Source organism: Lipophrys pholis, assembly GCF_963383615.2.
Source record: "Lipophrys pholis genome assembly, chromosome: 10".
Lineage (NCBI taxonomy): Eukaryota > Metazoa > Chordata > Actinopteri > Blenniiformes > Blenniidae > Lipophrys > Lipophrys pholis.
In genome coordinates, this window is record NC_137640.1 from 14,533,757 (window position 1) to 14,647,012 (window position 113,256).

General features: G+C 39.7%; 4 protein-coding genes across 9 annotated transcripts in view; all 4 read right to left on the reverse strand.

Annotated features, from left to right (window-relative positions):
* The window catches only part of faf1 (Fas (TNFRSF6) associated factor 1), a 72,622-nt gene extending 45,703 nt beyond the window's left edge, over positions 1-26,919 (reverse strand). The window contains exons 1-8 of the mRNA XM_080473401.1: positions 26,612-26,919; positions 22,394-22,462; positions 18,877-18,923; positions 12,255-12,287; positions 11,196-11,437; positions 9,815-9,906; positions 9,204-9,295; positions 2,026-2,131 (exon numbers count right to left, since the gene is read on the reverse strand). Of these exons, the coding sequence (XP_080329527.1) occupies positions 2,026-2,131; positions 9,204-9,295; positions 9,815-9,906; positions 11,196-11,437; positions 12,255-12,287; positions 18,877-18,923; positions 22,394-22,462; positions 26,612-26,671 (741 nt within the window). The 5' untranslated portion in view covers positions 26,672-26,919. The remainder of the gene's footprint in view (positions 1-2,025; positions 2,132-9,203; positions 9,296-9,814; positions 9,907-11,195; positions 11,438-12,254; positions 12,288-18,876; positions 18,924-22,393; positions 22,463-26,611) is intronic.
* Positions 26,920-37,134: 10,215 nt separating this feature from the next.
* rnf11b (ring finger protein 11b) lies at positions 37,135-53,294 on the reverse strand. The gene is made up of 3 exons (XM_080474126.1): positions 52,728-53,294; positions 39,925-40,094; positions 37,135-39,084 (listed from the first exon to the last, which is right to left on the reverse strand). The coding sequence occupies exons 1-3, from the start codon at positions 52,848-52,850 to the stop codon at positions 38,913-38,915; spliced, it is 465 nt and encodes a 154-aa protein (XP_080330252.1). The 5' UTR covers positions 52,851-53,294; the 3' UTR covers positions 37,135-38,912.
* Positions 53,295-54,021: 727 nt separating this feature from the next.
* ttc39a (tetratricopeptide repeat domain 39A) lies at positions 54,022-79,328 on the reverse strand. Of its 2 annotated transcripts, XM_080474124.1 has the most exons (21): positions 79,068-79,328; positions 77,471-77,521; positions 77,247-77,297; positions 76,825-76,878; positions 70,554-70,658; positions 64,923-65,054; positions 63,622-63,662; positions 63,331-63,398; positions 63,185-63,249; positions 62,978-63,077; positions 61,455-61,520; positions 60,217-60,325; positions 60,062-60,129; positions 59,910-59,969; positions 59,376-59,537; positions 59,031-59,122; positions 58,340-58,460; positions 57,622-57,733; positions 57,301-57,415; positions 56,544-56,660; positions 54,022-56,236 (listed from the first exon to the last, which is right to left on the reverse strand). In XM_080474124.1, the coding sequence occupies exons 1-21, from the start codon at positions 79,115-79,117 to the stop codon at positions 56,122-56,124; spliced, it is 1,854 nt and encodes a 617-aa protein (XP_080330250.1). In that variant the 5' UTR covers positions 79,118-79,328; the 3' UTR covers positions 54,022-56,121. The 2 variants fall into 2 exon arrangements, with proteins under 2 accessions (XP_080330250.1, XP_080330251.1); XM_080474125.1 differs by lacking the exons at positions 76,825-76,878; positions 77,247-77,297; positions 77,471-77,521; positions 79,068-79,328 and adding an exon at positions 73,712-73,874.
* Positions 79,329-80,783: 1,455 nt separating this feature from the next.
* eps15 (epidermal growth factor receptor pathway substrate 15) lies at positions 80,784-111,035 on the reverse strand. 5 transcript variants are annotated; one of them, XM_080473919.1, is made up of 25 exons: positions 110,851-111,035; positions 103,582-103,623; positions 102,217-102,306; positions 102,095-102,142; positions 101,901-101,996; positions 101,639-101,701; positions 100,852-100,977; positions 100,014-100,073; positions 99,055-99,309; positions 98,637-98,782; positions 97,424-97,580; positions 96,495-96,577; positions 93,221-93,293; positions 91,800-91,961; positions 91,478-91,675; positions 90,422-90,853; positions 89,860-89,940; positions 89,356-89,518; positions 89,137-89,181; positions 88,634-89,031; positions 88,111-88,150; positions 87,845-87,915; positions 85,915-86,050; positions 85,564-85,772; positions 80,784-83,001 (listed from the first exon to the last, which is right to left on the reverse strand). In XM_080473919.1, exons 1-25 carry the CDS (start codon positions 110,875-110,877, stop codon positions 82,861-82,863), a joined length of 3,342 nt encoding a protein of 1,113 aa, XP_080330045.1. In that variant the 5' UTR covers positions 110,878-111,035; the 3' UTR covers positions 80,784-82,860. The 5 variants fall into 5 exon arrangements, with proteins under 5 accessions (XP_080330045.1, XP_080330044.1, XP_080330046.1 ...); XM_080473918.1 differs by having other exon boundaries at positions 88,081-88,150; XM_080473920.1 differs by having other exon boundaries at positions 88,081-88,150; positions 91,508-91,675; positions 110,851-111,006.
* Positions 111,036-113,256: the final 2,221 nt, after the last annotated feature.

Here is a 113,256-nt window from a genome sequence, read left to right on the forward strand (position 1 = left end):
ACACTGGGAGAGAGAGATTGAGAAAGAAGGAATAGAAAGGGAGGGGTAAGGGCAGTTCCCTTAGAGCCACAAGGCAAAGCCAGAGTCTTTGGCAAAGACAAACAAGAAGAGAAGACTCCATCCCTATTGATATGCACAAGCAGGGACCATCGGTTAGTCTTGAGCTAAGACAAAAGAGAGAAAAGAGAGAAAAAGGTGCTCTGTAGTGGAGTCCATATGTGTGAGTGGACACAGTTTGCGTAGAAAAGGGAGTAGGCTGAATATGGTGTTACTTCTTTGTTGCATTCTTAAGTCTTTCTATGTTGACAAAAATGAGTTCTTGTAGTTATGGGAGCCGTTTCTATCGTATTTACGTCAAAATGCTTTAATCCAATTCCTCATCCCATCTTTACAAAGCAATTTCACCGAGATTATACACCACCACTACTCAGTCTGATGACTGCACTTGCACCTGTAGCTGGCAATTGAACTTTTCTAAGACAACCCTGGCATGGGGTTATACACAAGACATATGTAGGTTAAAGTTGTGGGTCTCATTTTCACTGCAGGGGATCCTTGAGATGCCTAAAGACAAGCATATGTAAGGAAAAGACCACGACATGCGGGCCTGTTTAAGCCCACATTGTCCTTTCTCCATCCCCTATCGCCTCTTACAGCACCCCCACCAAGCCAACAGTCCTTTGCCTCCTTTCTGTGTCCATGGTTCCCCCCTCCCACACCACAGGGACCCCTCCCTAGTGTTTGTAATCCCAGCAGAAACACTTAAGGTTCACAGTGGGTGCTCATCAAAACCATCTGCCTGAGAAGAGAGTGAGGGAGAAAAAGAGGGATGATGGAGGGGGGTGAAAAAAATGTAAAAAGAATGAGACAGAAGTCCAGGGAGGCAAGTTGCCTCCAGTTCAAATGCTGGTTTTACTAATCTGTTCAATTAGCACCATTACAAGCTCTGCTAGTAGCCCGATTATTATTAGCGTAATCGTCACCAGCACATAAAAAACACATTTAAACCACAGTAGCTGCAGCTATCAAGAAAGGATAAAAACCTCTTAATATAAAATACAAAAAAAACAATATAACAGTAAAAAAAAGTGTATATATATATATATATATATATATATATATATACACACACACAAACTATAAAAGAACTGTGGGTTTGACAACAATCAAAAACTCAAATATCTACAAATCCAACATGTCTAGTGCAAATGGTGATTATTTAATTTACAAATAGGAAATGATTGACCATCACACCTGATCAGTTTGGGGAGTGTGTTTTCTCTACCTGTGACAGCAGGCTACACGCTGAATAATAAATGGTGGATGCTCAGGTCTCGCTCTGCAGTGGTAGCTCTGCAGGGTAGTAATGCTTTGGTGTGTGTGGGAGAGTGCTGATTTGAACTCATATGGGCCCAAACATTGACACAGATGCACATGCTTACTCATCTACATAGGCAAGCAAGCACACACTTATATTTTCATGCTCCTTAACCTTTAATCCATTTGCAGCTGTGATAGTAATAACAAATAGATAGAGGTGTACTGCCTTCATACTGGGTCCAGAATGAGTATCTATAAATATTTCAAAGGCTGCCAAATCTACTGTTTAGTTTTAGATGAAGAAAATGAATAGACTCTTTCGATTTCCATTGCTCCTGCATGCTTAGATCAAACAATGTTCAGTCATTTAAACTGCCTTCTAGACTGCTGAGAGGGGGAGAAAGACGAAGCACGGGGAGAGTGGGGAGAAATAGAGGGAGGCTGTACCAAACTGCAGCTGTGAGAGTAATTATGTGCTCTGAAATGTGATCATTTGTGATGAATAATGAATCGATGGCTGAGATAGACTAGCAATGTTTGGAAAATGGAATGAAAGCTCTGTTCTGGGAGACTGGAATCAGGTACAATAATATTTATACGAAAGCCTGTGGGTGCATTACTGGGAACCTTTGGTGTGACTATGCACAAAAATGCTTTTATGGTGTCCTGTAAGGTCTGTGTCTACACGCTTTGTTGGGGTCATACCTCCTGTATGGTTCTGAAGCCGGGGAAGTTGAGGTTGTAGTCCCTCTGAGCCTCACGGTGGGTAATGACCAGCAGGAAATTCTGGTTTAACGACTCTTGGAGAGCACTAAATAATGGTGGAAAAATGAAAACACTGTAAGAATTACTCGGAACCACTGTAGAAGAAATTAAAAAACAGGAATTAATGCAAAGAGACATTATAAACATAATATCATACAATATGAGGACGCAAGAGAAATAAAAGACAGAGGAAAAAAAAAAACATGAGTAAGAGTAAAGGGCAAGCTTAAACTTGTCAACTGGTGGTAGCCTGCTGGCGTACGGGGAGGTGGGTGCCTCCTCAGGGGGGCTGTCACCCACTTTACTGGTTGTGTTTTAACAAGCCTGGTCAGGGCTATGTTCAGCTCAGCAGGATTCTACGTCTATGACCACCTGCACAGTAACAGCATGGAGTCCACAAACCTGCATTTATACCAACAAAGCTGGAGACTATTAAGAAATAAACTGGGGGGTGGGGGGGGTCGTTATTTCGTTCATAAAGTATCATCAACGTACTCAGTGATCAGGGTGTTAGAAAGAAAAAAAAGACAGTGATAAATACAGCACTAGTACTAGAGGGTCAAAAATATTAAAAACCAAAATGCTGTACATTTTTTTCTGGTCTACACCTGAAATAATAATGTAAAAATACAGTGTACTGATAAAGAAATTCCCATCATAACTAGCAAAAATGCTAGCAATTCACGTTTTCCTTTTCATCTCAATGCATAATCACTGAGCATTAATAGAGGAACGAACGAGCAAAGGTGCATCCAGGTGACAGCATCGATTCTGGACAGACATCAGTCGCTTATACTCTAACCTACAGCAGTGTCAAATACGCAGTTAGAGAAGAGGAGGTGGGGGAATCAACTTTTGGAAGCTTCATTTACAATAAGCTGTGAGGTTAAGTAGCGTTTTGAGCAAACGCTGGGTCTGTGATGCTGAATAGCAATGGGAGGCTTAAAGGCCGAAACAGGCACTTAATCAGGGCTCAGAATCGAAGGAGAGGAGAAGAGTTGAGAGAAAGAGAGGGATGAGGGAATTAATATGTAGCGCACACATTAATTATGCAATCACACCCTTAATCTGCGCAGATCTGGACGAGCTTATGTTAACAGAAGCTCAAATTTACTGTAATGACAGCATATTTACATTGACTAAAACTACGAAATCAATATGTAAATGTAATGTTTGTTGTAGCTAACTGGAGAAGATTGGAAATGTGTGGAGTGGGAAGGATGGATGCATATGTAATAGGGCTGAGCAGAAGGATGAGAGAGATGTGTGTGCATGTGTGCAAGCGGGAGAGAGAGTCAGGCAAAGAGAGAGAGAGGGAGAGAGAGAGAGGGAGAGAAGAAATGGAAGGGGTAGGGACACATAAATAAGGATCTAGCTAATATCACGATTATGTTTGGACACAGTCCCGAGCTGCTGCTGGCAGGCAGCGAGACTCCTAAATAGGCAGAGATAGAGGGTAAACTGAGAAGAAGTGTTACTCTGTCCTTCCAAGCAAAGAAAGAACATCTTATCAGTCATTTATGGCAGGCCGACGAGCCATTTGGTATGTGCGTGGGTGGAGTTCTGTTCAAGATTTACTTTGAAAAATCAGATTGGTGATTGTGCTCTATAGTACAGAGATACTTAAATAAACGCATTCAGGGTGGGGAAATCTGCTATTCTGAGCCAGTCATTCCCGTGCTGCTCCCATCTGCCTCAGAAGGCTTGCTGGTTCATATACAAACAGCAAAACCATGTTTCAAGTCTAATACATCTTTGAACTGCTTTCACCACTGATGTTTTCAGAACTGCTGTCTTTTGATAGAGGCAGGGCCCTCCAGCAGTTTGGGGTTGAAATGTGGATGTCTCACTGTTTGCTTCTGCTTTCAGAGGTCTCTTTCTCACTCAACACACACACACACACACCGGTGACATCCAGGTCGGCCTGCAACATCTCTGGAGGCACTTGACATGGCATAAGGGTGTCGAGAGGAAAATGTCATTTAACTTTATGGACAGCAAAAATGGAGCAATTTGCAGGGGGAGAAGAGCAGGCTAAACAGATTGGTTTCATTCTGAGGTAAGCCCATTGCCTAAGCTGCGAGTCCCCGCGGCACAGAGCAGACTCTAGACCTTATTAAACTAGCACTGCCAGGCACATTGATGCACACACGCACGCACAATGTGACATGTGCCGGCAAAACACAAATACCCATACTGAGACACACCAGCGTCTCACACACATTCTCCTGAACCTGCCACTGACATAAACTGACAACCGTAATGTCTGTTTTCACTGTTGGAGTACATGAAGACACGCAGACACGTCTTGGCTCTAATAAGTAGAGAAGAAGGTACTGAGCCACACACAGGGTCTTACCTCCTCCACATTTTGCATCCACAACACAGCAGAAAAACTCGAAACCGTTCAGACTTTGCTCTGTTTTGATCTGCCATCTTGCCTTAAAGTTAACTAGCGTGATAAGCTGTTGGATGCCGCCCATTAGAGTGACTTTAGTTAACTGGCTCGGTTTTCCTCAAGCCCCCCTCCCTGTGTCTGTTACAGAATAGGTGACACACAGAACCCGCCTCAATAAAAGCTCACAGAACCTAATGGATAATTCTTTTCAATTTCAAACTTATTTGAGAGTTAAAATTAAGATACGCTTTGACTGACAAACACACTAACTGGGAGCAGGAGGAGAGTAAACAAGGAAGGAAACAGGCTCTACTGAAATATTCATCAATCCTTCATCATTTATGCAAAAGATTAGCTCCTCCTCAACACCCTCTTGTATTCACAGGCAGTCATCAACATGGCCACAGAAAAAAAAAAAAAAAACCTTCTTCATACCAGGCTTTAACACTGCAGTACTAACTGCACATCACATCACTAACTAAATAACTACCTGAGATGAATTGGTGCTCAAAGGAAAATCTCCCAAAGCCTGAAGATTTATTTCTAATCAAACAAGACAACCAAGAGGAGTTTGCTCAGCAGGATCATAATGACAGTGCAGCACTATTTAATCAGTCAGTTTGGTTTCGGTCTGTGTGCAGCATGAGCCAAGCTCTACAAAGTAATTGCCAGGGATATTACCATTTATGGGACATTTGCATTTTTACTCAGCAACAATTTGAAGCATATAAGCACTATGAAATTAAATTGGGGGGGGGGGGGGTATTGTCTAAAACTAAGACAAACTCCAATATAGTTTCATTAACCGCACTCACAATACACAATATATAATTAAACATAGTCATTCGATCTGAGAAAAATTGTGAAACTATTAAATCATGGCATTAGTAAAAAGACATTACAGAGGCAAAAAAAACATTCTGTGCTCTGTGGTATTTATGTTTGTGTCATAGTGTACAGTGAATTCCTACTGTAAAATGATGCAACTTCGTGGGTCTATAAAAAGTTTCAACCATGTCATCCAGTGCTTTGTCTTTATTTCATTTTTTATTTATATTACAAACACGGCAGGCTCCATTTCCCGTTTAAAAGAAAAACACATATAAAAGAAAGTCAATTGGTTTTCATTCAGGCATGCAGTATTTTGATATGTTGTACACAATTTGACAAAACACTAGAACCACAGTTGAGGGAACTTGTGAGGCAGCTACTGTAAATATTTGGTTATTCCTAGGAAAATACAAAGCCTACTTTTATTCACTTAGTGGCCCCTTAAGTATAATAACCCACACAGTATAATGCAATAATCTAATTTTGATCCAATGTTCAGGTTAAACACGGAGGAGTTTAATTTAAGGTTTTAGGTCACCAGGAGCTCTACTCTATTATGATGGATTGCATTATTTTCAAAGGTTTTCGACACATTCTGCCTCCCTCTCACAAGAGATTAGCACCACCTGTCAAAATAACATCATGCAGCCCAGCACCACCGTTAATTATGGCCTCCATAATAAACATAAACATATAATTACACAGTGCCGGCGCAAAATATGATAAACTTCATAAAAGGAAGAATTTATGGCAGAGCTGTTGTATTGAATTGTGTGAGATTATACTAGTGCACCCAATAAAGAGGCAACTGACTGTGTGGATATCTGAAGCAAACATTGTTGCCGGATGCATGTTTGAACACGGCTTTAGAGTGTGCAACATCCATCCAAGTTAAGACAAACAAACAGACAACTTAGAGCAGAATGAGATACATAGTTTTATGAAATGTTACTAATTAGATTTTCTTCTATTTTCAGATTAATCGCGGTTCATCTGATGATGCTAATCACATGCTGGAAATGGAACAAAAGATCTGGATTTTTTATGGCTTATAACAGGCGACTTGTAGGATGGCACGTCAAGACAACAGGAAAACTGTTGTATTGCAATTGGGTTTTTTTTTCAATGGATACAACACTATTTGTGACTGGTGTAACATCTGAAAGCGATCGCCACACTGTCCTTTAATGACATGTCAAGTACAGCATACGACATAATATTAACGCTATGTTCGGTTCTCTATTTTAAGCAACAGCAAATACAGTAAACAAAAAAACCCATTGTAAATGGGTAAATGTGACAAGACGGACTGTAATTTACATCATCTACAATAGATTCTCAACACATTTTCACATTTTTGGGGGGAAAAATGAAAGATAGTTGCTGAATTGCAACTAGCAGCAAACATGCTGACACGAATGAATGTCCCACTAACAGATGAAATATCATCAAAGTCATAAGTGTCTGTCAGGCTGCTCTTTTTTTACAGAGCGAGTAGTTGCAAATTTCACTATTAAGCTACGCAACTGTAATAAAGTCATGGGGAGTTTCACCAAGAGAGCACAACAGTAGCACGGTTTACACAGAGATCAAAACATAAGACCATTAAGAGGACGCATCATTACACCTATTTTTACTTTCCAACACTCGAATAAACAAGGCCAGTATAATGCTACAAATGTGATTGCCATGCCAGCGACCCCTTTTACACAAACAAATCCCTCATTGTGTGTCTGTGCATTCACACGTCAGACTCTCCAAAAAGGGCTTATGATTAATAAATGTCACTTCAACATAAAGATAAATATTCTTCATTCCCTTAATAACATATTTTAAAGTTGAATGTTGTTATATTATTTCACATCATCAACTTTATGGCCTTCACACACAGTAAGCTGTGTCTACTGCAACATATTTGCAGGCACTTGCATGAATATGTGGTGTGACTCAAGTTTATTTTTACTTCAAGCTAACAGCTTGTTTGGTCTCACTACAGGGGACTGCTCCTCTCATATTCTGAGATGTGTCACCTATTCTCTCCCAGTATGGCAGCAGGGTCAACACACACACACATGCACGCACACATGCACACCCACTCCTTTCAGCACAGACTGTCCACCATTAAAATAGTTGACACAGAATAATGAGTGCCTGACACCCAAAATGATATCGATAACACTTAGGGAAATGGCAACGGTGCTGCTAAAAAGACACAGCAGTTAGTGGGGGAGTGAGAAGATGAGAACAGGCAGAGAAGAGAGAGCAAGGGGATACTGGGGAGATGAGGGCCATTAGCTGCCAACACAATATAACTACCACTTAGCCTAACTAGCAGCCAAAGCGGCAAAATGCCAAATGAGTTCTTTCATAAGTGTTGTGCTGACTGGGCTATTGTAGGTGATTGTAGGAGAGCTATTTTTATTTTGAAGCCACTGTCAGCAAACAAGGATCAACAAAACACATACACACACACACACACACACACACACACACACACACACACACACACACACACACACACACACACACACACACAAACAAAATAAGAAAAACGAATATCTAATAGATGATAATTCTTTAAGACGAGTGCAAGAAATTAAGTACCCTGAAATGCTTTGATTATTTATTTTTTTGGAAGTAACAAATAATTACTACGACATTGACAGTATATTCAACAACACTAATAATAATGTCAGACAATTTAAAAAATATATATTTATATGATACGGTATAGAATCTTATATTATATATCTACATTTTTTGTTTCTTTATTTTTCTCTTAAAACCAGTATATGTCACTACCATTCTGGATTAGTACTCAATTAAAAATAGATATTTACCTCGATTAGATTGTTCTGGTTAACCAAAGGTTCACATAAATCCCTTAGACTAGTTTCTACAATAATAGTTACAGGCCTAAAAATAGTAAATAGATATAAAAACAAAATAGGCTTCTTGTTTTTAACCGAGCAGCACCGTACACTGTATATAAGTGAAACCATTTACATCCTAATCAGCTTCACGTTCCCAAGAGAATTCTGCAAATATCAGACAAAGTGATGGATGCCATTGTCTTTGTGCTGTGATTCAAACTCTAAGCAACAAAGCCACACAAATCCTGAGAAAAAAAATACATAAAATATTATTATTGACAATAAACTTGAATCTATTCCTACAACCCTGATGCCTCACAATAAAAATACAAAAGGATCTTGGTTATTTGACAATACAGAGGCACATGAGAGTAGGAATAATATTTCTTTGGAAGACGTTTACCTGCTGTGACTGTGTTACTGCTGTGACTTTGCATTGAGCTGACTGACATTTCAGAGCGAAAGCCTGCTAATACTACCATGTATTGAACCTCTGGATAGAGACGCTGCTTTTATAAAGTGTTCTCAGCAAATCTGTACTGTCTCTATGACATTGTGACTGTTGTGATTTAGAAGAGAAAGGGAATAAATAATAGATATGAAGCTGGGATATAATATCAACAGGTTTTGAAGATCAATATGTTAAAAAAAAAAAAAAAAAAAAACATAACCACAGCAAGCAACAATATCAGGCTGGAAAATACAAATAAAGGAGCAGAAATTGTTATTTACACAACACACAGAGATTGTGGCAGCAGACGCTCCCCTCGAAATGTCAAAATGGATATGGGAAAATGAATGTGCCCCAGCAGGTCAAATGTCTCTTATTAACTCAAAGAAAATGGCTTTTGATGGCTGGATACTGAATACATCTTCTACATAAATGGACAAAGACCGCCACCTACTGTTCCCTATTGGGAACTGCATGCATGTGACTACATACTTGAAAATGTGGAAGAGGAAGAAGATTCACAACAGTTTGACAGATGTATTTAAAAGAGTGGTAGTCTGATTACCTGTTATTGCTGGTGCTGGCTGTAGCAGCAGTTTCTGGTGTCAGGACGTACAGGGAGTTGTTCTTAGGCAGATGTAAACTTTTCAGCAATGTCTGATTAGACAAAAAGATAAGACAGCTTTAAAAGGGACAAATAAAGGACGACGAGTTACAGCTGGAGAGACAATGATTGCTAAGCAAAAGGAACTTGTGCTCAGATCATTTGGATGCACACACGTTCATTTCTAAAACCACAATCTCTTCCTATTAGTATTTTAAGGGAAGCCTTTCATTTTGCTCCTTCTGGCTAGAAATGGAAAACTCTTTTAAGAACAAATTTCTAGCCATTGTGGGACAAAAAACAGACTTAGGCTCAAGTGCAAAATGTTAATAATGTCAGGGTAGTTGGTTACCAGTACTGTCGTGTGCTTTGGAAATATGTTGTGGACATGATGATCTGATGTTACAAAGAGTGTCAGAAAAATAGACAATTAAAATGTCATTAAATACTTACATGGGAGCAACAAAATAAACTAGTATCCCTTGTGCATTTCTACTTTCTTGATACCCTATTGTAAGTGTATAAAAAATTGAAAGAAAGAAATGAAAACAAAATAGAGAAAATGAACTCACGCTATCAGACACATCGCCGTTCTTCCACCCTTTCAGTTGCATTTTAGACACTGGAACACCAAGTTGTGTCTCAAGGATTTCTTTGATGTTACCTGTGAGTTGAAATAACACAAAGACAAGAAGTCTTACTGTTTTTTTCCCCAACAGACAAGTAGTGTGTCCTGTGTGGAAGAGGAGACGTATACAAGTGTGTGGCTTTTTCTTTAATACGGGTCAACCTGACTTCCTCCACCGTACGGGGACTTAAGTCATCAATTGGGAAAGACATTGTGACTCCTTTTAAGGAAAATTCTTACATTTTCAGATCAGGTTAAAGCTGTGACACTTAAAAGTGGGGGGTGCACAAATACAATGGGGCGAAGACAGAGAGACAAGAATGGTTTTAATTGATCTTTTTTTAAATCACAAAAAATTTTAAAAGCAAAAGGTGTTTCAGAAAGAGGGAAGACAAAGCCTAGCCGCTTTAATAATTCCAAATCAGAGAAAAGAAAATGTCAAGACGCTTATCTTGGAGTTGGGTTTCAGTAAATGAACAAAATAAGGTTTTAGAATCAATCTTATACACACGGACTGCACACAGCATGAAGCCCAACAAATTAAAAAGAAGCCTGGAACGTGGACTTCTTTCACAGAAAACTCTAAATATTGTCAGCAGGAAAATTGTTGCAACAGCATCAGTGAACAACAAAGACATGCATGTTCACTACAGTGAATACAGTTACACAGTGATGTGAGCCGTCACGTTTGCCTTTGATGCTTAAAAAACTTTTTCTGTGCCCTGCAAGTTACACAATTCTTCAAACCTGGACCAAAAAAGTATTGCTGGCATAATGACAGTACTTACTTATGAGCCACAGACGTTTTAATAGAACAGACTCGGCCATACCCAAGTCTGGTCGAATGACGAAATGAAATGGCTCAGTTGGTAGAGTGGTCGTATGACAAACAGAAGGTCGCAGGTTCAATATCCATTATGACCATATGCCAAAATGTCCCAGGTACTGAAACCAAAATTGTGTGTGTGAAGTGCTTTGGGCACTGTTCTAATCAGTGAAAAGTGCTATATCAATGGCATCTAATGCTAGATGTTTTGTGTGTGTGTATATATATATATGTTATATATATTTATAACGTGTTCAATAAAAGGACCTGATCACTCCGTTACAGCTTTGTTGGGGTGGACAGCCCTAATTTTCTCTTCTCCAACGGGGACGTCAACTAAAACAGTTTGAGAGCCACTGGGTTAAAGAACGGGATACCCAAAGTAGCAGTAACCACGAGTGAAGAGTAAGTAAGACGGAAATGATTATATGTCAATGTCCTCCACATGAATGGAAACATAATGTTTAAGTAAGTTCCATATTGTTTGAGTGTTTCTTACCAACTGTACTGTGAGCCTCTTCAAGCACCAGTGACACAGAGCGTTGACGGTACTGCACAGTGAAGTTGATCATCCGCGGCTGACGCTCAACAATGTGTCGGGAGGATGGGCTGATTGGGCAGAAAGCTGAGGCAGAGGAGGATGATGGCGGAGAAGAGGACGAAGGCGAGGACGAGGTGGGAGGGGCGATACCTCCTGCTGCTGCATCAGCTGCTTCTGATGGGCTGGCCTGGCTGGACTCCCTGTCAGGGATGACAAACTTATGAGTTTTTAAAACGTTTGACTCTGGACTATTCTTAAGATGATTTTTTATTTTAATTTTTTTTAAATGTGTCATATAAATGTTATATAAGGCAGAATGCAGTAAACAGCTGAGAATTTTGTTTCTTCTAAAATCTAAGAAGGACAAGTCTTAGTCTTTCAGCTGCTCATTTCAGGGGTCACCACAATGGATCATGTCTCCATCTCATTCCATCTCTTGTCTTGTGTGTAATACCAACTATCTCCATGTCCTCCTCGACATTGACAAATCTTCTAATGCTGGATGGCTCCATCTCCCCTTTCCTTGTCCAATACATCTAAAAATGGATTCTCAGTCCATGTCCAACCCTTCTTAACATGTCCTTTCTATGTAAATCTCTCTACGTTTCTATGAAGTGTTTTTATTCCCACCCAGTCTGGCCACTATGAAAATCTCTGCACACTCAGTCACAACCAGTTCAGCTTCTTGTCTTCTTGCCGACAGTGCCCGTCTCTATACCATCATAGCCAGTCTGACTACTTCCACTCTTACTGCTATCTTTCTGTCACACATCAAACCCGATGCTCTTGTACATTCACTTCATCCTGTCCGCACTTTCTTCTTAAGCTCTTTCAGGCACCGTCTATTGCTCCATATACTATCGAGCACAACAGCCACTCCAAAATAAGTTACTGTCTTTTCTTGGATCCATTTACAATTGATCTGCTCTCTGGCAGATGGGTTATTCTACACAGCCTATGTATGAGAACCAAGTTTCACACAACACTGTAAATGTTTTAAATGTGAACAAAGTATACCCTGTGTGACTTGAAGAGACCTCAGGAACTGTTCTGCAAGAAAAAGAACAAAAGAGGGTCAGACTCAGTCTTTTGAACAATCAGGCCCAGTAACACTGTTGAGGTATAGATCCATTCTAAGAGAACATCAACATATATGGAACAGGCTGGACCAGTAAGAAGAGAAAAATTGCTATATACCAGCCATACCTGCTTCCTGCATTAACTCACGTTTGCACCAATATTTACTTAAAGATTTGGAAATAATTGTTCCTCACGTTGGTTGTGTTTAATAGAAGAATAAAAAAAATAACTGCACATGGCTTATTAGAATCAGTGCACTGTACATATCTGTAATAATATAAAAATCTGCATACCAACACTCTTGAACAAAATCTTAAAATTGCAGTGGGGAAAGTCAAAAAGCTAAGAACCTTCAGCAAGAGACAAGACAGACAAGAAAAAACAAAAACCACAAAGTTGTTGATGGTGTTTTCTTAATAAACAAGAAAATAAAGAAAGAAATAAAAGTGGCAACAAAGGACTTTGCAGAGTATTGATCACTTCAAAAAATCCTTCAGGCATGCTTGATGAGTGTGCTTTTAGGAAGTTGATGGAAAAGATCACAATGGCTTCACAAGAGGACTTCCACAGCCTAGAAATGTCTGTTCTTGTAAACTCTCCTTGTCATCCATCCTTGTGTTTTCCATTGGATTTGGATCAGGGGAATATGTAGGATGGTCCAAAAGATTGACGTTATTGTACTAGAAGTCCGTTAGGGGATTCTTGTTGAATGCAGCGCTGTCCTTTTGAAAGACCCAGTCATCCCTGCATAGACAAGAGCCCCAGCCGAGAACGAAGCCTGCTGCAACATCACCACAAAGCCAGGCACGCGCTAAATGCCCTGAACCAGGAGCTCCATCGCTCATTGAAGAAAAACCCATCCCTGATTTCGATCACTGTGTTGTGTCTCCATTCCATAAGGACCCTCTGCGTTTCTTTTGTTTCCCTCGAAGAATAAAGCTCATTCCTAACTTTTAATGTCCCATGCTTGGTGCTCCTTGCAAAGGGCAAATATCAATTTTGTAGAAACAAGACGGGACCTTTCAAGACATTATTTTGGCTCTTCTGTTGCAGGTCCAGTCTTATTTGTTTACTGGGCAGCAGCTGGCATCAGACAATGCCTTGTTTGGGTTGAGGGTCGGCTTCTCTCCTTATTGACAGCCCTGAGCATGCACAGTGCAAGTGGAGTATTTTTAGGGAGACCAATTGTTGACTTTAATTTCCCCCCCCTAAAATCAAATTGAAAGTCTTTCTGCATCCACCATTTGATGTGGTAGTACATTGCAAGAAAGCTTTTTTATGCACCGCAACATTTCTATGTTTGAAGACAGAAATCCTTTTTGTTTGTTTTTTCCATCAGGGGCAAAGACAGTGTGATGGCTGAAGAAACATTTTCAGAGAAGCCAGATATTTGCTATGGTTTTAACATTTTGATCCATTGATGAACAGCCTATTAAATGTTAAATGCTGTTTTCAATAACTTACTTGTCTATTTTTAGAAGATCTACATACAATCCCGATTGTGATCCACCACTTCAACAAGCCACTACTTTTCAAATTTCCCCTGGTCCTCAGATATTATCCATGAGACCATTACGTATTTTATTGACAACAGTGTGATTCATACTTGTAGTGAGATCTAGATATGCACCACCTATGGGCTATATGCTGCCTTTTGGTTGCTGCTGGCTAGCCCAAATGTATGATTCAAGTATTAGGGTACCTTTACAGATTACAACATGAATCATCACCATTATTAGACTTCACAGAGAATGACTAAAAGTTAGCACGAGTGTTCGCTTATTAAAAGCATAACAATGTTTTGTAATAGGAGGTATAGTCATTAATAATAATATATTTTATTTGTAATGTAATTCTCATTAAAAAAATTTTTCGAGGTGCTACAAGCAGACAGCAAAAAAGAAAACGCATCAAGCAGAAGTGAGCTGAACTTAAATTGAAAATAGAGCTCTATCCTGGGTCATCATTTGAAGATTATCTTAGAAATAACAGCTAATTATATATTGGCTAAAATCACAAAAAACTGATCCCATTTGCACTTTAACCTAAAAGTGGCAGAACAACAATTAAAGCCTGAAAAATCTGCTGTTGCTGTTTTGGTGAAATTTCTCACTTTCCTTCTTCTGGTTGGCACTCTTTTCTAATGCACGCCAAGGGAAACACAGAAGCAGCCAAAACCAGCTATGGCCATCGGGAAACGGTCCCAATCTGGCTCTGACTATAGACGAAGCATTTCAAAATCAAAATCTGCAATAAAACCATCTTTCATAGTACACAAGCTTCTAATAATTCTCTAATTAGTGAAGAAGAGACTGGAGAAATAGGGACTGCCTTTTAGACAGGCTTACTTACTAGTTGGCCCAGGCTCAGGTCACATCATCAGAATCTGTTTACTGGGCAACGTCGGCCTGCTCCTACCAATGCCAACCACTTAGTAAATGTGCTTGCTGTTGGTTATACAGCCAGCCTCCATTCATAGCAATGTGTCCACTTACGAAAGAGCAGCAATGTTCTCATGGCTCAAAAGACTGCCGCATGGGGAAACATGTACACACGTATAAAATAAAAATTTTCACAGAGCATTTTCAGTTCTAGAGGATTTCGATTGCATTCATAAGTGTCCGCTAACCATGACAGTAAACTGAAGAGTTTAAAGCCTCTTAAAGGAACCATTTCCATTCAGGAAGCGTGTACAACTACATTGTGTTTCCGCTATTTGTATGATTCCCCTTTAAAACAGCTGTGGAGGAAACCATAGCAGGATCAAAACCTTCCAACTCTGTAGCTCATGACTTAATGTAACATCCTAGATAAGTAAACGTATAGGTCTGCAGAGCTGCACTGCCTTCATTAACTAACATGGAAACGCATAATGAAAATGCTTACTCGTCAACTGTGAACAGATTAATGCTGCACAAACTATAGTTATTATATTTAGGTTAAACTTTCATTTTCTAAAGTCGTCCATAAAGGTGAGGGATTCTGTTTTCTGCTAAGACAAAACCTCAGCTTGACCCTTGGTATTTCTAACAGCTGTTGTGCACACATATCCATCATACAACAATGGCACATACTCTCATCAGCCACTTTATTAGGAACACTTCAGTAGTACCCAGATTAGCCCTTTTTGGCAATTCGAGCTGCTGTACTTCTTCGTGGCCTAGGTTCTTCAAGGTCCTGGAAATATTCCTCAAAAGATTTTGGTTCATATTGTTGTTGTAGAATCAGTCTGTAGCAGTTGTAGGTTTCCTGTGGAAATATTTGGTTCCACCATATGTCAAAATGCTCTCTTGGATAGGGATCGTTTCAGTATGAAGGTGACTGGAGTACAGATGATTTGAGCTTTGTAAGTGGTGCATTATCCTGCTGTAAGAAGCCATCAGCTCATCAACATGTGTACACAGACATTTTTCATGCAGAGAGCATGAAATATACATAACTACGGTATTAAAGGAGCTCAGTCTAATACTGGCTACTGAGGGGATTTTGAACCATGTTAGAAGTGGCTGACTCACTGTTTAATCCCTCAAAAATGGCTACATACCGGTTCTTCTTGCAGCAATCAATCATTTATTGTGTCCATAGTTAGAATACATGAGCTGGCCTGTCCAGTGAGTCCACAAAACATTCAGACACAACAGCAAAGACCGCGCTCAAAACCTATTTGTGGTTCGAGGTCAACATCATCCTCACCATGATAGGAAATCTCCTCTTATATAACCACAGCGCCACCCAGTGATCATATTAACAAACTCACTTTCCAATAATTGGCTTCTACACAATGGCCCCCAATTGTTAACGTCATACAGACGTAACAATTCAAGACACAACAAACACAGGAGCCCAAAAAAAAAAGAGAGAAATTTATCGATTCAAATGTTTACATTTCTTGAACCAGACAGAGTTTAGTCACAGGCCTTTCAATAATACTGCCTTTAGTCTGTAACCTCACACACAAGACCTTGTTTTTCTGGGAAAATAGTGTAGAATTCCCATGATCCGGCTTTCTCCAGGCCTTTTCCTATCAGGTCCACGACCACCAATGGATAAGTGTCTGTTTTCAGGTAGTGGTCTCCTGAACTGCGGACCTCCAGGTCCTCTCCTATCAAGCTCAAGACCATCCATGAATGCTGGCCTTATGCTCTGCAGTGTCTGCAGTCTCTTCTTAATCCTCTCTGTTTCCTGCCTTTTCTTTTCTCCCTTTGTATCCACAATGGCCTCATCAGAAACATTATTCAGCATGTTTTTTGTTTTGTTAAGTTTTTTTTTTTTTACATTTTCCAGAACCCTCTTTCTCTGAAAGGACAATATTGCCCGTCCTGAAGTACTGTTGAAGTTTCCACAATTTCCATAAGCCTTATGTCTTCTCTGGACATTTCATTCTCCTTCACAGCTGTTTCATTGAAATCATGAATATATTGATTGGTCAGCATTTCTTCCAGTCTGAATGGAGATCCTATGAACCAGAGCAATAGGAAAGTCTGTTTCTCCCACAACACTGCTCCCGTTCACTCTGTGTTCTATTAACAACCCAACCCAGCACTGTCCTAATAACATAAGACCCATTCCCATGGCTATTAATGACCTCCTAAGGTTCCAATATCTTGGGTGCATTTGTTCCAATTAACAGGTCAAAACCTCCCTTAATGCGTGGGATTTCAACCCTGGATAAGTCTGGCCATTTAGCCAGTTCCTCTGAGGTCACCATGCTATCAGCAGTGACCGGCATTTTCTTCTGGGTCAGAAACTCTGGAAGACAATATAAATTATTGCTGTCCAAATCATCTACTTCCAAACCAGGTAGTGAGTAGGATGGAATGACTGCCTCTTGTCCCATGGTGCTTAACAGAAAGTTGGTTCTTCTTATATTCAGCGCCTTCATTAAATGATCAGAGGAGAATATGTCTGAGCTTCCCGGGTCTAAGAAGGCATATGTTTGTACAATACGACTTCCCCTTGCTGCTTTCAAACTCACAGGAACAATGGATAACACGCACTGGTCCTTACCGGCCCCTGTATGTCCACATGTTTGGAATGAATACAGTTGGCTTATGGATGGTCCCTTCACTAGCTGTTCTATAGTTAGTGGTTGTCTTTTAATGTGATTCTTTCCTTTGAGCTGTTTGCAGTCCTCCAATGTGTGGCTATGACTACATCACAGGCATCCAGGTTTCTTAACCTTTACTGGATCCTGCAGAGGTGAAATCACCTCACAAGGTCCTTCAGACGAGTCCGCTGATGTTACTGTGGTGGCGACAATATTTTCCTTCCTTAGGTGTGAATTGAACTTATTGAAAGTCCTTGTGCCAACCACACCAGAGGCTGAATTCTGTATAACACCAGAGGGTCAGAAAGGATACCAACATGTCACTCCATCAACGCAACAAGATCCTGGAAGTGAGCTTGTTCATTGGTCCATTCCATTATGTCATGAGCAGTGGTCCTCCACTGCTCCCTCATTTTGTAAGGCAATTTTGACATAATGGTTCTCATGTTTACAGGCATGTCCAATTCCTGCATGTACTGAAGCTCCTCCATTACATTACAGCATCCAGGCAGAAATTAAGGAGTATGATTGTAGTGCCTTGACATCCTTAGATTTTATTGTTTGCCATGCCAAAACCTTCTGTATATATTAATTTGCAACCTTGTAGTGGTTTCCAAAATGTTCCAACAGAAGACCTTTGGCAATATATCCAGGGTCAGGATCCATATGCTGACCGCTACGCACCAATTCTCGTGGCTGCCCCCTGGTACACTGTTACAAGTTGTACTGTACAAAGGGTCTGCTTGAGTTGCCTTTTGTTTCACTCTTTGTTGAAAAGCTTTAATGATTGCCCTGTATTGGAGAGGATCACCATCAAATATTGGGATGTCTCGTGGTGGTGGAGATCAGGAATGTTGTTGCTGCACCAGAGCAGCAGTTATTTCGTTTTGACTCTGTATGATTGAAAGTACATTTTCTGACAGATTTGGGTTGGTTTGAGCAGAATCGATTTGATGATGATTTATTGATTGCCTTTCATCATTTAACCATACATTTGTTGATTGACCTTGCAACTGCAGAAATGTTTTCCATTTGTTTTCCATTTGCTCCTTGTGGTTGTGCAGTTTTACTCCATTGGATAGGTTTCTTTGATCTCAAATCCACTTGTCTGTTCGGTGGTAATGATCGTTCTGAGTACTCCATGTCCAAGGCTGCTATTCCTTTGCTGCTGGGTTTAGGGTTTTGACAGATGCCATTGTCCATTTTTCCTTTTCCAAATAAGAGTTCATGCCATTTGAAGATGCTTGGGATCTGGTCATATTAACAAACCCACTTTCCCATATTTGGCTCATACAATACCAAATAAAGTACCGACAGTATTAGTATTCTACAGTATCGGGTTCACGCCAACCTTTTCACATCTTCTTAGCTTATTTTAGAAAAGTCTTTCATTCTCAAGCAACAAAAAACAAGTAAGCAGTCAAAATTATTACATATGTATGACCTGTAGTGGTATTAGTAATTGTCACAAGATCAGCTGATCCACTGTCTGTTTTACAGTAAATATCTTACCGTTGTATCATCCCGTTTTCTTGTGGAATGATTCCATTCATAGAGGCCTGTAATGAGAGCAGATGGAAATGTTACAGCAGTATAATGACAACGTTGTGGTTTTGTGTTGTTTGAACCTCAACACGAGTGCAACCAAAAACACACACCTGCTCTGTGATGCATAAGATCAATCGTTAAACTCTTTACCAGGAGCCAGAATTATTAATCTCACCTACAAATGGAACCAAAATGATGATGACAGGTATAAAACTAGTAGATACATTTGCTGACACAAAGTGAAAGAGCAGAAGTAAATTTTTAAAGAATATATTCCAACTTTGTTCACAGAAAGCTTTTGATGCTTCACACAACTTTGGTAAATTGTAGGAAAGGTACACGATAATGCGCACGCATGCATGCAAACACACTTGAAATGTGCGTGGAATTGGCTATCAAATAAAAAGACAAAAAGTTTTTGAACACCTAAAAAAAAACTACAAGAAGACATCGTCTTATAACAAGAGAGCCACAGACCCAAAACAGGACACCACAAACCGAACGTAATACGATTCCCTCATACATTCGTAGCCTGCTATAACTATAAGCAGAGAGGTTATTCTACCACTCTAAACAGCTGATTAAGCAACTAAGCCTCATTGAGAATGAACTAACATAGTGGAGTAAACATAGTACATGAACGGTTACAATCTTGGCGCAATTGTCACTCGTAAAGAATACACCTTCTACTCCACAGTACACCAGTCTTATTCAAGGCAAGATTACTTTTTGCTGAGTACTGTAATATTATAAAGGACACCTCAGGCAGACAGAGATTTACTCGATCACAATCAGTGACCATGTAAATGTCACTTTGACATACAATAGTCATTCTGCCTAGAATCCAGATTTCATCACATTCTATTAAAAAAACTAAAACAAACATGGACATTATAATTATATATAAAATTATAATGGAATTAAATGATTTAAAAATTATAAATTCAAAGAGGTTATGTTTTGGAGAAATTCACAGAGTAATAGGTCTAGCAAATCCCTAGCCAATCCACCAAAAGAAAAGGAGAAATCCACAATCTCCTCAGTTAAAACTCCAAATCGGAATATCACTCAAGACCTACAGGGAATAAACAACGGGTTCAGAAAATTGTATTCGGAAAAAAATTGTAGCTGACTGTGCTGTAAGTTTATCATTATCATCACTATTGTTTACTAGTGGCAGACACTGATATATTATATAACATACAAAATGTGTGCAAGGATTGCTGGCTGATGTTTTTTAAAAAAAATTTTTTTAAGTAAAGCATCACAAAACATTCAGTTGGACTATTCAAGGAGAATGACCAAGCAAACAAAGAGAACTGAAAGAACAAACGTAACTAGAGTCAGCTTTGTAGGGAGCTTTTGTTTGAGAACATAAATGATTTCTCTGGAACTCTAGCGATACTACAAGGCCACAATAAGCCAACTAAAGTTAGGCCGTGCATTCTGGTACACGATGCCTTTTTTTGTGCTGGATGAATACAAACAATGGTCATGGCCAAAATGAAATATGAGAGTCTTGTTTAAAAACAAACAAATCAAATATTCACACTCAAATTTATCTATGAACAATTCACAAAGCGTGAAGATTTTTTTTCCATGCTTGTTAAGGAGGTTGCAAGAACCCTTTCAAAGCTGCCTCACATGTTATGGCTCATTTCTAATGCAGCGTGTACTCTTTATCTTACATCTGCAGTTTACCAAACACCACACATTTCCTTGTTTGTGAAGCCTCGCAAACTGCCGTGACACTTATCAGGACTGAACACAGCTCAAAGCACCTCTGAACAGTAAACTGTGTCTGTTTTTTTAAATACACATTTGGATCAAGTTGGGCCTGTTATGTTTCGTTCATTTTGTTTGCACTTATGAAATTAGTTAACAATGCATTTGCGTTGTTAATTAGTCAATACATATATAACTTTTGAATACAACATAATTTAAAACTATATTTAGATTATTTGTATCAGAAATGTTCATTCAATTAACATCAACAAAGGAAAATTCAATTTTCCTTGATACTAACTTTCAATGTTCATATAATAGTGGCGAATGGGATGTTTATTTAAACTTCAGCAATTTGTCTCAGCATTTCACAGGCATTTGTACACAATTGGTACAAGAAGAGTTTGTACACAATAGCAAAAAAGGCTCAATGCATTTTAACATGTGTTGCTGTCATCCAATCCCAAATAAACTACTTTTCATGAAAAGGTCAAATGTTCAATGTGAATAAAATAGTGTTACTTATATATATATATATATACACACATCATACATTCAGCGTATTGTGTGTGTGTGTCGGGGGGGGGGTGTTATAGTTTAGTTTCCCATCCCTCCTTAAATGGATCATAAACTGAAGTGCAGGCAGAAGCAGATTTTACTGTTCACTACTCTGTTCTCGAGACAGTTCTAGGGGAAACTCTATTTAAGTATCCCTGCATAAATATTTTTGACATCCCACCTAGCAAACACATACACCCAACAGCAGCTTTGTTTTTACAAAAACAGGCACTACAGAGGAACTGCAAGTCATCAGGTTTGCAGCTGCAGTGAGTCCAGTGCTGTCTGTCCTGGTGCCTGCTTTGAACTCTTGCCAGCATCAACCTAAATATAGACTGATCCTTTGCAACGAGGGGTAAAAACCTGGCAAGATGCATCTTTTTCACAAAGTCTCTGAAGACAACATTTACATTGCCATACCTTTATTTCAATTTTCCCCATGACCTCAAATGCTGTCATGCAGTCTGCTTCTTAAAAAGCACAGAATATAATGAAAGGGGAATTTGGACATTTCAAAATTACATAGTGCGTGTTATCAGGCTGCTCCTGCTATCTTGAACTTGTACTTTACCCGGCCCAAACTTACAAATCATAAAGTTGAAAAGCAGCAGACTGAGGGGCCGTCCACACGAGCAAGCCAGTTAACCTAAATGAGCTGTTTTTGACCTATCATCCAGACGAGGCGGTGTTTTAGAAGCGTGAAAAGGGTTTTTTTTGAAGACGGGTCCCAGAGTGGGTAAATTCTAAAACCCCGGCTCGTGGGGTTTCCCACGGCTTCCACAAAGACGATCATCTGTGGAAACAAGATGACATAATCGCCCCCCCCCCCCCCCCCCCCCACCGCAGTCCGCAATGTCACCTAATAACCACAACAATCACGGACGACAAGCTCCGGTGGAGCTACTGAAGCTAGAAGCAGGGAGAATGGGGCCATAGACCTAGAAAACTGGAGTTATATAGTGGTTTATGTGCAGGAGTCTACTTCAAAATTTCTATGTGGTCTGTCTTCTGCGTTTTTGTTGTGTTTGGTGAGTCACAGCGCCCCTAAAGGCCTGGCATGTGTACTACATGTCCTGAAGCCTGTTGAGCCTGTTTATAGTGAGGTGTGGACTGGATTTTTTATTTTTAATTTTTTTTGAGAACCTGACTGAGAAAATTAGATCATTTTGCCGGGTGTGGATGTGGCCTGAGAACTTACCACAAGATCCCAATTATTAGACTCCAAAACAGTGATTGCCTCCGCTATGTTATCAATCCCAGTGCACGCCTGTAAAACAAACAACACATTAAGAATTACAAGAGAATAACATTAGTACCTACTGACAATTGACAATGAAACATTTGATGATGTTTAACAACAGAGTATAAAAAAAACAGCTGTATTTTTTAACTCCTGTGTTTAAACTCAGAGCCGCCATATATCGGTGGTAACAGTCATCACACGGATGGCACACAGAAACGTCTCGTTCTCTGAAGTTGAGTACAACACTTCATGAAAAACACTGGTAGAACATTGTGTATTTCTGCAAAAAGAAACCCCATTGTGCAAACACAGATATCTTGGATAGGTGAAAGTTGCAAAGTAGACTAAAAGCATTTTCTTTATAAAAGAACTATAAACATCTAAAATAAGGTCATGATATACCAGTTATTCTTTACTGATATATTAATTTCATCGCTGTGTAATCTCCCTGAAGTGTAAAATAAATCCAAAGACATCAGAAAGACTTCTGAGCTGATACTTCTGCAAGAGTAAGAACCAGAATCAAACCATAATAAGCTAAACTAATGTCAAATTTAAAGTACCATACAGCCGGTAGGTTGACAAAGTGGACTTTTGACCTGAGAGACATGAGACATTACATAATAAAAAAAAAAAAAAAAAAAGGTTCTCTCACATGCAAAGTAAACAAAATCTTCCAAGGCAAATAACCCTTTAAAATCAGCTTGAAACTAGTGGAGTGTATTTGATTTGTATGATGCTCAACTAATGTTTTAAACCAAAAATTGCTGAGATTTTTATACAAGTTTTATGTCATTATAATAGGAATATACATATAATTTAAATAGAGCACTCAGTGAGTTAACTGGTGAGACTAGTAAGTATATTTTCTTATAAAAGTAAATCTAATTGGTCAAATTCGCCCAAGAGATATACCTGTATTTTGTCAATAGTTTGTTGTAACTGTGTAGAAAAGTATGTAACATCTCTGCTTTAGAGCATTTATTAATAACATGAAGTTTTAAATAACTTACAAAACTTTTGTTAATAACACTCTGAAGACCTCATGAACCCTGCGAAAAACACAAGGTGCTTTTTTTACTTCAGTTCTTTTGAAGAAAATACTGGAGAAGCCATAAGTGAAACTGTAAGTAAACTTGAGAGATGAGACTGCAGATCTGTGTTTCAGTGCAGCCGACAATCGCATACACTTTGGGGGGAAACTTTTCAATTGTTACAAACTCCAAAACTGGAATCCAGACCTAGGTATGTCTATTTAAGTGAAGTCCAATGGCCGTTATAACACTTTTCTTAAGACAACATTACCTTTAGTCTATTGATCTATCATAAATGTTTTATCCGGCTTGCAGCTGTTTGTTAGTTAGTTAGTTAGTTAGTAGATAGTTCATCACAGAACTTAGACAAAATCAGCCACACCATCAAAACCACGAGCAATCACTACTTGTCATAAGCTAAGAAGTGTGTCTTTGGCACACGAAAATAACTGAGATCATGAGAAAACCTGAAAGGGGGATTTGCTCACAGGCATAGTGAGAACTCGTAAACTACTGGCAAGACACCAGGCCTACGTGTTCTGTGACGTGACAGATCAAGTCACCTCATCAGTAGTGGAAAGCAAGATTTCATACGTCCTGGAAATGTTTCTTGTCTTGATGAGCAAAAGGATGTGAAAAAAAAAAAATCTAATTTCAATTTTGTTCGAAGGCGTTCACATTTGCACCAAATGATGAGTATAAGCTCTAGAGAAGTTTGACAGTGTTGCAATTGACTTTATAGATAGAATTTGATGCGGATATGATTTTTTTTTCTCTAAATCATGAAGAACAATCTTGAGGCGAAATATGCATTGTGGGAAGCAAATATGGTGTCCACTTAAAAAATGTGTCAGGGGACATTATTGTTCACTGCAGGTTGTGTTATTGAGAGAGAAATACCTGTTTAATCACTAATAAGAACTTCATAAACTAATCAGTTTATTCTACAAACTGTTCCCCCTCTGGCACGAAATATTAGATGGTAATTTTAGGAACCTGATCATTACTGAAGTTATACCACCAATATTGAACTAACTAGCAACGCAATGTGGGTATGCTCGAGTATTGTGATAGTGATAAAGGTGTAAAGTGTGTAAAATCTCAAAAATACTCTGACCATCTTTGATAAGAGTTTGGATGGTCAGTATCACTTGTTTAATTTTTGGCTGAAGCCCCTCCAGCTTAATAGCAGCAGGATCAAAATGGATGGCAGTTGTTGTACCAGTCTGTTAAAACTGCACAGCCCTAAAACAATTGTTTGTTTTGAGTTCTTAATGAGCAATCAGATGGCTCATTAAAAGGTGTTCCTGAAAAACAAAGCAATTTAGCAGCCAGCAAACATGATTATCATATTTTTGGGGGGAACAAATAATAATCACCTTCACAAAAAGTTATTTTTATGTTTTTTCTGAAGTAAACAGCTGTTGTTGTATGCAAGTATCAGTTATACACTCCTAAACAAAATCTTAATACCAGGGAAAACACCTTACATACTAACAGATCATCAAAAAAAATTCTTAGTAGAAATAGAGCAAATGATGTATTGAAATGTGCATTTAAACTCAAACAGGCTATTCAATCAGCTGATGGGTGTTTGTAAGTGTTTTTAATATGTTTCTAAGACTATAGCTTTAAATTCCAAAATCCTGTGCAAAGATTTTGCTTACAAGGCATGATGAAGCCAAAAAGTGAAAGAAGTGGACTTAGGGTTGGAGGTTCAAATGCAACAGCAGACAGGTCACAAGCGACTCTGCTGCTTCTCGATGCTTGTATAGTTATGGTTAACTATGAATGGGATGGCTTATACGGAGAGAAAGAATTTCCCCAAGGGGGAGAATAAAGCAAAGGCAACTAACAAACTTTCTTTCTTTGCCCCATTGTTGCAGTGAGCGCTTGTATATTTTAAATTACATAAAAATCCTGAAGCTTATGGGACAAAAAAAGCTTAGTCAGTGAATGGTACACGCACGTAATTGTGGAAATGTAGAGAAAATGTGACCAGCATGAGTGTATTTATGTACCCGTCACTATAAATTAGAACATGTTCTGTGACACTGTATTGAGTATGCATTCAAACTAATATACATTGCATACAGATTATTATTCATGTAACTCTATCGCACAATATAAGATATTTCCTCATTTCCTGAAGAAGTAAACATAAAAACAGTTGACTAGTAATTATCTAGACGGCTGTTAACTAATGAATGGCTTATTACATATAACTTACGTTATAGGTAACAGGTAAGAATTTATGTAAACCTCAAAACAACAAAATAGAATAGAAAATACTTTATTATGCCCGGAGGCATAACAAAGACGGGCTTGTAAATCAACCACAAGTAGTAAAAATAAATGTTGATTGCGTCACAAATTAGATGTAAACAACAATGTCTGTCCTATTGAAGACCAAAGGATCACAGATTAATTTTTGGACTATGTGGAGCCTCTTCTTAGAGGAGCTGGCCCCAGCAAATTGTTTTGATGTTTAATAACCGTGTAAATAAGTGTTGTACCGGCAGCACATAAAAGAGGTTAAAGGTGAGCCGCAAACTGAGATCAAATAGAGTCTCTGTGTATTTTGATGATGACAATAACAACGCCATTAAACTGCGTCTCTTTTCTAAACCGTCACTGAAAACATGCTAACGTCCCAAGGCAAATAGAGTTTCCGGTGGGAAAATATCCTCGTTCTATATTACATCTCGCAAAACACCGAAACGGGGATATTTCACCCGAATAGGAAGGCGAAATTAAAAACAACAACACACAATTCAAGGAACAGTATGTGTTCAAGTGGCCGAGAGCGCTGTGCCTCTGCTGGCAGCTAACCGTCCAGACCATCGATAATTGCTGTTCAAACAAGCTGCTACCGCTGAGGAAAAAACCACACAACAGCCCCTGTTTGTGTCTGCAGCTGTATGGAGGTATTATCTAATTAGCTGGAAGCTTGTAAGTATGTCCTTAATGAGTTAGCAGCCAGTCAGTCGGTTAGCTCGGTGTGCTAACTTCAGAAAGCTCAGCTCAACTCTGTTGTTTGGGACCCCGTGTTGCTGACAATAACCGGGGACATTTCGACGATGACAGGCGGATTACTTCCTACTGAAAGTAACGCTGGGAACATCGGGGAGAGACAAACCTGAAAGTCAGCCAGAATCATCTCACGGTTCATGTTGCTCTCGTCGCTTTCGGAGGCCATGGCAATGACTGGCTAAAAGCGATTCTTCTTCCACCACTCGTCGCTTCTCTCGCCGACACAAAAAAGGACACGGAGTTTTACCAGCACCTTGGCCTCGGACGCGGCGACGGGTGACAGCTCGGCAGAATGGGCACTATCTGATTTTGTCGGGACTTTGCGGCGTCAGGTGGACAATCGTGAGTAAAGTAACGTCACAGCGCGCGGCTCTCTCACACCATCATTGTGAGCCAGTTCACTGCTGCACGGGTGACGTTAAGTGACAGCGAGTGTCGTAAAGCAGAGGAGCTGCTGGAGCTACTCTTCTTCCTCCTTTTATTTTAGCGACTGGCCGCAAAACAACGTCGGTGCTCATTATTGCCATCTACTGTATGGGCATGTGAAACGCCCCTCCTTAAAAAAACAAAACATTTTCTCAATAAATTATTTTCGGCTCAGGGGAAACACAGATCTGAATTAACTAATAACTCAGAATAGTGTAATTGTAACAAACTAGTGTCAATACGTCATATTGTTTCCTGGGATGATCCACTTTGCACGTCCTGTCCGTGTGGAGGGGCTTCTAAATGCATGTCTTTGTATTGTGTATATATGCATTTCCTATTACTTCCTCTAGGACAACTTAAGCTTTTTGCACATGTCGCACTCCTTGGGAGTGTGTGGCTGTAAGTGAGGAAGCTATGTGAGCTCACACACAAGAGGCAGAAAAGGGCGTCGGAGTAGCATTGCGTCGAACGCAAACAACCCAAACCCAAGCGCTCCTTTTCAGAGGAACTGAAGAAATAATTCCAGATTGACTATCGCGGTCTTTACAGACATACGGCGGAGTGCTTGGTACACAAAACGTCTATATCTGATGAGGCTACCGGCTGTAAATGCTGCATAACGTGAAATGTCATAATGTGAAACATCACAACATATACGTGTCTATGGATTGCACTAAAACCTCACACTGTTGTCATTTATTTCCAATGATGATTTGGTTGGTTTTTTTTATTAGTTGTTGAAGAGACTATTTAAAGTGCATAAAGCATGTTGAGGTGAAAATAATTATTCAAAAACCTTTCAACAATATCTGATTAAGTCGAATTTTATCCAGACAAATAAGTGAAATGTGAGTATTGTGTCATTTCAGCTACGCCTCCTCGTAAAAAATACAATGAAAATGTCCAGAGATGCTCCAACATTCACGGCTCGTATCTTCCCCGTGAATTTTTTTGCATCCAAGCAATGACACGACTGATTTTGTTTGCTTGATTTGTGTTTCTATGTCATGCTGAAATGTGTGAAGCCTGCCTGCCACAGTGTTTCTGTTCATCCTGCAGGCTGCACCATCTCTGCAGCTTTCAGCGTGTCTTTGGCTTTGATACTAATTCTTCTTTACAAAGAGATTTGTGGCTTATCACTGCAGCATCCCTGACGCTGACCTCCAACTACTGAGGACAGGGGAGACCAAGATGTCCCTGTCCTGTCGGAGACACTAAAGCCTGCCTTGACGCTTTAAACTCGATGGGCGGCCACCAGAGGGAGACCAATGGCTCCCGCAAAGGAGGAGATCCCACGTCTCTGTCAACAAAGGACTGCTGAGTGGTGGGTCCACATCGCTCTGAGGCCGTGAGACATTTAATTGTGAAACGTTGTCCTGACTGTCCGCTGCGGGAATTCACGACGGCTGTTTATCCCTCCGCCAGCGACGCTCTGGTGGCGGGGGACTTCAACCGAGTGGATCTGCAGGACATGCTCCTTGTGTTATGTCCCACCATACGGTGACGTCTCCGTTCGGCACGTAAACCCTGTGGACAAAGTGTTCGTCAACAGACGCCACCCCCACCGCGGTGCCTCTGCCCTCTGCTCTCCCCCGGCCGGCTCAACACACTGCCTAGTAGTATAGTCATGCCTCAGTCATAACACTCTCCTGCTTTCCCAGCTGAGTAAAACCATAGCTTCCATCGTCTGCGATACACTGTACAAAAGCCTTATGTGTGAGGGCAAAGCTAAACTTATGAGGAAGGCAGGACCTCGTCATGTTTCTGTTAAAGTCATATGATCAAGTCCAGCTGACCTAATTCAATTGTTTGAGAGACTTCGTCCTTGGAGGAATGAGAATATGCATATACTTGGTCAGTAGTGTAATTTAATAAGTATTTTCTAAAATGGCATTAAACAGCATCCTCCCTCATTCTGTATCTCAGCTCCAAACATGAATGTCAATGGCCAGCCCTCATCTGAACACACCTCAGTCTCTGATGTGACAATGCCAGCATGTCTGGAACCTTTATCTAGAACATCTGTACAGCAGTTTCATATGTGGAAGAATTAGTTATGTCAGTCAGCATTAAATAAGACTTAAATATGGTAATACATTTTAACTGATGAAAATACACGTTCATCCAAAAGAAGAAATGTTTATATTTTTCCATGAATCAATTAAAAACAAACAACAGACCAAAAAACAGCAGTATCAGTACTTAGGTATTAATCTCCACATCATCATTCCCCAAAGTCCGGAAGTAGAAACACGGTAATAAACACCATCGTTGTGTGGCTTGATGGTGCTGTGTCCATGCCCCGGGGCAGTTTTGAAATTACAAACTGGTAGGTATTCAGGGAGGCTGCTGTAAAACGGAGCCCCTTGTCCTGGATGACACCAGGAAGTGCATGGATAATGTGATCAACTCTAGGACTGTCATCACCCAGCCAAACAGGCGCTCAAGAGTAGCCAGTAGTAAGAAAATTCCACATTTTGACTGAAGATTGAGGGCCATTTCAACTCATATGACCCACAAAATCTGTGGAAAGCATCAGGTTCATCACAGACCACAAGAGAAGTAATGATCTGTGCATCAGGATGCAGCACTTCTCAACACTTTGAATGCCTTCTACACTCACTTTGAGGAGTGAAAAGTGATTCTTAACTCCACACAGTCATCAGTCTAAGAGAAGAAGTGAGAACGTTGCAGACTCCCTCAAGCCCTGCTGGGATCCGGGGCAGGGATCTGAAGGACTGCGGATACAAGCTGCCTGAGGATATGAGGGTCATATTTACATCTCACCGTCCTATGACAGAGTCCCATCATGACCCCTAGAGCTCCACAATCGTCTCTGTGCCCATGACCTCTGTAACATAGTGACTTCACTGATTACCAAATCATTGGACTCATTCCAGTTCTGAAGGGGACCGTCAGTGTGACTGTGGACTCGCACCAATATGCATACAAGCAGAAATGGTCCACAGCTGACAACAGTCTTGCTGTGACCCAGCTAGCCTGATGCAGCTTGGCGCACAAGCCTAATGTCCTTTTGCTTTAGATTTGCAATGCTGAACATCTTTTATCATCATCATCATCCTTTATCAATTTAAGTGGTGTATACTGTTGTGTTGTATTTAATCCTGAAGATGTGACGTGTGCTGCTGACCCCATGACCAAGTCCCAGATATGTTGTCCTAGTTAAATAAAGATTAAATGCCACTTTTTCAGCTGTTGCAAGACACTGTATATTCTTATGAATTGTCAAGATTTAATAAATTCTCTTTTTACTGTATCTTAGTTATTCCAATTTACAGAAATACTATATTTTTCAGATACAGTATATTAATCTGCCTAATTGTGTTTCTTTCTACTCATGTCTCTGCATTGTGTTCATTACTTTTACCAAACATATCAGCAATTATAATAAACTGAAAGCAGAAGTTAGTTTTATTACAAAAAGAAAAAAACAACAAAGTGAATATTGTGTTTCTTTTTGTCACTCTGCAGGGTCAACACATGGGCTAAGGTGGGAGTCTTGGCCCAAAGTCCAAATGTTTGACACTATAACAGCACTATATGACACAGGTCTCCTACAGTCATTTACGGCAACATTCCCTTTCCCTATTAATGCCTAACGTCTGTCAATATTTGTCATTTCGCAATGTATTTCCTCTATATAAAAGGAGAAACCTCACCATTTTTACTGAAACCATAAATTCATAAATGCTCTATAGAGTCTTTTCCACGATAAACTATGTTCTAGTTCGCTCTAATCTTAAGATAATAAAAATTACACATTATTTCTTATTTTTCTTCTGTCCCTTTTCACTTTAACATGCATTTCACTCCAAATGCAACACTGCGGGATCGATACAGTACTTCCGTAAACACTTCACGTCGCGTGTGACGTCATGACGTACGTCAGGTCCTCTCAAATAGCGCTCACACTGCACTCTGTTGGTCGTTTCATGTAATAAGAATGTGAACGACCTCCGGAAAATCATCGTATCTTCGAAAAAAATAAATCAGAATTTAACACCTGCGTTGTGACCGTAGTATATTTTCAGTTTTTTCTTTTCTTTTAGAGAATGGTAGTAAGGTATCTGTTTTCAATTATGTCACCCCTAGGATAGATGAGACCTTTAAGCAGTTATGAAATGAGATAGTTGCTTTTGCAAAGACTGCGTCAAAAGGGCATTACGTATGGGGATTGAAGAAGTGGCCTTCTTTGTGGAGATGATGTCATTTTGGCTGAAGTGTGCATTGCATTTATTTGCTGCTTAATATGAAGCAGTTGGAGCTCATACCTCTAAGTCTGTGTCTATGGTTCTCTTATGAGAAATGATGATATATCCACTCCAGGTAGTGAGAGAGAAGCCTTATTATGGATTATTATGGATGGATGGAGAAATCCATCAATGATGCTGTCTAGTTGTGAATGGGAATGCTACAAGATGAAGAATTTAATCCACAGGTATTTGCTGGCAACTGCTGGTAAAGTTCATCTGGAAAGTATTTCAGCACTTCACTTTTTCCATATTTTGTTATGTTACTGCATTATTCTGAAAAAAAATATTTTTCTCTCAAAATTCAACACACAATATGCTATAATGACAAAGTGAAAAATGTTTATTTTAAATGTTTGCAAATTTGTTAAAAATGAAGTATTCACAGCCTTTGCTCAATACTTTGTTTCTCTACCATACAGGCATTAATTGCTGCAGAGATGGTTGTCCTTCTGGATGGTTCTCCTCTCTCCACAGAGGAACTCTGACAGAGTGAACATCAGTTCTTGGTCATCCCCCTGACTAAGGCCCTTCTCCCCCAATCGCTCAGTTTAGTGGACAGCCAGCTCTGGGAAGAGTTCTGCCACTACCACAGATTAGTGGCTTGAGACAATCCTGCCTCGGAGGTCTACGGAAGATGTATTTCGCTCCATACCTGGTTTGTGCTCTGACATGAGCTGTCAGCTGTGGTACCTTATATAGACAGGTGTGTGTCTGTCCAAATCATGTCCAATCAACTCAACTTACCACAGGTGGACTCCAGATAAGCTGTAGAAACGTCGCAAGGATGATCAGTGGAAACAGGAAGCACCTGAGTAAGCTATGAGCAAAACTATTTGACACAGTGGAGCCTGTAGTTGGTAGATTGGAATTGTGTAGTTTTGAGTTATAGTTTTAAATTTTACTTTGACTTACTCAAACAGACCAACATGGCATATGTGCAATAATATTTGAGTGCCTTTTGATATCTGTCGAAAGTGCAGTGGATCTGGATGGATTGGATTTGTGAATACAGACAATCAAGATAGAATACAGTTATATACACAAATACTTTATTGGGATCTGTTTGGTTCCATCTGTGTTAATCTCATACGGTCATGATCCAAATCAGATTTTTATCCAGTAAATACATTCCTGTAAGTAGGGTGCATGACACCTGAACACAGGAAACTTGCAGTTTTCCCAGGAACTGTTTGCACATTGAAGACTTCGGCCAGGCAACAAGTTCATCCAGTTTATGCCCGTTTTATTCTTCTTCTTTTTTTGGGCCAAATATTTATTAAACATTTTGTGTGAACAATTACAGAGTACAAACAAAACAACAACAAATAAATAAATAATACAGACACCTGTTCACAGAGTATACTTTCAATATGTCTACTCAACGCAAGCTGAAATAAACCAATAGCAAGCAAAAATAGCCAACTCCTCTCACATAGCTCCTCAACATGTATTATGAAGTGTTGCATGACAATGGGAAGGTGTAACACTTGCAAAAAGAAAAGAAAATAGAACGCACACATAACTGAGAGACAGACAGACACTGCTTGAGCAATCTCCAAAACACTTTACAATGTTTAATCGCATTCACACAGTGGAAAGACAAGGAATTGAGCCTGCAACCGACCAATCCTGAGAGAGCTCGCTCTTCCAATTGAGCCACAGCCGAGATTTTAAGTCTGCTGCGGCATCAATTAAATGCAGAAGTTCCCTCATATTGTTAGAAGTTTTAATAAGTCTTGTCTGATTGCACCAGTGTTTATATCCGTTTTCACTACTTTTTGTCGTTTTCCGGTCGCACTATTCTAATTTGCCACTGCATATAAGTGAAATGGTCAAAGACATTAATGTCAGGGCAGGGCCATTAAAAGTGAAACGATTTGAGTGTTTCTGACATGACGAGACATGGGTGTGTTACAAAAGTCTGTCACTAGAGGGAGCTGTGGGATAAAAACGCACTGAAGGGCGAGTTGACGTCATGGAATTTAAATAGCTCGTCTCGCCCTGGTTCAACATTTACGTAGCAATCTACAATCGGAAGTGTCGATTTCACATTTATTAATAATATGGTGGTGAGGTCTCTGTGAAGTGCAGCCACGTGTTGCTTCGTCGCATCAGCGTCGTTGGCCTCACGTGAACTCAGCTCACCGACTGGACCTCTGAATGCAGACGTAACGGGTGGCGGAGGTTGGGTGGACACAGAAACACACCTGTCACGATTCTTTTTTTAATTACTTTGAAAATTAGCATTAAATGTAACGTCACGTGATCGTGGGCGTGGATCTGTCGTATATTTTCGTTATTTTTATATTGTTTTCGAGTCCCGTGGCACCTCCCGACCAGCACAGAAGGAAGACTTGTATTGTGGTTTTAATCTAATTTACACCGTTTCTCCTTTTTTGATTTAGATTGGAGAGCTTCAGTTTTGCTTCATCGGAAAATTATAATTATTAGAGCTACCAGTATCTTGCACTCAATTTACAGAAAATGGAAATTGTGAAATATTGATGAAATGTGAAGACATCAATATGCATTAAAATCTTGGTTTTTCCAGTGAAGTTCACACAAAAACCCTTTTTATACACGATTTCTTTGATTAAAATTAACTTGTGCCCTCGATGTCCAAAAAAATGTGTGAAGCGGTGTTTTGAGGGATAGAGCTCAGCAAGGTTACAAGGCCACAGAGTCTGAATACTATTGTATCACAAAGGGTAAAAATATATATACAGTATTTGAGTGATAGACCTGCATGCTGACATATAATGTGACATTATCTGTGTCTCACCTTGAATCTGGCTTGTTCAGATCATGTTCAGGCATTAACCGACCTTAGAATGACATAAGAAGTGCTTTAAAAATAATAATAATAATAATAATAATCACTCACCCTAATGGAGATGAGATGAGTATAGCCAAAACTAATGTAAAACTTTGTTGTTGTGTTTACGTGTGATGATCTGGGCTGATATATATATATATATATATATATATATATGATAGTCTGCGTATGACTAAAATGAAAATCAATATGTTATGATTAAGTGTTTAATTAGTGATTATATGAAAATACCATCGATTGTGTCATACACTACAACATTTTTGATAAAACTTTTATTTTCTGCAGAGCAAAAAGAAGTTGCCATAAAAAACCTATGTGACTAAAAACTGAAATATGGAATAGAGAGCATTTCAACAGAATCCACAATTGTGATCTAATGTGTGAGTGAATTTCATAACGTACATAAAAAAAGAAAAGCCTCCTTTCTACTACTCATGTCACTGATAAATCAAAACTCATTGGGACTCCCGCTCCGTTGCAATATCTATTTATTATTCGACTTTAGTACATAGCATATGCATATTTTTGCTTACAAACAGGGTTTTACAAGCATCCAAAAACAAACACACAGCACACACCATTCACATATGAGAAATGCTTCACTGTTCCACCAAATGTCTGAACGAGAACTAGCTTACACTCCTTGTGAGACTATTTTTTTTAATAAATAAGTCCTTCTTGAGGCTCAGAGTGAGGGCTCAAACTCTTTCCGTCCTGTGGTTAAGGAACACTTTGTGCAGCTGTGTCATTGTTTTAACAAACAAACATTAAAAAAAAAAAAAAAAAAAAACCCTTGCTGACAAACACGGCGGACATGGGGTGAATCATTAAAGGAGGATGTGAGCACTTTTTTTTTTTTTTTTTATATGCACAATTAAAAGAGATTTGTTGATGTGGAGTAATGTGAATATTTCTTGTGATAGTTGTCTACAGAGAATCAACGAAGCAGCTCCACAAACTGTTACTCTGATGATAAATACCCTTGGGAGGCCTTTTCTAATCACATGAATCAGGGTCGGCATGTGGACTCCTCAGTAAAAACCGATTATTGTCGCAGGAACCGTGGCACATATAAAACACACACAGGAAACAGCAGAGTTTAAGGTCAGCGACTCCCACAGTGTCTTTCATCTGCGCTCGTCCCTTGATTAGATCCAGACGGCGATCAGAAACTTTGCCCTCTCTGCAAAAAGGCATTTCAATCCAAAACCTGTTGCAGACTGCACGTCGAAGAAGGTGCAGTCCTACAGGGGGAGAGAGCAGGACGACGACGTGACAGAAATCCAATCCAAACACCGACGATTCATTTATTAGTGTTGAGACAACATAGCGGGACGGACGCCTTCTGCATTCTTCACACGACATGACATGTACAGTGACCGACGGCCCGACAACAAACGATCTAAACAGTCTGTGTATCATCCCTTTCCACTTCATGTGTACTTTCACTTGACTTTACTCACATTTTAGCAGCGGATATCAACCCCCATTCATGTGTAACCTAAGGCCATGAAGATCCACCTTAACGATGGAGGACAATATAAAGTACATTACAGTACTGTGCAAAAACTAAGGTGCTGACTGCCACCCACAGATCTTTACCACACACACACACACACACACACTCACACACATAGGCTACAAAGCCTTGAGCTGACACATATGCGCAGGCGTACACACACTCTCTCACACACACACACACACACATACAGATCACGAAAGGCATGTTTCAAACTGTATTGGATCTGTATCATGCCCACTGTGCAGGGTGAGCTCAAATGATTTGCCAACTTCCTGCAGGTCTCACATACAGTGGCAAGAAAAAGTACGTGAATTAGGGGGAAAAAAACCCTGTTCCGAAAGAAAATCTACAACAATGATTTTAAAAACAGAAGAGCCACCTTTAGGGAGGCCCAGTCAGAGCCTGGTCCTGAATCCAGAAAAAAAAAAGAAGTTGTTGAAGGGAATTCAGAGTCATTCAAAGCAAACATCAGAAGATTATGGATGAATTTTTGTCTCCGATCTCTCTTTTTCTTCCCCGACTCCAACAAGAACAGCAGAAAGCCTCCACCTCTGAGCCTGGTTCTGCAGGTTTCTTTGTCAAAAGGTTTTTTTTTTTTTCCCTTTCCACCATTGCTTCTTGCTCGTGTGGAAATGGTCTTTTCTCTACAAGAGTGCCTTGAGAGGACTGTGTTTTATTTGGCAATATACAGATAAAATTAAATTGAAAGCGCTAAAGCTGTTCTGTTTAAGAAGAATGGTCCAAATCTCCTTCTGAGCATCATGTAGCCCCAATGGGCAACTCCAAGTCCTCGCTCACGTTTCCCTCACGGCTATTATGGATGTTTAATGCATATGTTCAATAAAGACGTGAACATTATAAATATGGGAGGCATATCAGGTTTGTCTATACCCATGATGTCATGGAGGTTGGATCATATTGGAAGGGAAATTAATTAAAACAAAGAAATAAAGGGTTCACATACTTTTTTTTGCCACTGTATATCAACTCACGTAGAAGCCAAACACTGGCGCAAGAAGAAGAAAAAAAATATATATATTTTTTTTTAAAACTGAGCAATTTATTTATTTGTGCTTTTACAATAAACTGGGTGTCTTGGGCAATAGACATTTAAAAAAAAAAAAAAAAAAAAAAAAAAAAAAAACTCTGGCGAGATCATTTGCATTGAGGCCTTAACTTGATGCAACATAAAGGAAGAAATTAAAGTAGACCAAAAATATATAACACATCTAAATTGAGAACAAGGTCAGAATTGTAGAACTGGCCAGTCTGACAAGACCAGGCCAGCTTGGATATTGTCTTTACATCTAGTTGTGTGGAGGGAGATACATTTGATATATGCGGACACATAAAATGAGCTCAATATGATGTGTCATTTAAATTTGGTCCATCTGAATGCTTTTGATTTTCTTTAAAAAAAAAAAGGAACAGAGCAACAGACCTTAAAATGAAATCAGTAGTTTGGTTAATGTCCCCTGTAATAAATGAAGCATTCACTCCTGGTCCATAGAGACGCTGGCCTTCAGAACAAATCAATGCAATGGCCATGAGGATTTTTTTTTTTTTTTACAAAGCAAAACAGATTCTTCACATTGACGTTATTATTGAATGTATATATTCTTTTTTTTTTGTCAGAAATCTGATAAAAGAAGTGCAAGTTCCAACCACTGGTCTGCGTGTGCTTTGGCCAATAATATGAGATCTTCACATGATGAGAAAATCGTTAGGATTCAAATTAGTGACTAAAACACATACTCGCCCCCTTTCCACCAATGCTAACAAACCTCTTACTGGTTGTGGTTCACAGCTGGTCTAAACGTATGAACCCGACCCATCGTCTTATACGCAGACACACATTATGCGTCTCTGCTTTCCAAGCGACGGAGGAGACCGTGGGTTCCTCCACAAACAACAGCCTGCTGTTGAAAGCTTTCCACTGGCAAACCAGCAAGGAGCTCCTCCTGGAAAGCAGCAACTAGTAATTCTGCATAGTTGCATGTGAGTAAAGAGGTTTTCTTTGACAGCTCTGCATCTCCAGATGTTTTGTTTACTACAACTGTGAAACACCTTCAGCTCAGAGGGTTTTCTTTCATTAGCAACAAAACATACAGGTTTGAGTACTTTTTGCACAGATTGCTTGATAATGTATTGGTCTGTGTATTTTCTTTTCAGAGGCTACTGGAAATAAAGTGAGTCGACTGCAGAGACCTGCCCGGATGTTAACATGAGCAGATTTTGATGTCACACAGACACATTTGGGTGCCACTCTGGAACCAGTTTTCCAAGTCCAGAATGAGTTATTTTGCCATTTCATTAGAAAACGACGGCTCTGAAACAACTCGAAGACTGCCTTGGTGGAAAAGGGGGTAACATTTTGCTTTTGACACATCGGTGTTGTTGGTAAACACTGGTTCAACAGAGCCCTTATGCTGACTGCAAAACAAACCAAGGAACAGGTTCCGCAAAGCCACAAGACAATCCAGCCACTGGCCAATCCTGTTCTTCTCAGGAATCATCTGCACAGAGAGAATCTTGAGGCTTGAGTGCCGAAGACAAGACGCCTGCAGTGATGTCTGCAGAATGAATCTCAAGTCTTTAGTTCCAACTCTGATGTTCATCTCCAGCAGTTTGTAAGCCACACATCTGCACCTGTAGCAGTTCTTCTCACAGATATGACTGAGCAGCAGGCATGTGGAAGCTCTTCTGAAGGGCATTACTTGCTTCTTTAGTAATCCGGCACCGGCAGTCCAACACATATAATCAGCAGCCTGGGGACACGGGTCCTATGTCCTTTCTCCAGTGTTCTCTCGTGGGCTTGTTTCAACATAGGAGATAAAATAAAGGAAGTGTATGCACTAGTGTGAGCGTATCGCATATTTAAAAGCAACTCTTTGAAACATTTCTAAACCACAGGAGTTAACTCTTATCCATCCCCGTTTGACTTCCTCTTTACACTGTCCTGTCTGCTTTTTCAGTCCTTTCCATGGTTACTGGGTTACTCCCTCATGTCCCCACCAGAAACTCTCTTCACTCCATTCCAAGATGCAATCCTGTCCAGCAGGCCAACAAAGGAATAACTAACACACACACACACACACACACACACACACACACACACACACACACACACACACACACACACACACACACACACACACACACACACACACACACACACACACACACACACACACACACACACACACACACACACACTTTTACATTATCACTGACATTACCGTCTTACTAATCCAGGATATAAGTTAGCAAGATGGATAGTGTGTGTATTATCAATGGTGTACATATTTGGGGGGGGCGGGGGTGTGGTGGTCTGGGGGTGTTTGTGTCAGTTGGTCTCGTAGGAGGAGAGTAGTGCGGCGTCCACAGGCTCCATGCAGGACGGGCAGGTGAAGGATCTCATCAGCCAGTCGTCTATACAGTCCATGTGGTAGATGTGCATGCAGGGCAGGAACCGGATGGGGTCACCATATACAAAGTCCATCATACAGATGACGCACCTGCAGAGGTGAACACAGACCCTCAAAACGTTTGCCGCCAGCACATGTGTTTATTTTACCAACAGTAAGAAAACAGATTGACGCTCAACAAATTGTGTAAGAATAGACTATTGTTGTCACAGGTGTTTTCAATCCCATTAATGACAATTATAACAAGTAACTAGCACGACACTGACGACACGATTTGTTTTTATGATTCAAAGGAGCAGAACCTACATGCTAATGTGGAAATAGAGTCACAATTGATGTGTGAAGACTTCAGTGGTGCCACTGATTTTTCTGGTGGAGAGTTTATTTTGGGTTTTTGTTTTTCAACCAATAAATGCCATTAGTGTAACAGTTGTATAAAACCAGTATCCCAGTCAAAGTCATGCTGACTGAATATCAACACGGTGCCAGGTATATTCACGCAAATCACAGTGTGATGTTGCCTAAATATGGTATTCTGTGAAAAATAGTACAGATTCTGGCATTCAACCCTAAATTACTCTTCGCTGCAAAACAAAACATGCATGATAAAAAAGATTGGCTGCCATATGGTTTAGGCATTAGGAGCTCATCCTTCTACACTTTGAGTCTCCAGAGTAAATAATATCAGCACCAATATTACACTTTGTCAAATGTGAGAAAAATTCTTCAGATCACTATCTGTGTGACACGGCAGAAACTGTGTGAAAGTTCAGCCTGTCAAACCAAGCATAGTGGTTACGTTTCCTGAACACTTTAATAAATTAAACCATTTCTCAGAAAATGTCGTAAATTCTGTCCTCCGATTAATATACAGCGCCTTTAATGACGCGGAAGGATACAGAAGGCCGTCGTGAGGCCGTTTGTACTCACTCTCTGATCTTTTTCTCGGAGCCATCCCGCCCCGGGTCGTACACGCCCTTCGGGAGGTGCTGGATGAGTCCGATCCGCTGTGCGATGCGAACTTGCTCCTCTTCTGTCAGCTGAGTGGCCAGGCGAGCTTGGCTGGGTGTTGGATGGTAGACAGGCACGTGGATCTGCTCCTGGTACAAAGACAGGAAGTCACATTAAAAACACAAGATAACATTCGGAGCAAAGAGCGATCCGACGAGGAAAGAACAACCTGCGAAAACGGGACACATGATTTAAACTGTGCTATAAATAATTCTGAGACAAAACTCTTCAAGCCAACCCTTTCACGTTATAATCCCAGGCAGTAGGTGGCAGTGTTTTCTCACTGTAGTGCAGCAGAACGCTTCAGGGCCATTTCTGCACATTTAAAACCACAACACACTTCTGAAAATTAAATCTCACTGCATATTGTTTTTCTTGGTTTATAAATGGATAACTGTGACAGGATTTCTAGCCTCCACTTATCTTGATGCTCTAATGTTAAAATACAGATCAGCTCCACACGAGGCACTCGACACGAGGTCATAGACATCTTTCCAATGTTTGCCCTTTTTCTAAAATCTCTTTACCACTTCAAAACATGTTCTTTATTGTTGTTTTTTTGTGGCCCAGCCTACGATTTGAGTTTTCAAAGAGTGGACATGTGATATTGGCCTGAATCGAACAACAAAGCAGTCGCTTTGCTCTTTAATTCTTTAAATTTGCTGTTGATTTGAGCCAACAGCGAATTATGTTTCGATTCTACACATTGGCACATGAAAGTGAAACGGTTCTGAAAGTCACAGCAGTAATATGGTTCCATTCCCGACTGTAATCAGTCAATTCAAAAAGTCATATTTTCACTACACCACAGCTTATATTGTATATTAGACATTAAGTACCGTCTATACAACGGTAACTGCATTTTGACTAAGAATACATGTGATTACTCAGTTAAGCCATTGAAAGTCTGTATTCCTGCTCGTCAGCACCTCAAGTGTTAAGCAGAATGTAGAGAAAACAAAACACTACATGACTTAACGACCATGCTCCAGCACCGGCAAACAGAGTCTCCCAGCCTGTGGCGATGTTTGAGTAGACTGCAATTTTGAAACAGTGGAAGCTGTCCTCTCACAAAACCAGAATGGTTCGTCGCCACTCCCTTATTGGAAAACTTATCTTAAGGTAGCATGTAGGCTGTGTCAGAAAGAAATGGCATGTAATATCTTACTTGGAACAAAATACAACTAATTTGACTTTTAAAACAACCTGCTTCAGCAGCATTTAAGATCTAACATGATTTGTCCAAAATTGCAATTAAAGCCTTCAAAGGGCTTCTAAAATATTTCCATCGGCAAAATTTACTAATACTTTGAATATATTCCATAATACAAGACTAACTTTGGCCATTTTATTAAAGTGATCTTCTGAAAAGTTTAGAATCTTTGGGAGGGGGGGTCTATAGTACTGACCAACCTATCTGATTGGTTCGCTGTTCATGTGAACAACGACTTTTAAGAAATATTAATGTAAGAGAGACGGATGAGCATGATTTCCTCTTTGCCATGTCATCTTTGTTACATTACCGTCTTCTCTGAGGCAGACAGCACCAACCAAGTATCTTCCCACAATATAAACACTAGTTTCAAGTCACATGGCTGTCTCACTTCACAGCTGCTGCATCTTCCTTCCTCATTTTTTCTCATACACACAGTCTTGCTGAGTTCCTCCTCTCCGTTCTTTAGTTCACTCTTGAGACATAACCTCATGTCAGGTAGCTGAAAAGATGTAAGCTAAGTCACCTGCAATGACACTAAGTGTTACCGTCCTTCAAATGCTGCATATGAAGAGGGATTAGATGTAAGTGCTGGGGTCATCAGTTTTTATTAGATTTAAAAAGAATTTACTAAGTTTTTATTCATTTGAGCTAACACAATACAGTAAAAAGATGTAGAGTTTCTCTACTATATAACCATTTTTGAATTTGTAAACTTCAGGTACAATAAAAATAAAAAAACTAAGCAGACAAAAACAAAGAAGCGACATAGTACAGCAATACATAAAACAACAACCCGGCAAGCACCCAAGAGGTTAAACCAGAAATTCTAACAAAATAATAAAATGTTAGCAATAGACAATATTGGAGTTAGTCTTTAAGACACATCGAGTTACATTATATCGGATATCAAATCCTCTCCATCCATAACTCAGATACATGGTGCAAAGTCAGTTTCCAAGAGTACAGGTACAGTACATGGTGCAAACACTCAAGGTATCAGAGGAGGCATTACCAACTACTGCTGAAAAACAGGCAAAGCAGGTCTCCATCTCGCAATGAGAACGTCTTTCTGGAATCTTAATTATTTGAATTTTGAACATTCATTTGAACACGAGATGAAAAGTTCATGTCCCAGCAATATTTTACCTCTATTTTCTCAATGGGTGCTTCAGACAGAAGCTAAGATTTCCCCCTCTTCATGGACTAATTGAGTGCCTAATTGACTAAACGAAGCAAATGTTAATGTGTTGTTGCTTTGTCCACACTAGCAAACTTCCAGTCACAAAATGATCCCAAGTACAGCAACAACAATAATAATACAGTAATCTGTAGTGCACTTCACATGTAAAATGTTCATGTGCGTCAATACATCAGTAAGAGTCAATCATCACCATAAAAGTGACAAAACAGAAACGGTGAGTCGATATTTGAAGGTCTGTACAGTCTGCAGTGGTCTGTGAAGGAAATCCATTTAAAAAGTTTTTAAATAAATAAAGACATTCCCAACAATATCATTATTGTATTGTGTGAATTATAATTGGAGAGACGATTTATTCATCTAAAAAAGCCGACATACTATTCATTTTTTTGTTCAACTAAACAGCGAAAAGGCAGACAGCTGACTGGCCACCAGAATTTTGCATTCAAAAGCTGTTTAACCTTGTGACAAGATAAATGTCACTACATTATCTTGCCACACAAAAGCAATGAGGTTCAACAAGATGACTCAGTTTCTCACAGTAATAGGGCAGGCAAAATGACCTAAAAGATTAGATAATTTGTCAGTGTTTTCTTTTAATCAAGTCGATAGGCACATAAAATACTTCAGAAAATGTTTTATTTAATGAGCGATGTTATGTAGTTGAATAGTTGAATCACCGTTCTATGACAAATGCAGACATACGGGCGAGCAGTTAGCATCTCAGCTGACTGAATGGCACTTGAATTCATGAGTCAGCACAATTTTAATAGCCGATGCTGTCTGCAGCCCCCCCCCTTACAGGCACTTCTTTTGCCCATGTCAAAAAGGGGCGGCAGCCAGAATAAAAGCTACAGACAGGGCCTCTAAGGGGGCAGCAGCTGTGCTGTGTGTGTGTGTGTGTGTGTGTGTGTGTGTGTGTGTGTGTGTGTGTGTGTGTGTGTTGCTCAGCTGTGCCGTGGTCAGCAGTATAATTGTTGTCTTTTGCCTCTCCCATTTAATGCATGGCATGTCAGCCGGGCTGTGATAACTGTTCATTAAGTGACCTCGGGGTGACCAGAAGGACAGCCATCAAGAGAGATAGAGAGTGAGCGTAGGTGAGGATGAACGGGCAGTAATGGTGGAGGGATGGAAGGTGGTGGCCCGCTAAGCCAAAGAACAGACCTTACTTTCCTCTGCCAAGCACGCTGTGGGTTGCTGGGCCAAGCACACAGCAGCAGAAATGGCTGCTAATGGGGAGCGGGAAGCGAGGTGAGAATTATTGGTCATGACGAACGCAAGCAGATGCACTCAATTAAAGTGCGGAGAATATAAATGGAATAAATAAATATAAAGGGGGGAATTCATATCCCTATTCCTATCAGATATTGTGTACTGAACAAAATTCTGAGGAAAAGGGGAGTGGGCAAATTAAGGCGAGAAGTACTCTCAACCCACAAGTTCATTCACAATCCTTAGATATCATCTTGAAGCTGAAATACAAGTCACCAGAGTTACAACAACAATGACATATTCTTACAGGAGCCAGACGTGTGTTTATGCATGTGTGTAACCATATGAATGAAATTGGCTAAGATCCACACTATGTCCCTCCATTCCATAATACATTTATATAATTAGGAACATATTTTGGATTTCTGACATTCACACACACAGATGTCAATATTTTTTCTTTAATTGTAGTGACAAACCAGCAAGATGTTAAAAATAAAACAGCAAGAAAAGAAAAGTTCAACATATTCGCATAACCTGACTAATTTATGGAGTCTGCCTCTTGCTTTACAGGTAAATGACTCGACTGCTCACACTGTAAAACAACACCACAGCAACAACTGAAAGCTTGTGGCCATGCCGGTGCGATAAACACATACCAGTCCAGCCAGAGCATTTAAGGTCTAATGTGCATGTGGGAAATGAGTTGCAGAGGAGCAGCACTTGGATTGGCCATAATTACAGTGACTACACTTTGTAAACAGAAAAAAGGCCTTCGTAATGTATTTTTAGACCACAGTCAAATACGCATGCTAAATGTGGCTGTATCTTTTGTGCAGTACAATTGTTTTGTGCACAGTGACTATGCACTTAAAGGGGAAGCAACACCTGTAACATGAGACATTCGTCAGCCCTGAAACCGTAGCGCTCCGTCTAGGGATTGCAAAGTGACAAAATCTTTTAACGAGGCCTGGACACACCTGGACACAATGCAAGGGACCGTGCACACAGCCACCGTCGACAACAATGGGAGAAGGAGAAGCGAGAGGATGGACATTAGCATCACAGGATGTGTTTGTTGGTGTGATAAGGAGTCAGGCTGATGGTATGATGTTAACATGTGCATATCACATTACTTCATCACAGCAGGAAGCCGAGGCTGAGAGGAACAACCCGCACAACGTTTTCACTTTAGACGCACAAGAACGGGTGGTGAATGTTATGGATTTATTTTTACAGGAATTGAGCTTTATTTTCATTCAGTTGAAACAATGTGAGCCAACATAAAACATACCAGGCAATTTATGGCAGTTTTTACAACATAAAGAGCTGAAACTACATTTTTACAGTAACTGTCGGACTGTCACAATACCAGAACTTTAAACTTGTATAGATGTTGTCACTAAGGAAAGTTGATGCTGTTAGCGTAAGCTTTTAATTAGCATTTTAGAGCATAAAAACCCACAGCACTGGAACGTTCCCAGTTACATCCTCTGGCCTCTGGTAAAGCAGCTGGCAAAGCATCCAGACCAAGGTGACGTTTTGTTGTTCAGAATTATACTGACCTTGACCAGACAGGCAGTCTAATGCTAAATGGTGGACACAGGGGAGCAGCTATGTGCTTTTTGGTGACCGGGACATCTACGTACATGTCATTTTTACCTCAGAGGCCTGAGTGAATAAAGACATATGTGGCTCTTTAGGGCACCGTCCATAAATGTGTCTATACTTCCTGTCTTCTTCTGTTTTTGGTTCATTTCTGTGGCGGCGTTACAGCACCAACTACATAGCTGGTATAAATACTACAATGTTTTTGTAGTTTTATGCACTCGTGTTTCTAGATACGGTTATGTGTTCGGAAGACTTTTTGTAAACAGAAACATTTTTGTCTCCATGTAGACGGGTTTTGAAGCTGCTGTTTGCAGGAAAATGGTTAAAGACCAAAACAACGTACTTCTAGCGTGTAGGTCAAAATATACTGGAGGGGTTGCGTATAATCAAAAGTATTATACCATGATATACGTTTCTAATAGTTACAATTTTTGTTTTAAAAGACGTTACTTTTAAACTGATTCAAAAACTTACAGTGATCAACAAACCAATGTGAGTCACTCTCTCTTGCTCTCTGGTCATTTCATTGCCATAGTCTCAGGGTGAAAATCTTAGTATAGGTTTTTATAGCTTTGAGACATTCATTACTTTCTATTCTGTGATTAACATATATTGCATCGATTTAGTGTCAACAAGATGTTTAAGAGCGCTGAACGCCTTTTAAACATGCCAACTAAAACCACCTTAAAGCCACCCAGGCATCAAACAGTCAATCAAAAGAAGCTAAACTAAAGTGTTAGATGAAGTTGTGCAGGAGACAAAAACATTCACTGGTGGATGTTGGAGTCCAAACCTTTGTGGTAAGCACTCGTGAACAGTAACCTCTGTGTCAGCCAAAGCCCCCAGGCTGTGTCACTAACCTGGAGTACAATGGCTTGTTTGTCAGCACTGACCTCTCCACCCACCTCAGTGCTTCTGTTACCATTTTAGGACAAGACGCTAGGTAATCTATTACAAGGAGCCCTCAGATGAGGTGTACCACTGCCTTAGAGAGATAAAAAGTAAGATCAAATTTGACTGACGCTACTTAATCATGCCTCTAGTGATAGAGGAGGCCTTTTAGTTTAGCTTATCTTCTCAGCACCTACCGATTATCCAAACACAATGTGGAACTTTTTTTTTCTTCCCTCCACTGATTGAATAACACCTGGAGAAAAGAACAAAACTCTAAAATAAATGTTTTCTAGCACATCCATAACAAAGGACAAGGCCGCTTTCTCTCACTTTCAAACTATGACCTACCTGGCATACTCTGCTATGCCATTCATTCATGTTTGCTCTTATATGTCTTATCTCAATCTCCAGCCAATGAGGTGATCCATAACTTACTAAAACTGCAGCCATTCAGAAATTCCCCCTTATTTTATCTTTTCCTCGCCTTTCTTTCCTTTGTCTTCCTATATGCTCTCTTTCAAGTCCAGGTTTGACAGCTAATTAAAAACAACCTCTAAAGCAAACGTCCTATCCCCACTTCTTCTAGCTGAGCTCACTGAGCTGAACACAAACTGCTGACAGCAAACCCCCTCATCCTGACAGCAGCGCATAGGGTCGGTAGGCAGACAGCGCTTCTCAATTGTGAGACTGTGTGCATCTGCAACCGTCAGTGATCCATCCTTCCCTCTGGTCTGATAAACCACTGGATGAGAGACTTTACTTGTCTTGAACCAGTGCTTGTTTGACATATTTTAGTTGGAGCTGAGTACCCTCTCACAGAGCTTGAAACGCAACTGTCACACCTTACATGCTACGTCGCCTAACAGGTTGCAATGTTTGGTTGAATGTCGAACTTCCTTATTTGTTGCCATGGTGCATCGACAATAAAAATCACAGGTATTTCCATGCTAGTTAGATCTATGCAATTGGAATATCTGGTACGTCATCATATGTACAGTGGAACTGTTGTAACTGTTAAACGTATAGGTTTGCTTATGATGATATTATACCGAATGGCTTTACCTACCCATTATCATGACCACATCTTTATGTCATCATTTCTTCTCAAAATTAAAAGGAAAATTATCACACTCAAAAAACACCTCCCTATGAACTCATTTTTATCTGCTGGTGCGAAAAATCCCACCAAACAAACCCTAATGATAAGATTTCCTGCTTCTTGAGGCAGAAATGGTGACAAATGCTGAAAACAGAAATGTATCAAGGAAGTTCAGACTTTGAAAGTCTGTGAGGTGTTCCAGCCAATAAAGCTCAGCTATAAAGCCGGGTGACATAAAGACCAAAGTAAATGGGAATCGATAAAAACTTCAGCTATCTCTGAGGCGCAGGAAACAAAGCTACAACAAGGGATACCAGGGGCCCAGAAGCACAAACACAAACGCACCAAAAAATCCCTCTCAGATGGAAACACATAGGGGTGCCTTATCTCCTGTAGTCCAGTCCCACCGCGATGAGTCAGCACCGGTCTCACCAGCTGCTGAGAAAAATCACCACACTAAACACACATTGTGTTTCTCACCACACACGGTGACACACTAACTAATGGGGGTAACAGCTAAAGCCAGAATTAGGACCAAAGGCCAGACTAAGTATAACCCTTCTGCTTTGTTGCTGTCCCAACAGATATGAAATAAAACGCTTTACACACAGATTCATTTTGACATGACTTTAAGTCCTTGATTTATTTATTGGCCCACATGAATGATCTTACTCTCTTAGCATCTGCTCATCCATGATTCACTCACTCACCGTCCCCGACTTTATAGGCTTCAATTTTCTGAAATTTTTATTTTTTAAAAACTGCCGTAAAGCAACAGGTTGATTTTTGTTTCAAACAAAACTCTGGCTGCCATTAAAATAGTCAATGAAAGCATTTATTGTTTGTGAGTTTATGTCAAAGAAATACAGAACATTTGAAGTCTGAAGAAAATCTCATGCACATGCAAATCTATGAACATTGAACATATTTAAACAAATATTAAACCAGCCTGACCACACATAATATAGATTTTATTTCAAGGCTACTTTGAGACTGTGATGGTGTATCACAGATAAACATCATATGGCCTTCACATTATTTAGATTTTCACCTATCTCTTTGTACTAGTGCCTAAACAGTATATTTTTTAAAAAATAAAGCCTGTTTACATGAATTTGTCATTTGAATCTGCAGAACAACAAAAAAAAAAAGGATCGCTCAAGCCACCTGTAGCTAAGTGGACAACTATTGTAATTTCAATAAATCTACACTAGGGCGGCGCAAGTCAGCAAATTGTTCGTTACCATGATATCAACATTCTCAATGTAGATATTAAAGATGACTGACTGAACTGCAATAAATTGTGTTTCCACGTATTGTGCATTCATGATCAGTAGGTTAACATATTTTGCAAATCAGATGGAGGCGTACTTCCCCAAAATGTCCCAACAAAAAATTCATTAAATGCATTTCAGTTAATTATTTCAACATTATGACTAAAATGAAATGACTAAAAATGTCAACAACTGCTCCATTTCTTATATACTGCTGGAGAGAACAAGACCATGTCATTTCTTTTTTCGTTTTTTCTTTTTTAAATTGGATCGGATTAGAGATAGAACGTTGTTATTTGAGAGCATTTGTACTTTGAAATTACAAAGACATTCATCTCATGTACTGGGGTATGAATCTATTGCAAATTTCTTTGATGATTTGCAGATGTATTTACCAGTGTTCCCAAACAGAAGAGGTGCTCTTCAATTCCTAACAGACTGTGGCTGGGGAAACATTTTCTCCATTTCAATGAGGATATAACAGAGGACATTTTATTTGGTGACAATGTTCCTGCAGATTCTGATTCTTTGTCCTCAAGGCTAAAACAGAAGAATCGCGGACTGATTTTTGATAGCAGTTTTAAATTTGACAAGCAGATGGACAGCATGGTCAGAGCGAGTTTTTACTAACTACGTGTTTTAGCCAAAGTGAAGGCTTTTTTTAAATCACACGGACAATGAAAGGACAATTCGCATTTTTATGTACTCACGAATAGACTATTGCGATGCACTTTACGTCGGTGTTTCCCAGTCAGCCTTAACTCTTTAAATCCAGGCTCAAAACCTATTTATTCAGACTGGCTTTTAATACTCAGTAATATGGTAACATTGTTCTGTTATTGTGGATAAACTGTATGTTTTACTATTTTCCTCTTTTAATTCCTTTTATTCTCGTTTGACTGTCTGATTTTACTGAAAAGCACTTTGGTCACCTTCTATACCGCTTTATCCTGTGCAGGGTTGCGGGGCGCTGAAGCCGATTCAAGCTAATGGGTGAGGAGAGTATACACCTTGGACAAGTCACCAGTCCATCACGGTGCAAACACAGAGAGACAGACAACTGCTATGGGAGGAAACCCAAGTACCCGGGGGAAATCCTCACAAGCATAGGGAGAACATGCAAACTCTATATAGAAAGACCCAGGCTGGATTTGGATAAATGACTTTCTAGCAATGAGACGAGAGTCCTCACCACTGCTACACCACCATGCAGTCTTAATTTTACCTCAAATCACAGTAAGTGAAATTCAGCATCACATTTTGGAGATCCATAGCAGCGGTCCTATTTATCCAAACACAAACAAAGATCCCCAGACTCTTTTTCTAAACACGCACCCACTACTAATGAATGTCAGCGACTCATTAAAGCCACCCTACCGAATACCGTGACCAAATACATCTCAAATTAAAAAAAAACCATTAAGTTTGAAGCCATAAAACCCTTTGCAGCTTTGTGTGTTGTTCTGCCTTTATGGGTTTTGAGAAAACTCCCTTTAAGACAATAGTCTAACAAATCAATGGCATGTCCTCACAGGTAAATTGAAGTGTATGATTCAGTCGATACTTGACTTTCACCGCACCCAGATTCACTCCCTCCTAACAATTGGTCAACACTTTGTGTTGAGCGAGAGTCTGTGGGGCCTCATTTGCCTGTTTACTAGTTTTTAATCCAAAGTTAATAGCAAGTTACCCAGTTTAGTTCATTCTTATTTAATTAGACGAGGGCTATCAAGAGCTCCCTTTATTCTGGTAATAGGTCGTGCTGTTTTCTTAAAAAATAAAGATTGGTAGACTCTTAGGACAAAATGAATGCATTTGTGATTCATGTATCTGAGGCTCAGTCACAGCTTAAATTGTATGTTGTGCATCTGATGGGATTGCCAGTATCAAGTTTTTCTACCTTGTCTATAAACCTCTCCCTCTGTATGGAGGACGAGCCTCCAGCCAGTATTCAGAGTGTAATGGGATTTGAACTCCACACTCAACTACTTTTAAGCCAAATAAATTCAATTTAAAACAGAGAACAATGGAGAATTTAGTCCCCTTTCTCACACACAGGACTTCCTAAGTGTGTTAAGCTGAACTCAAAGTACACAAAAAATGTGAGTTGTGTTCCCAGGCTGGGTGCAGACGATGAAGGTGCTGATTACTGTGGTCACCAGGGAAAAGCTGGCAGGTCTGAAAGAGTCTTGTATAAGTAGATTTTAACTAGTTAGTTAGCCTTCTTGTGAAACTCTTGTAAGCATGAATAAAGCTGAAAGCTCCAAGCATTTCCATAAAGACTAAGGACTTATTGTGTTGTTTATTTTGCCATCTTTGCTCTATAATATGATAACTGGATGTTTTATTCCGACTTTGTAATGGGTCTCGCTCAACTTTATTGTTGACAGAGTGATGTACTTCTTCAGTGGGGGACAAGAAAATGACAAAAGTTTTTGCATGTGTCATTTAAACCAACAATTTTTAACTGAAGTTTCAATTTCCTTTGCTGCGCCGTTGGCTAAATCCATCCAGTATGTTGAGCATGCCCAAGTGCAACATGAAAAATGTATATAAATTAATATAAATTACTAACAAGTATGATTTGTTCATATTGTAAAGTGTTGCAATGAATTTCATAATTGCGTTTCCCAAATATCAAAAATCCATTTAAATCATTTACTCATAGACTCTCAGAATGCTTTCAGACCAGTGCTGTTTGGTCTGCTTTAAACAGTCAAGAGTTCACTGAGTTTTTTTATTGCTTCATTGTTCTGTGCATGTGTTTTTTGGGGGATCGTGTGATGGGGGCTCAGCATGATGGATTTCCCTTTTCACTCCTGGCCAATCCATCCGTTTGTGCCGGTGTCACAATTGCAGTGGGAAAGTGAACCAAAACAAATGAAAATGTGAAGGTTTTCGGCATTCCCAGCTCAGTTGAAATGAGTCTCCAGACTAATGTACTGCAGCCTTACAGTGGGCCAGCTTGTTAAATAACACATATGTGGGTTTTATTAGCAAATATGGCCCAAAGTCTCTTAAAGAATTAAAAACACACCCATAGTTAATTGGATTTATAATGTGTTGAATGTATATTTCCTGACCAGAAACACTAATGTGTCTAGTGTATTTTATTTGGAACTTCAAAAGCTTAACCAATGACAATGTACAACTATTTGTCTACCTATTGTCTTTTTGGCCGTGTATAATAATGCATTTCAGGATTCAGTTAAAATCATCAGGTTTACTGTACAATTAACACACGAGCATTGTTCTGTTTTTGATTTTATTAATATTAGAAATATTTTACAAGTAGACATGGCACTAGCTTGTATAAATTGTCAAAACAAGGAGATAATTTGGTTTTTAAGAGGTCTCATATCAAGCTGACGTGGAATCATTACTGGTTTCCCATGCTTTTTAACACACACTTATCTTAATTCTAAAGATATGGCTTGGCTTAACCTAATAAGATGCAATGTCCCTGACAGGGCCTTACATAACACATGCCACACTACTGTTTGACACAGAAAACACACAAATCATGGGTAACAACAAGCTACATGTTTAAAGCAACAGCATGACCCAGTCTGTTTGTAGATAATCTAATTTAGGAAAGAAGGACAGCAGACAAAGTTGCTCCTCTGAAGGAGATCAGCCAAAGTAGATGTCAAGGAGGTTATGAATGTCACCCTTTATCAAACAAGAGCTACACAACTCATTCTAATGCAAATGTAGAACTAAGGGACGGGCTTCAACTTTATTTAAATTTCGATTTCACTCAGCACATATACAAACAGAAGCACGTGAAACTGTGCCTGAATTCACACTTGGTAGGATATTAAATCACTTGACTTGGTGTGTCTGGGTGGATGTAACAGCAAGTCGTGCTGCTGTCATCACAATGAAAGATAAACATGACTGGGCACAGACGGACAAACTTAGAATATAACAAAGCGGATTAGTGACAGTGTCATGAAGGGACGGGGTCAGTGGGTTGGGCTGCTGCTGCTGCTGCTGTCTGAGGGTGATGTCGGGTCTGTAAAAAGCTGATGTAGCCTGAAATCCTGCGTGTCCGGCAGTAGTTTCTATTTACATTTTTATTCACGTCACCTCGTTGAAAAAAAAATAAAAAATCAACAGACTGAGACAGACACTGAAAACATCACATACGAGACAGCTATAGTAAATCAGAGGTTACATATGTTCGGGTTGAAACAGCTGTCCGGTCAAAGTTACCTGATAGGGAGGCGGCGGCTCCAGGTCCGGGTCAGTACCGTCTCCGTAGCTGGCCCGGTCCGACTGGGATTCGTGTAGCAGGGATATGTCATCGGAGGTGGGAGATTTTAGGCAGTTTCCCATCTCCTTTTTTTTCCTCTTCTTCTTCAATCAAACTCTCCCCTCCTTTTGGCGTCGACAGTCACTCTCACAGACAATGCCAGTGGGTGTAAATGCGTCGAGAGGGCGTTTTTCCCATCCACAGCTGACGAGTGTCCTCTCCCAGACGACGGGAGGGCTGCTCGGCTCAACAACAACAAAACATCCCCAGCTAGCAGCTAGCCGCACAAAGAGCTAGCATGCTAACGCCGAGCTCGCGCTCGGAGGAGAGCACAGAGGAGACCCGCCTCAAACAACCACCACCCGGGCGTCAATGTCTGCTATCGCAACGTGCAGACGAGAATGTTAACACTCTTCATTGAAAATGACAAAGCTAAGAGAAGTTGTTTTTTGTTGTTTGTTTAAATCTGAGCGAACCCTCTCTACGCTATCAGGGACTTTCCAGTTTGCAGGGAGCAGCCGAGCAACGACAAAAGGTGGTGATGTAGCGACATGAAGAACCGCCCCCCCTCGGGGAAGTAACCAATGAGGTTTCGGTTACGCTCAGGAACCTCTTGGTGACAGCCAATCAGAGCCGTGATGACGTGCGCTTCGCTGAAAACATAAACACAGAGCTCGAATCGATAAATGAGGCTTTGTAAGTGCAATTTCTGCTCATTCCTGTTTATCCCAAAGCTGGCCTCAAGCTATTTCTCTCGATCTCACACTTTCTTTTCTTCACCCGTGACTGAATTGAAGTCCCTTTTGTGTATTTTGAAATAAATATGGAGTGTGTAATCTTTTATTCAATATCCCTGGTTGCCATGCGATGAGCCACCAGGGCAAGAGTCTGGTGGATAGCAGAGCTCATTTGTTTTGGGATTTATTCCACTTCATAATGTACAATTTGGGCTGCATGGTGGAGCAATGATTTGCACTCTCACCTCACAGCGAGAAGGTTGCGGGTTAAAATACTTGTGTGGAGTGTGCATGTTCTCCCTGGGTGTGTGAGGGTTTCCTCCCACAGTCCAAACACATGCATGGATGTTAATTGGTGACACTAAATTGCCCCTAAATGTGAATGTGAGTGTGTGTGGTTGTCTGTCTCTGTGTTTGCTCTTCGTTGCTCCACGCCCCTTAACGGTTTTCGATAAAATGGATGGATGGATAAGTTGTGTAATGGCAAGTCAACACACAAAAAAGACAAGACAAAACTGGAATGTTTAGTTGCTTTTCATTATTTCATCTTAAATTACAACAGAAACATTCGGTATGTACAAGAATGTAATTCTGCTCAGTGGTAGCCATGCCCAGGATCATACGCAGCTTGAAAACATTGCAAATGCCACTGAATTTGGTTAGAATATTTTTTGGGTACACATGTTAAACTAGAGGCTAAAAAAAAGAAATATTAGCTTGACTATTTATTAAAAAGTAAATTGTTTTTGTGACTGGAATTTTCAGGAAAGCAATTGCTGTTAGAATGATAATAATAAGACTGTTATTTCCTCCACCATTAAAAAAGAAAGATAAAAAAACGAAAGAAACTGGCTCTTACTCATCATCTTCATCAAAGCTACCGCTAATCATGAATAAATCAGTAGTGCTCTGAATTCAAACATGAGACACCATCTGAGTTTGTAGGTGCTGAATTCCCTGTTACAAGTACAGAGCCTTTCCAATTACTTAAACATTGATCTAATCATAAGTAGTCCCTATATCATTGATACAGGACATAAAAGACAAACAGGATATTCTATAGGTGTTTTTTTAGGACACAGCACTGAAACTTGAGCAGAGGAGGATGTTCTTGAAACAGGGAGATTGTAGTGGTTGTGGGTCAGAGCTCCTTCACCTACTAAACATGCAGCAGGCAAACAAGCACGCATCCTCTCACTGGTCATTGTGAATGGCCTGTTTGTTTAGGCTCAAGTGCTGCTGGAGTCTGTCCCACACACCAGTAGGAAAAAAGGAGGAAGTCTGCCTTTCTAAAAGACACATTCATCTGTCCTCTTAAAACGGGACAATTTGTGTAAAAGGTGCTTTTTGCAGGATATAAATGTAAAGAACAACTCTCTTCGCAAGTTTTACAGTCTTTCTTTTTCTGTATATTCTGGAGAGTTTGCTTGGCTGGCTAGTTTTTACACACAGTTTTTACAAAGCTGTGTGCCTTTTGATGTAAATGTTCACACATCAGAATTTCAGATGTGATAGTTCTTCAGAAGGACACAGGATACGAATATTCCATTATAACAAACGTGTTTTTGATTGTTTCAATACATTTTATGGAAATTAAAAGAGTTAAAAAGCAAAAAAGAGTAAAATCCCCAATTAATGCTCACTTACTCTAACAATCCCACAAAATCAATGATTATGTTGTGAAAAAAAAAGAAACTCCACAATTCAGCATTATTATCTATTTTGTTCACTTTTGTATTAATTGAGAATGTCAACACCTTAGTGACAAATGCCAATCATCTGCAATGTTGTGTGATTGCATCGTTGTACCCCATTCATCATCTTGTTCTCCTAATTCATCCTTACAATACATACAACCTGTAAACGAGTACTTTGGTGACAGGAGATGTAATATCGGCCTTTTATGGTTTCTTTGTCACTCTGGCACAGGGCTCTTCATTGAAAATAGGAGCAACAGAAATTATTCTGATTGTATGTGCTCGGACAAAAAAACAAAAAAAAGCAATACCTTCTCATGTCAATTAAACAAAAAGTGGGAAGGTTTTGAACCAACAAGGTGAACGACTGTTGCTGGCTGAGAGGATTTAGTGTCGGTTATTAAGATGAGGGATGTGTGGAACTCCAGCTTCATCGTGTACGACTCCCCTGTATCACGGGACCCGGCCCATTTTTATTCAGACGTATAGTGTAGATAATCTGAAGTATGGAGAGGACACAAAGCTGACCTTGATTTCTACTCTAGTGCACCCTTTATCAGTGGGCAAAGTGCAAGACAAATAAGCCTGCTAAAAGCAACATTTCATAAATATAGGCACATTTTTCTATTAGTCTCTAATTTAAACCACACATACAAGTGAAGTTTTTTGTAACATATCTCTGGAAGAGGCAGAGCAAATCTGCTTAGACCAGTCAAGGCCACAGGAAGATGCAGAAGCCCACAAGGTTGACACACTCGAGACAAAAAAAAACAAAAAACGTCCCTCTTCCCCAATACTTGAAATAAAAAAAACAAACAAAAAAAAGACACCCGGCCAGACAGGCGGGGCATGTCTGCTCTGAGTTTTGCATTGTGGGACTGCAGAAAGCTGTCTCTGTCCAAGTGTGCCTCCTCTGTCTGTTATTTGCCGGATTGTACGTTAATGCCATTCTCCCCGGTGCCCTTGGCCTTGTGCAGAGCAGCCTGAATACGGAAGTGTGTCCGTGACTCCATTGAGTAGTTTTTATAATTTTGCCTGGAACAAAGAAAGACAACTCATTTATAACCATATTGGGACAAAAACCTAAACCAAAATAACAGAAACAATGCACAATGAGATTAAGAAAAACAGTCATTATACTTTTCAAATATGTATTAAAATGATCTAAAACTACAAAAATGAATAAAAGAAGTTATATATCATTGGGAATACAATTCTAAAAAGTGATCGCTTGAAGTTAAAGGTTTACGTTATGTACACAATAAACATTCTATGTTCTTTCATTTGAAAGTGTCAATGTAAAAGGGAGTAACGACCAACTAGAAGTTTTTAGGAGACTTACTTTGCTGTTTCTAACAGTTTGATAGCTTCATCTCTTCTACCCTGCTCCAGACAAAGCAGGCCATGCTCAAGGAGGGCATTGGGAACCAGGTAGTGGTCATACTTGATCTGAGTCTCACTGTAGGCAATAGGGAAACATGGTGGCACAGGTCATTCATTGGGAACAAATATATCTTTCTCAAAAGCGTACAGGCACATTGGTTATACAAGGACACCTCTCTTTTTTTATTTTCCTTTTTTTTTAAAGGAAAATAAAGTAGTTTTCTTTGTTAAGGTGATTGTCTTCAGACTTAATATAGCAGTTTGTGCATTTCAAACTGCAGAAATCCTTCAAGTGTCACTGTTTTACCAAAGGCATCCTCACTGTTTGGATTTCACGCTAATATATAATTTTACTTGCCTATGAATGTAGCTCGCTTTCACTACAGCTTCAAATTCACTCTTGTGGCTCAGTGTTTTGTTGCCCACTGAAAAGAGTGCGACCCACAGTGGGCAAATTAGGAATAGCAGTTAGTTCCAATTGATAATTGGTGATTGGTATTCTTTGTAACCTTTATTTAAATATGAATCAATGTAAATAACATAATCCTGACATTTGTAATTCTTTCTACAGTACAGTTTATAATGTAGTTCTACGTAGGTCAGTCTTGACCCAAGGGCTGCTCGTTTAACATCCCTGAATAAAGAAATGTCTGTTTTCCTCTATTATCTCTGCAGTGTACTTTACATGACTGTGTGTGTGATTGGGGGAGGCTTACTTGCAGAGAACAAGGGTGAAGTAGTGTTCAGCTTCGTCTCGGTGTCCCAGGTGTTTGAGACAGAGACCCTTCAAGAGGCTCAGCAAACACTGATCGTCTATGGAGAACTCCGTTCCTGTCAGAAACAGAAAGAAACACACAGATGACACGAGATGTAACTCTAACAAACTGTTTCAAAGCTTTATTGATTTACTATACATTATATTCAAATTAGAAGCTAATATTGAACATACATAGCACAATTCAATTCAAGAGGAAATAAACTTTCTCTTATATTCCACCAGTGTCTTGTCTGTGAAAGTAGTTAATTGTTCATCATACTTGGCATGCTTTCCAGTTTAGCCTGCGCTTCATCCAGTGTTTTCAGCATGCCTTCCGTCAGGTCTCGGTGTTTTCCAATGACTGTATAGCCGTTCCAGATGTACATCATCTCCTAAGAAAACACACATATTTCATGCACAGCATATGATCAGAACCTTTGTATTGATGAAACTCAATCTCAGATTATTTTATGTGACAAAGCTTGGGCCATTAACAGCTTTAATACAGGTATGTCTCATTATATGTGTTCTAGATTCATAAAACGTAATGGGAGTGGTTGGTAAATCCAATCAATATCTGCCGCAGCCTGCAATATGCACAGTACAAAGGCCTATATCATTACCAACTGAAAAACAGGCGCACAGACTTTCAAATCCACACTGGCTTTATCCTGTCAGAAGTGCTGCAGCCTCAAGGGGCAAAGTCAGACATTTTAATCAGACTCCGGAGGACTCATGAGGATTTTGCACGTTAATATCAACCTGAATCACAACCTTGTTGTATGACATAATGTAGCCAGTGAGCAGTTGTTTATGCAAATGGTCAAACTAGTAGAGCTCAGTTCCTTGAGCTCAGCGTTCCTGAATGTATCACAGTCAGCTTCTTGCCGATGAGTGGAAATCTCGTGGCACGAGCTTACAGAGCGTAAGGGGACAAACAGCTAATAAAACTTTTTTGAAATGCAACACCACAGGCAGCAGCCCAGTTCACAACTGACCAGTGGAGGAGCAGGGACAGGAACAGGGTTTTCTGCAAAGTAGCGGCGAGCTTTCCTGATTGCAAACTTCTCGGTTGGCAATGACTTTCCTGCTATTTTCTGCTTCAGACCCGGGACCTGCCTGAAATATAATGCAGAACAAACATAAACAAGGCACGAAAAGTCTAGAAGAAAATCCTATGATACTAGTTTGTTGCCTTTATAAAAAAAAGGTGTCACATTTGTAAATACAATTAGCTTGAGGTCGTAGTACTATTGTCATACTATCGCCTCACAGAGAGAACATGCCAGGTCCAAATCTGGACTTGGAGGCTGTTCTGAGCACAGTTTGGCCGTTTCTTCCTGTATGGGGGTGTTCTCCACTGATGAAACAGTATGGAAGTTTGATGTATTTCTGGGATGAGCAGATAATGTTGTCCCCATAATTGTGTGCATCATGACGAAACATTTGTGTAACTTTAAGCCAGAAATAGAATTTAATGTAAACAAACAAAAACAAAAAAAGGACAACATTGTCCTCAAGGCTGAAAATGATATAATAACACCTCATGTAAGGTTGATCTTATTGACCAAGGACAGTCCTACCCTGAAGATGTCACTACGACGTCATTATATAACTGTCACAGTTGCATACTCATCTCTGTTTCACCCTGAGTGTCATGAGTAATTTCAGTAGCGTCTTGGTTTGTACCTGAATAGAGTTACTTCAGTCTCTCCGAAGGTGAGGCAGTCGTCCTTAGTCAGCATGCTGAGGTAGGCTGCTTTCATATAAGCATAAGTAGCCTGAGGAAGGGGAAAATGTGGTTACTATTGCATTCTCCACTTTCTTTTTATAAATGAGATGAGGACAGAAACAATAAAAAAGCGCACCATTGGCACAAACACAGCAGCCACTTTGTCTTAGGATTTCACTAAGATGAAAAAAAAAAAATCATCTCCATTTGATTATATTAATAATTTTTTGACCTGTTTTATCAGGACTGCAATAAATCCCGATTTGCATTTGCCACATCGGCGGCACACATTGGAATCCCACCTTGGACCAGGCATTCTCCTTGCTGAGAAGGTCAGCGTAGAAGTAGGCCATCTTCCAGTGCCTCTTGTATGTGAAGCACCACATCAGTTCCCAGTAGCACATGTGATGGAACTGCTTCCACTGCTGCTGAGCCTCGCAACACTCCTCAAAACGCTTGATAGCCTGACAGAAACACACGCACAAAACACACAAGGACTCTCAACTTCTCATATTTACCCAGTTACAGGAAGGGTGTCTAGTGAACACCGGCCACGTATGTCACAGGTCAGAGAAAAGCATAAATTAATGGAAATAAATATAAGCAGGAAATGAATGATCCTTTATTCGTCTCGCAAAAAATGTACCCAAAAGCAAATTTGTTCACATCTGCCTGTTACAACTCTTTACAAAATAAAAAAAAAAAGAAGTCAGTTTGTTATTTTCAAAATGTAACAGGAACTGACATGCCTAACTGTATTTTAGTCATAAAATAAATATATATACCATAAGAAAAATATGTGGGACAATAGGGTGGACCATGAGAAAGTTACTCACTGCATCCAAGTTGCCTTTAATCTCTTCTATTCGACCAGCAAAAAACAAGAAGATTGATCCCTGGAAAGATATACAAAGGATTATGTTTTGGCAATTTCGAGTAAAAAAATTTATAAATCAAGACGAAAATACAGATTCTCCCTTTGGCAAACCTTTGGATATTTTTTCAGGTAAGGCTGAAGCAGCTTCTCTGCATCGTCAACATCTCCTTCTCCAGTTCCTGTGAAACACAGTCAAAAAGAAAACCATCTCTGTTTTTCATCTACGTATCTGCTGCATATTTGTGTGAATATTTCCCATTGCTCACCTAGAATGAAGCTCATGAATGTGTGATAACAGAGCAGCAGCATGTTACATAAGAAGGACCTAAATGTGCTTTCTGAAGATCCCTCCTGAAGCTGCTGGAGACCAAACTCCTGCATGAACACACACACACACACACACACACACACACACACACACACACACACACACACACACACACACACACACACACACACACACACACACACACACACACACACACACACACACACACACACACACACACACACACACACACACACACACACACACACACAATACAAAATTAGGCCATGGAACAAAGCAATCTCCCAGACAAGCTCACGGATATAAAAACACTGACAAAAAGAAAAGTCGGCTAAGATATTTAGATTTTTATGCCTTCCTCTGCTAACCCTGCCTACCTGTAACCGTAGCTCGTCACTAAAACATATCCATAGATAAAAACACAATGGCTCATTGATAGAGACCGTCACATTTGTTCCTGTAGTTACACAACTTTTTTGGGGTTATCTACAATCAGATTTAGGTCGCCACCCATGTGCTTGGAAGCACACACAAGCACAGACTAACATACAGAATCCAAATTCAATTTATGTCCTGGATTTGCTGCTCAATACCCAGGAAGACCATCACACAGAGACGACACTGCTGATGTTTGCATTATTGTTCTGGGTTCAGTCAGGGTGTGCTGGAGGACAGACAGTGTCTGCATGTCTGCCGGATTACCTTCAGGCGTTCTGAGTAGATATTAAAATCTGGTTACTATGCAAAAGCCCTTGCTACAAGATATGTAGAATAAGCAGGCAGGTTTTCTGAATCAACTAGTAGATGAATTTGTCATAGCAATAATACACATGCAGAAACGGCAATCTATTTGTGACTGACCACAAGTAGCAATGCTGTTACCTTAATTAAGTAAGGACAAAATCATGAATAGTTCAAATACCAGAGAGTCAAAATCTGGAGACATTATAATGATCTGCATAACAAAAGAAACTTAATGTTATTATCCCATGTTTCAGTTCATTATCAATCATAGTCAGATTTAACAGTGAAGCCCTAAACAAGTTGTTCTGTAGTCTTACAGATGATTAGTTACGTATTCACATAGTTCTCAAGTTGTATTGGCCGAGGGAATGCAACACATAGAGCAAAGGAATACATCCCTGTGCCTAAACTTCTCTGACGAAGTGTCACTCAGCCTGAGATGCCAGGATCTCACATCTCTAGAGGACGCACCTTATTCCCAGTGAAACCAACAAACTCCAGTAACTTCAGCGTTCGGGTGGGCAACATGGAAATCATCTGCAGGAAAAAGACAAACAATGGAATTTAAAAGCAAATTGAACAACTTTTATTTGTACTAAAAGACACGCTTGTAAGCAAATACAACCCCTAAAATTTAAGTGTGTAAAATTATTGTGTTACATGAAAAGCAAACAAAAAACTGCATGTTTAATAACCACATTTTCCAGACTATTGAGTTCACCTGAATGTAGGCCGAACCAGCAAAATTTAAAAAGAAAAAAAACAAGGCCGCACTTGACACAGAGAGAGCGACAGACTCAGAGAGAGAGAGAAAGAGAGAGAAAAAATAGAGAGAGAATACTCTCCAAGGGTTTTATTTCTGTTGATAAAGTATTTTATCAGCTATTTGCTGATAGTGATTAGGGCACGTTTTGGAGAACTAGAGGCGCTCAAAACAGCATGAATCGACATACAGAACTAGAATCTGGCGACATGAAGCCCGTTAACCCGTAAAAATCCATAAATTAGCAGCATCATTGTATTAGTGTAATAGTGGCAGGGTTCAAAGCCTGTGAAAAAAGTAGTGGCTTATAGTCTGGAAATTACGGCACATATGTAGAGTCTTATGTTACGGTCACCTTGTCCTCTGTCTTTACATGTCTTTCTTTATGAGCATTCAAGCACGTTGTTACATTGGATTAGAAAGAGGCTAAAAGGTCATTTCAACACAACCTATCAGCGTAAAGGATAAGTACCTGACCAAAATATTTCTCACTGCAGAAGAAACTTATCATGAGCAAATACCTCGTTGTGAGCACAAATGAATATGGATAGTATTAGAAATTGACACAATGGAATAAATGACGCATCATCTCATTCTACAACAAACACAGTGTGAAGAGAAGGGGAATAAATTGACTCGGTCCAAAACCAAATACAGCATTGAAGATGACAAGTAAACTCAATGAAGATACTAAAATGGAGCTACTTGTAATGTAACTCTAAAATAATAAAAAGCTAAATGGACATTAATTCACAGAGACAGCATGTGCTCATTTGTACAGTGAGGTTGGTCCTCATTTAGCCCGTCCCTAAAGGAGCAGCTGATGAGCATTTCGGGGTTTAGAGAAGAATCACAATGAGAATAGTCTTTATTCTCATTGGTTAAAAAAAAAAAACAACTAATAACAACAACAAATATTATAAGTGCCATCCATGTATGTTCCTCATTATAAATATATAAAGAGGTAGAATATTTTTCAAGTCTATTTAGATTTTTTAAATGTACTCTTCAGTTTATAGCTCTGCATAGCCTGATCCCTGGAATATTCAATATACTAATGAAATGAGTCATTTCAAAGGCTCCCTGGCTGAAACTTGTTCACGGCTGTCATGTCATTTTTATATTAACTGTTGTGTAGTGCTTTGAAGCAATGGTTTTAAAACCTTCTATATAGATAAATGTTATTATTGTGAGCATTACACAGAAGGTTACATTCAGACTTCTTACTTACGAGATTGAAAGCACCCACTCCCAATTTAACACCACCTTCAAAATGGCCATGATTGTCACCGTGACTGTATCCAGCGGACTGGAGGACAGTGTGAAGCTCTCTAATAGGGGAAGAAAAACAGAAAACAGGTAGTAGAAACATATTAAAAGAGTGAAATTTTTCAGAAAATAGTTAAAAATGTCAAAAAGACATTGAAAAGATTCTTACTTGTATGTTTGATAGCTGTTCCTTACTTTGATTCCTCCTTTGATGAAACTGATCATGTTTTCATCCTGAGGAAAGATGAGATCAAGTGTGAAGTATGATGAAGTATTTAAACAACCCCAGATATTCTGACTTGTCATTGCTCTGACCTGAAGGAAGGTGAGTGCTGCCCTCTGCAGGAGGCATTCCGCATAGCAAACCTCAGCATGAAGTTCGTCTGAGGTGAAAATTATACATTTATCTTCAGACAGCTGGAGAGCTGAAGGCGCCAGGCTGCAGTACGCATGCGCGCTCTTTAACACTTTATAAATCTACTCCGTGAAGTCTCACATTCACTAACGCTTAGAAATTCACACATACAAACCACAAAAATATTATTAAAAAAAGAAAAATACACATAATGACAGTTTAGTTCATCACAGTGAATTGATGTCACTGACCTTCCGTGAAAGTTTTGGTGAAGCTTGACTTTTTGCGGTGCCTGGTGGAAAAGACAGAAGACACCAGACCATCAGCAGATGAAAACATTCACTGGTTTCTTCCTGCAGAGCATTTCTGGTCACTGACTCTGCCTCAGTAAAACAGGATGATGCCCCGCTGCAGAATGAAGTTACTGCGAGAAAACGTGCCAGTTGTGCATTCAATTTCCAGTGTCGTCACAAACGTATCAAGGAGCGCTAAAGAGTCTGGGTGTCATCCTCGACAACTCACTATCATTCCAAGCTCACGTCAATAACATCACTCGGTCAGCCAACGTCCACCTGCATAACATTGACCGCCTTCGCCCCTCCCTCTCACCCAGCAGCACTGCCTACTAGCCCACGCCCTGGTCACCTCCCGCCTGGACGACTGCAACTCCCTCCTGTCTGGTCTCCCCCTCAAGTCCCTTCATAAAGTCCAGATGGTCCAAAACACTGCTGCCCAGAACTGATCTGCCAGGTCTGCTTCCTCTCTCAGGCTCACTGCCCCTCCGGCCGACATGGCCACCATGGGGTCCCGAGCCTTCAGCCACTTAGCCCCCAACCTATGGAACCCTAACCCTTTATAATGGGAATAAAATAGAAAAATATCTCCATCACTACATAAAAAAAATTTAACTACAACAAGGTTCACACTCTAATTCAGTCTTTTCAACAAATTATACCAAAACTATATTAATATGAGCTGCACAGTGGTGTAGCGGTCAATACCCTCGACTCACACTAAGTTTACCTATGGGCCTTTCATATTCGTTATATTTTTCTTAAGGCCTGTTGAGCATTACAGTGTCTCTTTGGGCTTGCTCTGTCATGAACGGTAGACATCCTGCTCATTGGAAAAGGTTGAATGGCGATTCTCATCACTTCAGTATAGAAAAGAAATCACCCCATGTTTGTTGCCTCATTTTATTTTTGATTTAAACAAATAAATATCTATCCCCATTAATTTATATTACTTGGTAAAACCATCAAACTCCTAAAACATCAAGCAGACTCACCCATTCCTTCTGTCTTCTTTCAAATGGCATAAGTCAGCAAAATACATTTTAAGATACTCTTAGACCTTGGTAATAAATTGAACAGGTGAAAGTGCACAATAGCCCAACTGTCAAACCTTTTTCTCTTGTGAAATACTGAATTTACAAGCATGACATTTCTCCCACATTGTGTCTTCATAACTTCAAAAGATAAAAAAAAACTTCTGCTCCTGACTCTACTTAAAGGAACTAAAGATGCTCCGTCACCGGTCATGGAAGTCTCACCGCTGACAGATGGCTTGTGCATCCTTCATGGTGTTTCCTGCAGCCACGATGTGCTCGGGGTCAAAGGTCATCATAGCCTGCATTTCTAAAATGGTGGCATAGGTCAATGCGTGGTACATGCTGTCTTTAGCCCTGTGAATAAAAGAAAATAGACAAAACAAAATATTTAGTTTCAGCTCCACAGCTCAGGCACATTTAGATTAAAAGAAGATGGAAAAAAATATTTCATAAAAGAAATTGTTTCTGTTCATGGAAAAAAAACTAAATCACTTTTATAAACAAGGAGATCATTTATGCAATGAGCGAGGATGGGCATAAATGAATTCACAGACAGGCACCCCTGAAGAACAGGAAGACCAACTATCACCATACAACAAAAACGAAAGCAAACAGTGTCTATTTATATCTGTACTTGGTGGTAGAACACGTCACACACCCTCTACTTAACCAGAGCTGTTCTATGGGTTTTAATCTGATAAGGTTTAGATGTTAGTTTCGCACATTTTTTGGGAGTAGCCACACTGGTTGAACTAGTTTTAAAAATGGAAACTTGTGGTACCCGTTTTAAACAATTAGCACTTCAGCTAATTAATCAACATAAATGAGATAACAAAGAAGAACTACAACAGAGAAAACATCTTCAATTAGCTGCCCCACTACAGTCAGTGTTAATGATTGAAATATGTTTATGTATTCTGTGTTTACCTCCACATTGTACCTAGAACCCATATGGATACACAAAAAGTGCACATAGAGAATCCGAGTACAATGGTTCTGTGGAGGTGTGTAGAGAAGAATGTTGTTGGTCTGCATGTCTGCCACAGTTTGACTCATGTGACGAGTCTCTGTGATGTGATACTCTGACGCGAAAACGTTTTTTTGCTCAGTCACGTACAATTCATTTGCTTTAAGCAGATTGCCTGCTCCTGTAAACCAAATATAAACAAGCCACCACACTTAAAATGGCTTTAGTGTTAATGTTATTACCACACTAGACAGAGCAAAAAAAGTCATGCGCACATTAAAAAGATTTAATCCATCAATGAGATTGAAGTATTACATCCATGCTTATCTGAGAGGAAACCAACCAGCACATCATTTTTAAATCCCCCAAAGTTGCTCTTCAATGTACTGTATATAGATATCATCCCCCTCTCATCTTTGACATGACAACTTTATGAGTCATAAAATAATGTGAGTGTAGAAATTGATAAGTCCTTTAGTAAAGCAGAAGTGAGATTGTTTACGAAGCCTCAACTGCTAATTCAACCAGATAACAAAGTGCAGTCAGAGAAGGCGGAGGAGCGTCGAACCGGAGCTTTTCCGTCATCGCAATTTCTAACATTATGTTGGACAATAGCCCAACATGAGCAGAGAAAACTTCAAAGACACTGTGAGGTCAAATCACAAGTGTTCAGCCGTGCTGAAAGAGGCTGGGATTTAAACAATTTCACCTATTTTTACGCGAGTCTTCGGCACATTAGACCTAAGTGACACTAAGTGAGTGTTGCTCCTCTGATGCTCATGTCAGTCTGCCACATTTCTTCACCTCAATGTTCTCGACACAAGGGAGGAGTTTCTTTGTTATTTCTGGGGGGAAAAAAATCATGTGTGCAGACACACCTTGTACAGAGTTCTTGTACACGTGCACACACACGTTAACGACCAGGAAGTGTTGTCATGACGAGAGCATCACTTCAACCTGAGCTGATCAACGAGCAGCAGCTTTCTCTGGTTTAGATTGTGATTACATAGTGAAACTGTGTCGGCGTTGTAAGCGTCAAATGATTAAGTATCGGAATTAAGAATAATATATTATTTATCGTCACAAAAACCTATGGGAGGCAAAAGCAGAGAACGCCAACTAAAAATGATCACCACAACTCGGTGAGCTACTGTCGTGAACATCATAACTGTGAACATTGGCATGCCCGTTTCTGCAAGAGCAGAAAGGAATGGGGCAGGACCGCAGTCAGATTGCTCTGTTAAGGCTGAGCATGGCTTCACTGCATGTTTGAACAGAGAACTGGTAAATACAGCCAAGCCCGCTGTTGGATCGCTCTGGGATTTGAGGGCTGATCAAGAAAAAAAAAATAAAAAATCGAAAGCACTTTGTCACGTTGCAAATGACTCTGCAGCTTCTTGTCTCAAATGTCTGAACCCAACAATACAGGAGCAGAAGTTATGTAACACCACCTGAGTTAGAAAAGTGATAGCGACGGCTTCAGAACATGTTGACATCGGACTGCGTGCACAGACCTTTACATTTGCATCTACCTCTTGTAAAGTTTTACAGGAACTACACTGACACTGACATATTGAAGTATCCCCCCCCTAAAAAAATAACTGATATATTTAATCCATCATTTTAAATGTTTATTGATTGATATGGAATCATGTTCCTCTTTGCACGTGAGATTGAGTCTTGATCTGAAGAGTACTGAATCCAAGTTGAAGCACAAAGAGAATTCAGTATAAAAACTTTCCATGTTTACAGGACAAGTTGGATGATCCCCGTGAGAGGGAATAGCTGACTGGGTCCTATATATAAGAGAAATATGTAGCATGAAGTGATGCTCGACACTAAATATAGCCTCAGCTGATTCGCAATGCCAGTCAGTAGCTGGGTCTTAAGATACAAGAGAATCACCCCCCCCCAAAAAATAGATATATTCACGAGATACAAAATACAAACCAAGAATATGCACCAAATACCAAGAAGCACTAAATTATTGACTTGATATGACAGATGCCTTTTCAGAAGCTGTTTGAAAGACTCAAACTCACAAAGCATTCTTACTGCAGTGTTATTTGTAAGGTGGTTTTTTTTTTGTTTGTTTGTTTTCTTGCAGCTGCTTTGTGATTGTCACTCCCTGTGACAATCTTTCTGTTGAAATACAAGAAATACTGTTCAGACTTGTGTGGAGCTTCTTCCCTCACAGGATACGCTTCAGCAATCTTTGTCCCGGGTTGTTTAAGTGGCTTTGTCACATAATAGTCCATCCTTTGTGTCTTTTCCTGTGGCACACTCGGCAACTTAACATAAAGATTTCAATACTGACTACTTAGATCAAAAAATATCTATCGGCAGCGTTATTAAAATATTTTTCAGGAAAAAAAAGAAATGTCAAGGATTGTTGTCTTCTAACTTCACTGAAAGTGTTTAGAACACTATGAATGCTATGTAGCCACAAATGCACCGTGGGAAGCTTGTGGCAATAAAGTGAATCAGTGGTGAATTCAGTAAAAAAAAAAAAAAGCTTTTTCTCAAATATAGATGACACATTCATCCAGAAAATGTGGCCAATCAATCAACTTCCCTTCTGGGATCAATAAGCAAGTTAAACCCAGTTCTTTTAAAAACAACCTGCATCTAATGGAAAACAAACAAACAAACAAACAGAAAAGAAAAGATGTACAAAGGATTTGTCTTCAGGAGTATTTCTCAAACCCTACACACTCAAAAGATGCGTTTCTTTTAGGTTTGTGCTGAACAAAAAACAAACAAAAACACGACATCATTGAATCTTGTCTACCTGTAGATCTGTTTTGTGAAAATAGAGAAGGTTCCATTCAATCCATGCTGTTAGTCACCATTTCAATTCAATTCAATCATCTTTTGTACGCCTTTATCACACTTGCGGAGTGCTGAAGCCCGTCTCTAGATAAAAGCCAGCTCCACCCTGGACAGGTCACCAGTCCATAACAGAGCAAACACAGTGAGCATGCACACACACACAGAGGACATTCAGTGTTTCGGGCGAACGGGACTGCCGTGGCTGCCGGGAACATAGTGTAGACCGAGCTTCACCTGTGTCAGGAAACCCGATTCCCCAGAGAACACCCACTCAGGGAGAACACGCAAGGGAGAACTTTGGAAGGTCACTCATGCCCAGACTTGAACCCGGGATATTTGGGCTGTGACAGAGGAGTGCTAACTGTTATATCATCACGGCAGCCTTCACATTATCTTGATTCAAGCTCAACCATCTTTCAAAACAGCTCCAACTAAACATGCTTAACTTGAAGGCAAGGGCGAATGTAACATAAGAGATCAGGACACTGATATGGCTGACAGACTGTCAAGCCTCAGCTGGCAGCGGCTGGAGGTGTTTATAGAATAAATTAGATCGGTTTCCCTCCAGGGTGAAATATGTGAAAAAGTCTAATTTAAACATTGAAGCATATTATCTTTTATGGGCCGACACTCCACTGAATATTTAATCTGACTGGTGAAATCTGAAGAAATCCCATCAGTCAAACAGATCAGCAGTTGAGAGGGAGCTGCTAATGTGCTGTACTGTAAATCCAGCTCTGAACAGACTAAACTGGGCCAAAGGAGTGGTCCACTGCCCGAGACATGAGAGACAGAGGGGGGAAAAATAGCATCGATGTGATAAAGGTACTGATAATACGTAGGGGACAAAGAAGAAACTTGATGACCCTGTGTGTTGGTCTACAAAGCTCGAGGCAGGAGCGTTAATCTGGAGAGGGACTTCATGTATCTTAACTTACAGAGTCGCCTGATGTAAAATATCAGCTTGCTCTTATGTAGTCACAGAAACCTCTGTGTCCTCCTCAAGTGTGTGACAAACTGGAAAATCCACGCTTGGTCTGTTACTGAACCCACAATTTTCTCACTATGAGGGAGGAACGCCAAGCACTGCACCAACGGTCATCAGGTTTTAATTTAAAAACGTGCATCAAATCAACAAAAGTAGGTTATCTGATGAGTCTATAGTGCGGGCAGTTCGGTGGGAGCTTCAGCAGCCAGGTGTTGGCCTCAAAGCTAAAGAAAGCTCCTCACAGCCTCAGTGATAAATGGGACACAGGAAACTTCACATGTGGTTTGTTTATTTACCTATATTTACTAGAAGTTGATTTACTCCTATTTAAACCCAAATGTTTGTACTCTTTACAGCTTCAAAATTGACTCATTACTTGTTAAAATCTATGATGGATAACTTGACATGAGAGATAGGACAATAAACAGAACAGCTGCATCGAGGCAGTGTGAGATAGAGTTTTTGTGTTTGGCTGTTGTGATCGTCACGATTCAGAATTAAAGTGAAAGGATCAACGTAGCTGACAACATCAGTTCAACACAGACGTTAATGAATTCATGAGCGACATTAATAGGATGCCAAAACTTTGTGTTTCTCTATATACAGTATATGAGTTGTTCTCAAATGAAACCTTTAATGGTGATGATCTGTGCCTCTCGCACGTGGATCACAGTATCAAAGACAATATTTAGTTTTATTTCATGCGTGTGCACATGACATCACTTTATTATTCAAGTTAAAAATTCATATTCAGTTTGTATTTATGGTAAAAGTATAACATTACCGGACCTGGACAACAACAAGGATGCCGATTTTATGTGTGTGTGTGTGTGTGTGTGTGTGTGTGTGTGTGTACCAGTTTTAATTTAGAAATCCTACTGAGGCGACGGTGATCCAGGACGTGATTACATCTCCCCCATAACAAAAGAAACTACTTGTACTATAACATGCACATCGTGCCGTTTCTCTCTCCATAATGTCGGAGAAAGCCAGAGCAGAGCTGTGTAAAAGGCTTTGACTCAATATATTGTTTACTGAAAGCAAAAAGCCAGGTGAGTGCTCTTACTTGGATCGGAGGCGGGCCAGCGCCCCCTCAAAGTCATTTCTGTGGAACATATCCAGGGCGGCCATGCAGTCCTCCAGAGACAGCGACAGGCTGGACTGTGAGTACCTGCACAACCAAAACAAACGACGAAGCTCAATTATAATAAGCAGAAAAAACATCATCCAAGGTAGAGATTTCACAATAACATCTGCTCATAATCAAAAGGGCAGCTTCGATAGCTGATTGCAATAATTAAAATAAAATAAAATTAAATCAAATTAAACAGACAGCTGTTCAGGTGCAACTCAAAAAACTACAACGCAGTAGGTAAGTACATTTTTCCTATGATTTATTGTGAATGAAACATCCATATATTTTAGATGTATTACACATAAATAAAAATGTCTCCCATCTTTGCTTGTTTTATTTATTTCAGTTTCTAAAGAATGAAAAACCGTTACAGTACTTCACAAAAATTCCAGTATTTCATCACAGCAGCTTTTTTTCAGCGGCCGGAATGATCACAGGTCATTTCTGTTATTTGAAATATTCAACATTCATAGTATAATGAATATTATTTCATTCATTGGTTGCATCTTTATGTACATGATAGAAACAGAAGCTCGGGCAGGCTGCTCCAGCCAGGCAAATTACCTCGAGGGGAAACTTTTGCTGGTAATGTTTCTATTTGCAAGACACTGCAAAATTACAAAGTGAATTAGCATAATTTACATCCCTCACTTCACTGCCTACATTTTTTATGAAAAAAATTTAAATATATGAAAACAAAAAAACTGGTTCTAGGATCCCTGTTGAACAGAATCTGTCCTTATGCATGAAGAACAGATGCTCTGAATGACTGATGACACTATGATACTGTTGCTCTCGATTCATTACATGGTGCACATGAGCCTCACGTGACGAGTGTAGAACGAGGCCAAACTGAGCTGAAGTCATGACATAGAATCCTATACTATTCCTCCATCACGAGGCTTCTCCGCCTGTGATCACACTCATTTTAAAAGTAATTCTTCCCCCTCAAACTGCCCTCAGCACGAGAAACAGATAAGAGCTGGCTTAATGAGCAGAAAACAGATCAGTAAGTGGCTGACAGGAGGGTTATGAGAATGTTCCAGAGCATTAAGTGAGGTAATTGTTCTCACTACATTATAACTCATTTGTTACACTAAGAGACAATATTTCGAAAGAGATTTCGAAAGAAAAAAAAACGTGGCACATTTCACCATGCCTTTATTAAAAAGAAGCTTGGAGCTCTGTAATGCACTGTATTGATTCCCTGGGCAAAGCAAGTGCTTTTCATTTGTATTTAATCGCTCTCACACCACCAGCAGTCAGAATCGCCTCTCATACTCAAACTGCAGGACGTCAGCTGCAAGCATTAGGCAAACACAGAGGAATCGAATGGAATAGCAGAAAGTGTGCAAACACAGCTACGACTAATGTGTGTAAGAGCAGTGACTAATAGACTTTACATTCCTGTCCATTAGAAACACACTGGGACTTTAAACTCGTCCCATACACGCCACCCCCATGCTAAAGCAGCACACACACACACACTGGTGCTGCTCCGCCTAATGACATGCGGCTGACTGTCGTGTTACCATATGATCGGCAGCAAGCCGAGCGCCTTAAAAACAGGACAGAGACGACCGAAGCCACATAAACTAACAATTGTTTGATCAAATGAGATTTTAAAGTTTCTATTATTTTTTAAGGCACATAACATTTGCAGTTTGTTTACTTGTATTAAGTTTGTAAAATGAGAATATTAGATGAAATGATAAACCAGGTCATCTGATGGAGAATCTGAAGCTCATCTGGCACTAACATAATCTAGATTACAACCAATAATAAAGCCAAGCGTGAGGTGAGCAAAAACAATTGAAGGTATCGTATAAACATTTATGACTGTGATCATGCTGGAGAGTCACATGTCTTTCTACAGTGGACGCCGTCAATAAAACCAGTTTAACCAGAGCTTTCTCGAGAGGTAAAACAGCAGCCACACACTGGATAACAACACCCGTTTAACTTTCGGTCCTTATATCAAACAAATCTTCAGCCATTACATTCAGTCCAGGGACCTTCCCTGAACCTCCACTTGTAAAAAAACAGAGCCACTACGGACTGAATTTAGCCAAACACTAATTTTAACCTGAAGTCTACAACTAAGTTGTGCCCTAAAATATTTTAAGTTCCAAAACTTAAAAGCCATGTTTGAGTAAAATCACTTGTTTAAAGATGGCCCAGCTTCACCCCAAATTTTGACCCGTGTGATGAAAACATGACGCTTTATCGAGCATGAAATCAACCCACTGTGAAAAACAGAACAGATCTCGCCTGCATGTTTTTATGTTTTCAAATTCTTGCTTAGATCTAAAGAACTGTCATCAGAGGCACTTCCCTGCTGCCAGGGTTAGTAAAGCATAACAATCAGAAAGTATTTGTTTCATTTCCTTGAAGTTGGAAACCAAATGAATCGTCTTGGCTGACAGGAAAACAAAGTTTTCTCAAGTGTACGCCTGATAAAATGTGAAGCCTGAGGATACGGAAAAGAAAAAAAGGAAGCCGTCATTCATTATGCCCACAATATAAGACTGTGTCTTTTAAATGGGAGGAATACATGACAGTTTGAGTGTAATGAGAGAAAAGCCCTGATAACCACCACAACAGGGAGACTTTGTTAGGTTCAGGATGTGCACAGCCCACATTGTCCTGATGATTTAATTGAGTTTCAAGTCAGCAAGTCAGAAATTCTGTCTTAATTTCTCCAGAGGGGTAACTTGCACAATGATGATCACTATCAGACAAATGCACACACATGCACACGCATACACAAAGCCTTGGCACACAGCGCTTGCTCTTGAACACACTCCTGCAAGTGCTCATGTGAAAGCACCCAGCACCCAGCACAACAGTGACGAAGCATTAGTTTATCGAGTGTGGTTCACAGGGCTTTCAACACATTCAGTACGGCCGGTGTAGAATGTTCAAACGGCTCACTGCATCGACCGGCGACTACAAAATGAGCAAGTTTGTCCACATGCCTGAGTGTCACATTCAAAACACATTATGATGACAGCAAAGTAAAAGGAAACATACGCACGAAGCGTTCAACAGCAAACACACGTCATCCCGACATGAAGACAGTGTCTTACCCGTTTGGCAGAGTCTCTTCCTGTTCTGACATTTTCATCTGGCAAAATGTTTGTGTGTGTGTGAGGAAGGCAAGACAAACAAAAAGAGGCAGATGAGAGAAGGAATTTGCAGAAGAAGAGGCAAGCCTGAGGCCTCCTCAGTCCTGCGGTATAATGATCTGTGTCTCTCTCGGTAGCAGCAGAAACAAGAAGAGAAGCAAAAGGGCAGTGTGGTGAGAGAGAGAGAGCCAGAGAGAGAGAGAGGGAGAGAGAGAGAGAGAGAGAGAGAGAGAGACGAATGAATGAGTGAGTGAGTTAGTGAGAGAAGAAGGGAGGGAGGGTTAGGATGTAGCAGCAACAGCAGCTCTTAATAAGATTGGGATGACTATCACACGAGTAGAGAATGCAGTCTATCTGACTGACTGACACACACACACACACACACACACACACACACACACACACACACACACACACACACACACACACACACACACACACACACACACACACACACACACACACACACACACACCTTATGGCATATCATACATATTGCAGTCTCTGCTCCTATTGGCCCATGCTGAATCGGGGGCGGTGCTAACATGACCTACAACTCACTGCCTGAGGTTAATACTTCAATTCATTAACGTGTTAAACGAGGAGGGAATGAGACAGAGCAGGAGAAATGAGCAGCAATCAATTTCAAAAATATAACTTTTCTAAGTGAACAAAAACAGTGAGGTTTTTTTAAAAGATGTGAGTAAAATGTGCTGTTGTGCTGCAGGGCGAGCTGGCGCTCTGGGGTGCTGCAGAGGCAGAGTCTGAACACTGCAGAGCTCAGAAACGGAGGACATCGATGCTGCACTTCAGCACAACAAGACTGAACTGAAGCCATGAATGTAATGTGGGCAGAGTGCCACAAGCTACAATGCCAGATCACTATATACAGCAGATTGTCATACAGTTACACGTGTGTATGTGGGGGTGTGTGTGTGTATATGAGTGTGTGATTGTGTGTGAGCGAGAGAGAGAGAGAGAGAGAGAGAGAGAGAGGGAGAGAGAGAGAGAGGGGAAAACACCATCAGGCGATATCAGAGAGGACTGACGTGACTGGCATCTCATATGAGCAGTTTAACTCAATATTGGTAATAATGAAAGATGCGATGTGCTTCATAAGTCATTCTCACAGTTTGCACCGAGGCATCTGACTGGAAAACCACAAGTAAACATTTGGCTTTTTATGAGTGGAGCTACAGTAAGGCTTTAGTTCAGATAAGTTCTACTTACATCTGGGCCTTTTATACCCTGACAAGAGAAGGAGTCTGAGAGGGAACAGTCGAACACATGTGAAGATGACAATAAAACGAAATGACAATAAATTGACATATATCACTATTATTTTGTAATTACTCGAAAACCCTAAAATCTCTTGATTTAAAAAAAAAAAAAAAAGATGCAAAAAACATATAATGCTACCGTTGTTCTGCTTTTTGGACTATCTACTGACTTTTTCATGATCAGCAGGTGACATATTTATGTATCAAATGAAAACTTGTACTAAAACAACCCGAAGCTCGTTGACGTTTTTAAACACAGAAACGCAGATGTGTTTTCTCCTCAGTGCTGCAAATTGTTGAAAGTTCTATAATAAAGTCTCATAGTTGGATTGAAAACTATTTCCTCTCAGAGGGAAGCATTAAATGCAAAGTAGCTGTGCTCCGAAGCAAACACACACACACACATAGTTTGTACCTCTGCTGACACCAAGGCAGATAACGCTCATGTGACCGCGTCTATGTGCTCATCATATATGACATATTTATTGCTTACAAACGCAGTCGCTGCAGCAAAGCAGCTCAATCGACCGCAGACACATGAGGGGAAACATATTTTAGAGGTGCTTTCATCTGGATGTGAGGAGACCAGACCACTGGGTCATGGGGTTAAGGGAGTGAGAATTGATTTGATACACCAGGAAAGCTTATGGAATAGTTTTCATAGTAAATGTAAAACAATAGACCTGAAACGTCTAAAACCTGTTACGTACAACACAACAGTGAGGTTTTTCTGTAAACGACCACACATGAGAATACACTTGATTCTTAATTGAGCCGTCAATGTGAAAACAAAAACCATAATCAACTGTGCGAAGACAAAGAACCTTCTAATGTTTTGTGTATTTTTACTTTTATAGGTCATTTTTGTTAAACTCTGTATTTTTACTATTACTTAAGTCAGTTTTTTTTTAAGTATTGTACTGCCCAACATGTTCAATCATATCATATCAGTAAAAATGCTAAAAATAAAAAGGTAGGTTTTACTTTTACTTGAGTACATTTTTAGACTGTAATTTTATTTGTACTTGAGTAAAATTTTGCCAAAACAATTGTAATTTCACTGAAGTATTATATCTTAGTACTCTTTCCAGCTCTTAGAAAACAATGATATAGCAGATAAACAAAAGGAACCATCCAGGACAAGAAAAAGTTGTCAATTATGGACAACAAATTAAATGAATTAAATCCTATACTGTAAATAATAGTGGACAATAGAATGCATACGGTCAATACTAGACAGGCTGTAATAAATAGACTATAAGGTTTTATGTAGTTTCTTGTCGCAGTAACTTTTTCATATATTTGTTTAAGGTCACGATATCATCTTTATTTCAAAGTGGGCAATAGTCATTAGAAAGCCTGGGAAACGGGAAGGTCGTAATTAGTAAACATGCATGAAATTGTGCTACGAACTAAACTTCCCTTTAGAAGAAAGTATATCTATGACGAACTGATAACACAGCCACGATACTTGGCTGTTTCTCTCCAACAATTTAAACTCGAGCTCTGAGGAGCAGGTGAGGCATTCGGCATGAGTTACCCTGGCGTTGTACTTTGATTAAAGCTGACTACTGTCAAAAAGCCCAAGGCCAACCCTGAAGTTACTTCACTGAGACGATATCCAGCTTTGTAGTAGTTATGCTATATGACATTACAATTCCAAACACTACATGACAATAAATTACGTTACATTATTTCACATTAACAATGACACAAATCCTATTACATTACATTCTGACTGCGTTGTGTTGTGTTGTGTTGTGTTGTGTTGTGTTGTGTTGTGCCTGGTCTTACCCATTTGATGGATTTGTTGAACCCAGAGCATCTTCATTGCCTGGGAGCTGTAACCTGAAACGGAGGGACAGAATCGAGTCTGTTTAGAGAAAAGAGGAGAATCTGGAGGGATGAAAACCCACTGAAAGGCCAGCTATTGTTGGAGCAACTTGATCAGGAAAGCCATAGAAATGTGAACACTGATATGTGTGGACACTCCCTCGCTTCTGATTTTTTGACAAAGCTTTGTTGATTTCTCAAGATTTTATCAACTGGACTTTATTGAACTGGACTTCCATGAGATCAGACCTTTGTGGGGCTGTGTCTTGCTGCAAAGTTTATGAATAAGTAGTTAAAACAGTGCACGAGTAAATAAATGGAGAGTTTCTCAGGAGGACTTTTTTAATGGTCTTATAATCCACTTTGAATGTAAAGAGACTCACTTGAAGTTTGTGATGACTGGATCCAGGTCTGGGCTGTTTATGATTGACAGCCTGAGATCGACGATAATAAAACATCAGTCTTAGTGACAGTAAGAAAAATGAAAAGACTGAAATGCATGTTATTAGCACCTTGGGTTGGGTTAGGGTTCGTTAGTTTTCTGTACTCTCTCACAGACTTTTGTGAAGCAAACAAACAAACAACGGAGTGCACAATGTTAACGTACCGACTCGGGGAATCCGGACTCTCGGGGGTGTCACTTGCTTGCCCAGCATCCCTGTGAAGAGGGCAGAGGTCAGCCTGGAGCCAACATAAGAAAGTCTATCATGGTGGTGTGAAGGAGATCAGCTGTGACACTGGCAGTCTCCGCAACCTTAAAACACCACACAAGTCCAACATAAATTGTTTCCAATCAAACTGATGCAAGCGCCTAAAGAAAAGAAAAAAAGACATGTCAATTCATGAGGAGACTGAAGGAAAATAACACGCTAAACAAGCTTCAACACGCTGTTATTACCTTTACTTTGCAGCTGATGACTTATCTAATTATAAGGAGAAACTGCCAGCAAGGGAGACAAAATGAAATGCAGCTGCTGTGTTCCGTTGGTTTCAACTAAAAGAGCACGTACATTGGAGTAAAAACACAGAAGTATCATAAATCCTTCTGAGATTAAAGAATAAACTATGTACTGTCGGTAGTTGCTGCTACAGGTCAAAGTTCAGGTTGAGACAGCTCCGATGAAACACTAGTACTAGTTAGTACTGACTCATCAGTGTTTCGGCAGCCAAAACAAAAGTGAAGCTCTTCCAAAAGGTCAAATCTGATGGATCCTGATTATTTTGTTATTATTTATTTATTATTCAGTTTTGGAATTAAAGGATTTTTCCAAATAAACTCTTATGAACAATTGACAGTTTCAAAGGACTCACTTTGATTTTACAGCCAGTTTCTACAGGGAAAGTTTCTGATTCATCCTCACACTTGTTTACCAGAATGTGAGAAGCATCTATGTGTGACAGTAGATATTTTATATTGGTACATTAAACCGAATGACTTTTATTGGTACTGCAATCAAATGTGTGTGAAATGTAACCAAAAGGTTTGAGTTGTGATTAAAGAGAACTTGTGTTTGTAATTGAAATATTTTTTAAGTATTTTTATTTTTTTTTAAGTACTTTCACTTGCAATCGAGTACAAGTCAAGTCGGAGATTTGAAGTACTCCACCAGTGGTACTTTTACAGCATTGCTGTGTCACCAAAGAGGTAGAGGTGAAAATCACAATGGGAAGGAGAGAAATAAGATAGTTTATCAAGAAAGAAAAGCATATTAGAGCAAAATTATACAAGCACAATCTATATAATGATTAAAAAAGGCAGGTGGCCAAAGAAATTATATTAAAAAAAAGAAGCTATTTCTATCGTGAGCTATAGTCTCTGACAGCATAAGCACAAGTAAGCAAGTCATTATCATGTACTTATCTAAATTAAAATCCTGAGTGAATGTAATCTTTCCTGAAAGGAACAGCCTGTGAAATGTGTCTTGTCCTGCCTGACCACGTCAGAGGTGCAATGTTGTCTAACAGGCTGAAGCCTTCACATAAACTAAAGCTGCTGCATTGTTTCTGCGCGTGACCAAGTTATTTGTTGTGTTTTTCTAAACGCAGATTTATTGTGTGTCACACGTGAGCCGGTTCAGACTGTCCAGGACAGGCTGGGCTCCACACTGCGGTGTCACCGGTGTCACATCTACACGATACACGAGTCCAACCTGTGGAGCCGCAGAGAGACGAGCACCGCCTCCTGCAGGCTCTCCTCTACTCACTGTCGGCTGTCTCTTCTCTTAAAGCTCCGCTTCAAACCGAGAAAACTCATCCCACCGCGCTGGGGGTCCCGGACCGGGCGGCTTCACACGGCGGGCATGGATGGACAGATGACCGGCGGAGGAAGAAGAGGAGGAGGAGGAGGAGGAGAGCAGAGCGGCGCCTCACGCTCACTTCAGCCGGGCTGCGGTGCAGGGAGAGCGGCTGCTGCTGCTGCTGCTGGCGCTGTGCTGCGGTGAGCGTCTTCCTCCTTCCTGGTGTGGAAAGGTGTGCTGCTCTCATCGCCACAATAAACACTCTGGTATTTAAATGCACAGGAATGCAGACGCTGCCTTCACGGCCCTAAAGCCCTCCAGATCGCAGGGAAGGTTACACAGACATAGAAAGTCTCCTTACAGCAAAAACACAATTAAATGTATTTAATATTGTTTAATCTGTAAACAGCTAATAACATGAATGTCCTCTACAGACAATAAAGTTCGTCTCTATCAAAATTCTATCATGGTGTACTTTTAATAAATCGCACTGTTTTTATTGTGATTATTTCAAAAACAATTTTCATTTCATGGATAACTCTTCTGCAGCAATAAAATAATTTAACATGAGTGATTACAAAAATAATTATTTTCTGATAACTGAACACTTGCATTGAGGAACAAATAAATGATGCATTTGTATGATGAATCTTTGTCGTGACATTGATTGAGGTGGCTTGCCATGCCCCCATCATCAAAATAAATACATTTCCTCCCATTTTCTGTTTGATCATTTTAAGTATAGTAAATAAATATTTAGATTTCTTTTTTGAAATAAGTGAAAACCTATCAGTCGTGCGTGATTTCTAAAATACTTGAGGTATTTATTAACAATGATTGTCTAAGTCAGCCACATTTTAGAATATTCATCAGTTAAATGCATTTATTAACTGTCAAAACTCTGAACTGTGAAACATCAGAGAGAAATTGTGACAAAATGATAAAGTTTTTTAAACATGCTGTGATATTTCCTGAACTGATCCGACTTCTTTCACCATTGACAGTGACAATAATGAAAATCCATCGTTTGCAAAACTACATGTTTTAATATTTATTCAGTTTCAATTAAATGCATTACATATTCTGGCCAAACCGCCCATTATCGATTTATTTTTCTTACAAGTTAGAAAATACAAAATAAAATACAATTGGCTTAAGTTTTCAAAAAGCCTTTATGGGTAAGCCCAGAAACATAAGTGGTTCTGAATTTGTAAAATCTGCACCATCTGTACAAATGACAATACCGTGTGTGGACACAATTGAGAGTTAGAGAGTGTAACTGTGGAACGTATTCTACCAGGAGAATCGAGAGAACCGACATGCAGCTCATGCTCTTATATTTACAATGAAAGTGACCCTCAGACGTGTTGCATCAACCACAGACAGTATATCAAAGAAGAAACTTCTACATCTTCCCAAAGGAAGAAAACAGAAAACAGAAAAAGAGCAAAGAAACTAGAAATAAGGCCTCGCGTACATCTGCAGATTCTTCTCTCTCATCACCAACCGACGCTCTCCGATCAGTGTTCGCCGACTTTGTTCATGTTCTGGGAGAAACTCTAAATGACCCAACAAGAAGAATCACTAGCTGGCTGCTGTTGGTGTGTGAAGAGGATTCAGTACAAGGTGAGCGCTCCTCCTCCTAACGCCTGCAGGGGTTGGGTTGTTTTTTTTTTTGCAAGTAAAATCCCACGCGAGCCCAGTGGCGCACAGCAGGGAGTGAAGACTTCACCTTCGTGCAGAAACACTGAAGGTTTGATCAGTTTGTGTAAAACTCAAAAGAGGAGGGGCCTACAGAAAAACATCCCGCTAACACAGTTTGTACAAATGCAGACGAAACAAATACCAACTGTAGCAGAGGTGAAGAGAACATGAACCGTGATGAAACGATTACATGTGATTTAGTAAGATTACACGTCTCTGATCTCTGCACTGATCATTTGTATTCAGATCAAAGTGTTGAAAGTTGATGTTCATCAAGCAGGGGGACGGTTTCCCTCGTGAAGCCGTCAGGATCAAAGTTTTAATGCTGTCGAACTTGTGTGCAGAAACATCAGTTGAAGTTGGATCCTCAGTAACAGGCCAGAACACAATCAGCCATAACATTATGACCACCAGCCAAATAAAGTCATTTCTGACTGCAGAAGTCCTGCAGGATGTTGTGCTGCAGTACTTCACTATTGAACAGGACCACTGCTTCTCTACTTTTCCTTCACTGGACCCATTTTGATTGATACCGACCACTAAAGACAGAAACATCAAGTGCTGCAATTTGGGAGATGTTCTGATCCAGTCGTATAGCTGCAACATTTTGGACCTTTTTCAGCTCTTTTAAATCTTTTCACTCGTCCAATTGAATGCTTCTAAAACACGAATCTAACTAACAGGTGTCATGATGAATGTTATTCATCTTCCTCTGTGGTCATCATGATGGTTATGGCTGAGAAGTGTATGTCAAACATGTTTTTAATGTAGCTTATAAGCCAAATTTTATTCATTTATTTATTTATTTTTTTTTACAAGAAATTGGAAAATAAGGAAAATAAATGTTAGGCCACTTTCAGGGAAAACAAATACTAAATGCAACATTTTCCTTCAATTAGAACGACTGTACTACAGTACTCTGGTGGGTCTGAGATCATAAAGGTTTTCTTCCAAAATAATCATTCCATTTGTTGTGTAGCCTAATTTCATTGCAGCGACGTGTAGTCATTAAATGTGGTTATTGTAGTTTCAATCCTGGTATTTCATTATTAAAAAAAAAAAAAAAAAAAAGTATTTTGTGGAAATATAAGAAAAGGTAAGTAACGTAGTAACTTTAACTTTCGAAAAGAGAGTTAAAGCATCATAAAGCTGAACGTGGTAGTTGTAGCAGACTTGTTCTACTTTAGTATAAATCTACATAAGAGTTTCACATCTGACAGGACTGGAAAGTTCCAGTTAAAACTGTAAGTGTTGAACTGTTTTCAATGGAGAAAAACAAAAAACGAATCTCGCTTGCACTCCGTTGTCGACACGGCAGTACTCCATGTCAAAGGGATTAAAAACACACAGGAATACATTTTGTTATACAAACTATAAAATCTCATATGTTCCCAGATTGCTGTGGTTGTTTCAGAAACATTAAGAGGCTGGGGAAAGAGTGGGACACTTGTGGGTTCTACTAGGTTAGTGTGTGAACTAAAACCTTCCTGAAATCCTCACTAATTTATGAGAAATGAGATACAACAAGGTGTAGTGAGTTAGATAAGCGGTTTAACCTGGACTTTTTCACAAAGGCCCTTTCATTCTAGGTGTGAGTGCAGGATAAATAATTTACATTCTGGAGAGTTAGGGTGGCCTTTGCTGCTTTGCTGCTTGGTGTTGAGATCAGCAAAACTCCACAATCCTAAAACTTGAAACTTCCTGAACCTTTTTTTCACTGAGATCCGGTCACTCTTTCAAGCAAACGCTCCACGGCAGTGCTTTCATCCACTTGGAACCACGGAGACCACAAAGGGATGGATGAACGAGACACTGCGAACGAAGCCAGTGAACAGTGAGGAGTCAGGGAGGAAGAGGAAGAAGAGGAGGAGGAGGAAGCTGAAAGATTCAGCCAGGAGTTTTTAGTCTCCTCATGGGGAAGCAGGTGCTGCTGAATGAGTCATGCACAATCCCCACTTTGCTTTGGTGCTTTCTGGGTCGGGCCAAGCTGTGCTGTGCCGTGCCGAGCCTGACCAGTGGAACGGGTGGGTGGGGTGGGGTGGGGTGGGGTGGGGGTTCAGGAGAGTTCAGACTTGCTGAGGGCGATGGCCAGCTCCAGGTCCTCTTGTTCCTGTTGGGTGAGCCTGGCAACTCGCTCCTTTTCCTCTCGCTCGCTCTCGCGCTTTGCCCACTCTATCATGTCTTCCTCGGTTGGATACTGCTCCATGAAGACAGAGACAAAACGCACACCATGGATGCAGTTTTAACGCCGTATAAATCCCACTGACAATAGACCCTCCCTTACAGTAAACACCCGACACTGTAATAATATCTCAAACATCAAAATGAAAGACTTTTTTTTTTTCTTTCTCAGATCTGTCTCTGTGGAAATATGTGATCGTGACTTAAAACATCCGTTAAAACTAGGACCTCCGGTGAAGATAAACACAGGTTTATGATGACACAAGAAGTGGGAAGTGGACCTTAAAATGCACAGTTACATTGGTTAATCATTACAGTTCGACGTGCACAGTGTCAACAGCTTCATTATTTTCAACGACCGATAGAAAGAAGCAACGCGGGTCATCGAGTGTATGGAGCCATGCAAAGGGAGGTAAGCGACAATGACGAGGAATTCTAGCAGCAATTTAAAAATGGATGATTTCAGCGTGCAGTTTGCAAGGCATGCATGATGAAAAGAGTCAAGAAACTCAATAAATGCAATGGAGAAGATGCATATATCATGAGCAGGCAACAGCTCACCGATTCTCTGAAATAGGAGCAAAATACAAGATTGGTGGAAGTACTTCAACTACTCAGTATGATCTTCTATATTTTAATTTACCATGACTTTTATGGGCCTCATACATAAGAGTGAAGAAGACCACAACTGATGTTTTTACAAACTATGGTTCATTTTTATATATTAATAAGGTGCAGACCCCAAACCTGCTTCCAATTAATCGGTCATGATGACCTCAAAATCTAATTTTACTGTCATTATGTTGCTTGCGTCTTAAATTAGAATAAAAATGTACCTATATTCTTTTCAGAAAAATGTCACAGAACTGACATACAATAGTAAGAGATCAATTACAAGCTTTTGGGGGGGAAATTATCAGTATTAACATAATTTATTTTTACTCTAAATGCATAAAAAAAAAAAAAAGTGGGTCCATCAAGATGAGGAGGTCTACAGACAGGAACGTCACGGATGCACATAAAAGCCAGAGATGGTGGCCTTGATTCAACCCTTTATTAAACTTGTTTGACAATGATGTAAAAAGACAGAGAGAGAATACAGCCAATGTGCCTGTCCACAACATACTGTGGAGTGAACTGATGAACTGGATGAAGGGATGAACAGAGGGAGCATGTACAAACAAACAGAAACAGAGTGAAGGGAAAAAAAGGAATGGTGGAAGCTGTTTTATAAGTGAATGGGAGCCAGCTAATCAAACACACAGTTAGCGCGTGCAGGTCAGGGGTCAGCAGGGACATGCGGGCGCCGTCATGTGACACGAGGGGAACGAGAACCAGTTATACCCTTTAAACTCCCAAATTCAGAACTATTTGCCTCTACGCAGCATTAAAAAAAAGAAAAGAATTTGGTGGATTTTAATACTGGCAGTAGTAAATTCATGACCGTGTTTTAGCACAACAGAGTAATGTACAATTTGCTAGTTTGTTAGTCAAGTAATGGTTCTCAAAACAGAGTTAAAAATAGGACTTTTGCCAGTATTTTCAAGAGTAAGAAAAAATGACAGCTCTTCTCAATTAAAGTGTCTGTTAGAATGGCCCTCTGGTGCAGCCCAACTGCCACAGGTTTATCTTTCTTTAATCAATAATATTGTACACCCATGGTAGTTCAGGAAAGCTCCGGGGCCAAAGGTTGAAATGGTACGAAACAGCATTTAACTCAAGACACAGCAAATGTTTCTCCGCAACCTGTTAGTAAAGGTCAACAAAGCTGACTCCCACAATGTTCACAGAGCGAACATCTCTACTAAAATAAACCTGAGACAAAGTCTGTGTTAAAAGCAGAATAAAATATCTGTCAGGTCCAATATGATAAGTTATTTTACAGTTAGTGTGTTCTTAACCATGCTTGCACATGCACAGGATTTAAGGCAGCGTGCCGAGTTAAGATGGCCAACAAACACCAAAACCAAGCATCCTCTCACCTCTCCATTCACTGCCTTTTTTTTTTTTATTATAAATATTCATGTAAGCTATTGGTTTGTAGCAGAGCCCACGAGTCCACAAACCACAAATAGTTTTAACTTTGTAGCAGGCGCAATATATTATTATATCAATAACTATAAGCACATTTCTGTACAGTTCTTCATGAAGTAAAACAGTGCAATTTCATTGAAAAGGCTCATGTTCAGTTACATGGTCAAAAAAAAAACTAAATCTGTAACAAGAAAAACTAAATCTCTACATGGCAAAAAAAACACACCTAAATATTAAGCTTGCATATATTTGCACTTGAAAAATACACAGGTAGAAGATGGATGAAAAACAAACCAAGACCCAGGAGCTTACCTATGGAAAACGTCACCCAGGAATGCAGAACGCTTTATACACTAAATACCTGGTTTGTTTTAAAAGCTTTTTGGCTGGCAGTGGATGGAGTGATCTCAAAAGGTGGCCTGATTTGCTTTGGTGCTTGAAATCATACCGAAGATGTGAATTATTAGCAGGAGAAAGAGAGAGGAGGGTTTGACTATTGACATTCAGGTGGAGGTGAGGGAGATGGTGAGAGGGAGGTGCTCACTTTGTCAAAGCTGGCAAATCGATCAGCTTCCCGTACGTTGTGACGAGGAGGGGAGGAGGGGGCGAAGGGGTCAGCTAAAGGATCCTTGGCAGGCAGGGAGGAGGAGGAGGAGGAAGAGGAGGAGAAGTCTCCTGAGGTCTGTGGGAGGAAGTGGCCTCGTCGATGGAAGGAGTCAGAGGACTCTGTTCTAGAGATGGACGCCCTCTTACCTGATGAGGCACAGACATTCAGCTTTTTGAAAAACCCACTGCTAATAAATCTCCAAAAACGTGATGACCACACAGACACTCTGACAACAACACAAATGATTGATGTGCACTTTCATGGTACGGACATGGACACAGAACTGACCTGGAGGTGGAGGAGGGGGTCTGGTTGGCGTACCCGTTTTTGGAGGCAGGGCCGGGGGAACATCAGAGCTGGCAGACTGACTGTCGTCTTGGAATAAGTTCTTGTTGTTGATGCCAAACTGATCAGCACCATTTGACTGCAAAAGAGGGTTTCAATCATAAACCCAAATTACATTCAACTCAAACAGTGCACGCAGTGTCTCCTGGAAGACAGCAAAGTGTATGATACTGTGAAAAGGTTTTAGGCATGCACATTAAAAAGAAGCAGTACAGCACAGGTGCTTTCAAAAAAATAAAGGTCTGGCAGGTTTGTTTTCATCAGCGGAGAAAATCCCCACTGGAACAGAAATTAAAAGAACAATTTTCACGGCTCATCTGCAAAAGAGCGTTCTTGGCTTTCAAAACTTTTCTGGCCAAACCTTTTGCACATTAACATCAGAGCATGCACCACTGATTTAACTCAAAATGTGATTCATAATTCTGTAAAATCTGACTGTACAGTGTGTGCGCATTACAGCATCCTGTAGGTTAATTTACGTAGTGGCAAAGTACAACAGAATCAAATCAGATCACCTTAAATGGTGAAAGGAATTTTACTTAATGATAAATCACATTTTCAATGCACTTTTACATAATTGGTCACATATTCCCCTTTTCACTCATAACACTGACAATCACATCCCAGTGGTGCATTTATCCAGAAATATGTGGTCAAGGGGTTGTAAAGTGAGTTTTATTTAGATAATGGCCATTTATTTGTAAATATTGGAGATATGTGCCTGTAATATAGTTTAGGGACTCATATCAATGTCTTTGTCATAGGCATTATTAGGCCACATCGTGGTCCTATTGTACTTTGATAATTACGTATTGTATGTATTGGCTTCTAAACTCTAAATAAATAAAGCACAACTTTCTAGATTGCAGTGTTTACTCCTTTATTGCTCACCCAAAATCCAAGTCCACCCATGAATGTAGCACATTTCCCATGTGAGCAGAAGGCCTTTTCGTGGAGCATCGTTAGTACCGAATCAACTGAGTTATTATCAAAACGCAATAGCTCCACCTTGTGGCCTAACTAATGTTCAACACAAACACATAGAAAGGGTACAAACAGGGTGTACCAGGTGAACCACAGAAACTCATATAATCCATATTTGAAAAATCAAGTTGTTTGAAATAACCGTTTGATGGTGTTCTCACAAATGTGTCTATAGACTGAAAGGCGCCGCATCAACGTAACATCTGTTTTACATTAAAGGAAAAATGGTCAAAACATTTTACTCCACCTTCAATCTAGTTTTAGAAGCTTTGTCTCTTTTGTTAGAGTAAAATGTTTCACAATACAACCAGACAAACGGCTGCAGAAGCAGACAAGTTCATTTACTATTCTATCCACTGCAATGCATATTTGAGAACACATGCTGGTAAATCTCAAAAATATATAATATCAGTAAAAACTGTTTAGTCTGTAACTACAACAGTCATAACATAGAATTCCATCATTGTATCCTTTTTTCTGCAGAGGTCTAATAGAAAACAACTTGCCTCTCAAAAGAGCAAATTAGTGATTAAACCTGTGATTGAAAATCCCTCCAACCACAGAGACCACTTTTTGTGTTTTGCCATTTAGTTGACTAGAATAAATGGGCCATATTTGCTTGCAGTCAATGGAGATTGTGGTGGGTTTGTTTTGTTGCTTCTGGTGTCATACAAGACTGACGTAATATTCACTCCAAAGAAAAACTAGGGTAAATTATTTTTGTTTATTTTCCAAATCTTACCAAATTATATTAGCCTCCCAATAAAAAATACCTTTGTTCGTGAATGGATTAAATACTATAATATAGCTAGCGTTCGTTTTAGGGTGCATTTCATTCAAAACGTAATATAATGTCAATCCCTCTATCTAACCCCATTCGGAGAATTACCTTGGCCAAGGCACTGAAATCTGCAAAGCCTCCTCCAAATGATTCGTTTCCAAACACTGCAGCAAACGGGTCTGAAACAGAGGAACCAAAAGTCAACATTCTCAAACTGAGATCGCACAACTTCTCAAAATCATTGTAAAATGATTCTAAATGTATTTACTGATTTAGTTTTCTACTATGACAACAGCTAAAATGTATTCTGTTGCCAGAAGGTGGCGCCATGCCACAAGTGATACCTGGATCTGAAGTGGCACTGACTGTTGTACCTCCTGGAGCGAATGGGTCATTGCTTGTTGCAGAATCCTTCTAGAAAAACAGAAAAAAAACAAAGATGGAATGAAATGCAATAAAGTTGGCAGACATTGTTTAGTTGCTCTAATTTTAGTATCTGAATAGACAGTGAAGGATCTATATGAATTTACAGATTAGTCAGTCTTTTCAAGGGAACAGCATGAAATAATGTAGCCGCATTGATGGACAAAGTGTCTTTAAAGACAAATGATCGAGTCTGGTTGACCTGGATTAGCTTTTAGATTACTTACTATATGAAGTGAGTAACTAAGTAAATTTAAATAAAATTAAAAAAACAAAAATAAAAAAAAAGCTCCAAGTTGAGTTAATGTAACATCTTCTTTATGCAATAGCAAAATTTTCAAACTTAAACATTTTTAAATTGGGCAAAGTCTTTGTGCATCATGAAACATCCACCACTCATTCATCCCTCCTAATAATACTGTATTAACACGTTAAGGAACTTCCAGCGATCAAGTTTTGCAGCAGCCGACTCACCACAGTCACATCAGAGCTCGGCGGGGAGCAGCTGAAAGGGTCCGCCCCGCCTTCCTGAGATCCAAACGGATCTGCCTCCCCCAGGGTTTTCACTTTGCCTCCAAAAGGGTCTGAATCAGCCGTGCTGTTCTCGGAGGAGCCGAACGGGTCCACAGGTGCGGAATTCGGATCGGTGGGTTTTGTGCTGAAGAGATCTGGACCTGCCACCTTCACAGCCGCCACGTCGTTCAGCTTGGCAGCAAAAAGATCTGGTTCTGGCATACCAGGAGTGGTACCGAATGGGTCAGCTGAGGCAGAGAAAGGGTCCTCTGGGGGAAAAGCAGTGCTGGATGTCTGTGCGAAGAACGAGTCTGCAGCAAAGGGATCTGTGCCTTTGAACGGATCAGCTCCAAACGGATCTAATGCAACACATGCAGATACAAAATGTTAACATTTGATAATGTGGCTTCAGCAAATACCCGATATGATCATCACTTGAAGTATGTATATGACTCAGAGATTACCTGCAACATCAGCTTTTCCAAAAGGATCCTCTTTGAATGGATCATCTAGAAAAGACAAAACATTCACAGTCTGAACGAGTTGTCACTTTCAGTCTAACTCATCAAACTGAGATTACATTTTATATAAAAAATTGTAAGCAACCAATTAAATTTATTAGGTTTGCTTTACAGATCAAACACATAAATCGTCAGCAGGAAGATTGGCTTGTGAAGACTTACGGTCAGTGAAGGGGTCTGACTGGAAAAAGTCCATCTCAGGCAGTGAGGGCGGGCTGGTCTGTGGGGGCAAGGAGCGAGGACCAGCCTGAGGAGGTAACGAGGTGGCATCCATTTCTGGGGACTCCGCCTGCTCCTGTTGGCTCTCCGGCTCCGGAGAAGAAACCTGCGGGGCCGCCACAAGACTGGTGAGAGGTCTGACCAACGAGGTGAATATTGTGTGTTTATTGTAAACATTTTGATTCACGTTTACTAAAACATATGCGAAACAGGTTGTGATGCAGGTATTCATGCCTGCATTCAGATCACAGAACTTAGTAGAAGTATCACTCTGTACAAACTGAAACAGAGACTTTTTTGGGAATGCGTGGTCTTGCTCGCACATCGAGACTGTGGTTTGCGTAAAGAAATTCACAAAAGACGACGATAGTACACAGAAAATCCAAAAACCAGGACTGCTGAGTACAGATCAAAGTTGTCAGCTGGTTCAACAGTGAGGGCTTTTACCTTTAGTGGGCTATCCTTCGATGACTCCTCGTCATCATCCATAACCTCAGAAGAGACGTCGGGAACGGGGCTACTGTGCTCCTGAAGAGGTCAGAAGATAACACAGTCATGGTAAGTGTTATTTAGAGAGAAACATAAACACATTAGTTACAAATGTGTGTGTGTGTGTGTGTGTATCTATATTTTTTTTATTTAATTTCCTGTGTAATAAAACAAGTTTCACTGAATTATGGTAGAATTGTCTTTACACTGAATTACTGTTTAACTTAATCAGCACCTCCGTCATGTATTTACCAGTGCCACATAGATGTGACAACAGGAAAAAAAACACAAATGACCATTTTGTTATAGTTTTATGATTTCTGACAAAACTATGTGAAAGGATAGGACTGTTTTTGCAGCATTGCTGGATGGACAACAATTACAGTGTCACTATATCAGTATTGCATTAAACAGAATAGGAGCTCTGCAGGAAGAAATTCTAACTTTTAGCTCTGCAGTCATTTCTTTGCTACATGAATAATAAATATATATGCTCGATTAGTGTATTTGTTGGACTTACAGTGGCGTCCTGTGGTTTGGCAATGGTTGTCAGACTGTACAAATCAGAAGTGGCTAGACTCTTGTAAAGATTGTCCAAAGCATCAGGTTTCAGCTTTTCTTCCTCCAATATCGGACTTCCTTCCTCCTTTTCTTCTACTTCATTTTCATTTTCATTTTCAACTTCTTCTTTTTCATTTTCTCCTTGTTCCTTTTGATCTGAATTGTCATTCGGCAGGGTGCCACCAGCAGCTGGCTCTTCCACCTTCAGCTCTTTGGGGTCGTCTTCCTGGAAAAGGTCCTGGCCGAACGGGTCCCCCTGCTGCAGCTCTGTCATGTGGCCTGCTGACCCATTCACCATGACGGGAGAGCTGTCTTCGAGAGCTCTCTTCCAGCTGAGCTGAGCAGTCACTGATCGCTCCTCCACCTGAAGGTCGTTCAGTTTCTGTTGAACCTACACAGCAGAGAGATGAAGAAAATAAACTGAATATGCCAACAAAGACAAAGGTTCAACAGAGATCTTATAAATGTTACACGACTGCTTTATTGAGTCGTCTCTGCGTCTTTAAAATGTTATAAACAGCGATTACTGACTGGATTGTGAATGCTTCCCAACAAAGAAATATAACTGAAAGTGACACATGATCTAAATGAAGGGTTTTCGTGTGTGAAGATGAACCCCCCCCATCACAGCACCCACGTTGCATGATTTTTCTTTTTTATAGTTGAAAATAGTTTGTGGTTGTATGCTTGACTTTGGCATCTAACAATATCTTAAGTGAAAATGATAGATAAATGGTTTTAATCTGAATTATCAATAAGTTGTCATGTATAGTCTGCAGTTGTCCTATATGTTTTACTTAAGGGTTTTATGCTGAAGCTCATTTTATCATTTTAAAGCACTTCTAACTTTTCATTTGATCATAATTTCTTTAAAAAAACATGCTTGGCAAACACACCCCATATTTTAAAAACCACTGATCTGAACGCATGCTGTTATGCAGCTCAGATTCTTACAATCCCATTTTAATATTTTCCCCTGACACGGAAGACTGAAAAACCCCTCAGAGTTTCTGACCTGGGAAACTTGTGTGAAGGAGTCACGCACAGACTCCTGAAGAGGAGTGAGCTGCTCCTGAGCAGCCTGCACCTTCTCCTGCAGTTTCCTGCTCTCCTCCTGCAGAGCCAGGAGCTCCTCACGTGCTTGGACCAACTCCTCCTCATACAGACATATCCTCTGTTCCTGATCCTCATGCTCCGTCTGCAGTGATGAAATCTGGATGGAAATAATGATGTTTAACTCACTTATTCAACTTATAGGGGAGCCACAACAGTTACAATTTTGTTTGGTAACTCCATGAAGGTAAAATGAAGGAGTGCCCAGAAAAAGATATAACCACCAGCTGGGTTTCTTGGCTGGTCTGATCTCTAATGTGAGTGAGCTGCTCTTCTAGGGAGCTCTTCTGTTGATCCAGCTCCTCCAAAGCCCCTTGGACCTTCTGTCTCTGAGACTGGAGCCGCTGCAGCTCCTCACTCGCCTTCGCAACCTCATCTTGAAGGTCCTGCAGACATAAAGCCAGAAGTAAGACATCACAAAGTTAGAATATCATAGAAAAGTTTATGGTTTTGTCGTCACTTCTGCATTATTGACACATAAACTAAAGACATTTCAAGCACGTTGAACTGTTATAATCATGACATCATCTGATCTTAAGAAATAGGTCGTGAAATAAAATATGTGGACATTAAATTATGAGGAAAAAATTGACTTGTCTGTATTGTAATATTTTGGTCCTTGAAACAGACAGAAAATGAGAAAAGCATAACGAGATAGAGAGTTTGGTTTTCTCCGGAAAAAATTGACATGAGATGGAAGGATGTAAGGGGAGAAGGAAATGGGCTGAAAAAAAGATCAATAGCTGCCTTTTCTTATAGATGTTTGGATTCATCATGACAGATTGTTCAGCAGTAGCTTAGTAAAGATTTGCACCAGAAAGCATAATCTCATTATCTGATCAGAAATGCCAAGAATGCGAAGAAAATTTGTTTATGGGTGTGTACATGACAGGCAGGGTAAAGAAGAGTAACAAGGGCTTATATCTTGTTATGCTGCAATTGTCTTTCAAGTAATACCCATGATACTGGAAAGGCATCATCCATTAGATATGAGCTAAATGCTGCTCTGCAAATCACAACAGAATGGGAACATGGTGTCTCCAGTCGTCTCAGACTCCAGATCAAACTGAGCTACAGCTGAAAATAAAGACAACCAAATGTAAAAGAAGCCACTGAAAAGAAAACAGCAGAGAGAGCCAAAAGTGCTTTAGGCAACTCTGCAGTGAAGAAAAGCAATTCAGATCTCTTGAGATCCACTTTCTGACAGGCTGAATTCTCAAAGGCAGTGCAGACGAGACTGAGAATAGAGCCCATCTCTCAGGCTCGGAGGAGGCAGACACTCCTACTTAAGGATATCAGCCTCTTCCTTTGTTAGTAACATTAACTGAGTTTCAGAACAAGCATCTCTATCTGCCGGATAAATGCAGTATTGATTTTGTCCTCCAGTATATTCATCACAACAGGAATGAAAAACAGCTTCAACACCTCCAATGTTTAGCCAGGATTGATGCTTGAAAAGGGACAAGCAGTGAGAAAAAAAGCATGCAGTAGCTAGGCTGTTGGAAGCTTTATAAAAGCTTTTAACTTCAGAGACAGGAGAGAAACAGCATTTTATATCTGCATGAAGAGCTATTACTCTGTCCGTCCTCTCTGTGTCCAGTCCACTGTTAAGAGAAGAGGCTCAAATGACACAATGACACCTTACCTGCACTTCATTGCTGCGCTGTCGGATGGCCTCCTCCTTCTCCTTTATTTCCTCCTCCACAGTGCTCTTCTCCCTGGGGGTCCAGCACAACAGACAGGAGTACTTAGCGACCAAGGACAAACAGGTGAGACCTGACGAGCCGAGTTTGCTCAGTCCCAGCCAGCTTTCTGCTGAAGACAATTTACCAAGCCCCCCCTGAACAACCACCACCTCCTGAGTCTGAGCTACCATGATCCTGTCCTCAAATCACAACTTCACAGCACTCTGAGCTGCATGAACGGCTTCAGCGAGAACTGGTGTGTGTCTGCGTGGTGTGACATGTACAAATATATCTTTAAAAAAAGAAAAAAAGAAGAAGAAAGGGTGGGGTTTGGACGACTTCCGGGACTCACTGTGCTGTAAGTGAGGTGAGGGCTGGTGGAAAGCAAGCACATAAATCACTCCATCAAATGTGTGGGAGATGAAGGGTGAGAAGCAGATGGCTGCTAGAGAAGGAGGTAGGAGAGGGAGGATGGACGAGTGATGTTGAGCCAACCTACAGCATCCATCATTTGCGCCGTTTACAGCCTCCACACAATATTATGCGTCCGGCAAGGGAGAGAAAAGAGGAAACAATAAAGCGGACTGGGAGAATTAGAGGGATGGTATTTTTGATTTCTGCATTTTATATAGCAGCAATTTTTACATATACTTTCAAATGTGTGCGCCTTTTGTGTCTATTTAGGTTTCAGATATGAAACACTAAACAGCAGCATAAATTGACTCATCAAGACCAAATTCATTTTATTAACTGATTTATATTGATTTGTGCAGGAATACTTCAGCCACAAACAGACAATTTTTCATTAGTCAAGGAGAATCAGATGTTCCCGGAGTTTACTCACACACCAGTGATCACCTTCAGGCTTAAGCTTCAGTGTAATTTATATTCACAGATAAAACAGCCTGACTCACACTGGGACTTAAATATGCTTTCAGTAAACAATAAATCAATGAGAGCTTCTAACTATTAATATTTTACAAACAGACAAAGCTTATGCTGCACTATTGAAGTGTTCTTTGGTTCCAACTAACAGCTAGCTAACACAAATATTCAGCTTATTTTTAGAAGGAAATCAAAAAATGTTCACCCGAGAGAAAGAACAATACATTGATAGGGGATCGGTGTGCGATTTGGGGTTCAACAGTATTATATATCGTAAACTCTACGTAATGTGTACATTTTCAGTGCAAAAAAACCAGACCTCCCGTTGTCTCTTAGTTTTACTATCGGATGAATAGCACACACACAAGCTAAATCAAAGCTCTTCTGCTGCGTCATCCATTTTACATCAGCTAAAAATAACAGCAACTCTTACTACACCTTAAAAACAGATTATTCCTCACAGCAACCTCATAATCAGCGCAGCTTGAGTGAATCCCAGCTTCGTCTTACCCATCAGCACCATGTTCAACAACCTCATCCCGAGAGGAAGGTTGCTGCAACATTTTGAAACAGCTGCAAAAGCGCATCATATTTTCCAGCACGTCTTAATCTGTGGCCTGACTGACGGTATTGGCTCATTTCTATCCAACTTAAAACATCTGTCACCTGGCGCGTGTTTGTGTTTCTCACTTCTCAGTCTCAGCTCTTGTGAAAAGGGAACTAACCAAAATCAGAACTGATGTGCTGACAGCTCAAGGAAATGAAGATAGAATAATGCAAAAAAAAAAAAAAAAAACCAATAAGGGATAGAAAAAAATATATAAATATCCCTGCTGTTAATGTAAAGCAGTGCTTCCCAACCTAGGGCCTGACACCAAAGACCACAGGAGAGGCCCATGGTTGTGCCTCTTCTGAGGTTGTCAAAACTAGATTTTTACATGTTAAAAAAACAAACAAACATATAAAGACACTTTTTAGAGTGCAAATCTGGAATCTTACCCATTGCTTGTACTTTCAGGGATCCTGCTTTTTTGTGTTTGTCAGACAGGCTGCGTCCTAAAACATTTAGCTTTGCTATAAATCAGAGAAGGGGGTCCATTCAGGACACAATGCTGTAAAGCATTTTACCTTACAAAAAAAAGACGAGCATGAAAAAGTAAAGAGGAAGTTAACATATTGAATCTGGTGCACACTGCCTACTACATCTGCCACTCTCCTTCCATCCCACCGTCAACCAGCCGTAACATAAATCAGCTTTATAGTCGACTGTTGTCTTCAGCAGCCTTCAGCAAAAAACAAAACAAACCACAAATGTCTATTTTAACTGAAGCTGTGACTGTGAGGTCGTTGAAAAGAAACCTGAGAGAGTGAGAGCAATTCATTCTAACATTGCTGAACGTGCAGGAAACATCGGTGTGATTAAGAAATTTCAACCTTAGCTGGGACCAGAAGGCAGTGTAAATCATTTCTGGTTACCCCAACATAACCAGCTAAAATTAATGTAAGTTAATGCAGTTGTGCTCCTATGAGGTTGAGGGAAACCCTGCATCCTGCTGCTCAGTACAGCACCCAAGGAGCTACGCACTAGAAAACATTTGAGAATGACCAAGAGATGATAAAGCCTACAGTCAAGTCTGACGCCAGGATGCACGTTACTTCCTGGTCGCACATATCATAGAATATGTCATGAAGAAGTAGAAAACATACATAAGTCGCACTAGTGTCTAAGACCCATTTGTATTTCTATGCTCAGACATAAAAGTACCATCGATAATTCTCAGCCTGCAGCTGCTGTTCAAGAAACCATCTGTGAATCAGACTTGGTCGTTGTGCTCTTAGCCCACAATGAACTACTTTTGGTTTTTTTTAATTTTATATATCACAGTAACAATTTCTCTACTTGCAAGATTATCTGCTCCGTTTCTGTTTTCTGCTGCATACTAGATCATTTTTGTTTACATTCTTCTATGTAGTTTTTCCTTTATGGTGACAGTTTGCTTGCTATGTCAGTCCAATACAGCAGTAATAAAGGTTGTTTTTTAGTGGCACTGTAGCAGCTTTTTGTTGTCATATAGATGAAATCTGGTGGTCATAGATGATATGCATCAGTATAGTTTTATATACAAGTCTCTTCTTAATATAACCAGTTAAACTCGTAAAAGGGTCATTTTTAGTCTAGAAAATGTGGTAATGACAGAGCTTCAAAATCAAATTGGGGTATTTATTTGTTTATTTTATAGTAACACAAATGTTTTTTTTCCAATTATGAACCTGCAGTGAAGGGCAGTCGAAACAACAACTAAATATTTTTAGTTCAGTAAGTTGTGAATATCGAAGGCAAGTTATTACCTTTGTAGCTCGACGATCTCGTTACTGAGAGAATCCAGCTCCTTAATGGCGGAGAAGTCAGCTGCCAGGTTCGCTGCATTGTTCTGGCAAATGAGAGGAAAAAAAACTTGAAAAGACAGTAATGACTCACCATTGACATTTAAAGGAAAGCCTAAAGTATTTTTGAGAACGTACTAGAGAGAACGCCCATATTACTGATGGTTGGATACACCACTTAATTTCATTTACATAATTATGATAACAGTCAAAGAAGTGAGAGTGCAGCACTAATAACTCGAGAAAAAAAAAATACTCAGGAAGCCACTGACAAGAGGCTCCATCAGAATTAATTGAAGGACAGTGGATAATTACGCTGAGATGCCATTGATGTAGAAAAGAAATGGCCAGGAGGGTTTAGAGTAACTAAATGAACCGTGCTTGAAGCTCCTTTGAGAAGAAGGAATGAGCAACTTTTTTCGGTTGTATACACAGTTTGCAGTTGGAGGATAAATAAATAAAGAAATCATTAAATATGACACATAAACACATCTGTTGATTTTACAGGAAGAAAACTGACAAGGGTTTGATGAGAGCATCCGGTGACAGGTAGTTGAGCATGGAAATGTTTTAGTCACGCAGGTTATTTGAGTGCGAGTATGTGTGAATAACACTGCATTGATCCATCATTGCGCCCCAAAAAGTAATTGATTATGGAGGTATTGATGACAATGCGTCAGCAGTCAAATATCAGAGAAACAGCAACACAGCAGCCAGTGTGCTCTTCTGCTTTGCTTCATCAAGTCATGACAAATCCTCATTGTCAACATTTTTCTGAATCGATTTCCAAATACTGTTAAAAATCAAGATACTCTACCATGTTCGAAAGGGAGGAAAGAACTAAAACTTCTATCGTTGTTATTTATGGACTTTGGCGTCAACGGAGAACTTACTTGTTTAATGTTTTGTCTGTCAGACGGAGGAATCATCTCAGGGGAGAGACTCTGAGGCGGGTCGTGTCCTTTACTCAGCTTCAGATTGATCAGATACAGTGCCAGAGCAAACTGCTCTCGGGTGAGTTTTCCTATATCGCCAATGTCACAGAGCTCCCTGAGAACACAGACACACAAGTTGCATAAGAGAGTAACGATTTACACCCCAGGCAGTAACTATTTGTGATAGCAAGACTGGTGTCAATACACAGGGCCTACGCAAGAGGACAGAAACTAATGAACTATATAACAAAACCACAAAAATCCATATAACGCGAGCTATTCTCCTGGTCAATGTGTAAACGCACTACTTTCTAACATAAATACCAACCTGCTCTGTTCAGTTATAACTACAAGCATCTTTTAATTACTCAGACTGTCAAATAATATTAATTAGGCACAATAATAATACCACATATATAACAGTACTGTAAAGGATTTAGACGTGTGAGGAATGTGCTCTGATGTTCTGTAGACAAACTTGTGTAAATATTTGTGTTGGATTTTATATCCTCATCTCCTTAACTGAAACAATTAAGACTAATAGTATTAAACCAAAAAAACTTCTAAACTTTCTTCTTCCATCAGTATTTCCCAAAAGCTTTGGTACTTTGTTACATATGGAATGCATGTTTACATATAATTATGAATTTATTTCAGTCATGTTGCATTAATACAATATTTCCAACGGATTCCAGATATATTTTAGAACATTTTTTCCCCCCTTCAAAACATGACTAGATTATTGACGACGGAAAACTGTCAGTCAAAATAAGAGACAAAAGCATGTCTCTTCTTTTTTTCTAAAATCATATTTCATAAATCAAACACAAAATGTTGAATCTAACACACCAACATGTACCATTACAACTGGGATGTTTTTCACATGAATAATATTTTACCGAGCCAACACCTTTTTCACTGTGTGAAACCAGATTTAATTTCCTTCTAAACTTTAAATGTTCTATTTATTTGATGGGTTCCTCTCTCTCCTACCGAGGACTCGTCTTCGGTTTCTTTACGTTTAATGGAAATGATCGTCTGAGTATCAGAGGGTGTCTTACAGACTGTAAATTCATTCAAGAGCTGCACATAAAACTGATCTCTGCTGTAAAGAGCCCTCAGTGTTTATTGCACTGGGGCCATAGGAGCTGAAGGTCCAGTTTTTACTCACCAAATACGTGCCAGTGTGGCAGAGGGCAGCCCAGTCTTCAGGAATATATCTCTGACTTCAGGTCCAGACACCAAGCCGTCCAGGTCACTGTCCGTCTTACTGAACAGCTCGTCATATTTGGCTTTGTCCGAGGGTGTCACCACCCACTGTTTACGGAACCAAAAAACAAAAAAAACGCATTCAACAACTTTTTCTTGATAAGTCCAGGAGAAGTGCTATACAACCTCTGGCCACATTAAAGTGTGCTCACCTCACCTTTGGATTGCCTCTAATCTTGTTTTTTTGAAAGACACATTGAGCTAGCCAATTTGAGATCATTTCCAACTGTGTGGTGGTGCAGCTACGTGGCAGTAAAACAAAACCCCCAAAATATTTTCAGGTGTTGCATATACACAGGAGTGGCTGATCCTCTACTCACAGGGGCAGCTGCTGGTGTTGGGGCAGGAGCAGGAGCAGGAGCAGGAGCAGGAGCTGGGGCGGGTTTTGGAGGGTGAGGCATGGTCTTGGAGCCAGCGTGGGAGGAGCTTCTATCTTTGACAGAGGGGGGTGAGGGCAATAGGGGCATCACGGGAGGCACAGAGGGTTTTTTCCTTTTGGAGGGGGGAACCAGGGGAGGCGGTAGGGACATGGGAACAGGTTCACCCTCCAGAGCTCTATACACCAGATACATAGCCTGGGAAAAAGCGACAACAACAAAGATCAGTGATAAATACCAATTACCCGACCATCCTGTGGTTATTCCCGCTTCACATTTACGCCTCATGTCTTCAATTTGTTCCATACAGTTTGATAGAAATGTTTTTCATAGCCTGTAAGGGTGTCGGATATAAATATGATATACAACAGTAAAAAATAATACATAATATACAGCCAGTGTTTACCAAGAACAACGTTCAGCATAAAGTACAACAAAAGGTCCTAGTAATGATGGTGTGGCCCAGAGAGATGGATTCACAATCATGGGTCATGCGTCAAGAGTTTACATGAAGAAACTGAAGAATCTGAACCAGGTGACATCCACAGAAGGTTCGTGCTTCGTTCTTCAAGACGTTCTAAAACAACCTCCATGCAAGTTCCTTCAAACATGATGAATGCAAAGAGTCATCACACCAAATACTAATTGTAGTCTTTCATAAAATTGCAACATTAATGAACAGAGCAAACAAATAACATTATTTTTACAGCCCATCTCAAACTTTTGTACAGTGCTGTATTCCTGAAGCAACTGTTATAACTATTACTAGTCATCGTAAAAAGTGGGAAACAAGCTGGAAAACCTCATTTTCATTTAAGCAACTGGAAGATCCATGGTATGATTTATTGATCAATGTATGCATGTGGTTTCTATTTTATTTGCTACATTTGCTCGTGTCTTACCACAGAAAACTCATCTCTGTCCAACATGCCATCTCTGTCGAGGTCACTGAGCTCCCACACCTCAAACACACAAAGCCACCAATGTTAAACATCTGTCATTTCAAAACTGAAAGATACAAATTATTGGTAATGTAGCTCATATTTTATAGAGCAACACTTTCCCAAATAAGCTGATAAAAGACACAATGTCATTTTCTGAATATGTTTTGTTAGCTAACCTCACACTGTCCACTCTTGTAAATGAAGCATCCAGTTTGTCCTCAGTCCATTAACAAAAATATCAGATTAAATGTTTGGTAATTACTGACAATAGAAACAAGCAGCAATTTTATAAAGCTGAAGTGAAGGCAAACTCGGGACTACAGAACTCTTAAAATGTTTTTTGAAAATTGCTTTTGTTTTTAATTCACCTCACTTGTTGCTCTTGCACTTGTTTGTTGAAGTTTATAAAGCACACTGATTTACTGTGTTGCTGAAATGTGCTTTACAAATAAAGTTATCTTGAATATTCTCATTGTGACTCACTATTGCCATCTAATGTACAAAATAGACATTAGCTTGACACAGCACACTTGACACACACTACAAAAATCAGATTAGCCATCGACTCTTTGAGAGCTTATTCTAGTTTCCACAATGACTCTTTGACTTCTAATAGTAAACTACCAGACAGTATTGTTGATAATCTCATATAACAGTGATTTACTGTAATAAGCTGTGGTACATACATTTGGTTGCTTTCATATGCGGAGCTACTTGTGTAAATCAATAATCATAGGTTTTTTTTTCTTTGAGGCATAAGGAAACTTTGAAAAAGAGTCCTGTCTGAGTCTCATACCCGTCCCAGGATGTCCACAGGCAGTTTTGAATTGAGCAGAACGGGCTTTACTTTCTCCCCCGTCAGCATCCCTCCGACCGGGCTCAAACTGTCAAAGATGGAGTCAAACTTCATCTTTTCCTCAGGCTGGGAGAAAAAATTAAAAAGATATAAAATGGTGAATTCATGATGCAGTCTTAATACAGCCACTAATAAAAATATTATCACTCTGTCGGTGGTGTGTTCACACAGGCAGGTCAGGTGTCTCCTTACTATTTGAACTAATGTCTAAACCAACCATAAACCAAAATATATACACAGACTATAAATAAGTCTAAAAATACAAAAACCAAAATCCCTGTTAATTCAATCAATTTAGTATTTTCAAATGATAAATCAACACAAAAAGCATCAGACCCTTTATCACCTTACAGTAGATCTTTCTTTGTATGGAAAAATAGTTTGTTGGACCCCTTAAGAGCTGTATATCCATCACAGTGTGTATGGATATACAGCTCTTAAGCTGTAAAAAAAAGGCACTACGACGGCCCCAAAATAAAAAAGCCTTGTTATGAAGTCATGAATATGAATATGAATCAGTGTGAAGTCAAAGTGGACTAAAGTGCAGCCTCAGGTATAATCAGAGCCTCCGTCTGATTAACCAACATGTTTCCACAAAGTCTAACAAGCAGAAATATTCATCTGAGCCCATTTTTAAAAAAAATAAATAAATGATTGTAGCTAACCAAAATAAACACAGGTCACTGCATTTGTTCAATAAGATAAAAACATAAAGTTAGTTCTTCACCTTGACCACCCAGGGAACATCGATCCCCACTCCTCCTGCTAACAATGGGCTGCTCGTATCATGCTGCAGACAAAACAAAAATATGTTATTACTTCAGCAACTGAATAAAGAATAGTGTGTCCATTTTTGCAAATAAAAGCTACATTCAATTTGTCAGCCAGCCAATGCAAAACTCCTCTGACTGTGGATGTAGTGAGTGACTGAAGTTGATTTACCTGCAGCAGACACAACATGGATTTATACTGGAGGGTGTCAGACTTACAAATTTAGGGGGAGGAACAGCCACATTAAGACTCTTGAGCGCCACCTCCAGGCCATTTTGAGCACAAGCCACCAACCGCAAGGCTATGAAGAATTGCTGATGAGCGAAAAAGACGAACAGTGACGTGAATGATTACGTAACCTTGAACCATGAAGGACATAATTATCATGATACACTGTATAGTGAAAGAATACCTGTTTGTTAAGTGAGCCCTTTCGTTCAGAGTCAGCCAAATCCCAGATCTGAAAAGAGAGTCACAGTTTCAGAGAAGCTTGTCAACATTGGCTCTGGAGCTTATATTCGAGTCTCTGCTCACCTTCCCCAGCACCAGGTCAGCTAAGCCTGACCTCTTCAGAAACAGAGCTGCATCAGCTGCTGCCACCCGCCCGCTGCCAGACGGATCCACCTGCACCCAAACATACTGTCATTAGTTCATCATCACATCAGCTGGAGAACTGAAAGTTTTAACACAACAAAGTCAGATGGTTTCAAATTGTCACTTGTCCGTGAACACTGGGATTGAACTATTATTGTTTTTGTTCTCTTTGCCTCAGTGATTCTCTGCAGATTTATGTGGGCAGAGGTCAGTCAGTCTCTCAGGGCCACAGTTCCTGCAGCCTTCAGTGTGCTTGTTTTCACACAGTTACTCTTAAAGTGTTGATTTGACTTGAAGCAAATAAATAGTGAGTTTTTACTGCAGCATTTTGACCATTTAGTTTCCAGTCTTAGAGTTGTCTGCTAATCTTACAACAGCAGAGCGACTCCCAGTGGACAATTTAGGAACAACCGTTACTTTTAATGACAAAACTGCAATCATTGCCTTCTTTGTGATTTTTAGACACTGCTAAGTCCTTAAGCATGCAGGACTGAACTCTCTGGCAGGCCGGATTTGGCCTCTTGTTCTGCACATTTGACACCTCTGCTCCAAACGTTTTTTTACTGTGGACAGTGAGGGGTAGCAAATGGAGACTGAAAAACAAATGGTGAGAGCTGCCCTCTGGGGCTCAGACGCTCCAAGTAACTTAAATCAATAGTGAAAATATACCAAAGCCATTTCCTCAGTGGTCTATTAGTAGTCTTTCATGAGGCTCACAGGGAGCTCCCCTGGTATGTTGGGCAAAGAGAAACATTATTAATTCATATACTTCCTCTATTGGACACTGAGACTGGGCATCGAAAAAAAGGAAAAGAGATCACTGCTCACTGCAACACTATCTAATACTGCAGCTGAAGCTGCATGCATGTTTGAAGAGAGAGCATAACATATAAATATTTCAACTTATAGGTCAACCATTTTTGCATGTGAACATTGAGATGCATCTAAGAAATACATTGAATTTCATAACAAAAAAATGCCTCCTTTCATTTCTATTATTAAAAACAATTTACAAAATGCCATCATACCGTACTGACAAAACACGCAGACAATCTTGATCTATAAAGTGATCAGAGCTGTTGTACTCAAAACAGTCTGAATAAAAGCATATAAAAAATGGCTACTTCTAATAATCCCAACAAAATTGCAATAATAATAATAATATTAATATTATTATAAAACCAGAATGGCATTACTACATTAACTCAATACCTAATGACACAAGCATGCACATTATACAATGCAAAAGATTTCATGAAGTCAGCATGGTCTGACTTTCGTTGCATTTATGAAACTGTTACATACCTGTCGATAGTATTTGTCATAGATCGGATTTCCACTGGAAAGCTGTTAAGGATGAAAAAAAAACACCTTGTTACAAGTGGCAGATTAAAAGAACTAATTGATTTACAGGTGACTAAAACAATTTATTCTCTTTGCAAAGTTTGTTTGTCAGTATTTGTTTAACTTATAAGATACAAACTAAAAGAGCTTCAAATGTAATAAATTAATCCAGAGTTTATAAAATAAGAAAAGCATCTGACATCCAATTGTTTTGGGGGAAAAGTTTTAAGATTTATATGCTAAAAGGTTTTGTTTGTTGTTAATTTTAATACAATAAACACCAAAAAAGGTTTGACTTATTTGAGTTGAGCTGGATTAAATCTAAACTGCGTAGAGGATTCACTGTATATTTTTAGATGCACCTGTCCAAGTAGTGCAACTAATTGAACTACGGTAAGTTCATTCAACGTATTGACAACACTGACCCAATGAAAGGGGCCTTCACAATGATTCCACAAAGAATAAATATTAAAATGCTCTTTCTTCAAATACTTGCAAATTGGGAGTTTTGTTTCCTCCCAAATTAAAAAAGAAAAACTGGAACCGCCACTGTCTGACATTGAACAACTCACAGTAAAACATTTAAATGACAGATGCCATTTGTCCGTTCTTTATGATATATAACTCCCTTTCCTCTCTATCTGCATGGAAAAATGACCTGCAATAGGACATCTCGATAGAGGAGTGGGAGAAGACATGTCCTCTGGCCTAAACCCAAACCAGGCAAATTATTCCACTATAAATGGCTGCTCAGGACAACTATTAAACCAGGTAAATTACACTGTTTTAATCAGGATATTCCTGATAATTGTATCAAATGCACTGAATTGGTATGTTGTTCCATTGCATGTGGGAATGTTAAAAACTCCATACGTTCTGGAGAGAGGTACTTAAACTGATTTCTTGCCTGACAGTGTTATTCCAATGGAAACAAGGCTATATTTTCTCCATATCTACCCTGAAGGTTCCTCTGCAAATTGAAACTCATTTGTCTGTTGCAAGCCAAACAGGTGATTGTTTTAAAATGTAAAGATATTGAGGGACCTAATTACAGTCAATAGATTAACTAGATGACTTGTAATCTGGCATTAGAAAAACTGACTTCTATTGTCAATAGGTAAAGCCGAGGAATTCTATGAGATATGGACTTCTTTCTCACACTTTATGGATGACCTAAATGTAACACTGTGTGTGACTAGACAAGGACTGATACCAACACCATCATCATACCAACAAGGCCTGTGAACTTGAATTAAATGAATATGTGTTAATGTTTTGGTTCATTATCATTTTTTTTAAATCTTTTATTAGTTACTATTTTTATTTTGTTTATAGATATTTTATTCTTTCTCTTGATCTATGATCACTTACACTTTTTACTTGATTTCAGGTGGAGTGAATTTCCAATTTTATTATTTTATGTGTGGGTTTAGTGTTATTTCATTGTATTTCTTGTATTCATCTTGTATTGTTGAGGGAGGGAGGGCCTTTGTGGATGTTTGTCATTTGTATTTCAACTTAAGAATGAAAAAAAATAAATAAATAAATAAATCAAGTGTGAAAAAAAATCTCTTGAAATCTGTGAGAAGCAGAGAAGGAAAAAATACAGAAAATATGTACTCAAGTACAACTACTGTCATATCTCTTGAACTGTATTGGTGTCAATAATATGGTCATAAAGTTCAAAGTACTCTTTAACCCAAAACATAAATAAAATGTTCTTTCTGTTGTGTGGCTCCAGCTGAGGACAGTGAGCATGTGTTTTCTGGATACAGTAAAGTGTGTCATCTGCTTAGGCGACGCAGCTGTCAGAGAAAAGACTGATCCGTTACAGATGGCCACAGCAGCCTCATGAATCTTAACGCTGAGGTTTTAAAAATCACGCGAAAAACTCTTAATTGTTTTTTTTCCCCCCCAACATCACATCCACAGGGTTTTTTTTATTCTCTGAATAGCTGGAGATACAAATAATCAAATTTAAGCCGTTGTACAAGTTCATGACCTATTGCACCGTGCAAGGTGGTTTTTATAAACATCATCCTCAGTTTGACTGCATGATGCCGCACTATGAGGAGACAAGTGCTACGATATATTTCAGTTAAGAATAGAACAATAACCTAATCGTCATCCATATACACCACTGGTCTCTTCAGGAAATAAACAAAGCTGACAGACAATCAAGCTTTTGTTCTAGTCACACTGATGATGTACAGGGAAAAAGCTCAGTAAGGGAATAGATGAAGAACATGGACACTGTCCAGCATTTTCAAGAGGAATCTGTCTATTGTTTAGCTGCAGCTCTGCTTCGTTTCTATCGTTTGTTGGTAGTTGCAGCTCACATGTGGCTAGGGAGTAGAAATGTATCTAACTCAAGCTTATCTAAGGCCGTCCTTCACTATAAAACATGACACCACTGATTTTAGGCCACAATCAAAAATATTGCCATGATTACCTGTTTTATGCGTGTGTGAAACAGCCAAGATTGTGAAGAGTATGGCCGCCTTTACAAACTCCTCTAGCAAAATGCAAGAACACTCCCATAAGAGCAGCTATGGCAGTAACCAGGCCACAGGAGTTTCACCACAGCATACGGGCGAAGCTGCAGATGGATGAGGCAGTGACAAAGCAGTAACGTATGAAAGAAAATATTTTCCTTATTCAACAATCTGCCTGTTCAGGCAGCAACACACAAATATTTTGATCATCAGTTAATCTGTTGAATTCCTTTGCAAAAAGTATTTTAATTTGTCATGAAAGACAACTTTTTTTTTTAGAAAACTATAGTGTAAAACAATATAATAACAATGGCTATGAAAAAAGTTGTCAAGAATTTTACTAAACCACTTTATCAGCAGCTCTTCTTGTCTCAGTCTTGCTTCAACAACACTTTCACAAACTGTCATCATGTGGCTGATCTTTATTGCCGGTCTTCATCGGACTCCTATTATCTAGTGTCCTCTCACTCTAGTTTTGGGCTAAATTTTGCTGCTTACTTCTATAGAACATTTGACCAACAATTCAATTCAAAGTGCTTTACATTAACAGACATGTACAGTTGGTAAGAACAATGAGAAAGATGAATAAAAATACAGAGAGATAAAAACAAACGTATTAAAATAAAACAGAAAATATCGAAGTAGTCAAAATCTTCACTGCCCTTTCTACTGGACTTGGTAAATCGATTTCACTTATATGGTGTTTTCCACTGATTTAACAGAATCCAAAACACATTAGAATGTTGGTCACATTCACACATTCACACACCGGCTGCCAAAAGCATTCAGTCCATCTAATGGGGGCAGTTTCGCGTTCAGTGTCTTGCTCAAGGGTAAATCACCATATGAACAGATGAATTGAACCTGCAACCTGCAGATTGAGACAACCCACTCTAATAACCGAGCCCCACCTCATGTCTCTCTACCGCCACATGTTTACGTACTCTCAAACAACTGCTTTTCCATTCTTCCTTCTAGTTAAAGCTGGGCTACCACAGTTTGTAAAGAACTGATTCATCCAACAATTAATGGTCTCATTTGAAAAACAAATACCACATTCACTTATATCCACCTTCTTTATATCAATAATTGCCCAAACTGTTTGAAAACACAATACTGATTCAGCATACCACGTTACAAAAAATCTGAAGAAAAAAATGTTCATATGGATTTTAAATGTGTGAAGTTAAATTTACTTCCAAATAACTTATGAAACTTAACTACCGACAAGGGGATTATCATGACACTGAGCTCCCAAGCAAAGACAGCTATATTTTGTTCAGAAATGTTTGTCACAGTGTGCAGAAAACTACTGCAATTGTTTTCAGCTGAAGTACATTCAGAGGGAAACAAAACTTCAGGATGTAAATTCTACATTTCCTAAGGTTTGTAGTTGGTGTTACAACAGGACATCGCACCACAGGCTGCAGCTAATTTGGCCATTGGTCACATCCTCCCCCAAACACTCATCTTTCCTCTGCTCATACAAAAGATCCACTGCTGGGCTGCACAGGAAACAAATCAACATTTCCTTCTTCATATGGCCACAACCGGCGATTGGCTGCTGCGGTTTTAAATAAGCAGGTGCAAGGAAGGAGAAAAGGAGGGGACTGCCATTGTTTGAGGGGCGTATTAACTGGGGAGTGGCTAGTCAATGGGAGGTTAAAGCTCTCTCCGAGTTCCACCTCAAGGAAACAAAAGAGCAGCAACCTTACTCTTGATATGGCTGAACTTTCTATAGACATCCTTAATAAATAATAATCAAAGAATACAGGCAAGAAGGCCTGGTGAGTTCAGGAACTTACACAAATTTACTGTGATGCCGCCTTAAAAGGACAACAGTTATGTTTTATTATGCTCTACAAAGACCGAGATTATATCAACCTTTACTGAGGAATTGCATGGCGACGGCGTAAAAATGCCAGAACAGTGCAGATTAGCTTTGACGTCAGTGTAAAAGACTTAAAATAAGGATTCACTCAACCAGTGATCAATTTGGTTATTTGTCCATAAGTGCCAGTTTAACTGCCTGAAAACAATTCAGACAGAGCATGCACACACATCTTTCTCCATCCAAAGCAACTTTTCTCTTTGGTACACACTAATGTGCGTGGAACTGTTGCTGGCTGTACCACTGTGGTCATTGTACTGGTGACTCTTTATTTGAGCATTGATAAAACACCACTCAATCATTGCCTGCCCAAGCTCAACCATACAAAGCTAAAGAAGACTGCATGGCACTTGCGAGACTGCGAGAAGCGGAGAGGCCCATCTAGTTTAATTCTTGAATTGTCACCAACTTATATCCACACACAGGAATGGCATACAGTTTTGTCACTACAAGCACGGCGTCAGTTGGAGGATTATCAGTTGGTATAGTTGAAAGAAAACTGTAAAACATCCATCACTGTCATGCGGGCCGACGACCTCGGCCATCAGAGATATGCGGTCAGGTTTTGGGGTAATCTGTGTCAGACAATGCTGTCAAGGCTACTGTTGGCAGACAGCTCCGGTCTGTTGTTAGAGGCAACTGTGGCTCAGGTAACACGTCTGGGATGGCAACCTACTTATTAGAGATGGCAACTGCCTGTTAAGTAAGTTATTTACTACACAAACAAAACACAGGAGAATCTTTGCTGCCTTGGGAAAAGACATTGCATAAGTAAAGCTTGTCAATAAAGTTGGTATGATTCTCATGTTGTTGTGTGCATAACAACAAGATGGGGACAGGCGCACTCTCTGGTAAAGTTTGTCTTCTTCTGTTTTACCACTCCATGTATATCACTCATATTCGTTATTCTCGACTTCAAGGAATTTAAACAGGAAAAAAGTGTTTGGATTGTTTGATTTTGAATGGAAATCAGAGTCTTCTATCTTTTTATAGTTTATTTACCATTACCGTTTATTCAGGGTGAAAATTGTCTACGTTTACATATTAAAGCAACATACTTTGCTCTACTACATCACTGAAGAGGATGTGCATTTCACAAGGCAGCAATGACGTGACATTTTACTTGTGACTGACCCAAGCAATACCATTAACAATAAATGTTCTGAAAAATATTCAAAAAGGTAGTATTGTTTAAAAAAAACTTGTTAAATGTAAAACAACATTTCAGTTCAATTTGAACCTTTTATTGAATATAGTAATACAAATTTAAACCTTTTGAATAAATGTTAATATGTCGAAGAGAATGACAAAAAAGTGCGTTTCACCTCAAAGAAACAAAACGAACCAGCAAAATATGTAATAATAGAAAAACACCAATTACCACAAGGAAAGGACGGCTACTTCTAATTCTTTTCACAATACTTAAACAATAAGATATCAAATTCTAATAAAAGCATCAATGATGAATTGAAATTTGATAAATGGAAGAAAGTTTGGCAAGTTTGAAAAGCACATTAATAATAGCAACAACAACAAAAAAATTTGGACCATTAAGAAATAGAAGCACTATAAAAATAATTTAAAGTGAATAGTTATAGAAAAAGTTATGCTGTAATAAAAGAGGCAACGTTAAGATTACAAACAAATAGTTCTGCAAAAACTGCAAATAGGATAAAACAGAGTAGCTTGTTTATACAAGACAGTAATATTATGAAAAACGTACATGGATTTTAAAATCAGGCCTTTTATTATGAGTAATCCCATTGGTCAGTTTTAGACATTAAAATTGAATTGCATGTTTACATCCAGAAAGCCAAAAAAAAAAGGACACACAAATCACTTTTTAGTCCGCTTTTTAAGTTCTGTGAATATGCAGAGGGTGTAGAGACAACACTTAGACCTGTGCGATGCAAAATAAAACTCACAGTATTGTAAAACAGACAGCCTCCTTCACTCAGACACGTTTCACTTAATTTCAATGTTTCGACACGAACGTTCAGCTCAAAATGTGACTAAATCTATGTGTCTAACCCAGCTGTATGTCCTGTCCACAGACAGACAGTGTCCACTTCCTCTCACTGGTTGCGACACTCCAGTTCACATTATTCTCAGTTTTATTAGACAAACATGTTTTAACCCGCAGCGGCTAACAGGCTAACTCTGTCCACTAGAAAGGTCAGATTGGAACCAGCAAGCCAGGCACCGAGGCGTGTTTACTTCTAATTATAGGCAAAAACAGGGCTGTTGTTTGCCCCACAGTCAAATAACACAACAACCGACACACGCTGCACAGGAAAAAGCCCAACAACCTGGCCTTTTCGGGCTTTACGGTGTTTATTTTTGCCGCGGAAACTGTGTTAGCGGAGGCTGGACTAGCAGTAAATGTGACAGTAAAGCCACAACAGAGACACACATGGGAGTCTCGATTCTATCACCTCTTCGCTGGGGACCAACTGGCCTGCAGCAAAGCAGCAGACGGCGCACAGTGTCGAGCAGGAAAAGCCGCCCCGAGACGACGCGAGGCCGGCTGGAAGCGGCCGCCCGGTGTCGTTAAAGTTTGATGGAGCGGCGGGGAAGCAGCCCGGACACTCACTTAGCGGTTAGCTCCGGAGCTAGCTAGCTAGCTACGCCCTTACGCAGTCCCCGAAGAGATTAGGCAGAAACTTTTCTCAGTCAGAGCGGGACTGAACTTCACCAACAGCGGCGAGCAGCGAGGGGGAAGCGAGCCCTTCTCTCCTGCCAGCCAGCCTCGGGCGACAGCGGCCGGAGTGCCCCCCGAGAGCGGCGGCGCGGAGGGCGGACAGCGCGCGCAGACGTTAGATGAGAGTTGTAAGACAGTGTTACCTGAGTAAGAGACAGAGTGGCAGCCATAGTGTTTCTGTTTCCCACTGCCTTCACGCTGCGTTGCTGCCTGCCACAGACAGAGGCCGCCCAAAAACCTGGAACTGGACCCAGCTGCAGGAATCAAACCCGGGTCCTCTTTCTCTAATGTCAAGCCCCAGCGCCGCCTAATCAGCAGGGGCGTGCACAGGCTTTCTGCAGTGCTCGTGCTCAGCCACGACCCCCCCCCCCCCTCCCCCCAATCACAAGTGTTCTTCTGAAAATATACTACGTGTTCCTTTATTCAAACAAGGTGATGAGAAATATAAATAATTGCTAAATCTCAGAAAATAAAACTCTTAATTTGCCAGTAATTCTTTACTTTTTTTTTTTTATTCCTCAAAAATATTTCAAGTTGAACTTCATTCTTTACTCTCTTGAGACGCCTTGAACGTTTAATTTAGTTGGAAGCTGAACTTGTATTCGCTTCAGTTTTCATGGAAAGCTCTTGGAGCATAGTGACAAAAAGAGAAATGCTTAAAAATTTGATGAAATTTTAGAATTGGTTCATAAACAATTTTATAAACAAACACTGCGTTCAGTTGGAATTTTTATGAAAATCAGGTACTTTTGGCAATTAGAGCCTTTCCAAAACTGTCTACACAGCTTTTGTGACTACGTTCTCAAACTCAAGAATGCCGAGGTCCATCCATCTTCCAACACCGCGATATCCTGTGCAGGGCAGCAGTGCGTTGAGCCAATCCCAGAGAACTATGGGTGAGGGCAAGTGTACACAATTATGCACACTCACATTTGCACCTAGGGGTAATTTAGTGGGAGGAAACCCGAGTACCTGGAAGACGCAAACATGGGGAGAACTTGCAAACTCCACACAGAAAGGCCTGGTCGGTCAGAAAATGATTTTCCATCTTTGAGCAAAATAATTTAGCTGTACAGCAAAAGGCAGAAAGCAGAAGTCCATACATGTCCACAATATCTCATCCACACTTATGCAACATTATTTAAGCAATGCAAGCAAGAAGTTATTTGCTGACACGGCCCTGTTCAACACTGATCACGAAACCTCAAATTCCTGCATTGAAGACCCATGACTTTAGTTCAAATCCCTTTTACTTCTTCGATCTGTGTTCAGAATTAATCATTCAATCTCTCATCATTGGATTGGTTGCGTTTCCTGCCATTAGCCAAAAGGAAATAACAATAAGATATATTTTTGACACACGGGTGAATTAAAAATATAATTTTTATATATCAGCATTTGTTATATTATCAATAACTTGCCAACACAAAGAATTTAGTCTTAGAAGGCAATGCTGCTGATAGTTTTATATTAAAGGGTTTGGTGAAATGTCCCCACCTGGTGGTGCATCAGTGGAAGTCTTAACCTTGAGTTTTGGCTCCTCCGGTTCAAAGGAGAGTCGCAGCAGGAAGAACGTCCAGTGAGAAACTAGTCAAGTGTCACAAGTATGTTCACTCATATATTTTACATTATAATTATTATTATTATTATTGAGATGTATTTTGGAAATGTATCGTGAAGTGGGAAGAGTTGTCAACTGTAGCTCAGCAATATTGAGTTTCTTTTTCTGACAACATAAGTACCTGGTTTGTAATAAATGTACATTGCAACACAATTTAAAATCTAAATTGAAAGTATGAGTACAAACACCAAAACTGAGATATTCTCGTTTTGACTGTAATAGTCATGTGAGGAGGTAAAAAGTTTGAACATTTCTAATAGAGGTGATTTTAATAAATGAAAATCTTAAGATAAATCCTTTGTTTTATTTTCATTATACATGAGCGGAGTATTTCTGTTTTTTAAACAATTTAGCCTAGTCAGAAAAATCCCAAATGAAATATTTCCAAATACTAGACGATCAAAAATCATATTCCTATTTCTTTATCAGAGGCCACAATTATCAAAATCAAATGTAATCAAAGCAAAGTTTGAAACTTTAGCGATTGTATGTTTGTGATAAAACATTCTTCCTCACACGTTTTCCTGATTCATTCCTATTTTTTAGAAGCACTGGTATATGAGAGAAGTAAAACCACTGAACTTGAGGACTTCTGCTTTTTCCTGGTTGCCTTTATTAAACAGAACAACTGCCTTTTGTTTCATTTTTTCCCCAAACAGCAACATAAAAATCATCCTGCATCATTAACTACCATTAGTACAAAATGTGTTTTTTTTGTTGGGGTTTTTTTTTTTTTTTTTTTACAAAAGGAGCATCTTTCACACTGTTTGGGACAGAGTGTCGGGGTACAGCAGTGCAGAAACAATAGACTCACAAATGAGGGAACTGGTATCATACGCTAACGATGGTTAAACCAAACAATGACACGACTTCCTGCTACTGGAGTGTTCTTGATGTACGTCTACATTTGAGTACGGTTTAATTAGAC

What these genes read in the sequence shown, in the direction of transcription:
- eps15 (XM_080473918.1), bottom strand. Translation starts at nt 110,877, where the DNA reads ATGGCTGCCACTCTGTCTCTTACTCAG. An exon ending in CCACTCTGTCTCTTACTCAG is followed by an intron (nt 103,624 to 110,850) that starts GTAACACTGTCT and finishes CATCCTTAACAG; the next exon opens with CTTTCCAGTGGAAATCCGAT. An exon ending in CGAAGGATAGCCCACTAAAG is followed by an intron (nt 89,519 to 89,859) that starts GTAAAAGCCCTC and finishes GCGGCCCCGCAG; the next exon opens with GTTTCTTCTCCGGAGCCGGA.
- ttc39a (XM_080474124.1), bottom strand. Translation starts at nt 79,117, where the DNA reads ATGAGTTTTCTCGGTTTGAAGCGGAGCTTTAAGAGAAGAGACAGCCGA. An exon ending in ATTCATGAGCTTCATTCTAG is followed by an intron (nt 60,130 to 60,216) that starts GTGAGCAATGGG and finishes TGTGTTTCACAG; the next exon opens with GAACTGGAGAAGGAGATGTT. An exon ending in CTGTCCCTGCTCCTCCACTG is followed by an intron (nt 57,734 to 58,339) that starts GTCAGTTGTGAA and finishes GTGTTTTCTTAG; the next exon opens with GAGATGATGTACATCTGGAA.
- rnf11b (XM_080474126.1), bottom strand. Translation starts at nt 52,850, where the DNA reads ATGGGAAACTGCCTAAAATCTCCCACCTCCGATGACATATCCCTGCTA. An exon ending in AGCCGCCGCCTCCCTATCAG is followed by an intron (nt 40,095 to 52,727) that starts GTAACTTTGACC and finishes TCTTTGTACCAG; the next exon opens with GAGCAGATCCACGTGCCTGT. An exon ending in TCCGAGAAAAAGATCAGAGA is followed by an intron (nt 39,085 to 39,924) that starts GTGAGTACAAAC and finishes TCACCTCTGCAG; the next exon opens with GTGCGTCATCTGTATGATGG.